Source organism: Capsicum annuum, chromosome 8 (assembly GCF_002878395.1).
Source record: "Capsicum annuum cultivar UCD-10X-F1 chromosome 8, UCD10Xv1.1, whole genome shotgun sequence".
NCBI classification, from domain to species: Eukaryota; Viridiplantae; Streptophyta; class Magnoliopsida; order Solanales; family Solanaceae; genus Capsicum; species Capsicum annuum.
Window position 1 is genome coordinate 22,023,328 of NC_061118.1, and position 144,179 is coordinate 22,167,506.

General features: G+C 36.4%; 1 protein-coding gene and 1 pseudogene across 1 annotated transcript; one reads left to right on the forward strand and one right to left on the reverse strand.

Moving 5' to 3' along the window:
• Window positions 1–11,309: 11,309 nt before the first annotated feature.
• On the forward strand, window positions 11,310–37,140 carry LOC107838995. Its single transcript, XM_016682318.2, has 10 exons — window positions 11,310–11,542; window positions 11,804–11,979; window positions 15,653–15,784; window positions 15,873–15,923; window positions 18,100–18,196; window positions 20,282–20,328; window positions 24,767–24,983; window positions 26,231–26,360; window positions 27,224–27,266; window positions 36,834–37,140. The coding sequence occupies exons 1-10, from the start codon at window positions 11,497–11,499 to the stop codon at window positions 36,906–36,908; spliced, it is 1,014 nt and encodes a 337-aa protein (XP_016537804.1). The 5' UTR covers window positions 11,310–11,496; the 3' UTR covers window positions 36,909–37,140.
• A 676-nt stretch (window positions 37,141–37,816) lies between these two features.
• LOC107838996 lies at window positions 37,817–59,498 on the reverse strand (annotated as a pseudogene).
• Between the last annotated feature and the right edge of the window lie 84,681 nt (window positions 59,499–144,179).

Below are 144,179 nucleotides of genomic sequence, written 5' to 3' on the forward strand. Positions count from 1 at the left end.
ATTGCAAGTAAAACAAATAGTGCGTAAAGTAAAGATCTCGGACAATCAATAGGATTAAAACACAGGGTTGAAGCACTTTGAACAATCGTACTATGTTATTGACTTTCATTAATCAATTCACTTATCTTAGTTGTTGATTCATAGGGTTATCGCATGATCATGGTCTCCCGACCTCTAACCAATTACCTAATGTGGACATTACAACTACATCATTGAGCGGGGATGTAATAATCCAATTAAGTTCTTTAAGATATCATCCTACTTTTGAATCAAGTAAGGAATCTAAGTACATTCCTATCCTAGAAACTAATTCGTATTCCTTATTTCATAAAAGACTATGAACCATACTTTGTCTAATCCCACATTCTATCTCCCTATTCCCTCTTCCGAGATCACAAGGTTGACAATGGGTTTATTCTAAGGGTGAGTAAGCCTCAAAATAGTTAAAATAAGATTGAACACACAACCACAATGATAAGAAAATCAACGAACTAAAATCAAAACAATAATGCTCATGTATTCGACTTCAACCTCAGAAATGGGGTTTCTATCCACTTATAGTCATATTCATAATCCAAAAGGTTGAAATCATGTTATGATCTAATGGAATGCTTGATAAAGAATGTAAAACCTAAGTTATGAAGTTGTAGTAGTCCCCTTGATGCTCCAATACATTCCAAGATATAATAATAATATTTAAAAATATGTATTTATGGTAGACAAGTAGTCCCAAGCCATATAGGATTGAATTTACACTTCTGGTCATGTGTGAATTGGAGCTCGTGTCTCACTTGTTGGAAATAGGAGTGGAAGTCGTGTCGCACAAGCTAGAAACAGAAGTGGAAGTCGCGTCGCAAGGCTTAAAAGGTGGTGTGAAGGTCACGATGCACCCTCATCACGATGGATCATTGTTTTGGGTCCCTTCTGAAGCTTTTGTTCTATAGCACGCGCTAATTGGCCTTTCCTACAGCCCACACGCGCCCTGGACATTCCAGGACTCCAAATTGCATCCAAGTTGTGTATTATGCTTTCATTGATCTATTTCGAGCCTTTTTGAGTTGTTTCCACTTGATTTGAAGATTGTATATCCTTAATATATCATCATAATCCATTCATAAATCATACTATAGCATTAAACTCAACAATTTAGAGCTCAAAACAACATAACATCCAAAACGGTGAACTAGCTACTTCACATTGATCTTAAGCTTATTGTTTTGACTCTTGGCTTGATCTAATTGAACTATGGAAATTCCCAACAATTTGTTCCACATATAATTACACACAAAAATGATTTAGAACACATTAAACACAATAGAATCTAACGAAACCAACTAGACACACATCTAGCTCTAGCTAGTAACACTAGTTTTCTCGATTGAACTCTAAGTGATCCAATTAAACCCAAACTTGTTTGAAATACACTTTGTACATTGTAATCAAACATTTTAACACTTAGATGCTTGTTTATATCCATATGAAAACATTAATCACTCAAGTTACTCTCAAAATAAGGCTAAATAAGCTAGAATAATGACTCGTAAGTGTACAAAACCACCTCAGATCATCACCCCACACTTAAACTCTTGTTCGTCCTTGAACAACTCTTTAATCTAAGCATCATAAGCTGAGGTGACTATACACTTCTACTACTATGAATACACTCAAGCTAACACTACAATGACTATACAAAATTCAAGTTTCTACACTAAGCATGTTATATACACAATTGACAGCTCAAAAATCCTATTTCAAAACATCCTAGCCTCAATAATTCACTTAACTAGTTGCAAAATCATGCATATTGATCAATTAGAGACATCATACAAATCACTCACATTCATCAAAATATGTGCCCCTCACAAAAAAAAAAGAGTTACCCAAAATCACTCACAATAATGCAATGAATAACACAATGGGTTTAACAATAAAGTTATGCCCACTCTCACAAAAGAATTCACAAGTTACACATAATGAACCATATGCTTTCCCTTAGTGTAGTACTCCACTAATATCAGAATCTTGATTATAGGATCAAATAGGACTTTTTCGGGTTGTAATGAAGGCTAAGGGATGGGTAGGAACTATTTTGGAATAGTGAATATTCTCCCAAGCACTTTAATGCAACACATTATACATTTAAAACCAATCTCCAACAACCAAATTACACTTCTTTCCATCCACCCATCACCTTTATTTTGCCCCATCTCTTTTAAGCATTTTCACAAACACATGGTGGGTGTATTGTTTATTACCATACGAATCAATTTTTTTTCTTTTTTGCAATCATGGTAATATTTCTAGCACAATGTCCATCACACCCATCCACCACACATCAATTATCAACATTAATAACTATTACCTTGGGGCATCAAATTCTCCTTTTTCCTCTTTTTCTCAAACTCCTCACTCAATTAATTTTTTATTAAATCACTTAGGAGTTTTTTTTGGATTAAATTAAGGTCCATCAATGAAGGGAATTAGGCTACATATAAGGCTACTAAATAAAATAAGCTAAAGGATTAATGGGGTTGACTATGATTAAGCAAAAAGGGTAGGACAAATAGAAGGTATAAAACTAGGTTATCAAAGAAATGCCTGTATCATCTCCTAAACTCACATTCTTTATTTTTCTTTGCACACACACCGGGTAATTTCTAGACATCATATGCAACAAGGAATATACGAATACCTTACATAACACATGGCACATATTCAACTCAATAGGATCATCATAGATCTTCAACCAAACAATAGCATGAATTCAAATTTAAGCCAAAAAGTGCAAGAGTCACAAACTTGAGCCTAAAAGTCTTAACAATAGTAATTCACTCATTCAAAATGCTTTTACCAAACAAAAACTTGCACCATGCAATCAAAAATAGCACCAACAAGAATATCTTACACCAAAAAATTTTAAATTGAGCCAAAATTTAGGAATTTCTCCACTCCACACTTAAAAATCTACTTTTCCCCCAAAGTGACTTCCAAAGTAAGAGATAGAAAATACTCCCTAAGGCCTCTAGACATAGCTAGTAGCATCTTTTGCATTAATGGGATTCGCTGGACCCCATACTCAGTCTTTGACATGATCCTAGGCTCAAGTTTCTGTTACTCAGACTTCCCTTCAACCTATGACTCAACAAAAAAAACTACGTGAACTAAAAAACTAAAAACTAAAAATAAAACATACCTACTTAACTTGGGTTGCCTCCCAAGAAGTGCCTGATTTAGTGTCGCGGCACGACCCAACTCAACTCAACCATATTCCTTCATCCTCTTACTCCCTTTTGGGAGCCATTTTCTCATTTATTTCTGACCTCTTGAGTTTGCACTCTCAAGGTCAACATCTCTCTCAACTCCAACCTTCATCATGTTAGGAAGTAGTAAGATCATTTTGGGTCACTCAATCGGGTAGTCGAAAGAGGTTTTTTACGAGCTAACCACTCCACACTCGTCCCTTTTAATAACATTGATCATACATAAATCTTTATAGTGGGATGTTATATTGGGTGTTTTGTAAACATCAAATACCGCCTCTTTATCCTCTACCCTTATTTCAAGTGTGCCTTCTCTAACATAAATCAATGCTCCTCCAGTTGCTAAGAATGGACGCCTCAAGATGATTGGTACCTATTCGTCTGCCTCAAAATCAAGAACAATAAAGTCAGCAGGAATAATGAATTCACCAACCTTTATGAGGGCGTCCTCTATTATTCCTTTTGAATATGCCATTGATCCATCTGCGAGCTGCAAAACCACAGTAGTCGATCTAGGCTTTCTTAAGACCAATATGTCAATCAAAGATAGGGGCATCAAAATTATGCTTGCCCCTACGTCACTCAGTGTGTAGATCACTTTACCACTAATTTGGATAGGGAGAGTAAACTTCCCCAGATCTCTCAATTTCTTGGTTATTTTCTATGTCATTACAGCGCTACAGTCTTCAATGAGTGTTATCGCCCCCACATCCTGAAATTTCACTTTATTAGAAACCACATCCCTTAAGTACTTTACATAACTAGGCATACCCTGCAAAATATCTAACAAAGGTAAGTTAATATGAAGCTCTTTAAATGTATCAAAGAACTTCTTAAACATTGCATCCTCCTTCGCTTTAATCTACCTTTGAGAGAAGGGTAGTGCCTTCTTCACTTCTAGTTCAGCAACCTTAGTTTTCAAGTACTCAGACTTCTTTGATTCTTCAACAACATTTCTGAAAACCTGTGGAGTTACCATATCAGCATCTACCTTCTTAGTTTCCTTTAGAGGTTCTCCTTGAAGCTCTTTACCACTCCTCAAGGTGATTGCCATAACTTGTTTTGGATTTTTTGTATCTGCTGGTAGACCACCTTGGGGCCTTGTACTTAATTTTTCTTATAACTTCCCCAACTGTAACTCTAAGCTTTCCTAGGCCGCTTTCTGATTGTCAATTCTACCTGTTGATTTTTCCTATCCACAGTCATTTGTGCTTGACCAACAAAGATTTGTTTCATCATCTCTTCCATGTTGCTAGTTGACTGATTTTCTTGTTCTTGTGGTTGCTGAATTTATTGTTATGTATTCCACGGCTGAGTCTTTCACTTCATGTTGTAGGCATTACAATAATTTAGCCTTTGAGCATTGCCCACATACATTACCGATTCTGGATTGGACGCACACATGACCACTGAATGGCCACTATTTCTACAGATCTCACACCAACCGTTTATTTGCCGAACTGCATTGACTGCTACTGTAGGCAATTGAGCTCCCAATTTTAGGCTATTGAACTAAGTGTTTATCATATTGTGCAATGCTATAACCTGAGCTGATAAAGCGGTGAACTGGTCCACCTCTAATACACCCGCAATTCTTTTCATGGCATTTCTAGAATATGAATGTCATTCGGGATTTCCTTGTTCTATACGGTTCAATAATATGTACAACTCATCATAAGTCAATTCCAGCACTTGACCACCTACGGTTGAATCTAGCAAAATCTTCGTATTGTGATTAAGTGCTTTTATAAAAGTATGAGCAAGTACCTCATTAGATTGTTGGTAATATGGACAATCCTAAAGAAGAGCCTTGAAGCATTTCCAAGCATGATAGAGGTTTTTATCTGGCTTCTGTTTGAAGCTCACTATCTCACTGCGAAGTCTCGCAGTCTTGCCAGATGGAAAGAATCTGATGAGGAACTTTTTGGCTAGGCCATCCTATGATGTGATTGAATTGGTCGGCTCCGCATTCAACCACTTTTTTACTTCCCCCAACAGTGAATAGGGAAAGAGTGTCAGCCTTACATAATCTGTATTCACCCAAGTCGGAATGAATGTATTAGTAAGCTTAGTAAAATTCTACAAGTGAACTTGTGGATCCTTGTGTGAAAGCCCTGCAAACTGTCCACTGCTGATAAGAAGCTGCACCATGTTGTGCTTTAACTCAAAATTCCCCCCAGCAGTCGGTCTTTGAATTAGGGAAGTCAAGTTCGTCGTAAGTGGGACTGCCACTTCTTGAACCGTGCATGTTTGTTGCTCTAGAGCCATTATAGGAAGATTCTCTTGGTTTTCTTGGATTTGCAGAATTTGAGGAAGAAGGTGTACTTCTTTCCTTCTTTAATGAAAAAGTTGCTCAGGTTCAGCGCTTGGTTCAACCAAATCCTGATCCCTTGCCAGTTTTTGTAACCCGTTTCCTACAAAAACACAACCAAGACCAAGCATAAAAATACCAATTAAATCTAAAAGTAAAACTAAGATAAACAATTGCCAAATTTCAAGTCCTCGACAATGGCGCCAAAAACTTAACAACGCACACGCAAGTGTACGCAGTCTTATTAAGTAATAATGTGGCCTAATTAAAGCCAAGTATCGATCCCATAGGGACTTGGTTAAACAATGATTCTATTTCGGTTCACAATTTAGATTCAACTGGTGTGAAAGTAACCAAAAGAGAAATTAGAGTTTGTAAATTGCAACTAAAATAAATAGTGCGTAAAGTAAAGATCTTGGACAATCAATAGGAGTAAAACCCAAGGTTGAAGCACTTTGAACAATCGTACTGTGTTATTAACTTTCATTCATCAATTCACTTATCTTGGTTATTTATTCGTAGGGTTAATCGTATGATCATGGTATCCCGACCTCTAACCAATTACCTAATATGGATATTACAGCTACATTATTGAGCGGGGATATAATAATCTAATTAAGTTCTTTAAGCTATCATCCTACTTTTGAATCAAGTAAGGCATCTAAGTACATCCCTTTCCTAGACACTAATACGTATTCCTTATTTTATAAAAGACTATGAACCATACTTTGTTCAATCCCATGTTCTATATCCCTATTCCCTTTATCGAGTTCACAAGGTTAACAATGGGCGTATTCTAAGGGTGATCAAGCCTCAAAATAGTTAAAATAAAATTGAACACACAACCACAATGATAAGCAAATCAATAAACTAAAATCAAAACAATAGTACTCATGTATTCGGCTTCAACCCCGAAAAGGGGGTTTCTAGCCACTCATAGTCATATTCATGATCCAAAAGGTTGAAACCATGTTATGATCTAATGTAATGCTAGATAAAGAATGTAAAACCTAAGTTATAAAGTTGTAGTAGTCTCCTTGATGCTCCAATACATTTCAAGATTTAATAATAATATTTACAAAGATGTATTTATGGTAAATAAGTAGTCCCAAGAAATGTAGGATTGAATTTGCACTTATGGTGGTGTGTGAATTGGACCTCGCATTGCACTTGCTAAAAATGGGAGTGGAAGTCGCATTGCACAAGCTGGAATAGAAGTAGAAGTCGCATCGTGAGGCTTAAAAGGTGGTGTGGAGGTCGCGACGTGCCATCATTGTGAGGGATCACTATTTTGAGTCCCTTATGAATCTTTTGGTCTATAGCATGCACCAATTGGCCTTTCCTACAGCCCACACGCGCCCTGGACATTCCAGGACTCCAAATTGCATCCAAGTTGTGTATTGTTCTTTCGTTGATCCATTCCGAGCCTTTTTTAGTTGTTTCCACTTGATTTAAAGCTTGTATATCCTTCATATATCATCATAATACATTCATAAATAATCCTATAGCATTAAACGCAACAATTTAGAGCTCAAAACAAAACAACATCCAAAATGGTAAACTAGAAACACAAGCTAAGCATAAGCTACTTCACATTGATCTTAAGCTTATTGTTTTGACTCTTGGCTTGATCTAATTGAACTATGGAAATTCCCAACAATTTGTTCCACATATAACTACACACAAAAATAATTTAGAACACATTAAACACAATAGAATCTAACGAAACCAACTAGACACACACCTAGCTCAAGCTAGTAACACTAGTTTTCTCGATTGAATTCTAAGTGATCCAATGAAACCTAAAATTGTTTGAAATATACTTTGAACATTGTAATCACACATTTTAACACTTATATGCTTATTTATATCTATATGAATACATTAATCACTCAAGTTACTATCAAAATAAGGCAAAATAAGCTAGAATAATGACCCAAAAGTGTACAAAACCACCTCAGATCAATTTTATTTATATTCTTTCCTAGAAATCGACCCACCATGTACAAGGGATGGTTATGTATGGTTTTACTAAGTAAAATATCATTATTTGTAAATGTAATTTTTGTATCATATACATGTGCCTCTTGGATAAGAGGTCCAGTAGACTTTTTAGAAAACGAAGGAACTTTTATGGGTCAATTTTCACCCTTTGCCCCCTCTTTGGAAGTATTAAAATAAGATGCCTCAAGGTTTACTTGAGCGGTCTTTTCACGGAACCAACTTTGTGAGAATTCTTCCAAAGTCACTAGACACCATGGTTTTTGGTGGTGAAGATACATTACCTCGTCCTCTTCAGATGCTCAACCACCATCTGTTTTTTCAATTTTTTCACCAGTTTCCTTCTAGTTGGCTACTCGAGTGACTCCTTTTGTAGAATCGTCTTCTTACATTTATGCCTAGTCACCAGAGTCCAACTTTTATCATCACCTGAATCAATTGAAGACTTGTCATACTCTAATGGTTCCTCTTTATACTCTTCAAAGCATATTTACATCAAATCAAGTGAGCCAAAAGTGATAGAAATTTGATTAGAACTGGTCATCTCATTGGCGAAGAAGATTTTATTCTCATTGTCAATTGCATGACTTTGTCCTTAAAGACAAAACACTTTTTCAAAGGGTGACCCACAAGCTTATAATACTTGCAATAGTTTGGGTCATTGGTCCTTCCAGCTTCGTCAGGCCGCTTCATCTCTAGTAAATCAATAAGCTTATGCTTAAGTAGCTCATTGAAAATTTCAGCAATATCAGAATCAAGAAAAGGGTATTCCTTTTCTTGCATCTCCTTAAAGTTAACTTCTGATTTAGACGTGCTCGAGAAGTCGTCTTCACGCTTTTCTTCTTGCTCACCTTTGTGGTGACGTTCACAGGAGACATGCCAACATTCATGGATTCCTTATTGTTATTTTTTAGGATAAACTTGCTTCATTATTTGGATTATTACTTATTCTTTCCCCTTTGAGGGTCGTGACTAGGCACTACTCCCTTTTCGAGAGTAGACATGCTTAACTCCATGTCGTGAGCACGAGTAGTTAACTCTTCTAAGGATTTTGGCTTAATGACTTGCAAGATATAGAAAAGTTCCCAGTGCATTTCTTGGATGCACATCTCTATTGCAAAAGTTTCGCTGAGCCTGTCTTTGTAGTTTAGGCTCACATTTCTCTATCAATTGATGAAGTTAATGACTGTTTCATCTTTTTTTTTATCAAGCACTTGTGAGCTCTACCATGCTTATTATACGTCTTATGCTATAAAAGCAATTTAGGAACTCATGCTCCAATTGGTCCCAACTATCGATGGTTAGGCTCAAGGTATGTATACCAATCAAAGGCATTTTTCTTTAGGATACGAACAAATTAGTTGACAAGATAGTCACCCTAAGTTCAAGCATTATTACATGTCTCAATAAAGTGTGCGATATGTTGTTTTGGATTTTCTTTTCCCTCAAATTGTTAAAATTTGAGGGGTTGATAACCGACATGCATTTTGAGGCCATTAATTCTTGCAATGTAGGGCTTAGCGTACGTAAGGAAAGACTTATTGACAACATTATACTTGTCTTTAAGGGTTTCTTCAGTGAACTTCTTCAATTGATCGATCAGGATTATTCCTCGAAAGAAACTTGTACCTCCTTAGCCAGTGGTATTTGTTTCATAGGATCAACTATCTCGTGAATTTCTAGAGCCTTTCCATGTGCCTGGCTAGACTCTCCGTCTATTAAGCCATCCATATTATCCACCAACTTATCAATCTAAGCATCTTAATTTTGCACATATTTGGTTAGACCCTCAATTCCCTCTATCAGATTCACAAACTATTCCTCCATAGAAGAGACATCAGTTACCATTGTTTGCATAATCACTGGAGACATCGAGTAACATGGATTGTCGCATAAGTTGATCTTCGAAGTGCTCAGCTTATACGGTGTAAGTGGACATGATGCGTTAGTTGAACGACCATCGCTCTTTGTGCCAGAGTATTTCAAACCAGAGTGCTCAAGTAGAGCTAGAGTCTTCTTAAGAGCTTCTGCCACATTGTTTCCTTCCTCTAAAGCACTTGCACAGGACCTCGCTCCTTTTGAGGTTGAAGATCCAAAAATTGGAGCTGGTACGGACGACATTTGACGTGTTTGTTGTCCTAGAATGTTGGTCTTGCTCCTTGTGACAGCTCCAAGGCTTCTAAAAGTAACACAGAGGATGCTTTCTACTTCAACAGAGAATTTAGAATCAGCAGCCTTGGAAGCAGTTGATTGAGAATTGACCTTCTTGGAAGTCATTTTGTTGTTCTTAAACTTTGATGTTGGAAAAGTTGAGATGAGAGGTAGAGATCGTCCCACTAGGCGTGCCAGAATTTGTTGGATAATAAAATTTCAAGACCAAAAATAATAATCGAGACAAGAAAATACTACAACAATTATTTTATTGATTTCAATAAATGAGTGCTATAATCTCTATGAATCCTTTGATTCACCTTTTCAAATATAAATTCAAGGGCTTCGAGCTTGATCTTGAATTTGAACTTGATTTGTGAACTTTATGGATTTAATCTTGACTTGTGCTTGAATCCAAGAGCTTTGGAGCATATTCTTGAATCTTACGATCTTGATCTTGAATCTTGATTTGCAGTTTTGATGGACTTAATCTCCACTTGTACTTGAATTCAAGGGCCTTTGAGATTGTTCTTGAATCCTATGGTCTTGATCTTGAATGCTTGAATTTGTAGAAAAATATACGGCGTTTGATCCACGTGCTCTCTCTTGCTTCTTGCTAGAATTGTTGGTCTCTTTCTGAATTAGACCCCTATATATAGTTGTAGGAAGGGAAGAGTCATGGTGAAGGTGAATTTCTTTTGACCAATCAGATTTAAGTGACATGACACCTTTTATGGGCTTTTGATTTCAATCGACCTGCTGCATTATTTTGACATGTGGCATGGTCCTATTGACTCCTTTACTTGACTTGGCATGTCATGTCATTCAACACGTGGCGCTCATTTGGATCTCTAGAATATAACATTACCTTGGGCTTAGCAAAGTGGGTTCATCATTTTTAGCCCAAATCAATGGGTTAGCCCAATAAAAATTAAACTTTAATTAAATCCATACATGTTTGGACTTAAATAATTAATCTAATTATATTGATCCGCAATATTTATTTGGGACTAATATATTTTGAATTTAATATAATTCAAATTTCGTATGAATTTTAATTTAATAAAATTTCATTACCTACAGTCTCAAAGTCAGGGTTCCTAAATTTTCTCCTAATAAGACATTCACTATAATACAAAATATATTAATAACAAAAAAGTTACTCTATTTTGTAAAGAAATTAAAAATAAATAGACATTTAAAATAAATAAATACAATACAATGAGAAAAAAGTTACGTGATTAGCACATGATGAGTAGCGGCAACCCCCCTCCCCCCCTCTTTCAAGATTTTAACTAGATTCTCAATAGGACACAATTTTTTTTTAAAGTCTCATACTGCTAACATGTTATAGATTAATAAAACAAGAACAAAAATAATAGGGAGAGAAAAGAATACTTTAAATGATTGTATTGAGAGATAAATTACAAAAACGAGAACCGTTTTATTTATAGAGAAAATGAACTTAGTCTCAAAGTCAGAGTTCCTAAATTTTCTCCTAATAAATATTCACTATAATACAAAATATATTAATAACAAAAAAGTTACTTTATTTTTTAAAAGAAATTAAAAATAAATGGATAAATAAATTGAAACAAATTAAAAAAAACAATGACAAAAGACTCAGGTGAGTAGCCCCAAGGGGGACAATCTTTCTTTCAAGATTCCAATAAATAGTGAACATTGTATTTTACACAGATAAATATACATATCAACAGAAAGAAAGAAAATTTCCCTCTGAAACTTGTTGATCTGGTTGGATGGTCCGATAACATGGCGTGTACTCAACAAACGCACGTTCCTTTGCCTCCTGACCCTGGTAATTCCTTTGATATCTTTTGCGTTACATTCTCCATTTTCATGAAATTAGGTTTTGTCTTGCTTGGGCGTTACTTGTTAATTGGGGAAAACTTTCTGGTGGCAAAGTTTCTTCTATTCTTTCTAAGGTTTTCTCGTCCTACTCACATTGTTTAACCACTGAACTTGATATTTTTATGTATTTATGTTGTATTTGATGTAAAGATTTCGTGACAAGGAAAAGGAATGAAAAGTGAAAGTTGTTTGATGTTGGTGTTGATAGGTAACAAAATCGAAGGGGAGGAGGCACATTTTTCTTCATTGCCAATCCACGTTATCACTAATCCATCTGAATTACCTGTTGAATTCTTGGAGCCTTCTCCTCAGACACAGCTGGTTATTGGTTTTGATTGTGAGGGTGTTGATCTTTGTCGCCATGGGACTCTTTGTATTATGCAGGTTAACTCCACAATCCCAATGCACATAATTAGAATTATCATTTAAGTTGAAGTATGGTGTTTCATGGCCTGCAATAGTCAAATATTTTGAGGTTAGTGAAAACATCTCAAGAACCCGTGGAGAAGTTCATCTAGATTAATGAAAAGCTCTATCCAATTTCATGGTCGTACTTTTCATGGATCCTGGTAAGCCTATGCTCAAAAGTTTTCATTTTACTTAATGTGATAATCCTAGTTTGGGAGGGAATGATTAGAGTGGCTTTCTCTCTTGGTGGTCAAAGATTTCATGATACCCATGGGCAATATAATTAGGGTAATTTTCATAAATCCCAATAGTTTAGTACCTAATTACTTAAAACTCTGATTGTTTTGATATTTAAGTAAAATCCTGGTTTTTCATTCATTGTCGCTATATACTGCTAAGACTCGCGATACATCACCATATAATACATAAGTACATATACATAACTCTTATGTATTAATATCACATAGATACATTGAGATACATGTATGAGACTGATGTATTAGTAGCACAATAGACATTTTGATGCATGATTTTTGTAGATTTTCAACCAAACACATCTTTCTTATGTATCTGTAACTTAATATTCAGTAAGATACATAGCCTTTGTACATTTGGCGGAGGATTGAGTAATGGATCTTCTTGTCTTCTTCTACCAGATACATCATTTTTATGTATCTCCGAACTGTCTTAACAGTTACATCATTCTTATGTATCTTCATTGACATCATCATCTTCAACCTCCATTGACGAATCTCTGAATTCTAGAATTCCTCATGGTTTGAACTGTCTTGTACGCCGCCGTGGATTCGAGATGTGATGGTGGAGGACGTCGTGGATTCGAGATTTGATGGTGGCAATTCGAGATCTGTATATGAATTTTGTACGAATCATTCGAGATCTGTATATACATTACATTTGAGATCTGATGTTGGAGGACGCCGTCGCCACTCGCAACTGCCATTGAAAAGGAAAGAAAAATGAGAAAGAAGATAGCAACAAGGAAGAAGATGGCAACAAGGATATGAAATAACGAAGTAGCACATTATTGGGAGCAAAATGTTGACACGTTTTTCATTATGACATGACAAGAAAATTGCAGGTATAGTTGCAAATCTGACAAGGTGTTGGGTTATGTCAAGGGGTTTGGTTGAGCTCTAGCAGCGCCGCCGGCAACAGTTAGGGCTAGCATGGTGATGTCGACTTTAGGGGCGGTGGATTTAGAATGAAGAATGAAAATTGGGGAAGAATCTGGCGACGGGCTTTGGTCGGAAAATTGGGAATTAGGGTTTTGTGGCAATGAGTTCGAAGTTCTTCGCAGCCTTTTCATAGCTTTTAGTCCCTTCGTCCCATTTTATGTGTTGCCATTTGACCGGACACGGAGTTTAACAAATAAATAATGACTTTGTAAAGTTTACAAAATTGCCCCTTTTAAAGTCACTTTAATGTTTTCGTTATAGTTGTCTTTTCTTATTAAGTGTGGCCCAATAAGGATAAAATGGGGATGATGCGTCAAATAAGGAAAGATGACATTCTTTTTGGCACGGATCAAAAAGGAAATGACGGCACATAAAATGGGACGGAGGGAGTAATATTTTTTTTTAAAGACGGAATGGAGTGGGTATGGGATTTGGGGTAGATGTATGTATCAATGATTTGAAGAGATAAAGTAAAATCCGGTACTTTAATAATTAGTTTAAGGAGTTGAGATCTTAGGTAATAATAGTAAGTTAAGGTGTGGTATTATGTAATTTACCATATAATTAAGGTTTTCACTGTTAGTAGTCTGTTTTGGCTGTTTGCATTATGATCTGCTGTGTGTTTGGACGATTTTATGTTCGATAGAGAAGGACAAGAACAGATGAATTTAAATATAAATATGAGAATAGACGTCGTCAGCAGGTTCAACATTGGGATATCACAACTAGTTTTGTTGGATCTGCTTTGTTTCTTTTCTCACTCATCTTACCAGTACTGAAGGAAGTTCCAATGGTGAACTGAAGAGTAAACAGTTGAAAAATGTGACAGAAGAGAGATCATGGAGGATCTTTTTAGTGTAGGAAGGAGAGAGGGCAATCACTATTCTTAGAAGTCAATCCTTAGCTTTGACTAATGGGATGATGTGGAGAGCATTGGTGGGGTTAGGGAATTTACATGCCTTAAAAAGTGTATTTGATATGATAAAGCATTTATGTAGCCAGATTCGCATTGGTCAGAATTCCTTTAGGCTTTACATTGTCTTTTCTTTTCTTGATCAAAAACTAGTTTCATAAGCATCTTCCATTCATCTCGACCTAGACTGGTTCTTTGTTCTGATGATGAAAAACCATCATCAATTTGTATGAATTTTACTAGAAGGCATCAAGAAGATGCAATGAGTACAAAAGAGTGGGATAATAGCTCCAGTACAGAAAATCTAAGCTAAGATCATGGAGCTACCAAAATCCTGAAAGTTGTCAGCACTATTTACAGGATTGAGATTGTTCCAACCAAATAAATGTACTAAACATCTAGCTTTAAGGAAAATGTTGGGAGTTGATAAGCCAACAAAACATCTTCAGTTTCTAACATTCAAATGTACCTAAATATAATTGCTGGTATAATTAGGCTTTCCATTTTCTAAATTTCAAAAAATATTGCTATGTCAAAAATTATGACAAAAGTAAGTTGAAGGAGGAAATTTTTAGTCAATGAAGAAAAGAGGGATATGGATACTTTTAAAAGCCAATCCTCAGCTTACATGAGTGTGATGGAGTGTGAATTGCTGGGATTAGGGTACCTACATGCCTTAAAAAGTGTAATTTGATGCTATTAAGCATTTATATAGCCAGTTTCGTATTGGTCTGACTTTCTTTATATTTCTTATTCTAAATTTGAAAAACATCTCGTGATGTGGTGGCAGCGTGTATTTCTTTTAAAAAACTCTTATTACTTGTTTCCTTTTTTCTTGCTACTTTGTATTACCTGCATTCCCAGTGTCTGCTTTTTATGTCTTTCTATAAGTTCCATCTTCTGCTGCTTTTTGGTTTGTTTCAATTGACTTTAACCCTGTCTCCAAGAATTTATGATATTTATTGGTTGATGCGCAATACCATTATTGTGTATTTCTAGCATTGATGTGATGTAATATCTTCTCAACATAGTACCCAATTTCCATATGAAAACAAAGCTATTGTTGATGTACCTCAAACTAATTACAACATGTTAAAGTATAAAAATGCTTTTTAAATCTTCATATTAGTCGAATTGGGTCACTTAGATTGGGGTAAGAGTGTATGTTGAGATTTATTGGAAGTAAATTTAAATCTGCTTTGCCGTAAATTTAATCCTTGTGCTTGTGTCCTTGCCTTCAAAACATTGATTTTTTAAAATAGTTGTGCCCCTGAATCCTAATGTTAAGTTCCGTTTTTCTTGTCTGGTGAATTGAAGGCTTCACCATCCATAAAGAGCTTCTAAGGCTGGAGCATATCAGATTTGCTATTAAATTTATCCGCTCGTTTCTTCTAGCTTATTTTAGATCAAACTAAAAATTGCTTTTTGCAGCCTAACCTAGTATTTATAATGCTTCCAGTTGATAACACCTAACCCCCCCCCCCCCCCCCCCCGCCCCCCCAGAAAAAAAAAAGAGATTGATAAACTTTTGTTTGTGCAGCTTGCCTTTGCTGATGCAATATATTTGGTTGACGCTATTCAAGGTGGAGAGACTGTTATTCAAGCCTGTAAGCCTGCACTTGAGTCTAAGTACATCACAAAAGTTATTCATGATTGCAAACGAGATAGTGAGGTCTCTTATTGATTTCTTTTATTTTTCAAATTCTTTGTATTATGAAGTGTTGTTGCATGTTTTATTTGCGTGTTCATTCTTCTTTCAGGCATTGTATTTTCAGTTTGGCGTAAAGTTGCACAATGTTGTGGATACACAGGCAAGAATTTTCAATTGAAGTTGTCTCGGTATACTTAATTTACACATGCCGTTATTTAAGATATGTTATGATAATAGGTGAAATGTATGAAGCTGGAGCAGTTTGTTCATATTTAAACTAGAGCTAAGGCAGTTCTTAGTTGTATATGTTATAAATAATAGTTAAAATGTACACAAATAGACTTGTTTGCTGAAAGACAAAATAGAGCTAATAATAGTATTGGTTGTTATTTATATAGTTTGAATAACGGACATAGACAAGTTTGTTGCTCGAGGAAGTGGTCAAGAAATTTTGGGCTGATGATCAAAGAGTAGGACACGTGATTTGTGGAGGAAGTATTGAATGTTGTTTTTTGTTGCTACAGTTTTGCTAGAATAATTAGTTGTAGACTCTGTCTAGTACTTGGTCATTGATGGATTATGCATTAGAAGTCCAGTAGTATAAATTTAAACTTTTGTTAGATAATGTTGAAACATTTTAGTTGTTTGGATATTTATTCTGCATGTTTTCTGTTTCAAATGGCTATTTAGAATCCTATGCTAAATAAAACTTTAACAGTAATCTTACCTTCAACCTCCTTGAATGCTCCATCTTTATAAAAATAACCAACAGCAATACCAGAGGCTCAATTTGTATTAAAGGATGTGTGAGTTCACTCAAGAAGAACCATTTAAACCAATTTTTACTCATACCTATTTCTTTTAACCATACTTATTTTAACTTGGCAAGCAACAATTTCTTGTTGAATTGTGCTCACTCTTTTGTAACTACTTTGCATCTACTGGATGCCATGAGTGGAATCAATTACTTCATCTAAAAAAATTCTCGATGAATGCTCCACAAACCTTCACCGGTGAAAACTATCAAATTTGATGTATGAAACGAAGTCTTATTTTGAAGCCTATGATTTATGGGAAGTTGTGATGAAGAGAAGATAGACCCTTACTGCCACCCCTATGCAGTCTCTCAGTTCTCAAGCACAAACACAAAACACATCAATTAAAGAGGAACAATGTTGGTAGATTGAAGCAACTAAAGCAAAGGAGGAGTTCTAAATACGTTTGCTGCTGTAATTTTGCTAGAATAATTAGTTGTCTATTCGTAGGAGGAATCTACTATGTCTAGTTGTAGGAGGAATCTGCTACTTTGTTAAAATTTAAATTTTTGTTAGATATTTTAGTTTGAATATTTATTCTCAGATTTCCTGCTGGTGTTCTGCTTACAAGTGACTATTTAAAGCTCTATGAATAAAACTTTACTACCTCCGAATCACACTCTGTTTTATTTTAACTAGGCATGTATTTAAGAAAGCAAGTGATACTGTTGAATCTTCTTATCTTAAGCTAAAAGTATAGATAATGTACCAAAATGCCCTTTGAATCTTGTGGTCTTAAACATGATATGCGGGATTGTTGAAATTAGAGAGTTACTACATATAGGAAGTGGTATTGTTCTTGTAACATATTAAAAAGGAAAGTAAGACACATAAATTGAAACAAAACTTTTGAATCGTATTCTCTATCTACCTCACTGCTTCATCTTTCAAAACACCCGTCAGGAATCATTAAATTTAGCAAAACAACTAACGATACCAGCCGCTTTATGAGCGGCCTATCTAATTTGTGTTACAGCCTTACTTCCAAGTATGTGATGGGTGAAAGTAATACTCTCGTGTTTTCAGTCCATTCAATTATATTTGGTTTCTTCCTATTCTCACGGGTCCTTCATTTAGTTTTGTTTCCTCAACCTTCTCTGGCTTTCAATCATCACTCTTTAGATTGTTCAAGGCAGTTTCTTCTTTGAATTGAAGTTAATAGCTGGTGCATGTTATATGGATTAAATGGAATGATTCGAAAACATCTTGGGGATTAAATGAGTCACATAATTCATCATTTGTTCTTTGTTTTTTTGTTTTCATTTCCCAGAATATGTCCCTTTGCATGTCCGTTCTTTCTATAATTTCTTTTTTTTGAGAAGGGTAAAGTTGTTTTCTTCAGCATTAATAATGCTGGCAACCTCCAACAGTCTGTTCTTTCTATAAATTTGACATTTGATTATTATGTTAGCTTACTTTAGCTAGGGTTTATTTTCCTTGAAGTGATAAATGAAACATAATATGGTTATGGTCAGTTTGATATACTTGGATTATTGATTTTTATACTCTCTCCTCAAGCAGATTGCATATTCTTTGATCAATGAACAAGAAGGACATGCACGTGTCCCAGATGAATACATATCATTTGTTGGTCTACTTGCTGACCCACGTTATTGTGGTATTGACCTTTCTTTTGTTTTAAATCTTATACTTGCTTACGTGTGCCTTGAAATTTTGCAACCCTGTTATTTAGATCGTACTACACAGCTATGAGCTTGAAAGCATGGATGAAGAAAGCGTAACATCTCGTGGAAACTATGAATATCTTTTTCTATAAAATTAGATAACAAGTTCTAAGGGAGAAATAATAACCTCATTATCAGAGCGCAAGTTATCACGACTGCCATGCCGCCTTCTAAAAGAATGCAGTTCTCTTGAAACTAATGAGTTCCATCCAACTGGAGCTTGTAGCCAAGTTGTTTGGAATCCCTTAAATACTATGCGGTGTGGCATTATTGCTTATAAATTTTTTGTGTGGATTCAATGTTTTTTGGACAGTCATTTCATTTTTATTACAGTTTTGAACATTTCACTTTCTCTGCCATTTGTCCGAATTGCTGTCATACGAGCCTGAGGATCTTGATATTTTGGCCCTGATCTCTTGCATTCCAGCTCTTTGTGTTTGTTCCACTTTCAATTGCACCAACCAACTTACAAAAGTAGGCGTATCTGTTTTATTTGCATCACTTCCTGTGAATTTTCTGCATACTTCTCTAGAAAATATGATCGATTCCTTGCAACGCAGACTAACACATATATTTCTTTTTCTTTTTCACCAACTCATACTAAATTGATTCCCACGGACCCTTCTTATTTCTTCATTGGTGGAGTGAATATATTGGAGGAGAAAACCTGGTGGAGGCACTTATGATATTTTGAGGTGGCGTTTTGTAAGGACTAAAGTATAAAGGGTTGAGCTGCAGGTCATAGAGTATTCTATGTTCTTTAGGCTTGGTGGAGGGCCTGATGGAAGGCATAATGAGTTAAATCTATAATAAGACCACAGTTAACTATCTGATAGCTGTCTTAGTTGCAGATTATCTGGAATAGATTTGTCTGACATAATTGATTTGATTATAGCAAAGTTCGTCAAACTACCTTTAATTATTTTGGCATTGTCGTAACATGTTTTATAGAAATTCTAATTTATTTGTGTATGATATGCTGCATTTTACCTAAACTGGGAGGTAGTGGTATGGTCTGCGTGCACTTTACCCTCCCCAGACTCCCCAGACACCACTATGTGGGAATACACTGGGTATGTTGTTGTTGTTGTTGTTGGAGAGGCATAGAAGTGTATTTGTCACTGATAAAAATAAGACAAAAATGTCTCAAATAACTGTCTGGATTCGGTTTATTATGAGCAGCTTTCTTGATAGAAGCATAGATGAGTTAATGTAAAGTTCTAAGCCTAGTGAAAAAGTATTATGGAAAGAGATTACCTTGGGCCTTGGGACAACTATATAAATGCTCTTTCTGTTTTTGCTTTCTATGTAGGAGTTTTTTTTTTTCTTTGAGGAAGTCTTTCTGTCTAGTAGTTGCTGGAATACTCGGGTAGTTTGATTGGTGACACAAGGGATTATAATCCCGGAATAAATGGTGGGTTTAATTTATCCCATATTTAATACAATTTTTTATGCTGGGATTAGCAATCCCGGGATTGTTTACACCACATTGTGGCATATTTTTAATCTACACTCTGAGGAATAATGATCCCAGCATTAATCTTGGGATAAAACAACAAAATGACACATTTGCCTTCTCCAAAGCTTTTATCGCAAAGAATTTCAAGAGAGACACTTAAAACTTAAGATAAAAGATCCCAATTTATCCAGTGAAACAAAACACTAGTTTTATGCTATACCGTGTATATTCCATTTCTACTCGAACGAACTAAATATCTACCGATAAAAGTATATCCACTAAATAATCCTGGCATTATTTAATTCCTGTATTATAATCTCCACATGATAATTATTCTAGTATAACTTGTTCACAGACCAAATGAAGCTTTACTCTTTGTGTTCTTTATTCCCACACTAAAGCAACTGCAAGGATAGGAACAGTTTAAGTTTTGGTGCTGTATTTAGTGTTCTCTTGTATTCATGTCTTGAACTTAGTGCTTCTCTATTCCAGTGTAAGTTTTGAGAAGATCCAGATTTGGAATTTGTGTGAACTAACATCTTCCTGGTTATTTGGTCAGGATTATCTTATGATGAGAAAGAAGAAGTAAGAGTTCTTCTAAGACAGGTTAGTCAAAATTTTGCTTGCACTTCAGCAAAGCAAAGCTGTAATCTTGCTTTGAACATGTCTATTCTTCCATTTTGTTGTTTCTCTTCTTGGATTAAATTGTCCTTGCGTATATATCTTAGATGACTATGTTACATGGATTGATGCACGGATATGTATTTGATTTGGGTGTACACATATAATTGATATGGGTGAAGGGAGCCTTGGCGTAACTGGTAAAGTTGTTGCCATATGACCAGGAGGTCATGGGTTAGCCGTGGAAACAATCTATTGCAAAAATGCATGGTAAGGTTGTGCAAAATAGACTCTTGTGGTCCGGCCCTTAGCTTTAGTGCACCAGACTGCCTTTTTTTTCCACCTATGTTGTAACGACCTGATTTTTCTGGAACCGGAACGTCACACGGTACTCATGATCCCGAAGGACCACAAGCTAACCCTCTACTGATATCTGTACCTGGACACTGTATAATATAGATAATAAATGCGGAGACTGTCCATAAGGTTCTAAACATCTAAAAATACTCAAAATTTAAAACTAAATACTGATACATCTGTCCGAAAAGCCTCTGAACTGTCTAAATTGTGGAGTTGATGGGACATGTCCCCATCTAACTCCGTCTACTGAAAATAAACTAAATCTGATGCGATAATAAAAATAAGGATCATCCTCGACTGAAGAGGACTCACTGCTATGTCTACTGCCGCTGAGTGGGACTGAGCTGCTAAGGGTACTTTGAATCTTGTGCCTCTGAACCTATGGTGTCAAATAAAACACCATAGCGCTAATGTGTCAGTACGGGAGTGTACCGAGTATGAAGATGGGGTAAGGCTAAATGCAAGGGCTTATGCATGAACAATTACTTAACTGAATAATCATAAGAGTACTGAATGAGAATACATGCATGATTGCACAAATCATAACTGAAATCATCGTGACTCGAAATACTGCGACTCGGGTACTACTTTACTGTCATCTGAACTCACTACTAATACTGAGATACCGAACAACTGAATCTCCTGATATTGATAATTCAGTACTGAAGTTGAGATCAGTCTTATCTAGCGAGTGATCTAGAAAACTGATGATACTGAAGCTAATTAACTAAATCTACTCATATCAATGATTGAATTCTGAACTTGCTACTCTTGACTGACTGAATCGGAGATCAAACCTCTCTAACGGATGATCCCGGAATCTACTATCAATGATAAGAAAAGATTATGTCTGAGATCAAACCTATCTAGCGGAAGATCTCTAAATCTGATACTGAGAATACTCAACTAAGTCTGAGAACGAGATCAGGCCTATCTAACGGGTGATCTCTGGATCTGATAATGAGATTACTCAACTGAATCTGAGACTGAGATCAAGCCTATTTAACGGGTGATCTCTGGATCTGATAATGAGATTACTCAACTGAATCTGAGACTGAGATCAAGCCTATCTAACGGGTGACCTTGGGATCTGATAACAAGAATGCGCAACTGAATCTGAGATCAAGCCTATTTAGCGGGTGATCTCTGGATCTGATAATACTGATACTGAATAACTTCATGTGGGACCATGCCTATTTAGCGGGTGGCCCATGAATCAATGGAACTATATGAGTTCCTCACTGAGATAGATGACTGTATCTGGCAGTCCTGATTTCTGAGTTCTTTTCTGAAGACTGATACTGAAAGTGTAACTGTGGGAGTGCTCACTTAACCGACATGCCCCGAATCTAAACTGGTGAGGTCCAACCTGTAACCCCAGCTGGAAGGGTGTTAATATCGTGCCACGGGTAAAGACCTCTCTGGTCAAGCCTCTCTAACGGGTGACCTTCACAGAAAGTCAAGCCTAAGGCAGTATAATAGTCAAGCCTTTTTCTAACGGGTGACTCCTTCATCCTGCACTGGCTACGCAATTCTGGAGTTCAGGGATTGCTCCGAACAACTTTGCCTCTCTAACGGGGAGCTGCCATCCCTACACTCGCTCGGTGCTAGCTCCTATTCCCAACTGAAAGACTCTGAACTGATTCTCAACTGAACTTAAACTGAGCCGAATCTGATACTGAATCATGTTTCCCGACTGATCTGACTGAGTTATGCTGAATTCACTTTGTTCCGTATCTGACGGAATACTACTGAATCTCGTTATCTAACTGAACGACACTGAACTCGGGATAGATTACTCGAATACTACTGAGGACTGAACTGAACACTTGAATACTACTAGATCTGAGCTGGGTACAGAACTGAGGCTAGATTACTAGCGATACTGAGATTACGGAGATTTCTTAAGTTCTATATCTGTTTGAGAGTACAGAGTTCTATCACTCACTGAATTCTGAGAATCATGGCTTGACTGAGATTATCGGGAAAACTGACACTGGCTCTAGACTGCAGCTAAATTGTCGGGTATAAGTACCCCCAGGACTCGATAACATAAAAGTAAAGCATAACCATGCTTGAATTATCAAGATCATGGACATTCATTCACCATCACAATCACTACAGCATCTCTTCAAGCATTTAGGAATCATAAACATGTGGTAGTATAGGGAGACATGCTATTGGCTCATACTCCATTCAACAAGATCTTGCATCAAACACTTAGCATGTATTAAAGTCTTAGCATGTATGAAAGAGCACATAATTGGGGAATTTCATGCTATCATGTCACAATTCATTCACTAAGGCTTTTCAACAAACACTTGGCATGTATGAGCTTGCACACAATTGGGGATTTCTAGTCAACATGCTATAATGGCTCTAATTCCTTCACATAAGCATTTTATCAAACATATGGGGAGCATGTTTTGCTTATTCAACAATTTCTTCACTTAATTGACATGAACATATCACTTAACAAGCAACTTGAAGGGGGTTTATCATGAACATCACATGAATATCACATACTAGGGTCAAAGCTTGAAAACCTTGCAAACAAACATGAATCAAAACTCAATAATAGCATGAACATCAATTTCAACACACGTGAATCATGAAAACCCATAAACATAAGATCTTTGAATTTTTGAAGTTCTTGAGCTTCTTGGATGAAAGGGACCCAAGAATCAACATCTACATACCTTAGGGAAACTCTTTCTTGAAAGCTCTTGGAGAGATTCTTGATTTCTTGATTTCTCTTGAAGAAGAAAGAAGGGTTTTGATTTTGTAGAAACCCTAGTTTTTTATGTTGGGGATGAGAAATGAAGTTGTGAGCCTTGATCGGATATAAATAGGGGCTGAAAAGAGTGGGAAAAAGACCAAAAAGTCCTTTTAAAATCTAGTTAAAAATGCTGAACGGGGGCTGCGACGGTCGAAGTGACGGTCCGTCGCTCAGTCTGACGGTCCATCGGACCGTCCGTCGCACGTGGGCCAGGATGAGGTCACACTGCCTCAGCGCGACGGTCCGTCGCAGCTTCGATGGTCCGTCGTCTTGGCCGTCGCACTTGGGCCAGGAAAGGGAGTCACTGCCTTGGTTGCGACGGTCCGTCGCAATCTCAACGGTCCACAACCTGGGCGGTTCCGACTGCTTTCAGTATAATGACCATAACTTCCTCGTCCGATGCCGGATTTTGACGAAATTGGTATCGATGGAAATCTTATTCAATGCTCTACATGACAAAAAGTCTATATTAGGGAAATTCTACACGGTTCAAAATAACACTTCTCAACCTTTTAGGACCGGATTTACGCTTCACTTCACACGCTCTAAGGCTCAGACTACGAGAGAATTTTGCGGGGTCTTACATATGTGAAAGTATGATTTGCAAGGGATTTAATGGTCTTAGGCTACTCATTCACTATTGTGTGAATGCTTAGGTTGAGCACTCATTTTCTTTCATATGATATCAAAGCAAAATGTACCCATAACCAAATCGCACCTGTTCAACATGTGTATGTCAAGGAAAATGATGGATCCATTTCTCATAGTTAGAGACCTTAATATGTGCACTTCAGCCTCTAAAGGAAAGATGAGGGGCTTTGTCAACATTTTGCTCCTCAATTTGGAGAGCCAACTATTAAATTTGAAGGAAAGGAAATAAACACCCCAAGTGTGTCTCCTTTTATGTATTTGCCTAAGAAAATAATGGGAGATGTGTCCTTTCACATGTTGGAGTAGTAAGATGTTGCTACCTTGGCCAAAGGTCCTAGCCAGGAGAGAAGCAAGAGGTTCTATGTTTTCTTCTATTTTGTGATCTCTTTACTGGTCAGTTTTTCTGGCTAAGAGATGGAAGAATCTTTCTCATGCTGTCTGAATTCCCTTTATTACTCTAGGAAAGCCATCATTTGTCTCAAGTATCTTTTTCTCGTTTCATCCAGTGGCACTATGTAATTGTTAAATAGTAGCATGTACCAGAAATCCTGATAAGCGCTAAATGGAATTACTATACTATTTTCATGTCTTTCTTATTTACTTGAATATAGATGAAGTCTTTCACATTTCCAGGACCCTAAGTATTGGACATATAGACCATTGTCTGAACAGATGGTCCGTGCTGCTGCAGATGATGTCCGATTTCTTCTTTATATATACCATAAGATGGTGCAAAAGTTGAATGACAAGTCCTTATGGAACTTAGCTGTCCGTGGTGCCCTGTATTGTCGCTGCTTCTGCATCAATGACAATCACTTTGCAGACTGGCCGCCTCTACCTCCAATTCCAGGTTTATTTCTTCCCCGTCTCTCATTATTGACTCTTAAAGGTAAAGCGGGGCATATATATATTTGCATGGTTTTATTATTCTGCAATACAAGATTTTTCTTTGGCTATGAGATGCAAGGTCAAATAAGGGAAGGATGGAAAGATATTATGTAAGCTTTACATGGTTCAACCCTAAGCTTGCTGTAAAATAAAAAGCAGTTATGGTTTATCTCATAGAAATGATTTTAATCTTTTAAGCATATAGATATATAGGAGTAAATGTGGTACTCAGAAGCACTAGTTTAGAGAAACCCTAGTTTGTCTTAAAATTGAATCGGGACAGCTACTCATACGTGCCAAAGAGACTTCCTTCCCTCACCCTCACATGCATCAGGTGCCTACACTTCCTAGCTACTTCTATAAGGCCGGGGCTTGGTCCAAGTCTGCTTCCTAATAGGGATATTTTCAACCTATTATGTGAAGACCTCGTGGGCAAATACGTGAGATATCTTCCTCAAATGAAGGGGGAGGAGGGGTATGACTGTTACTATAGCTGATCTCTTATCTAAGAAAATGGATATTGAGATGCCTATTGAATTCTTCCTTCTAACATTGGATTCTAGATAATTTATTTAGTATTGGAATAAGTGGACCTGAACAGAGTGAAATGGATATGAAATATTTATGTGGACGACTTCTACTAATTTGCAACCGACGTCTAGTTGATTGATTGAAGCATATAGGCAGCTGTAGCAAGCATGCTGGTAAAAGTTTGATTGGTTCCACTAAGCCAGAAATTTAGTAAGTAGTAACAGGTAAAGTTGTTGCGAGGTGACCAGGAGGTCATGGGTTCAAACCTTGGAAAATGCCTCATGCAGAAATGCAAGGTAAGGCTACATACAATAGATCCTTGAGGTCGGGCCCTTCCCCGGACCCTACACATAGCAGGAACTTTGGTGCACCGGGCTGCCCTTTTTTTCAAAAAAAAAAAAAAAAAGCTTTTTAAGAAAAACTACTTCTAAAATTATCTAATCCTGAGATAAGAAGGTTAAAGTTGTGAAACGTCTATTGATCGTTGTCATGAAAATTTACTTGATAAAGCAATTAATTATGTCTTACAAGTTGGTCAATTCTAAACCATGTTGATGGCTGTTTATATGCCACTGCTGATGTGTAGAACTCAGACTGAAGAAATCATGTCCCATATGAAAGTCTAATGCTTGCACCTTTAGAGCAAATGTACTGATATTGGGTTGGTTGTGATTGCAGAAAATATTGCTGCTGATGAAAGTATCCCTGAGGAAGAAACCTTGTCTGTTGTTGATGTTCCCCAAGGAAAAATGGGACGTGTTATTGGCAGAAAGGGAGCTTCTATATTGTCGATAAAGGAGTCATGCAAGTATGTGTCTTTGCTTCAGTTTTTAATGTGTGCCTTATTGCCCCCCACATAAGGATAAAAACTCTCCAATTTTTCCAACATTATTTAAATATTCAACTTTTGGGCTTAAACAGTAAAAAAAATAATATGATGATCCCATTTGTTCCAACTTTCCTCTTTTAATCTAGAACCCATCACTGAATTATTGAACAAATGAATCTTGCGTAAAGAGAATGAGAAAGAGAAGTAAGATGGCAAAACAATTTTAATGAGCATATCAAATAACGTATTACCAGACTTTCTCTCATGGTCTCAAATATACCTGAGATTAGTTTTAATTAAAATGATGGCAGCTCTTGTGTATATATTTGATTATGTCTGGTAGCTTATCACGAATTTTAGCCCGTTTAACCTAGTTGATGAGTTTGGTACTCAATTTTATTTCAAGTCAATGAGCTTTGACAGCTTTAGTCACTCTCTATCCTTTTGCAAAAAGATTATTTTGAAAGAAGGATACCAAGAGAGAGAAATATAGTATTTCAAAGGGGAAATTGGTGGGATCAAAAACTAATCTTTGAAAGGTAAGCACCTGTCCTAGAAGTGTTACAATATTTTGGTTTTGCTATCCGTCTCTCAAGTTCCTGTACTTCAGAAAACTTATAGGTTTATCTTTTTTTGATGACGGTGGTTCCCCGACCACCTTGCATGCACCTCGACTGTTCCACCAGTTACATTCCACCTCCCACTAGCACCACCACCGGGTAACCCTGTCCTTCAACACCTAGGCTAATGGGATGAAATCACCTCGTGTTGTCTCTTCTGTGATTTATGTATAGCTTTATTAGTACTCATGTTGTTTACTTTGACAATCTTTTCATTTGCAGGGCTGAAATATTCATAGGAGGTGCTAAAGGTCCTCCTGATAAGGTTAGTGCTATGTTGTCAAAGATTGGAATGCTATTGTACCTCTTGAAATTGTCCTTCCACCAAAAAAATTTACATAGTACGCATGCTTTTTTGTTTTTCTTTTGATAACATAAACAAAGACCATGCAACCCAAGTTCACCGTGTACCTTTTTAGATCCTCAGGTGGTTGGTTGCCTGTATCCTTGCCTCTATCTATTTTCATGATTTAAACATCTTAGATGCAAAAATAGAAAATGGTTTCCAGTTTCCGCCTTAACTACTATATCTGCAAAGTCGACTAAATTTAATTACTTTTGGCCCAGGGGTGAAGTTTTAAGTTGCTATATTATCCTTATCCTGTTTAAAAAGTGGGAGTGGGAGTGGAGCTGCTCAAGCAGACTCCACTCCACTCCGTCGACATGCTTGCTTAGAGCAGGGGTCCACTTCAAGAAATTTTGTATTTTTCTCCGTTTTAATGTATGTTTTGCTAAAATATATTAAAAATATTATAAATGAAAATAATTAATAAATTAAAATATCTTTTTACTATATATTTGACAATTACTATGTAAAATTATCCTATGCCTGCTTTAGAGCTAGGGTCCACTCCAAGAAATTTTGTATTTCTCTCTGATTTAATTTATTTGTCTTACTAAATTATATTAAAAATATTATTGTATAAATGAAAGCAATTAATAACTTGTAATATTTACTGTATATTTGACAATTACTATGTAAAAGTTAATGTAAATCACAGTAATTAACAATTTTAAATATTTCAAAAACATAAAAATATTTGATCAACTCTTGAAATTCTATTGGTATAAAAAAAAGATAAAATAGATATAAAATGATAAATTAACTGGGCGTATTATATGAGATCTACTTAAAAAAATTTCACAACTAAACTATAGGGAATAGGACAAGAATTCCATCGACCTAAACAAATTCCATCGAATGGCATTAAGGAATTTTGTTTTCATATATTAGCCATTGTTGATTCTGACCCTTTTCTCTATTTGCCTTCGTTTTCTCGCGTGCACTTTTTTGTTTTTTCATTGTTTTTCTTTCTTTCTTTCTTTTTTTTTTTTTTAAAAAAAAGAATATTGTTCTTCTATTTTTTTAACAATTAATTATAAGTTTGCAACATTTCTTATTTTTCTGTCAATGCTTCATATGTAGAAAAGAAAAAAAATCAATAAATTGTAATTCTTCATGCCTATTTTTTCGGTCAATTCAATACAAAGTAAGTATATTTTTGTTTTTATTTAAAAATAACATATTTTATACAACAATGATATAATTTTTATACACATCTTATACATATACATAATCTATACAATAATTATTCAATTTCTCAACATATCATATGGAAAATGATACAATTTTTTCGGTCAATTCAATACAAAGTAAGTATATTTTTGATTTTTATTAGAAATAACATATTTTATACAACAATGATATAATTTTTATACACATCTTATACATATACATAATCTATACAATAATTATACAATTTCTCAACATATCATATGCAAAAGTATATATTCTATACACATTATATATATATATATACAACAACAACAACATACCCAGCGTATTCACACATAGTGGGGTCTGGGGAGGGTATAGTGTACGCAAATCATACCACTGCCTCAGGTGAAGTGGAGAGGTTGTTTCCGGTAGATCCCCGACTTAGAATTGATAACAGTATAACAAACACAAAAAATAAGTGCAAAATAAACTAACATCGCTAGCAACAAGATAATACTACCACCACAAGATAAAGATAAGAACTATCTAACCTAAATTATAGACATCACACAACACCACGCATAAAAAACTACAAACACAAAAGAACGCTCCCTTATTGTTACCGACGCACTCCCACCCCCTAACCCTCTACCCTAATCCGCGTCCTCCACACCTTTCTATCAAGGGATATGTCCTTCGTAAGTTGTAAATGCTCCATATCATGCCTAATCACCTCCCTTTAATGTTTCTTCGGTCTACCTCTACCCCGCCTAAAACCATTCATAGCTAGTGTCTTATACATCCGCACTGGAGCATCCGAGTCCTTCATCATCATGTGCCCAAACCAACGTAACCTCACTTTTGGCATTTTATCCTCCACCAACGCAACTCCTACCTTCTCTCGAATAATCTCATTCCTCATCCTATCTTTCCTGGTATGTCCACACATCCATCACAACATTTGCATCTCCGCCACCTTCAACTTTTGGATGTGGGAGTTCTTAACTAGCCAACATTGTGCTCCATACAACATAGCCGGCCAGACTACCACTCTGTAGAACTTATCTTTAAGCTTCAGGGGCACCTTCTTATCACATAAGACTCCCGAAGCAAGCCTCCATTTCAACCACCCTGCCCCAATACGATGCGTGACATCCTCGTCAATCTCGCCATTGCCCTGAATCATAGACTCCAGATACTTGAAACTCTCCCTCTTCTGAATGACCTGCGAGTCCAGCTTCACCACCACTCCATCCTCCTGCGACACCTCACTAAACTTACACTCGAGGTACTCCGTCTTGGTTCTGCTCAACCGAAATCCTTTAGACTCAAGCGTCTGTCTCCAAATCTCCAACTTATCATTAACTCCTTCCCGAGTCTCGTCAATCAATACCACATCATCTGCAAATAACATACACCAAGACACCTGTCCTTGAATATGTCACGTCAAAAGATCCATCACCAAGGCAAATAAAAACGGGCTAAGAGTTAATCCCTGGTGCAACCCTATCAGAACGGGAAAGTGCTCTGAATCCCCACCTACCGTCTTCACACGAGTCTTCGCCCCATCATACATGTCCTAGATCGACCTAGTGTATGCCACGGGCACCCCTCTAGCCTCCAAGCACCTCTACAGAATCTCCCTCGGAACTTTATCATACGCCTTCTCTAGATCAATAAACACCATATGCAAGTCCTTCTTCCTCTCCTGAAACTGCTCCACTAATCTCCTCATGAGGTGAATGGCCTCAGTGGTCGAGCGACCTGGCATGAAATCAAACTGATTCTCAAAGATACTCACGATCCTTCTCGGCCTCAACTCTACCACTCTTTCCCAAACCTTCATAGTATGACTGAACAACTTAATGCCTTTATAGTTGTTGCAACTACGAATCTCCCTTGTTCTTTCTTATATAAAGGAACCATCGCACTCTACCTCTACGTTTCCGGCGTCTTTGCAGTCCTAAAAATAATGTTAAACAACCTTGTTAACCACTCCAAACCTACCCCACTAGTGCCCTTCCAAAACTCTACTAGAATCTCGTCTGGCCCCACCACCCTACCCCGCCGCATCCTGCGAATAGCCCTCTTGACCTCCTCAACCTCGATACGCCTACAATAAACATAATCTCGACATTCTTCAGATTTCTCCAAGTCCCCCAACACGAAACCTTTGTCCCTCCGTCGTTCAAAAGTTTATGAAAGTAGGATTGTCATCTCTCCCTAATAAGGGCATTCTCAACCAACACTGTATCATTCTCTCCCTTGATGCACTTCACTTGGTCAAGGTCACGAGCCCTCCGCTCTCTGGCCTTGGCAAGCCTATACAACTAAATATCCCCTTCTTTCTCCTCTAACGCCGCATGCAAGCTCTCAAAAGTTGTTGTCTTAGCCATCGTAACTGCTACTTTGGCCTTTCTTCTAGCAATCTTATACTCCTTCTTATTCGTCTGTCTTTCGTCATCATCTTTGCTCTCCACCAACTTAGCATAAGCCGCCTACTTAGACTCTACCTTCCTCTTAACCTCTTCGTTCCACCACCAGTCTCCTCGATGCTTGCCAGATCGGCCTCTCGAGACACCCAACACCTTTTTAATTGTCTCTCTAATGCAATTGGCAGTCGTCTCCCACATACTATCCACACCCCCTTTACTCTCCCAAGCCCCCTACTCTTCAACTTCTCCCCCATTTTCAAAGCACTATCCGAAGTCAAGCTACCCCACTTAATCCTGGGCCGAGCCTCCACATTCCTCTTTTTTTTGCCCTTATTGATAACTAAGTCCATCACCAACAACCTGTGCTGAGTCGAAAGATTTCGCTAGGTATTACTTTGCAGTCTTTACATAGCGCTGTATCACCTTTCCTAAGTAGTAAAAAGTCTATCTGAGTCTTGGCCACCGAACTACGAAACGTGATAAGGTGATCCTCCTTCTTCGGAAAGCTCGAATTCGCTATCCACAACCCAAAAGCCGTAGAAGAATCCAAAAGAGAAGTTCCTCCTTCATTCCGCTCCCCAAAATCAAAACCACCGTGCACATCATCATAACCACTCGACAAAGACCCTATATGCCTATTGAAATCCCCTCCCACGACAAGCCTCTCAGTGCTCGGGATGCTACTCACCACCTCATCTAAAACCTCCCAAAAGTCCTCCTCGTCGTCCAAATGACCAACTTAATAGACATTAATCTATCTCGAACTCTCTTAACCTCTACCACTTTCTCCCTAAGTTCTTCATCTACTAAGATACCTACCCTATTTCTATGTCGCACGCTACTCGAATACCACAACTTATATCCATCCATCTCTCTCGCCTTAGTGCCTACCCACTTAGTTTCCTTGATACACGCTATACTAACCCTCCTCTTTCTAAGAATCTTCTCCAGCTCTATAGACTTACCCTGCAAAGTTCCTATGTTCCAAGACCCAACTCGCAACCTAGGCGCTCCCTTATCCCAGTTAGCCTTACTACCCCTTTCCCCTAACCCCATACTCGCTCCTAGCCCCGACCCAGACCCAACACCACCTAACCCCGACCCTAACCTATGACATGACCCTAGTCTCCCATCACCAATCACAGCCACTACACAAAAAGGGGAAGAAGGATGAAAAGAAAAATGAAAAGAGATAACAAATGGGATAAAGGAAACCAATAATATATAGAAAGCAACAAAACCAATAATACAACGCAATTTTTGATAACCAACAATCAATAACGGGAACTATACTACTACAATAAGTAGATATGCTAGTAAACCAAGTAACAGTTAGAATAAACAAGTAACATTGTTATGAAATACCAAAAAACAAGTAAATCGTCACCCACAAACAAGATAATCAGCCAACAACAACACAACCAATCACAACCAGATCACAAGAAACAGAAAAATATGACGAAGCTAGACTGAAAGAAGGAACTAAATATCAAAGTTTAGAGGTCATCGAGATACTCATGTGTGCTAAGTCCTCTCTTCTTGCATTCTACTGATGGGTTCCGGCAATTTGATGTCGAAATTGGTCGCCGGAATAATGCCGCTGGTGCGTCGACTGAATGTCGCTGCGACGTCTCCTGTGTATTGTCGGAATCTGGGCACACTAATGCCGTCGCCGGAGTCGAGCCGGTGGAAACCCAAATCCCGCCGGCGATAGCAGTGACGAGATGGATATGACGACGGCTGGTTTCTTCGGCGTCAGTTGTTGCTGCTAGGATACGGAATGCATCGACGTCGCAGCTTTTAATTTCTTGAACGGGTCGCTGGTCTTCGTAAAAGATTGGGATCGCTTGGCTTCATTAAATGAGAGAGGAAGTATGTAACGGAGAAAATCGTCGGCGATGCGGAGTTCGCCGAAATATGCTGGTCAGAGCGAACAAAGAGCGGCGGACGTCGACCCCTTTTTTGAAGTTGAAAATAATCTGTCTCTATAATTCGAACTTGAAGCTCGTAATTTCCCCAGCTTTTTTGCTCTTCTTGAAGCTCGTAATTTCCCCAGCTTTCTTGCTCTTCTTGAATCTTCCTTGCACTGCTCAGTGAATTCAAGACTCCACATATCAGGAAAAAAAAATCAAAAGAATAAAAAAAAAAGTCCTTATATCATACTGATACAACCTGTATATCATATTGATGCAGTCCTGACTGGTCATTTTTGAAATTAATTTGGGCCGACTGGCAACTCCATGTTCAATAGCCCAAACATGTATATCATATTGATACAGTCCCGATTGACCATTTTTTAAATTAATTTGGGCCGACTGGCAACTCCATGTTCAATAGCCCAAACATGGGCTATTTTTTCCTTTTTAGATTTGATGAAGTGAAACCCAAAAAAAAATATTGTTCACATAGCATTATCACATTATTTTTATTTTATTTTTGATAACAATCTATTTTTTTTTATTTTTTAGATTTTATTTCTATTTGTTTTGTTATTTGAGTGTAGAAATTACAGATTTTTACGTATCTAAGATTTAGGAGCAAATTTTAAGGAAAAATACAAGAAATATACTATTAACATGTAGCCATGTAGGGTGCCCCAATGTATTTTTAAGTTATAATAGCACTTATGAGTTGGGAAATAATAGATAATTATGTCAAGAGTTAGCAATTGCTCTGTTATCAGATAATTATGTCTAAGAGTTAGCAATTGCTCCGTTATTTTTGAATGTATATTTGCCACATGTCCATTGCAATTGAGAGAAAAGGGGAAGTGGAGCATAGCTGTACTTTTGTTGCCGTAATGCTGCAATTGTTACTCAAACATGTCAATTTCACTGGCCATGAACCGGAATTACTTTGGTCGACTGGCCATTTCATGGCAATTGGCTCGAACATGGTCGTTTGAGATGGGTCAGCCCACGTCTGTTTTTCTATTTTTTATATTAATTTTTTTATATCACTTTTAATTAGTTATTATAAGTCATTTAACATGTCAATTTTGCTGTTTTGATCGTAATTTTACTATATCACTGCTAATTAATTATTATGATCATTTAAACATTAAAAAATTAATAATATTGCTTAAAATATGTAAAATAGACGCAAAATGATGTGTCAACATAAAAAATTTAATTGACTATCGAAATTATATTAGTACCACATAAATTGGAATGGAATAGAGGAAGACACAAAGTAACATATATTATTTGAAATGAGATAAAAAAAATATTATAAATAACAACAATTAAGAACTTATTATAAAATATATATATATATAAAAATTTGATTGACTGTCGAAATTTTAGTTGTGCTACATAAATTGGTATGAAGAATCTTTTGCAAAAAATATTATAAATCACATAATGAACAACTTGGAAAATTTAAAAGAAGTAAATATTTGGCTGACTTTTGAAATTATATCAATGACACTTGAAATAGAAGAAAATGTATTATAAATCACAATAATTGAAAAAACTTAAATTATTTTAATGATTGATTATCTAAACTCTATTTGTGTTACATAAATTGAAACAAAAAATACTAACATATATTGGACCCGTGCTAGCAGAGGCCGTTGATATCTAGTATATATTATAATAGGAAGTTGACATGCTGAAGCAGGCAGCAGGTCGACATATATGCTTGTGTTGCCTGCTTCAACTACTTCAACCATAATTTTACTATATTTAATAAAGAAAATAAATAATATTTAACAAAGAAAGTGAAATAGATATTTATGACATGATTGCTTCAGCTGCTTTCGTAATTTTACTATATCATCTCTAGTTAATTATTATAAGTCATCTAAGTATGAAAAAATTAATAATATTTAATAAAAAGAATAAAATAGACAGAAAATGATGAATTAACTCTTGATGTTTTAAATTTACTTGACGTCTTATATGAGGTCCACTCAAATATTTCTACAAGTATTTTCTTATAAAAATTTTGCTATATCACTAATTAGTTATTAGAAGTCATTTTAAGATGTGTCTGCTTCGCTGCTTCAATTGTGATTTTACTATATCACTTTAATTAATTATTATGGTCATCTAAGCATTGTTTCACTTAAATTGGAATAGAAGGAAAAGTTATTATGTATCACAAAAATTAAAAATTTAAATTATTTTAAATATATAATTGACAATCAATACCACAAAAATTTAGACAAGAAGAGTAATATATATTATTTGAAAATTATAGAAAAATAATTATACGTTATAATAGTTAAGAGCTTAAAATATCTAAAAAAAAAAAAAAATTAATTTGTTATATATCTATAATTTATATTTATTTATAATAATTAATTAAAAGTGTGAAGGGTCTTAGAAATGTCGTTTGAACTTTTTGCCTTTCACTAAAAGTCTTTACTTCAGACAAAATTATCTTTTAACATTTTTTTTCTAATATTTAAAAATTCAAAATTAATTGAATATATTTATGTAAACCTTTCCTTACTAGAAGTCTCATATTTTTTCAATTAGTTTAAGAATTCTAAATCAATTAAAATTAAATTTAAAAAGATTTAATATTATCTCTTCCTATATTTCTCAAATAAACTCCTAATTATACATAAGCATTAATATATATATTACAGAATTAATAGTACCCAAAAAGGCAAAATTGTGCACGCCCCAAAAGGCAAAAAATGCCTTTTTTAAAAAAAAAAATTACTTTCTTTACTTTTTTTAGTTTCAAATTCAATGGTTTTTTCCTATATTCTTCGAGTAAGATTTTACTTACATAGGTGCTTACACTAAAAAATATGTTTATGTTTACATTATTATATTAAAGTGTGAAGAATCTTTTAAAAGTGATTTAAACTTATATATTTTATTAAAATTTTTTGCAATAAATAAAATTATTTAGTTTTTAAATAATCAAACGTTACACGGGCTTTTAAACTAGTTTAAAAGAATGCCTAAAAAATACTATAAATCATAATAGTTAAAAAGAATGCCTAAAAAATACTATTAATCACAATAGTTAAAACTTAAAAAATTTAAAAGTCAACCTGACTACTTTGGCATTTCATTGTCCTTTCCTTGCCTTCATTTGTTTTCTCCATTTTAATTTATTTGTCTTATTTTTTTAATCTATTATATATTTCCAAAAAAATAAAAATATTATAAATCATAATAATTAACAACTTAAAAATTTTTAAAGATATAAAATATTTGGTTGACTCTCAAAATTATACAACAAGCACGCGGTCAGAGCCCTAGCTCCTCCCACTGCTTGGGAGCTTACGTTTGACCGTCTTATCCGTCATTGAAACACAAGATGGAGACGTATCGGCCTATATTCCCATCAAAGTGATCCCCATTATTGGACATATCTGATCACCTTCAAAAACAAATCGGAATTTTGTCTTGACATGATAAATAGTGATGCCCACTTGCAGAGCAATCTTGTAGCAGCCACTGTTTCGGATCCTGCTCTTATAATTTTTGGCCCGATATTTTGGGTGTCATAAGGGGAATATTTCCGCGATAAAATGTCACTTAAATTGGAATAGAAGAAAAATTATTATAAATTACAATTATTAGAAATTTAAATTATTTTAAAAAATATAATTGACTATCAATGCCACAAAAGTTTGGAAATGAATAGTAACATACATTATTTGAAAATTACATAAAAAGTATTTTAAGTTACAACGGTTAACAGCTTAAAGTATTTAAACAAAACATATTAAAAATATAATTAATCATCTAAATTTTATTTGTATCACATAAATTAGGAATAAAAAATATAATATATATACTGGCACTGGCTTCGATATCTAGTACTAATACAAAGAAAAGAAACAGGTCAAAAAAAAATTCTCAAAAGCACCTGTCTCAGAGTGCTTGTTTAGTTGTTTACTTTGTCTCATCTTAGGATTGCTTTGATACAGGTTTTCATCATCGGACCAGTGAAGCAAGCCAGAAAAGCCGAAGCCATCCTAAGAGGGAAACTGCTAGATTTCTGATTAAGAAGGATTTGTATTGTATCTTTAGCCCAAGAAAAAGAAAAGGCAAAACATATACTGGCTCTCGTACTCTGTAATTATAAATAAGTTTGATGTGGGTTCAACGTAAGATTTGATTTGCTCACCAGTGCAGTGCTTCAGCTACTGGACTGAGAATATTGAGGGATGGCTAGGATGAAATAAGGAATTTCAGCACTGCTCTCACTTTGAAGAGATTATTCATTTCGTAAAATCTGAAGCACTAGAAATCGTGTCGAAATCAATTCTTGGATATAATAGCTTTCACCAACAACAATTAGTCATAGCTTTCTCAAAACTCAATACAACACTGAAAGGCATGAAAGCAGTTCAGTGAAGATTTGTGCTCGTGAATATCCATAGATTACCATGGCTATGACGTTCTCACAGATTCAACTAGTGCACAACTACATATGGTGTCTGGGTGCTGAATATTGATGTCATATGACAAACTTATAAGAAAGGAAAATGTTTTCCATGGAAAATGTTTTTCTGAAAAATAAGTTGATTTCTTTTTTTTTTTTTTCTTATGTTTGGTTGGTGGATAAAAAAAAAAATTCGCAAAATATTTTCTAGTACTTGGTAGGGATAGGGGTGGGATGGGGGTAGGAGATGGACTAAGAAAATTTTTTAAAATACTTTTTAAAACAATTGAATTTTGGGGGGTGGGAATAGGCGTAGGGGTAGGGGTGGTGTTAGGGTAATAGGGTATTGGAGATGGGTAGATGATTTTGAGAATTGTATGAACATTTCAATTTTATAGTTAGGCTAAAAAAGAGTTTTGAAAAATGTTTTCCTTACTTTTTGAAGGGAAGTCATTTTTCTTAAATTTAAGGAAAATAAGTTGGATTGGAAAACATTTTTCAAAACATATAAATCAACCAAGCATAAGAAAACAAAAATGTTATCCTTCATACCAAACACACCCATAATTTGAAAAGTAGGATACAAGCTCTTCAGAGTAGGAAAAAAAACACCAAAACAAGAGACTTGGCATAGAAGAAGCTGCACGGTACTGAGACTTAGCATAGAAGAAGCTGCACGGAACTTTCCTAATTTGCACAATCAAGCTGTCGCTCTCCAATTGTCGAAAGCTCACATATAACTTGAGTGAAACTGAGCGACCTAATTTGTGTTGCCAGAGCAACAAAGCAATTATTCGCTTCTGAAAGCTGCCAAATTGATAATTGTGTGTTGAGACTTGAAAATATCTCATCTCCAGCTGTTGCTGTTGATGAAAAAACAGATTTGCCATGCCCGATTCCTTGACCCATTGCTCTGCTATTGTAAAAAGAAGTTGGTCCTTTTTCTCTCATCTGATCCGCCAGTCGACCCTCCCACAATGCCAACATCTGCAAGGTTGACCTCTTTGGCTGCAAGTTTAGGGGGAAACGGAGTAAGTTCACAGTAATTATACCAACAGGCAACCAAAAAAGTAAAATCAACCACAACATAAAGCTTCAGTATGCCACTTATAAGTATTTGTTTTCATTCAAGCGTTACATCTTTCCAACATGTGCACCTAATATTTGATGGTCACACCATCAAATATTAGGAGCACAATCAGCAAAAGTTCGTGTAGTTGATAAAGATCTGCCCTCAGCAGGGACCCTTCCAACTATACAGTGGGCGAAGTGAGTTTTCACAACGTTTTTCCAACATGTAAACAATCGGCAAAAGTTTGTGTAGTTGATAAGGATCTGTCCTCAGCAGGGATCCTTCCAACCATCCTGTGGGCGACAAGTGAGTTTTCAAAACGTTGCATATTTCCAACATGTGCACTGGTGTGACCAAACCATCAAATATTAGGAGCACAACCGGCTAAAATTCATGTAGTTGATAAGGATCTGCACTCAGCAGGGACCCCTCCAACCATCTTTTGGGTGACAAGTAAGTTGGGAAACAAGACGAGGAGAGCTCCATATTGCTATTAGGCTGACCTTGTAATTGACATTGTCGAGTATCAGATCAACAGCATACTCAGTGTAGTCCCACAAGTAGTGTTTTGGACGGCAAAAGGCGACGAGGCTCTGTGTAACGCTCCGAATCTGGTACCCGGAACGCTACACGGTGCTCATGACCCCGAAGGACCACAAACTAACCCATGACTGTACCTGAACACTGCATAATATACTGTATGAATGCGGAAATAAAGGCTGAAAGGCCATAAGGTTCAAAACTACAACATAACTGATAAAAATATAACATCTGGATGGGGTATGAAATACCCAAAACAACTGAAATAACTATCTGAACATGATAGTCTGAAAAGCCTCTAACTGATTGAACTGTTTGAATAAGGAGTTGATGGGACATATCTCCAACTAATAAAGTAATGGTCATGTCCTCGAAGGATGAGGTCTCACTGCTAACTCTGACTGCTGAGACTGGAATGCTTCTGATGCTCTTGAGCTCGTGCTTCTGAACCTATGGTATAAAACACCATCGCGCAAATGCGTCAGCACGTTTGAATGTACTGGTATGCATGTGAGGTAGGCTGAATGCAAAGGGTTCACATGCATGAACTATACTAACTGACTGGGTAACATGAACGTGAGAATGCATGCATGAATACATAATAACTGTAACTGAGTTCGTGACTGTAGACACCTAATTTTGTCCCTCTCAAAATTGAATTTTTTTTCATTTTTAGCTCACCTTACTAAATACCCTCACCCATGTGATTATACCCCACAAAAATACAAAAATTAACAACCTTCAACAAACCTAATCCCTAATTATTCTCTTGGTAACAAATTTTATCTCAACCAACTCACACCTCACTACCATACCCCACCCTCCTACCTATGTGACCCCCCTCACATTTTTTCTCCAAAAAGCAAAAAAAAGGGGAATAGAGACCGGAAAGAAAAAGGGAGCATCTTCTGGAGGGGCCCACCACTAACAAAATGGATACTACCATCATACATTCATAGAGAATTTCCATTTTCGAGTGGAGAGAGGGAGACCATTCTTTTTCCTTTTCTTCTTGATTGACCTCACAAAATCAAGAACAGATATACACCTTCAAAAATTCCCTCACGACAACACACACATAGCTGGGCACACACAGAGAAAAACACACAAGAGAGGGAATCGAGAGAGTTAAAATCGTGAGAAAAAGAGATCGAAGGAGAGAGGAAAATTGAGTGAAAATCAAAGCTCCATCACTGATGCGGTCACTGTTCCGGCGTCGGGACTCTCACCGGAGCTCCGAATAGGCCGCTATGACCCAGCGGACTGGTTTGGTCGAGCCATCGCCGAAAAACGGCGATACGCCAACTCGTTTCCTCGCCTCAAGTCCGGTTTTTCAACCTTCATCTCGGATTCCCCCAAATCCAATCTGGTTCTCTTTGTTCCACGATTTCCAGTTCGAGTTTAGTTGGTTCACTGGATTTCAGTCCATATTTCTCTCTGCCTTTTGTGATTTGCGATACTGAGTTTGGAGTTGTTGGTTATCGAGGATCAAATCGAGGCCTTTCGGACGCGATTCTATCTCCAATATATTGAAATAATCGATTGAGGTCCAATTCTTCAACTCCATTCTTCTCTTATTTTATCTTCATGTGATGTGTTGAAGTTACGATTGTTGTGTGTATGCATTTGGCATGTTTGAACCTTCGTGTTGTTGGTTAATGTTGGATTTGGATGTGAGAATTTGGGCAAAATAATTCAGTGGACCCTTGTACTATGACCGTTTTGTAATGTAGATACTCCTTACATATTTGTCATCTGGACCCTTGAACCCATTAAAAAGCAACATTCTTAAACCTTTGACCGTTGACCGAACCTATATGACATTAAAATGGCTGATTAGGACGACACACGTGTAGGCACGCGCCTAGGGTACGAGTGGGGTCAATTTTTGGTCAACTTTATATTAAAATAATTTTAAAAAAAATTAAAAACAATATTAAAATTTAAAAAAATTTAAAAAGGGCCCTTTTTCCCTTCTTTTTAATTTAAAAATAATAAATTTAAAAAATAAAACAAAAAATCCCCCTTTCAATAGTGCTCTCTTCATCTTCTTCAATCTTTTTGACGGTCATGGAAGAGAAGCTAAAATCAAGTAAAAAATGATGTTATCCTCGTGGCTACAAAGCTATTCTCTACTCTAAAAGTTGAGTTCAAGTTGATTTCACTATAGAAATTTCAAAGTCTCGCAATGCCATGAAATCAAAATTCAATAAAGATTCTTTCAACTCGTCCTTCACATATCTAGTTTGGTACCGCTGAGATAAGTTATTTTCTACCCAATCCTTCAGGAAATGATTCCTAGGTAGGTCAAAATTATTCAGATTTCATCTTCCCAATAGGCTAAGCTCAAAATCGAGCTAATACAACTGTTAAGATCAATAAATATCAGCTAAACTTTAACTCGACCATGCATGTCTTTAGCCACAGTTAATATTTGCTTAGGCCCAGCTATGTTGCCGCTTGTGTGTACTCTATTCACTCTATTTGTGACTCGTTGTTGTGAAGTGTGATGTATGTTTTTTCTCCAAAAAAAAATAAAAAAAAAATCAAAACCAGCGATAAGCGAAATCATTCTTCTCCAAATCTCTCCATATATCTGAATTGACAATGGCGACTGAACAACCAAAACCAGCTGCTGAAGATGTGAAAATGGATCTATTCGAGATCGATGACGAATTTGAAGAGTTTGCAATTGATCAAGAGTGGGAGGACAAAGAGGAAGGCAAAGAAGTAACGCAGCAATGGGAAGATGATTAGGATGATGATGATGTAAAAAACACATTGTTGTTGCTTTACTTTTTAAATTCTTTTTATTCACTTTCTCAATTTAAATTTTTCATTTTGTTACTTTTACAAATTGTTAAAGATATTTAAATAAAAATTAAAAATTTATTATGTTTGTGTACGTGAATTTATAGTTAAAACTTTAAATTAATTGGAGAGAAATTTCAATTATTTGGAATAAATTTGATGTTTAATTAAATTTATTGTGTTTGTATATTAGAATTTATAGTTGTAAATTTAAATTTCTAGTTGAAAATTTAAATTAAAAATTTATTGTGTTTGTGTATTAGAATTTCTACAATTTATAAAAAGAATTTACAACAACAACAACAACAACAAACCCAGTGTATTCCCACCTAGTGGGGTCTAGGGAGGGTAAGATGTACGCAGTCCATACCTCTACCTCTGAAGAAGTAGAAAGGCTGTTTCCGATAGACCCCCGGCTCAAGGCACGAGATACCACACAAACACATAGTAAAGCACAGAAGCAGATTACATAACATAAATACGGCACCCATAAGTAATATAAAACAGAGGAGAGCAGAGGAAAGCACACAGATTCGTAATGAAACATGGAACACAGAACACGAAATCATAACAGGAATAAAACTCCCACCAAGTAATTCCCTACACTAGCGACCCAAACTGGCCCTAGTCCTCTGCCGTAATTCGCGTCCTCCAGACCTTCCTATCTAGGATCATGTCCTCGGTGAGCTGTAACTGTTCCATGTCCCGCCTAATCACCTCACCCCAGTACTTCTTCGGCCTACCCCTACCCCGCCTAAAACCATCCAACGCTAGCCTCTCACACCTACGGACCGGGGCATCCATGCCCCTCCTCTTTACGTGTCCGAACCATCTCAATCGTGCTTCCCGCATCTTGCACTCCACTGAAGTCACACCAACCTTCTCCCGGATAGTCTCATTCCGAACTCTATCTCCTCTAGTCAGCCCACACATCCAGCGCAACATCCGCATTTCTGCCACCTTCATTTTTTGGATGTGGGAGTTCTTAACTGGCCAACACTCCGCTCCATACAACAAGGCCGGACGAACTACCACCCTGTAGAATTTGCCTTTAAGCTTGGGCGGCACCTTCTTATCACACAGTACCCCCGACGCGAGCTTCCACTTCATCCATCCCGCCCCAATACGGTGCGAGACATCCTCGTCAATCTCACCGTTACTCTGGATCACGGACCCAAGATACTTGAAATTATCCCTCTTACATACCTCCTGTGCTTCCAGCTTCACTACTACCTCATTCTCCCGCCTCACGTTATTAAACTTGCATTCCACATACTCTGTCTTGCTTCTGCTCACCCTGAACCCTTTAGACTCAAGAGTTTGCCTCCACACCTATAAAAAGAATTTATTTAATTAAATTTATTTTAATATTTAATTTCTTATGTAGCATTTTAAAAATAATATAAAATTTAATGTAATACTTAAAAATGATGTGGCATCTGATGTGGCAGCTGACGTGGGCATTAAATTTAATGTAATACTCAAAAGTGACAAAAAAGCTGACGTAGCAGCTGACGTGGGGCGGTTGTGTTACACACACCGTCAGAGGGGTTTGAAATATTGCTTTTTAATAGGGTTCACTGGTCTAGATGACAAACATGTAAATAGGAGTATCCACATTACAAAACAGACATAGTACAAGGGTCCATCGAACCATTTTGCGAGAATTTGATTGGTGGATTGCGTATTGAATTGGTTTAATCATGTTGAGAATGATTTGGGGGTCAAAAATTGAAAATAAATAAAACCAAGCATTAATTTACTTTCGATTCATTTATGTCGTTGAATGTGATAATGTCATGATAGATCGGGCTTGGTTAGGCAAGCGCAAGTTGGGTAGGCAAACTTAGAAATGGTGATTTGTTGTGTGTGAATCGTTTTTTCTTCTTTATCGCATAAGACTTGAAATTGTATTCATTTGCCGGGGAATGCCTCGAGATTTCATGTACTTATTCACCGGGGAATGCCCCGATGTATTATGTCTTCGAAGGAAGTTCGTGATCAAGGTCCGAGGCATCGGGTGAAATATCGGAGCATTGTTTAAGATCAGTTTAGGATAGGATTTATATTTTTCGTATTTTTCTATCTTGGACTATATAATGGGACTAGATACTAAATTTTGGATTATTTTGTTTTGTTTGCTTGATTGATTGTTCTGCGTGCTTTGTGTGTTTTATACATCCGTAGTGTCAAATTAGCCGATATGCTCTACCAAGCGATCGTGGTCGAACCACGGGACCGAGGGGTGCCTAACACCTTCCCCTCGGTCAACAGAATTCCTTAGCCGGAATCTCTATTCGCGGATCAGTTTTAGAGTCAAACCGTTTTGAAAAAGGATTTCCAAAGGTGTATTGGCACACTCGATTTATGCCAAGTGGCGACTCTGAGTTTTTGAATGAAAATAGTCTTTATCGAAACAAATTATCTTTTCTTTGTCACTTTAACAATGAAAACCCTTTCGAAACTTAAAATCAAATCTTTTTTTGGAGTTAAAAAAGGGTGTGACAATGACAACATGATTACTGAACCTGAGTACTGATAACATGAGATACTGATAACTGTATAACTGAAATAACTAATACTGAGCGACTATATCTGACAGTCTAGATTCTAATGGAACTAGCTGAGTTCCGTACTGTTCTAAGTTGACTGTATCTGATAGTCCTGAATTTTATAACTGAAACTGTGGGAAGTAGTTATCTAACCGACATGCCCCTAATACGCCATTATGGCTGAGTTGGGGTCCAATCTGTAACCCCAATTGGAAAAGTGTCAATACCGCGCCACCGGTAAGTACAAGCTGTGAGTGACCCTCATCTGACACTGTCCCCAAAAGAGAACGGTGGGGCCCTCATCTGACAGTGCTTATCCACCTCATCAACCCTCATCTAACAGTGTTGATGTCTCAACCTATGCTGGCTACATAGTTCTGGAACGCAAGGATGACTTCTAAGAATCACACCCTCATCTGAGGGTGTGTGTTCCCTTCCTTGAGTTCATTCGGTGCTAATCCCTACTCCCATTTGAATAGACACTGAACATGGATTATTGAACTGAACTGGACTGAATTAACTAAGTTCCGTTGACTGACGGAATAGCAATGAGATTACTGAGCTTTCCTGAGTCACATGACTGACTGAGTTCTATGGATCATGGCTTGATTGAGGATATCGTGAAATCATGACACTAACTCTAGGCACACAGCTATATTTTTCGAGTACAAGTACCCCCAGGACTCGATTGAAAGAAACTGACAAAAGCATGACTTTCTTGAATACATGACCAACATCACGATCCTTAATTCATTTATTAAGGCATTTCATCAAACATTTGACATTCATAAACTTGTACATAAATGGGGATTTCATATTATCATACTAGTATGGCACTTTGCTTTCACATAGGCATTTAGTCAAACACATGGGGAGCATGCTTTGGTTATATAGTCATCAACACATCTAATAATCATGGATACATCAATCAACTTGTAATTTGAAAGGGAGTTTATCATGATTTTTATGCAAATCTTCATATACTAGGGTCAACCATTGAAATATGTAATTTAAAACATAAATCAAAATCCCACAACATCATGAACACGAATTTCAATTCAATTTAAATCATGGACATTCATCAATACATAAATCTTGGATTTTGAAAAGAGATTCTTGAGTTTCATGGGTGAAAGGGACCCATGAATCAATACACATGATTGTGAGTTTCTTAAAGTTCTTGGACTTGAAGAACTTGAATTTCTTGGTTTCTTGAAGAAGGATTTGGATCTTGTTCTTGGGGATAATCTTTGAGAGAAAACCCTAATTTGATGTTGTGAATGAATAATGAACTTACGAGCCTTGATCTGATATAATTAGGGGTTAAAACGGGTGAAAAAAGACCCAAATACCCTTTAAAAACGACTTAAAATTCTTTGAATGGGACCTGCGACGGTCCGTCGCTGGCTCGACGGTCCGTCAACTTGTCCGTCGCACCTTATCCAGAAAGTTGACTCACTGCCTTGGCTGCGACGGTCTAGGTGACGGTCCGCCGCTACATCGACAGTCCGTCAACCTGGCCGTCGCACTTGGGCGATTCTGACAACTCTGAGTAAAACGTCCATAACTTTTTACTCCGAAACCGAATTTGGACGAAATTGGTATTGTTGGAAAGCTAATTCAATTTCCCACATGATAAAAAATGAAAATCTTAAAAATTCCACGTGTACAAAAATGGATTCATATTTCAAAGTAAGTTTCTAACATTCTTGGGACGATTTCAAGCTAGGTAGAAGTACGGGGTATTACACTCTGCCTCGCCACACGGCGAGGGGCTCGCCTTTTTGAGGTGCGCAACAATTAAATACCAAAAAATTAAAATATATAATTGCATATATAAATAATCAAAAATCTCAATAGCTAATATATTAGCAAATATTTCAATTAAAAAACATAAAATATATCGTATATACTAAAAGTTTAGAACTTAAACACTCAACAATCCTAAAACAAGCAATACTAAACCTATAAAAGTTTATTCTTCAATATTTTCATAATCTTCAAGTCCAACATGCATTTCATTATGTTGCCCCTCATCTTCGAAACCCTAGTTTACCTTTTATCCTTTAAAGCCCTAATTTTTTAAAATTAAAACAAATGCCTTGTCGCCTTTTGAAAGGCGGCATCGCCTAGCAGACGGCGACACAAGCTCGCCTCGCCTCTCGCCATTGGCGACATGGCGAGCACCATTCACAACACTGCCCACAAGTGAGGTCCGGGAAGGGTAGGATATATGCACATCACACCCCTACCTTTGTGGGTTAGAGAGTCTAAAAAGAATAAAAGTTGCTAATCTAACTACGCCCACCAGATCACTGGAAGTTGCACCAAGATCATCCAAACCAACTCATTATGGGTAAAAACTTACATGCACCCGGTATATACACCAAACTAATGTTCTTTACCATGGTTATGTAATTAAATTAAGTAAAATACATATTGATTAATCATGGTTAAGTAACATGAACTTTAAATTCAAACACATGGCATGCATGTATTGGCTTGGTGTATACACCGGGTGCGTGTAAATTTTACCCAGACATGTATGTTATAATCAAATAGGGCATGCAGTTCTTTCTAGGGGTAGTTTCTAGAGGAATATCCAGTAACTATAAGACTTAAAACTTAATGCATAACACCTCCAGAATCAACGATAGATGAAAACAAAGCATATGTAACTAATTATGAACAGCAACAGCACACATGATAATCAATATTAAACAGAAACGTAAGTGATGTTACCGGGACTCAGAACTTACGTGCACTTATATTCAGATCAATCAGCCCACGACTCAGAGAATCAGCCCATATTCCAGAGCTGACTTGAAATGTGTCCTTCTGTGGTGTTTTAGCTTCAACAGACAATTTGTTTACTTTGTCACGAGCCTCATGACCACCACCATTATTCGCATTTTCCTCGGGCGTCGGTACAGGTTTATGAGAAACGAATGAACCGAAAGGGTCAGAGTCATCAAAAGTATTTAGTGGAACTGAAGCAAATGGATCAACAAAGTTTATATTCATCTGGTCTGATTTTGAGGATCTGTTATCAGACTGTATAACAGGATCTGCTGCAGCGAAAAAATCTATTGTTGAAGCTGCAGCTGAAGGGGCAGGTTGTGAGGCAAACAGATCCATACCAATCTGCAGAAAAGATAAATGGCTACTTTATAACTAAACAACACATTCAAAGTAAGATTTTTAACAGGCTGACAGATGGATTCGTACTGGAGTTTGGGAAGTTACAGCCGTTTCAGTTTGTGGCTTTGCTGATACAAAGGTGGCACCAGCAAATAAATCAACCTCCGATGGATCAGTATTCACGGTAGATGTAGCAATTGGAGCAGGTGTTGGTGCATCCAAGAGATCACCGATCAAATCTTGCCCAACTAGATCTACTTGGTTAGAATTTCCTGCAGAAGGCTCTGTTTGACAACCAAAATAACTTCATAAATTTTGAAACAAAAAATAGAAATCAAGCTGTAAGTTGCATTTTACATTGGATTAGGACCTCAATGATTTCCTTTCCGACACACATCTGTGCTCGCATTCTATGTGCTTTTATTACCTCTCTCTCATCCCCCACCCAAGAGATTTATGACATTTTACTTTTGGGTGCATCCAAAAGGCCACAATAGTCTAGTGTAAAGAAAGATGTCTTCAATATCAAATAAATGTCTTAAAATTGAAAATACTTAGTTGTTTTCTTCAACTAGTATATTAACATGATCTAGTTCTTTGATCATAGTAACAGGTAAAATAAAACAGCCAGATAAGTACTAGCACTTTCAGTGTTGAAATATGGAGGTCTATCCGAAACCTCTGGCCCTTTTTGGAGAGGAATATACAGTAAAGTGGAGAATGGCATCAAGATTCGCTTTTGGAAAGAGGTTTGGATTGGTCAGGAGGCATTAATGAATTCTTATCCAGATCTTTTCTCTTTCTGTTCCAGGTGCAACAATTGCTGATTTCTGGTCTCCTCAAGGATGAAACTTTTCCTTCAGGAGACACACGAAAGACTGGGAAGTGGAGAGAATGACAGATTTTTCTTGAATTGGGAGAATTTAAAGGTACTCTTCCAGAACCACACTCTATAAAATGGAAGCATGACAGGGATGATAGATTCACTGTAAATAGGATGTACAAGGGGACAAGGGAGCAGCCAGGTGGTAAATTAAGGCCCTGGGTCTGGAAATGCAAGGTTCCAACCAAGGTAAAGTGTTTTACATAGCTGGTAACTGGAGAGCTTGTCTTACTCATGAAAGGTTACAAAGGAAGGGCTTCCAATAAGCATTTAGGTGTTTTCCTATGTAATGAAGCTACTGAAACCAAAAACCACTTGTTCCTACATTGTAAAGTGACCTCACAAATTTGGGCCTTATTCCTTCTCTGACTGGAACCAAGTGGATAATGCCAGAGAGCACAGCAGATCTTCTAAGTTGTTGGATAAGGAGAGGATGCAGCAAGAGTCAAAAGAAATGGTGAAGAATTATCTCACCCCGTCTATGGTGGACAATATGGAAAGAAAGAAACAATAGATGCTTTAAAGATAGTTTTAGTCCCATTTATAGGATCAAATGGAATTGTATTATTAACTTCTATTTTTGGTGTAAAGAAGAAAAGGTAGAGGAAGCTGAACAGTTAGTAAACCTAATAGGATCGTTGTAATTGATTAGTCTTTGCTGAGTAATCCAAAACTTTTTGGAGTCTCCAGCATTTCCTTAATGCTGTGACATACACTACCATTTAAAAGAAAGAGACAGATAAAAGAACTTGTTTCCCCTTTAGCATTTGCCCAACCAACAGCACTTGTAAAATCTCATCCAACTCAAAAATGAACCTAGGTATAGATTTAGAACACTTCTTCTGCTACTACCTTCAATAGTGTTATTTGTTGACACACCCACCTCCATGCACGGACAAAGTTAAAGTTACTTGATCCATACTTTTGAATCTTACTTGCAGATAATCTTTGTACATAAAACATGTACTTTGCACAAGGATCACCCCTCCTATAAAACAAAATAGAGAACTGCAAACTGAACCTCTTCGGAACCTCTCAAGAGATACTTACTCGAACTTGAAGTACCCCGTGGATCAAAATTGTCAAAATCTTCCTCGTAATTGGTTGATGGTACAGTTGAACTCTGTGAAGGGCGTGAAGAAGATCTTTCAGGCACACCTACCTTCTTTATCGTCTTTGATCCACTAGAAGAAACAGTATCTTGAACTTTGCTGCAGATGTCATCAAGTTAAGCCAAAAGAGACACATGCTAAAAAACAGCTTATTTGAAGTTTTGAACTTAAGTCAACACAATCCTAAATTTATTCTATGATATAAATTAAGAGGGAAACTGAAGTTCCAAACAAGCTCTGTATTGCAGCTTAAGCATGAGGGACAGAAAAAACACACTTTTTTAGGAAAGAAGGAACAGAAAAAAGCACAAATTTTAGATCCAAAAGCAAGCATGGTGTAGATCATGGAGCAACCTATTCAGAATGTCAAAAGCCCAATTTAGAAGAAAATGAAACAATAGAAGAGTTCAAATCAAAGATCTCTTATTCTTTTTCTTTTCTCTACTCAATTTTCCCACCGCTCTCTGCTATTATCTTTCTCTTGTGGCTTTTGCCACTTTCTCTATTTAACTTTCTTTCTACTTCAACTCTGCTTTCTCATTCATGGACAACAGAGTCCTGCAACTCTACTCTCTCTAATCATTTTTTTTGACATTGATATAAAATATAGTTGAGAACTAAGTCAGTGCTAGTACAATTTGCAAAGTTAGCATCCTCTTACATAGAAACAAAAAGAAAGTATTCCTTCTATGCAAGTTCCTACCCTTGTAGAAAGTCTACGAAATCCCCCGTGCTAATTTCATCTTTAACATCCTGTAGAAGTAATAAACATCTACACTTTATCTTATGCAAGTTGTTAGCTTTCCCTTCAAAACATCTTGCATTTCTTTCTTTCCACAACACCCAGCAAACACAAGCTGATAGTAGTTTCCAAATCTTCCTTGCAGGTTTCCCAATTCCTTCAGTACTCTAGCTGGTCAGTAGCTGTCTCACTGAATGAGGCATGGTCAATGTATCTTGAATAAGTTTTGAAAAACATTGACCATTTGCACAGAGCAATGTAGCAACAACTGACTGTAATTTTCCCCTTCATTGTTACACATAACTTACTACATAATGGCAAATCTCTTTTCTGTAGATTTTTTTTTTCTTTTTTGGAGAACTGGTACTGTTGTATTCCTCAGCTTTAAGGACATGCTGGAGACCTCCAAAAGAACAAAACTAGAGAAAACAAGGAGAGAAAAACTTACAAAGATCCTAAAAAGAGTATCATCTACATCCTCTATACAGTGTTCTTTACACCAAAATATAAAGATACAATACCATTCCATTTCACTTTATGAATGGAATTAGTATCTTCAAAGCATCTTCCATTTCTTTCCATCCACACTGACTACTAGATAACTGCAGGGATTGCCTTCCACCATTTCTTCTGACTCTTACTACCCTCTTTTCTATAGATTGATTTGAGCCACGAATGCCTCGTAAGTAACCAACCCCATAAAGCAACAAACTTTATAAGAAGACTTGAACTTCCACAAGTGCTGCCATGGTCAACTAAAAGGGCTGCGCCCCTTGGAACTAATTGTTTTCTAGCATGAATAAACTCAGAAAATTCCATTCTCTTGCCTAGTTAGAGGGTACTGCTGGGTGCCTCAACACTTTATTTTGAGAAGTATTTCATTGAAGACATCAAGAGGATGCTAACATATCCATAAGGATTACAAAAAGGTGCAAATAATAGAACCCTTGCAAAACAGCTAGGCTATTCTTATGGAGCCAATAAAATCTAAGAACCGAACTGAAGAAATTAGAGTGAAAAGGTTAAACCAACTAAATAAAAGTAAAAGACATTTGGCTTTAAGGGAATGATTAGGAGTTGATATTCCATCAAAACATCTGCTATTCCTTTCTTTCCATACAAACAAAAAAATGCATGCTGGTATCATGTAATACCCCAAATTATAATTAGTGAGTAATTATAATTGGAAAAGGAAAAAAAAAAAAGGAAAAGAATAGGAAAGGAAAAAGGGTCGGGCTTTCTCCCCAATTCTAATTGGAATTGGAATGAATATATATATATATATATATTAACTCAAAAGAAATAGCAAATATAGTAAGGCGGTACTTCTGCCTAAACTCACGCCAACGCAGGGAAAGGAATACCAAACCAAAGTTGACCGTGCAGTGAAAAAACAAAAAAGAAAAAAATTCAAGTTTTGATTGGAAAATTATTGCGGGTTAAGGTAAATTTGTTCCTCTATCTTTATCGTGATTTTTGGTCTTGATAATTTATTTTGGGTATTGAAATTTAATTTCTAAAGATAAGAATTATGGACCATATGGGTTGTTTTGGGATATAAAGTTTGATGAATTGGAAGTTACCATGAAACCTTGAAGGGTGGGTAGTCTAATTTTACCATGAGTTAGTCTAAAATAAGAGAATTAACTTGAGATTGATATGATATGATTTTAGATTCGATCGAAGGGAGTCCTATCAATTGTTCGAGGAGACAAGTTGGTATTCCGAAAATTGTACTGTGAGTAGTAATCTTACCATAATTTGTGTTTGTTAACTGCATATTTATACTTGATTTTGATGAAATTATGAGTTACGAAATGCTTTGATGATTTTGATGAAATAATGAGTTTACGAAATGCTTTGAAATTGCATGTGGGGCAAGTTCTTTACTTAATATGATATTGATATGGTTATTTGAGATATGATATTACTATTGTGAATATTCTTCACTTACATAAAAAATAAGTATTTTTGATATGTGTTTTACTCAAGTTTACATGTATTATTATTGATATGAATTTTAAAGTTATGTTCTATTATGAAAGATGTTTTCATATGAATATTCTATTGTTTACAAAGAATTTATGAATGGGAGTAGACCTTGATTGAATCCCATAGCTAACGGCGGGATCGTTAGACCTGGTGCACCTTGTGTTTACTGATGACTATTACAGTCCTCACTAGTGGGAAGGTAGAACTAGCATACTGATACTGATATGATATTTGACTCCATTATGAGGGGTCCACTGTTATGGGCTATTCTTGATGAAGAAGAATGCCACATTGATTACATGATTCATTCTTGAAAACCTCCCAAATATGTAATATTTGTTATGATACGATGCTTTATGAGTTTATTACTGAACTATTGGTTCACTTTGCTTACATGAAACAATGATACTGTTTATTGTTACTATTTTCTGAAAGAGCATTTATTTTATGATGTTTTCTGACTTGTCCCCATTAAAACGGTTGTGGTTAAGTGCTATTACTCACTGAGCTAGCGTCTCACTCCTTGCTATTATTTTTCAGAGAGCGCAGGTGACGGTGAGGATCGCGTTGGCTAGAGAATCCAAGTAGCAAATTCCCGGTGAGCCCCGCAATTGTTCGCGTGGGCTATAGTTTATTTATTCGTTATGTTTCTTTTTCTTGAAAACTCTTAGTTGCTCCTTAGTCATGTCTTTAGAGCTTAAGTATTCTTTCATTATTTTGGATTTGCGGAGTATTTGACTTCTTTTTATTTTGGAGATGGATTTCATATTATTTGTTGATGATCTATGGTGAATTGTGTTGGTGTTTGTGTGATGGTTGTGCTGTTGGGTCGTTTTGTTGTTGAATTGAGGTAGGGAAAATTTCTTGTTAGGCCTAAAAATAGGGGAAACTCTGCCCAATTTTCTGTAGAATTCTGACAAGGCTTGCTTTGGAGTTCTAACTCCTTAGCGCCGGTCATGATCCTATTTTTGGTCGTGACATATCATCTTTCAAACTTTTCTGATGGCTTTACCAACTTCTCATCGGTTCCAGTTTTCTACTTTCTTCCCTTAGATCACTTGGCATGACGTGAAAAACATGTTCCAAATATCATTTGCATCTGTACATTGCTAAATAGGATGGCTGATAGTTTCTTCAGTTTGATCGCACATATATGTGGAATATACAGAGTACGTTGTGTTAGCCTCCTACGTTTATGTTTTAATAATGACAAACTAACAAGTGTATCCTTGCAGCTGCTAATAGGGGAAAGATAAAGGAAGACGGCTCCAGAAATAGAAGGACATCAAGAATAGAAGGACATCCACAGTATCCAAGGAAAATCAATCACAACAAGAACAAATGGAAGGCGAATCTCAGCTCCAAATGTCACGAAAAATCATTTCAAAATATTGGAAGATAAGGAAGATCACGGCATGGCAAATGGAACAGAAAAACAATTCAAGAATATGGCAAGCAGATCAATCAAATATCACGAAAATAGAAGAAGGATCACAATCCCAAAATCAAGGCAGACCACATCAATCAAGAAGAAAAGATCACGAGCACATTTGGAAAGAAATCAATCTCTACAAAACCAAAAAGAAAAATAGATCACGGACATATCTAATATGGACGTGATCCAAAGTCATATATGGACATATCATACGACTATATTCCTCAATCAAGAATCAATTTACATCCTTGATTGAGAAGAAATCTCTTGGGTTTCCTTATGAAGAGTAGCAGCCGAAGACTATAAAAGATGAAGACCGAAGATAGACACTTTTCACGCAACTTCAAGGAGAAAATTCAAAGTGTCTCATTCTTAGTTTTACAAAGCTTTGTAACTTTAGTTTACAATTATATAAAGAGTAGGATCGAGTCAACTTTGTAACATCAACTGAAGCTGTGTCGCAAGATCTGAAGAGCAAAATAAATCTTCAGAACGTGCTTCCTATCATTGTACTCGAACCAAACTTTCAACGATCCAAGGGAACTTTGAAACCCAAGGGGACTGGACGTAGGCACTATATTGGTGTGCCGAACCAGGATAAATCTTTGTGTTATTACTTTACATTTTGTTATTTACGTACTTGACTGTTCTAAATTTAATCTGTTTGTGAAGTGTTCTGATCTGCAGGCAAGTCAACTGTGAGGAGTCAGTAGTCTACTCACAGAAGAAAATTTCAATTCACCCCCCTCTTGAATTTCACGTTGTTGTTGTTGTTGATGGCACATATAGCATCTGTTTGTCATCCGAAATTTCCTTCTTTTGAGATTGTCTTGTGGCAGATGCACTGTGTGGAGACACTCTATGTATCTCCCAATTAAAGCAATTCCTTCTAAAGCTAATGCGCAAGGTGCTACTATTCCAACAATCTGAGATCAAGCTATCTGTATTAGTGGTAGATCCATATAAGTCCTGATATTTTATTTTAAGTGGTGTGTGACCTATCCAAGCATCTTGCCAAAACCTTGCATGTCCACCATTCCCCACTTAAATCTTATGCTGATTTCAAAAAAATGTCGCTAGCTGCAAATGTCTCAAAAGGCAAACTTCAAGAGAAGTATTAAATGGACCCATGAACCGAAGACTTTGTTTCCCGTATTTGTCCGACTTCCAAGTTTATCCTTCTCCACAAACTTCCAAATTATTTGTCGTATCTCCACAACCACTTCACTAGTAAGCTATTGTTGTGTGTTTTCGAGTTTCTGAGGCCTAGACTACCCCTTGTTTTATCCTTCAAAACTGTCCCACTTTACCAAGTGGAAGGCCCTCTTATACTAATTACCTTCCGACCAAAAAGTTCCTCCTAATCTTGTCAACCTACTCTCTCTAATCTTATAAGATCACTACATCACTGCACATGTTGTTCATTATACATCACCCCTCACACACCACAGAAAACAAACACATAATCCTGCTTTTTGTCTCACCCACAAAATAGAATGCAGATGATAGTCAAGAAAAGTTCTAGATATGGTATCTAACAAATCCTGAAGCTGGCAGATCTTACAATTACAAGTAACTACATTAATTCTAGACGATTCGTAGGCCCATACATTCGTACTTTTGCCAACGCATCATCATTTCCAGAAATGTGAGGGAAAAATCAAAGAGGTCCACAGGTGCAAGTAGTTCCCTCATCAATTAAAATCAAATTCCTGAAGATGGAGCAAATAGTAACCAAAACATTCAAAAAAAAAAACATAAATGAGCAAAGAGCCTACATTATGTGGACTCATATACAAGTATTTAATCTTCTTTTAACAGTAACTCATGCATGCATATCTGGTAGTGACAATCTAACTATAGTCATTTCTAATTTTTCAATGTAGCTAAAAGGATCCATTAGATTCCTCTATAATTTATTAATGAAGTCTAAAGGATCCGTAAGCAGCACTCATCCTTAAACCCCACACCCCACGCCACCCGAACTCCCTCCCCTAATCCCCAAAAAAGAGTACAACACCCTTCACGATTGTTTTACATGGGTCCTTCGAGGCATATATAGAGAAGTTATAACATAGAGAACTTTCTTTTTCTAGAAGCAGCAGAAACTACATAGAGCAAAAGTTTGTGCTAGCAACATGAACATTTGGGAACATAATAACATGTATCCTCAGTTTCATGCACCATCAGCAATGTAATTTTTTGCCATTTTCCTGGTATATATGTTACATTCTTCTGCAATTAGCTTTGAAAGAGTGTCTTAGTTGAATGGTTATGGATAACAGTTCAGCAATAACGTGAAAGCATGAACTGTCCTAGACCATAAACCCCAAATGTGAGTCTACAACAACATACCCTGTGTAATCCCAAATGTGAAGTCTTTTTCATGCAAAAACCTCATGGCTAGAAATCTACCATAGAAAGGCAATGCAAAATAAAGAAAGTCAGCTACACTTATTTAAGAAAATTAAATGATCAAATAGATAAGTTAATGTAGCAGGGTGCACAGACCTGGCATAGCGAGAAGATCTGTTCTTTGACTTATAAGTACTTTGATCAACCTTATCTTCATCATATCGATCCTTTTCATTATAACTATCCTTAAATGAATCACCATCACTTTTATTTCCAAAGCCTCCATATCGCTCACTAATCTGAAAGCCACCGCTGCTGCTACTAAAAGAGGCAGAGCATGCCTTATATATCATTCCAGAAGATGATAGTCCAACGTACCTGAAAGGTGGCATCCGATATCATCAGTGTGTTATACAACTAAAGTTATCAGGGACTCTTGAGTAATCAAAATTAAAGTCAGACCTGAAATAATATACTTACTTATCACGATTTGCAGTAGCTTTACTCCTAACCTCTTGTATCTTCTCTTTGTTATTCAATAGTGCCACAACAGTTTCTGCTTTCTTCCTCACATTAATTCCCATATCCTTACCATTTGGCTCAACATACTCGAAACTTGTGAGAGACTTAAGCAGAAAATTGAAACGATAAATACGTAAGATGAAGGGACAAGGTAAATGACCATATTTGTTTCATAGAACTAGGAGAAGGCTCTATGTTTTGGTGATGGCAAATTAAAAAAAAAAAAAAGAGAAAATAACATGAATTTACTTACAGAGATCTGATAGGTATGTTCTATGATGTCATCAATTGCACGTTCAGCTCCATGAGCCACCAAGTACTCTATAACAGCCAACGACTGGTACAAAAAATAATTCCATAACCATTTAAGAGATTGTTTGAAAAAGGGAAATTTGCAACGAAAACTCACTTTAGCCATCAAACTTAACCTATAATTATTTACCCCCCTTATGAACTTTAAAGTGTATTATTTTGCTCCCTTAACGGCTGACGTGGCCAAAAAAAAAAGTCAAAGCGCGTTTTAATAATAAAAAAGTATAAAAAAAACAAGTGGGGCCCACTTTAAAAATGTTAACCTATTATTTTTTTTCCCTTCTTCCTCACACCCCACCACCCCTATTTCTTCTTCTTCCTCACACCCCACCACCCCTATTTCCCTTCTTCTTCCTAAGCCTTTTTATGAAAAGATGAGCTTAAAGTTTGTCATAATAACACAACAATTAGTAGTACCATTTTTTGACAACTCGAATAACACATGAGGTTCGTATTTAATTATGGAAATTAAACCAACATTCAAGTTATTCACTTGTACTTTATTCTTGCAATTTGCACCCAAAAACATGAACCTAAAACAGCCAATTTTGGTTATCTTCACATGGCCTTGTGCATTATGCACTAGTTCGTGATCCTACGTGGATAAATTAACTTCATTATCTAATTAATTAATTGATTATTAATATGGTATTAATTAATATTCATGGATATTTCTTTGATTTACTTTGGCAGTTTAATGTGTTATCTATTTAACACTCTGGTATTAATTTAATTTGGCAGTGCACAATTCTGCTTATGATGAGACATTTGTTAGAGGTGCTCAATGGAGGAGCAAGAAATTACCCCAAGAAATCTGATCAGCGAACTTCCCCGGAGCACCGGCGACGGGGTTCTTCACCAGAAAACGTTGAAACCAGAGACCAGAATCAGCCGCAGCAGTCCACCGCCGTTGTCGCTGTTCCGGCGACGAAACATCTCGCCGGAAAATGTTGAAAATTTGACGGGGGAAGGGGGGCTGGGGGGACTAGCAACGTCGGTGGGCCGGGGGGGTTTATTTATATATATATATATATAATTTTTTGAAAATAATTTATTTATGTGGCATTGACGTGGATCCAACATCGCTCCAACGTGGCGCGAGTGTGATGTAGTCCATAGTGAGAGTGGTATAATTTTTTGAGGGTGGTAAAAAATCCATATAAAAGTTGTTCAGGGAATAAATAATTACAATTATAGGTTAAGTTTAATGGCTAAAGTGAGTTTTCATTGCAACTTTAGGGGGGGAACATGTCTTTTCCCTTTGAAAAATTATAAGAAAAGAACTCGAAAGAGACAACAAAGTTTCCCATTGGAAGCTTAACACTTGGCATCTTCTTGTTGAAGTGCTAAAGTTTTAAACTCTTTTAGCTACGAACATTGATGCCATAAAAAGTATAGTTCTACCTTATAGACATAACGCCAGTTTTTTCCAGTTTCAGCCAATCTTGTCCAGAGCACATTCATGACCATCTGACACTCGGAACTGCAAAATACCTCAATAGATCAACCAACTGAAGAAAAGACGCAGACAAATAATTACACAACTGAATCACAAAAATATAATGGCTAAGTCATACAATTTTTTTGTGGCCTGTGCAATCTCAGCCAAAGCAGTTCCATGAGGACCCCATGGCTCATCGTCAGTGGCATCCAATACCTAGTACCATGTTGAAATAATCACATCATCTTTCAAACCAATGGAAGAAAATGAATAGAAGAGAGTCCTAAGTCCTAACATCCAATCTTCTTTAATATAAAAGCCAAACTTAAGGATAATTACCAGCATATGCTGAGACCAACAAGTAATGTTGAACTATACAAAGTTAAAACGAATGGCGAAGAGCATAGCGGTGATGATGCTTTCATGATGACATCTAACCTAGTAAACTTCATTTTAGGGGCCCAATACAATATCAATTGTTTTTTATAAACGTGGTGTCCTGGTCAGCTCGAATCATCAATTACGTAGGTGGTTAAGAATATTAGCCTACAGCAGATAGAATTCTTACAATAAGGATAGAGATCAGAGCTCGGAAGATCCAGCCAAATAAGATATTGATAGCCTTGTATCTCATTTCCATGGTTCAACTTCAAACCCATAGGGTTCTCTACGTGTTCATAGGTTCATTCCGTGGTTTGATCCTGTAGGGTTCTCTACACTTTCTACTAACAATAGGAAATGAGAGGCGACACAAATATTACTTCAGTAAACCTAGTGTACTCAGTAAAGTCAGAATCTAGTAATCATTCAAAGGTCCTTAACTTGAGAAATTAGTTCTTTAACTAAATTAATCAGTCGTTTATTAAGAAATAAACACAACAATGAATAATCACAATAGAAAGACTGAATGTTCACCTTCTGCTCGATCTCAGGGACCTTCAACACTTTCAAATTCACCTCCCTCTTTCTGCAAAAATTAACACATAAAACAACTAAATTAAAGCAAAAGCAATAAGCTTTATGCAAAAGAGGATAAGTTGGGAAAAAGAAAAAAGCTTACATTTCGCGGACCGTTTGATCGAAGACCTTCATGAAATCCATGGCTGGATCTGCCGAATGATTTCTCACTGTGTCTTTTTTGGGGAAAATGGGATCTTATATCTCCAAAAAGTGTAAAGCGATGAGATCTCTCTACTAAAAGTTGTTGCTTTGCCGAGCCCAAGAGCAACACAAACGGCAAACGCATAGAACTCTGTTTTGTTTCTCACGAAAAACTAAAAATGGAAAAAAAATCAAAATAAGTTGTCTCCAGCCATATCAATACTTTCTATATTGCAATTAATAACAATTTTTAAATTAAAAAAAATATAAAAGAAAAAATTAATAAGACTTTAAAAATAAATAAAATTCTGTAAAAACTTATTTTTATTTTTGTTAAGAAAATATACTATTTAAAATAGGTTACTTTGCCAATTACTCCTAATTTCTATTAAAAATATTCTTTTCTCCCAAAACGACTTTTCTTATCCAAAGATATTCTTATTTTCCAAAAATGATTTTCCACTTCATTCACCCCTTATTTTTTTAATTTTAATTGTCAGAATTTTTTAATTAAAAATACAAACTTACACCTTTCTTCTCCCTTCTTCTTTTAAAATCAGAAATCAAATTTCAAGTGAAACTCAATATTATTCAATTTTGTATCACAAAAGTATTATTTAGATCTTTGATTTTTCAATATCATTTTCATCCACTAAAGATATTAAAAATTATGCATCATTCTTATATATCATTCTACATAACAAATTCATAGATAAAAAATTTAAAAATCAAAAATCATTTTATATATGACATTAGTATATAACATGGTTAAATTTAGTTAAGTTTGTGTTTGATATAAATCTAGTTTTCAAATAATTTCACATAAAAATCATAACATTTTTTATTGTAGTTTTAATACAAATTACATACATTGAGACCCCGATAAAAATAATCATTTAGCAAATGAGATATATAGATAAACTTATTTCTTATATAATTTCTTATGTTATTCCTCATTTTATTATCTTTTTCATACATAATTCATACACTAAAATGTGTATAAAATTCTTACATACTAACTATAAGAATTAAAAAAATAATGAAATACTCCAGTTTCTATAGAAATTTTAGACCCCAAAAAATTAAAAGCACAACAAATAATATTTCATACACAATCAATATAATAAATTTGTTTATTTTTAAGCTGATATAAAAAAATTAAGTAAAACGATTTTTATACACTCATTTCATACATATAAGAAAAATTTTAATGAGGTTAACATACCATATTATACATCCTATTCATACAATACATAGCGAAACAAAATCAAATACAATACACAGTAGAAAACTCCTACTACTTACGGAAAAAATATAAATTGATCCAAAACAATTGAATTTTTCATTCATCACCTTCATCACATAGGTCTTGATTTTTTGTTTTTTTTAAAAGACTCTTAAGCCAATTTTTCAAACATAATGGTTGATGAAACTATTTACAATCCCATTACATTGCTAGATACTCCAATATCCGGATAAACTCACTCGAACAAGATCTGAATCTTATACATTTTAGTTTTATTGTTGATCTTTTTAAAAATGTAGACCTTACATTTAAAAATGTAGATCTTATATATTTCAACCATCTTCATCTTCAAGTAAAAAATTTTACTTTCATTACAATTTTGGTTGACTTCAGAAGAAAATTTTTTTTATAGGAATACTTTCGCTATAGGAATTTTTGCTATATCTGTATTAAGAGAAAGAAAAGAAACAAAATGATATTTAAGTTGATTATTGATTTGTACAGAAAGAGATTTAATAAATTTGAAATATTGAATGTGCTGAAATAAGGTGGATAATTATGAGAAGAGATAATTTAGGGAACTTATTTTTCATTTGACACTAACCACGTGCAAAATTAGTGGAAGAGAGATTTTTTTTCCATTTATCTCTTTTAATAAATTAAAATAATTATAGAATCTGTTATAGCTTGCAATTAAAAACTTAATTTTATAATTATGAAAAAGTAGAGTTATAATTTTCAATAAACCTTCTCAAAAGTATATTTAGGATAATTTTCACAAAAAAGATTATTAAAAAGGGTAAAGGTCAAATTTGGCCAAAACTATTGAAATTTAAGAGATTTGTGTTGTTTATAGTTGAGGTCAAATATGTTTTCATTAATTTGTGTTGTTTATAGTTGGGGTCAAATATGTTTTCATTCTATCTAATTAGGTCAAATTTATCATTTAATTTTACAAAAAGGAACAAATTTGCTCTTATTTAATTTTAAACAAAGAATAAATTTAAACCTTTCGTATAGTTTAGAAATTAATTTGATTATTTCTCATAGTCCAAGGACAATTTTGATCCATTCTCATGATTTTGAGTTTTAAATTTTTGTCCATCCTTTCTCTCTTTTTGTGAATACCTCTACCAATACCATCAATCTCTATTTTTAAAGGAACGATTGCTCAGATTTTACCTATGAGATGAATAAAATATATTTTAAACGAAATCTATATTTTAGCATTTTTTGGTTTGATAGAAACTTTTACAAAAATCTAACTGCCTTCAAGCACTGTTTGATTTAACATCACGATATGATAGTACACCATAAACATTCACCATTCAAGCTCACTAAGGTCTTTTCTCGAACCATATCTTCTACCCAGTAATGTTCACTTGTTGGTCATTCACCAAGAAATAATTTTTATCACTTAACCTCCGTAGTTCCACTACTCTATGGTTGTAGTTGTAACTCTTCAAATGGGCCTGAACACTTAAACCTCAGGTTCTCAGGATAAAGGTTAAGTCTAGAGTTGAACACTAGCACATTCTGTCACAACTCAAAAGAGCATGCCATACTTTTGTCTTCTATTTATACATTTTTGCAATCTCATTGGTCCATAGATAAAACTCAGTGAGCTCATGTAGTTGTTGAATTCTTGATGAGTGGTGAATTTACCACTTATTTATACTCGACATTCATGCACATTATCATGTTTTTAATGAATAAAAAAAACCTATGTATGATTAAATGCACTAATATCCACATTTTGCAGGCATACAGGTTATAAGATGGAAAGATGTGGACTTGAGCTAAAAAGGATCAAAGAAAGAGAAAGAAAGTACTGTGAAAGAACTAAAGCAGAAATAAGCCTCAGTTACCGCGATCACGGCCAGTCAAGATAGTTAGCAACCGCGATCGCGCTAGTCGCGATCGCGAAAAATCTGGTGCGATCGCGGTCATGCGGGATTTAGCTCAGGGGTAGTTTCATAATTTTAACAGTCGATGCCAAATCCTTTGAAAGCTTAAAACCCTTTTCCATTTTGGGCATTCTAGAGACTAGCAATACTTTGAATTTCAATTTGAAATTAGAACCCTAAATTGGGAAAGAATTGTAAATTTAATTGGAAGATTTTGATTTTGGTATTTGTAAAGAATGGATGCCTTGAACAACCCATTTGGTATATGTTTCTTTTCTTTCTTCATGAGTAGCTAAATCTTTTAGTCTTTGGATTATGTTAAACTAAGGTGTAAATTAGTTGTGGGTTATGATGTATTTGTGTACATACTAGTTAGATGATCATGGGTTATACTATTGCTTGATTAAATTAGTTAGGATTTGTTGGTGAAAACCCCAAATACCCACATGGGTTTATGGGTGAAAACCTCATGTTCTTGAAAGCCTAAACCATTCTTGAAAGAGGGGTTTGGGTGAACTTTAGGAATCATCATCATCCTTGAAAGAGGGATACGGAAACCAAGGCAATAGTATACAATTATTAGATTTAGTTTACTCATTTTCACTATCTTAGACATAAGGGTGGCTTTGTAGTTGACTTTACCTTGGGTATAATCCTAGAAATAGGGATGCCCAAATTGAGGTAGTAGGTGAATATAATTGTCACACTTGTTAGGTACCTAAAAGGGTTAACAAGTGAAATCTTTGAGGTTTTGTTGAGAAATTAGTCTCAAGGGTCCTAGACCTAGCCTACCATATTAGTAACTTATGAGCATGTGCATCAAATTTCACATATCCACACCTAAGTTTCCCTTAGGTAGACATAGAACTCAAGTTACTAGTGATATACATTTTCCCTTAACCAAACCCCCCCCCCCCCCCCCCATTTTTAATTATGTTGTCTACTTTACTAAGACTTTGAGTATTATCTTAGTAGGACTTAATTTCCTATAAGAAAAGAACTTTATTGTTCACTCCTTATGGATTCGACCTCAACGCAAGTTGGGATATTGACAACGATCTTACTCTAACACATTAAATAGTATAGGTGAGCGTTATTAAACTAATGTCGTTGCCTTGGAGTGAAATTTAATTTTTGCTTGTGTGGTATTGGTTCTTACTTAGGGTATACCCATAGTGGTGTGTATTTATTTTGGTTGTTGTTTTTGTTTGTTTATAGGTGATCTACGTAGCATACACATGACCATGATTGACAATGCTAGTCAAGTCGGGTCTTTTGATATCCCGCTTGATGATAAAGGGAAACTTAATGACGTTGGTCGTTCAAGTGCCATCCGGATCTCACCTACTCATGGGAATGGCATCTTTCATGTCACAAGCATCATGTTTCACATGTTGCAAATGAAGGGACTTTTTGGGGGGCAAGCTTATAAGGACCCCAACCTTCATTTGAAGAATTTTGTAGAGGTGTGTGCACCCTTCGATATCCACACATAACTCAAGAGTCCATTTGGCTTCTTCTCTTTCTATTTTCTCTAATAGGAGAGGAGGTATTATGGCTTCTATCTCTTCTAGATGAGCCTATCACTTATGGGATGAACTCATAATGGCCTCCCTCGATCGGTATTTCCCACCATCCAAAATTCTCCAATTGAGGGATGAGATCATCAACTTTAGGTAATTGAATGGAGAGCCTTTGTATAAAGTATGGGAAAGATTCAACAGAGAACTAACACAATTTCTAAACCACGAGGTCCTGGAGAAGTTGTTTCTCCAAATTTTCTATTGTGTTCTTGACCCACTCAACAAAACCGTAGTGGACAATGCGGTAGGTGGTTCTCTTGTGAAGTTGCATTATCATGCCACAATAAATTTTCTTGAGGAGGTTACCAAGCAAAATTGAGGATGGCATACCCGAGATACCGAGGTTCCTAAGAGTTCTCTGACTACATCCTTTGTTGACAAAACAAAAAAAACAAGATAAAGAAAGAGAGGAGAACATGGCTAAGATAATGATGCAACTAGAGCTTTTGACAAAACATGTGATGGGTGCATCCGTAAAAGTGGTGAATACCATGGAATCAAAAGCCTATGAAAATGATGAAGAGGCTAAAAAGCTTGATGAAGAGATTTAGTACTTGGCAAACTATCTGGGGAGTTCCCGCCCTGCCTATCAAAGACAAGGTGGGAACCAAGGTTGGATAGACCGTGAACGTGATCGTGATTGGAGGGATAGAGATCATGACTATGAAAGTTATATGTCTCCCCATGATCAAGGAAAGAACAAAGAGCTGAGTTCCATTGACCTCGATAAGTACAAGTCCAAATATATTTTGGCAAAGATCTTAACGAGAGTGGAAGAAATAGATAAAATGGTTCGTGAAATAAAAAGTGATTTTTTGCAATTTAATCAAATCGTGATGTCTCACTCCATCTCTATTAAGAAATTGGAGACTTAACATTGGGCAAATTTCCACTCAATTGAATGCTAGGCCAAAGGGTGGTCATTCTAGTGACACTATTGTGAATCCGAAGAATAAGGCTCAAGTTTTAGCAATAATCACTAAGAGTGGGAAGACCCTTGGTGATTACTTAAAAGAAGAGTTGGGTGATAAGATGCCTAAGAGTAAGTCAAAAGAAGCACCATCAAAATCTTAAAATGAAGATGATGAAAAGGAACCAGTGGAAGTTGATGAAGAGATGGTGGAAAATGACAAACCACAAAGTGATGTGATGCCTATAATACAAGTCCCTCCCCCTTTCCCTCAAATGCTTCAAAGAAAAGAAGAGGGTGATAAACTTAAGAAATTTATGTCTAAGCTTAGCAATCTCTCTATCAATATCCCATTGCTTGAAGCAATCTAAGAAATCTCGAGATATGCTAAGCTTATGAAGAAGTTGATATCGAAGAAAAAGCTCATCAAAGGTGACAAAATTGAAGTCACCCATGGTTGTAGTGTATCATGAGTAGAAAAATTACGGAAAAGAAAAAAGACCCCAAGGTTTTTACCATTCCTTGCACCATCGAAACACATATGTTCATGAAAGCTCTATGCGATCTTGGTGCAAGTATAAACCTCATGCCTTTACCATCTACAAAAAGCTCGGATTGAATACTCCAACTCTAATATCTATGAGATTGTTAATGACGGATCGGTCTATCAAGAGACGGATCAAAATTTAGTTTGATGTTCTAGTAAAGGTCGACAAATTGATACTTTTGGTGGATTTTGTGGTTTTGGATTGCAAAATGGACCAAGAAGTTCCCATCATTATTGGTCGGCTTTTTTTGGCCACTGGAAGGGCCATTGTTGACTTAAAGTTGGGTAAAATGAAGTTTAGAGTTCATGATGATGAGGTCTCTTTTCGAGTATGCAAAAAAAAAGCAATCCGTGGAAATTCGGGTGATATCAGTGATTGATGTTGAAATTGAAGGAGGAGGCCCTTGAGGATCCAACTTGCAAAAGGAGGAAAACGTCGTGCCACGATGTAAACTAAGGAGCTATGTGGGAGGCAATCCATAAATGCTACGAAAGTGGATCGTATACTTTACTTTTGCTTTTGTAGTGTAGATTTTAGTTTTGAAAATTGAATAACCCGTGCATTTATGACACTATTGAATGTGTTGGAGGAGTTTGAAAAGGAAAAAGTGTGAAATTTTTGCACTATGAACTGAATAAAGGAAAAATCTGTCAAATTGTGAAATAAGCTAAACAGGGGAAAACGGTGGTGCAGAAATACCCTCAGTTACCACTATCGCGGGACTTGACTACGATTGTGGCTATCTCAGCTATATAACCATCTGATTCCTCCATTTCCCTCATACTCTTTTTTCAACTTTTCTCTCTGATTGGACCCATTTCTAGCCTAGATTGTAAGCTTTCCAACAACATCCTTGCATCCCTCTTGCATCGCATACCCGGTAGATGTCATGAATCCATGCTTTGATTATTGAAAATAGGCCATAAAATATATGTCGTAGAGAGGGCCTAAACCTTTGATTTTCATGCTTAATTGTTTCATAAATTGTGCTTGTGTGGTATTTATCTACTAGATTACAGTGTGCACATATGCGGAGATGTTTTGAGTACCCAAAATATGTATGGAAATAGAGACAAATAAAGAGTGCACATCAATTACTCTATATAATGCCTAAATGAATGCTCACTAATGGTTTTACATTTTAAGGGCGTAATCGAGTACCTAGTAGGCTTGTTCCACGCTGTTAATGTGGATTCTTCTTGTAGAACATGCTTATGGCCTTAAATTTGAAAATTGTGAACATAGAAAATGGGTTTGAAATTGGTTTTAGTTACCGCAATTGCGGTTATCGGTACCGCAATGGTGGCAATGAAATCGCAGCTCCATGGCCCGCGATTGCGGTAACCGAGTATGATTTTCTTTCCTGCACAAAAATTCCTGAACTTCAATTTTTTGCATAAACACCACCAAGCAACTATCTAATGGGCTTTGGTAAGCAACATAGCATACTTTGTGCATAAAAATGTCAATGATTGTTGTGTTTGTTGTATGTTTCTTTTCAGGATAATCTCATGGACAAATATGACCATATCCAATTCATGGCATCCGTGTGCCACACTCACTACTATAGTGATTCTTTAAGAACAAAGCTGCTCCCAAAGAGAAGCATATGTTTCAATAATGTGCCAAAAAAGCTCCCGGCATCTCATGACAGGCTTGAGGCTACAAAATGGCATTGTTTTACCCCGGATCAGTGTAAGGAAAATGACCAATGGGTCTATGAATTCTACGCTAACGTGAGCATAGTGTCATTCTTAGACCTATCCAATATGATTATCAAGATTCAGGGGAAAATAGTTGTAAGAACCCGCAAAGTTCCCTCGTAGTCCGAGCCTTAGAGTGTGTCAAGTAAGTATTATTTCAGCCTTAAAAGTTTGGGAAGTGATTTCCTAAGTGATTGGTGTTTAAAACATATAGAATTTTCTAAAATTTGACTTTTTCTCATGTAGAGAATTGAATTAGCTTTCCAACAATACCAATTTTATTCAAATTCGGTATCGGAGTGAGAAGTTATGGACGTTTTACCGAGAGTTGTCGAAACTACCTAGGTACGACGGACGATCCGACGGACTGTCGCAACCAAGGAAGTAACTCCCTTTTCTAGCCCAAGTGCCACGGCCAAGATGACGAACCATGGGGTTTGCGACGGACCGTCGTACTAAGTCAGTCTGGCCTCACCCTGGCCATCGTGCGACGGACAATCCAATGGACTGTCGGACTTGGGATAGACCGTTGCTCCGACCATCACATCGAGGCAATATGTCCTATTCCTATTCAACGTGCGACAGATGACCCGACGAACCGTTAGACTTGCGACAGACCATTTCTCCAACCGTCGTAGCCCCCTTTCAGTGTTTTTAACTCGTTTTAACAAGGGGATTTTGGGTTTTTTCGCTTTTAACCCTCAGATATATTCCAAACAAACTTGATAGCCTCATTATCTCCCAAAACATCCAAAGGCTAGGGTTTCTCCCTTAAGAGGAAATCTAAAATCCTTCTCCAAGAAATTCAAGAACTCACCATAGATTCAACAAATTGAGTTGCGATTTGAGTTCCCCAAGTTCAAGTGTTGGAAGAACCCTCTCTCAAGAGTAAGAAGAAGAGTTTAGAGCAAACTAGTTCATCCAATTTCATAATCCAAGGTATGTGGGGTTTTGAACAAGGGTAATCCTTTCACCCTTGTGCCCAAAAGCTTATTTAAACTACAATTCTCTACAATTTATAAGATTTTACATGAAATTGAACTGGGAATTTTCACCCATTGTTATTGGTTGCAAGCTTTTGATGTTTCCCTTGAATTGAGAGTCTAATGATATGATTTTTACAAGTTTTCTTAATAAATTGCAGATGGGTCTATACCCCATGATTTTAATCCTTGAGAAGTTAATAGTTGAAATGTTTGAGATATTGAAGTATATAAGTATGTTGAGATTTTGAGACAAATTGCAGAAATTTCCAGATTTCTACATGAGTTATGAATCTATATGCTATCTATTATGCTTTTGATGAGTTTTAACTTGAGATTGAATTATGGGTCACTAAGCCCTACTTGAGACTTGAGATTTTATAAACTCTTATGCTATAAGAACCCATGATTTGAGTATTCTGAGATTATTAAGAAATGTTTTGACCCAATGGTCATTGAGTTTTGAAATCCACTCTACTACATGAGATTACCGATTTGATTATTGGGTTCGTGGTGAACCATGAGATTATTTATAAAAGTGGACTTTTATAAGATGAGACAGATAATCTAAAGGGAGTAGTATTAAGTACCGAATGGGTTATTTACTATGGTTTCTTACCCTAAAACTACGTGCCACCATAAGTTGGGCTTGAGACCGAGTTTATGATTATTATTGGTCCTAAGGCCGAGTTAATATTAGGCTCGAGGTTGATTTTGTTGAGTGATAACTGGACCTAGGTTATACTCCTTGGCAAGAATATGACGCCTCTCCCTAACGTGAGGTCTCTTCCTTAGGAAGACAAAACATTGGACTCCATGTAGCTCGCATGGTTTATATCGGTTAAAAGAAACTCCCTAAACTAAAGTATTTTTCCATTGAGATAAGATATTTTCCTATAAAACTAAAATACTTTCCCTTGATATGAGTAGTTTTCCTTAAAGCTTGAAATGAGATATTTTCCTAACGTGGATAAAATGCCTTCAAGTATGTTCCAAAGTTATATGATTTCGAATTCCAAGTATTTGAGTTCAAAAGAGTTATGAGTTCTTGAGCATTAAAGAAGTTTTACTCTCCATGAGACATATGAATGAGTTGAAAGTATTGTTTAAAGTTTCCTTTAGCCTATGGGTAATGAGAATAAGAGAAGATTACCGATTTCAAAGTTAAGATATGATGACTCACGAGATTTGTGTTATATGCTCCATTCTACATGATTTATGATCTTTACATTTTATACTTATTCAAGCCATGTGAGTCATTACTTATTGCATACATGATTTGATTAAAGAGTATTGATGTTATTTTATATAAATGCATGCACCCCCAAATACTCAGTACATTCCCAAGTACTGATCCACATATACGTCTATGTGCTACATTGTCTTATAATGTAGGTTCAGGTGCTTAGTACCAGCCTCGTCAGTGACTTTTGAGTACCTCTGTCTATATCCCTACAGTGGTGAGTCCTCATAGTTCGAGGACCTATCGTCAGACATTTCAGTATTTGAGAGACTATGTTATTACTTTCAATTTATTTTGAGTCAGTTGGGGACCTGTCCCAATGACTCTCTAGTTCATAGATTAGTAGAGGCTTTGTCAGACTAGTTATTAGATTGTGGTTGTGTTAAGGTTTTTCTGGTATTGCTTGGTCGTTTGGACCAAGCATTTTCTCCGTATTTCCTTTGATATGATATGATCATGCTAATGTTTGAATTATTTCATCTTAAAATGAGTGTTGTTAGTAGAAATAGGCTCAAAGGGTTAGCTTGGGGTTACTTATTGCCTTAAGCATCGTGTGACGTCTTGGGAGGCGATTTCGAGTCGTTATAAACTTGGTATAAATCCTAAGATTGTAAGGAGTCCTAGGGAGTTTGACAAGCCGCGTTGGGTAGAGTCTTTATCATCGGTGTGTAGCGCGCCACATTTATAAGCAAGAGGCTATGAGATGTTTTAGAAAAAAAGTTGTTTCTTTCTTTTGGATTCTATCGTGCCTACAGTTTTCCCTCCAACCTAATAATTTGTGCTCTTCTATTTCAGAAAATGCCTCTCCGAAGAGCGAATGCCCGCAGGAATGATGATGAGCAACCCTCACCTGTTGATTCTTTGAATGAGACTGTGTCTCATGCTAAGTTTCGGGCGGCCTTTCAGGCATTGGACCAAGTAGTCACTGTCAATGTTTGGGCCAATAACCAGGCTGTAGTTGCTAATCAGTAGGGAGGTGATGTAGCTATGGATAGGATTCATGATTTCATGTGGATAAATCCACTGGAGTTTTATGGGTCTAAGGCAGATGAGGACCTATAATTGTACCTTGAAGAGGTGAGAAAGACCACGCAGGTGATGCATATTTTTGAGGAAGAAAGTGTTGAGTTGGCGTCCTATAGGATGAAGGACATTGCTTATGACTGGGTTGTATCGTAGAGGAAGGGCAGAGGTGAGAATGCCGCTTCTATGACTTGGCAGGTATTCCAAGATGCATTCTTAGACAAGTTCTTTTCGCTTGAGATGAGGGAGGCAAAGATTGAGGAGTTTATGAGCTTGAGGCAGGGCTTTATGATTGTTAAGGAGTACTGCTTGGAGTTCAATCAGTTGGCCAAGTATGCTCCTGATTTAATTCCTGACACCCGGGCTAGTATAAGCAAGTTCGTGAAAGGTGTTTTTGGTTTAGTACTGATAGAAATATAGGACTACGATATTGCATAGGTATATGGATCTGGCTAGGCTAATGACGCATGCCCAACAGATAGAGGTGGATGACATTAGAGAGAGAGATAGAGTGAGGAGTAACAAGAGAGCTAGATCTGAGCAGCATAAGTTTAGCCAGCCTAGGTTCCATGGAGGGAACCACCTTTAGTTTCCAAGATGTCCGTCTATGCCAGCGCCTTCATCAGCTAGTGCTTCCGCACCTAGAAGTAGGCAGGAGCAAGGGGCAGGTCTTTTATGTCTAGGTCACAGAACAGTGTTGGTAATGAGCCCCGTTATCCTCTTTGTGCTAAATGTGGTAGAGATCATCTCGATGAGTGTTTAGTAGATCTGAGGGGTTGTTTTGCTTGTGGCAAGTAGGGCCACAGACTTAAAGATTGTCCTCATGCTAAACAGGGGAACAGAGATGCCTGACCTCAGGCACAGGCTACTAGTGCACCAGCTCCTCCCGCCCCTGCTCAGGGTGCTTCATCTAGCACTGCTGGCAGTCAGTGCCAGAACAGATTCTATGCCTTACTATCCCATCAGGAGTAGGAGGCCTCTCCCGATGTTGTTACCGGTATGATCCGTGTTTTTTGTTTTGATGTCTATGTGTTGTTGGACCCCGAGTCAAGTCTCTCTTATATGACCCCACTTGTAGCTGTGAATTTCAAAATGAATCCCAAAAAGATTTTTGAGCCCTTCCTAGTTTCTACACCAGTAGAGAAGTCAGTTATTGCTAAATAAGTGTACATATATTGTCCTATTACTGTTCTTCATAGGGTTATACTTGCGGATTTGATAGAGTTAGACATGGTGGATTTTGACCTTATTCTAGGTATGGATTGGCTTCATTCTTGTTATGCATCTATAGATTGTCATACCCATGTAGTCAAGTTTCAGTTTTCGAATGAACCAGCTTTTGAGTGGTCCGGGAGTTCGGTATCTCCTAAGAGTTATTTTATCTCCTATCTTAAAGCTAGAAAGCTAATATCTAAGGGTTGCATCTATCACTTAGTTAGAGTCAAAGACACTAAGTTCGAGGCTTTAACTATTCAGTCAGTCATGAGTTTTCAAATATTTTTCTGGAAGATCTCCCAGGGGTACCTCCGATAGAGAGATAGAATTCGAGATTAAGCTTCTTCCCGACACTCATCCCATTTCTATTCCGCCATACCGTATGGCACCTGCTGAGCTTAAGGAGTTAAAAGAGCAACTCAAAGATCTTTTACATAAAGGTTTCATTAGGCCCAGTATTTCTCCTTGGGGCATACCTGTTTTATTCGTGTGAAAAAAAGACGGTTCTTTGCATATGTGCATTGACTATCTTCAGCTTAACAAGGTCACCGTCAAGAACAAGTATCCTCTTTTAAGAATTGATGACCTGTTTGATCAGTTGCAAGGTGCAAGTTATTTCTCTAAGATAGACCTTAGATCCAGCTATCATCAACTTAAAGTGAGGGAATGTTATATTCAAAAGACAGCTTTCCGAACCCACTATGGTCACTTTGAGTTTCTAGTCATGTCTTTCGGGCTAACCAATTCCCAAGTAGCCTTCATGGACCTCATGAACCAAGTATTCAAGCAATATCTGGATATGTTTGTCATAGTATTCGTAGATGACATCCTTGTGTACTTCCGTAATGAGAATGACCATGCAAACCACCTTAGAATTATCTTGCAAACTCTTAGAGACCACCAATTATTCTCTAAATTCAGTAAGTGTGAATTTTGGTTAAGGTCTGTAACCTTTCTGGGTCATATTGTTTCAGCTGAAGGTATTAGAGTTGATCCCCAAAAGACAGAAGCTGTAAGAAATTGGCCTAAACTTATCTTTTTGTCTGACATTAGAAGTTTCTTGGGTTTAGCGGGCTACTACCGTCGTTTTGTTGAGGGTTTCTCTTTTATTGCGTCTCCCATGACCCGGTTGACCCAAAAAAAGTTAAGTTCCAGTGGTCAGATTCCTGTGAGAAGAGTTTTCAGGAGTTGAAGACTCAACTTACTTTAGCTGCTGCGTTGAGTTCGGCTGATGGTACAAATGGTTTTGTGGTGTATTGTGATGCCTCTAGAATTGGTTTAGGTTGTGTGTTGATACAAAGAGATAAGGTTATATCCTATGCCTATAGGCAGTTAAAACCGCATGAGAAGAATTGCCCAACCTATGATCTTGAGTTAGCTGTTGTGGTTTTTGCTTTGAAAATTTGGAGACATTATCTTTATGGTGTCCTATTGATGTGTTTACTGATCATAAAAGCCTGTAGTACATGTTTACCCAGGAGGAGTTGAATCTTAAGCAGAGGAGGTGGTTGGAGTTGTTGAAAAACTATGATATGAGTGTGTTGTATCACCCGGGCAAGGCCAATGTAGTGGTAGATACCCTTAGCAGGTTGTCTATGGGTAGTGTTGCCCATGTAGAGGAAGGTAAGAAAGAGTTAGCTCGTAATGTGCATTATTTGGCTTGATTGGGTGTTAGGTTGCTTGATTCAGCTGAGCGAAGTACTTTGGTGCGGAGTAGTTCCGAATCCTCTTTAGTTTCGGAAGTGAAGGAAAAGCAAAACAAGGATCCTAGTGTGGTCAAACTGAAGGAGTCAGTTCAGGACCAAAAGGTAGAGGTTTTCTCCCAAGGGGGAGATAGCGTGTTGAGAGTGCAAGATAGATTGTGTGTTCCGTATGTTGAGGATCTATTCATCCCGGCACTGCCAAGATATACTGCGACTTACAGGAATTATATTGGTGGAATGGTATGAAAAAGGATATAGCTGAGTTCATAGCAAATGCAATGTAACAACAGGTTAAGGTAGAACACCAAAGACCTGGTGGTGTGATGTAAGAGTTTGGTATACCTACTTGGAAGTGGGAGGTGGTGAATATGGACTTCGTGACCGGGTTGCCTCTTTCGCGTCGTCATCATGATTTGATTTGGGTTGTTGTGGATAGGCTGACTTTGTCCGCACATTTCTTGCCCGTGCATACATCTTATACAGCTGAGGATTATGCTAGATTGTATATTCGGGAGTTAGCCAGGCTGCATGGAGTTCCCTCGTCCATCATTTCGGATAGGGGCACTCAATTTACTTCTTAGTTTTGGAGGGCGTTTCAGCAGGGTCTTGGTACCCAAGTTCTTTTAAGTTCCACTTTCCACCCGCAAATAGATGGTCAGGATGGGAGGACCATTCAGACCCTAGAGGATATGTTGCAGGCGTGTGCTCGTGATTTCAAAGGTAGTTGGGATAAGCATTTGCCATTGATAGAGTTTGCCTATAACAATTGTTACCATGCTAGCATCGGGATGGCACCATTTGAGGCCTTGTATAGTAGGAGATGTAGATCATCCATAGATTGGTTTGAAGTGGGTGAAGCTTCCGTGACTGGGCCTGATGTAGTGTTCGAGGCTATGGAGAAATTTAAGTTGATTAGAGAGCGGTTGAAGACCACTTAGAGTTGTCAAAATTCATATGCCAATGTGAAGAGAAGAGATCTTGAGTTTGAGGTGGGTAATTTGGTGTACTTGAAGATTTCACCTATGAAAGGGGTGAAGAGGTTTGGTAAAAAGGGAAAGCTTAGTCCCCGTTATGTTGGCCCGTATAGAGTCTTGAGCCGTGTTGGCAAAGTAGCCTATGAGTTGAGTTACCGGCAGAGTTGTCAGCTGTTCATCCTATTTTTCATATCTCCATGCTTAAAAAACATATTGGTGATTCCATTGTAGTAGATCCCTCAGAGAGTACTGATATTCAAAATGGTCTTTCTTTCGATGAGATTCCTGTTGAGATCCTAGATTTTCAGATCCGTAGACTAAGGAACAAAGAAGTTCCCTTGGTCAAAGTTTTATGGCGGAACCAGTCTATTGAGGGTGCTACTTGGGAGGCAGAAGCAGACATGCGAGTCAAGTACCCACACCTCTTTTCCGTGAGTTCACGTCAATCTAAAGGTATTATTCTTCCTTAATTCAACCCTTCTAATCTAAAGTGCATCTATGTATCTATTCTTGCATGAATTCTTGCAATTTCTGAGGTATTCAAGAGTTTAAAGAGATTCAGCTATATTTACTCTGTTTTTCTTGTGTTCCTAATCTAACTAGCACCATTCGAGGATGAATGTTTCCAAGGGGGAGATATTGTAAGACCCCGCAAAGTTCCCTCGTAGTCCGAGCCTTAGAGCGTATCAAGTGAAGTGTAATTCCGACCCTAAAAGATTGAGAAGTGACTTCCCAAGTGATTAGTGTTTAAACCATATAGAATTTTCTTAAATTTTAATATTTTTTTGCATGTATTGATTTGAATTAGCTTTCCAACTATACCAATTTTGTCCAAATCCGGTATCGGGTTGAGAAGTTATGGCCATTTTACCAAAAGTTATCGGAACCGCCCAGGTGCGACGAACGATCCGACAGACCGTTGATTCTACGACGGACCGTCACTTGGCCCATCGCAACCAAGGCTGTAAATCCCTTTACTGGCCCAAGTACGATGGCCAAGACGACGGACCATCAGGTTTGCGATGGACCGTTGTTGTGACCGTCGCGCTGAGTCAGTGTGGCCTCACCCTGGCCATCATGCGATGGACGATTCGATGGACCATCGGACGATTCGATGGACTATCAGACTTGCGATGGACCGTCGCTCCGACAGTCACATCGAGACAGTGTGTCCCATTCTTGGCCAACGTGCAATGGATGACCCGACGGATCGACAGACTTGCGACAGACCTTCGCTCCAACCATCGCAGCCCCCGTTCAGTATTTTTAACTCATTTTAACAAGGGTCTTTTGGGTCTTCCCTTTTAACTCTCAGATATATTCCAAACAAACTTGATAGCCTCATTATCTCCCAAAACATCCGAAGGCTAGAGTTTCTCTCTCAAGAGAAAATCTAAAACCCTTCTTTAAGAAATCCAAGAACTCACCATAGATTCAACAAATTGAGTTGAGATTTGAGTTTTCGAAGTTCAAGGGTTGCAAGAACCCTCAGTAAGAAGAAGAGTTTAGAGCAAACTTGTTCGGCCAATTTCATAATCCAAGGTATGTGGGGTTTTGAACAAGGGTAATCCTTTCACCCTTGTGCCCAAAAGCTTATTTAAACTACAATTCTCTGCAATTTATGAGATTTTACATGAAATTGAATTGGGGTTTTTCACCCATTGTTATTAGTTGCAAGTTTTTGATGTTTCCCTGGAATTGAGAGTCTAATGGCATGATTTTTACAAGTTTTCTTGAGAAATTGCAGTTGGGTCTATATCCCATGATTTTAATCCTTGAGAAGTTAATAGTTGAAATATTTGAGATATTGAAGTATATAAGTATATTGAGATTTTGAGATAAATTGCAGAAATTTCCAGATTTCTACATGAGTTATGAATCTATATGCTATCTATTATGTTTTTGATGAGTTTTAACTTGAGATTGAATTATGGGTTATTAAGCCCTACTTGAGACTTGAGATTTTATGAACTCTTGTGGTATAAGCACCCATGATTTGAGTATTCTGAGATTATTGAGAAATGTTTTGACCTAATGGTCATTGAGTTTTGAAATCCACTCTACTACATGAGATTACTGATTTGATTATTGGGTTCGTGGTGAACCATGAGATTATTTCTAAAATTGGATTTTTATGAGATGAGCGTAGATAATCTAAAGGGAGTAGTATTTAACACCGAACGGGTAAGTTACTATGGTTTCTTACCCTAAAACTATGTGCCACCGTAGGTTGGGCCTGAGTCGAGTTTATAATTATTATTGGGCCTAAAGCCAAGTTGATATTGGGCCCGAGTCTAAGTTTGTTTAGTGATCACTGGACCTAGGTTATACTCCTTGGCAAGAATATGATGCCTCTCCCCAACGTGAGGTCTCTTCCTTAGGAGGACAAAACATTGGACTCAATGTAGCTCCAACTGACTTAAAATGAACTGAAAGTAACAACTTAGTCTCTCAAATACTCAAATGTTTGACGATAGGTCCTTGATCCATGAGTACTCACCACTGTAGGGATGCAGACAGAGGTACTCGGAAGTCACTGACGAGGCTGGGATTGAGCACCTGAACCTACATTATAAGACAATATAGTAGATAGACGTATATGTGGATCAGCTACCTGTCCCAATGGCTCTCTAGTTTATGGATTAGTAGAGGCTTTGTCAGACTAGTTATTAGATTATGGTTATGTTGAGGTTTTTCCGGTAGTGCTTGGTCATTTGGACCGAGCATTTTCTCCGTATTTTCTTTCATATGATATGACTATGCTAATGTTTGAATTATTTCATCTTGAAATAAGTGTTGTTAGTAGAAACAGGCTTAAAGGCTTAGCTTGGGGATACTTGTAGCCTTAAGAACCGTGTGACATCTCGAGAGGCGATTTTGGGTCGTTACAACAGTGAATTGTGGGGCAAAGAAAATTAATGACATCTACGGCCTCCCAAATACAAACATGGGTAAGTTAGACGAAAAAGGGTGTAAGCTGGGAAGCTGGTTGGTAGAAAGATTATATCCCAAAACGAAAGTCTTGTGGGCGGAAACCAAAAGTAACATCCACATGAATGGCTTCACTTCTGAGGCTCGGATTTGGTTGAACATGATATGCAATTGAGTCTCTCCTTGCACTTACATGACATCAGTCCCAGACATGCGGCCCTACATGGTCACTTGTATTCTAGACGACATTTCTTTGAATGTTGGTCAGCTTGTGGTTTCTGATATGAAATTCTTCAAGAATAAAGTTGGTGTGCATCTCTTCTTCTCCTTTTTTATTACTAAGCTTTGTAGGAGAGATGGGGTTAAAGAATATCTGGAGACACTTGGGTGTGCCCTAGTACCCATATCTATCCTTTGAGAATCCAAGGAAAGGGCACAACAGGTAAAAGCAAGAAGAGAAAGATCGACTTGGGGAAGTCAACATGTAAGGAGCCTAAGTCTTGTAAACCATCCACCGTCGGGCCTCCTGAGGGTATTGGAGTTGATATTGTGGCCATCAAAGAGCGTGTTTCAAGTCTACCCCAGGGATCAGGAGAGCCCTCCACCACTCGACATTCATATGTCATAGACTGATTATGCAAAGTATCAAGAGGATCAGAAGAAATAGGGTGGTACCATTCTTAGGCTTGAAAAAGCCTACTCATCCTTAGCGGTGTCTGATAACGCTCAACTTATACATCAATTTAAGTGCAAGACATTCGTCGTCAATATATTTACCCAACTTTTGAGTTGGGGTCGAATTTACGAGAAATAATGTGAATAGCGTTCAAATTAATTCAAAATGATAGATACAAGTTGAATTCAAATGAATAGTACAAAAAAGATAAAATGGGGGAGATAGGCTCCTACACTAAAATTTCTTTTTGCTTTTTTGAGTATAAAATTGGGGCTACAAATAATTAGAGTTTTAACAATTATACATGGATCTTGGGATTATGCATTACTAAGGGAGTGACATGTGGGAGTTAATAATCAACATTAATTTAGTAAGTCAAATATGGGTAGGCTTGGTTATAGATTTTGATGCTAGTCTTTCAACAAAACACCAAACTTTCACCCATTGATTCTTTCAAAAACCTAATGGGTATGTTTAATAATTAGTAACGACAACCTCAATCAAGGCATCCCTGTTTCTAGGATGATGCCCATGATATAGCTAACTTCAAAATCACCCTTATCTCTAAGATAGTGAGAATTTAGCAAACTACACACATAATTGTCTATCATTTCTTTGGTCTCCACTTCCCTCTTTCGAGGATGATATGGATTCCTATACTTCACTCAAAACCCTTCTTTCGAAGATGTCCTCGAGCTTTTAAAGCTTGGAGCTTTCGCTCATCAAACCCATGTGGGTATTTGGGGATTTCGCCCATCAAATCCCAACCAAACTAGCATAACAATGATAAAACCCATAAACATGAACTACCAACTAAATAATAACAATAACAACCCACACACACTTTAACCCCTATTCACACATAACCCCAAGAGGGAGATTTAGCCACACGTAAGATAAATAAGCATAGATATACCCATAATCTCTATTGAAATAATTTATTGAAGATTTAAGCGAATGTTACTTCAAACTTGGTTCTGCAACAATATCAACAATGGGAATGAGCAAATCTTCCACTTAGAAAGTATCCAATGTATTATTCACCCACAATTTGTACAATATTTTCTTCTCTAAAAATAGAGGCTATGAACTACACTAAAACTCAAACTAAAAAATTAGAGAAGAGGGATTTTTTTCATAATGCTAGGGTTTGAGTTATTTTTGTCAAATTGGGATCAGCACGGGCAATTATAGTTTTGCCCTTTGGATGAAATCCTCCACTTGGCTGCGGTCGCGCAGGTATGGTTACGGCCACGGCTATGCGACCACGATTAATTAACCATCCTTGATTGCCATGACCGCGATAAGATGATCGCGACTGCGGTACTTGAGGCTCTTTTGTTTCAGGTCTTCAGCTACGCTTTCTTGCTCCCTTTTTGATCATTTTAAGCTTCAATCCACATCCTTCCAACCCTTTAAATTTATGCCTACAAAAAGTGGACATTAATGCATCTAATCGCAATTGTGTCTCATTTATTCATCCATAACAAGGTAAGGTGCACGAATAATGAGTGCGATTGAGTGTTAAACTCACACTCATCAACACCCCAACTTAAAGCATTTGCTTATTCTTAAGAAACATTACCTCTTATCATGAGACACAATCATTTAAGCCCAACCTTTATGCCTTATAGATCACCATGACCTCGACTTTAATCATAACCACAAATAACTCATTGCACATGGGCTAAGCTAACTTTGCTACACCCCTCTTTATCATATATTGAAACCGAGGCTACATAGGACTTCAAAGAGTGACCAAGCAACAAAAACCAATACTCTAGAAGTTACTCCCTTTTGGCAACAACTAAGCTATACCCGCCTTAACTTGTTTCACTTGCCGTCCTCACAAGAAAGAGAATTCCCCACATCAAGCTACAAAATATACAATAAGGAATTTAAGTGCAGAAACTTTCTTTTTCACAAAAGAAATCTCAATGCAACAAATGTTGTACCATGGCTTGCCCCTATGTTTAATCGCTACTACAAAAAAAGTAAATGGTTAGAGATCTCGAAGGACTTTCTAAGTTTGTAATATAAGTTTGGGTTAGGATAGGATGTTGTTGAGGAGCAACATGGATACTCCCTTCCTCAAACATCAACATTACATTTTTCAATCTTTCTTTTTGATTATTGGCCACTCTTCTTTGTTTTCTCTCTTTTCTCATGCCTATACTTCGTTTACTTTGTTCCCCACCTTACTTTTATCGCTTTTTCTTGAAACTTCATTCAATCCCTTTTTTATTGGATCCTTTCTTTTTCAAAATATTTATTTACAATCACTTATGCATCTTGGCATTCTACTAACACTTCATGGCCTTAAACTTCCTTCCATAAACTTTACCATGCCCAACTTGGTTTTTAGCCTCAAGTTTTATTTTCGAGTTCAAAGAGGGAATGGTTCAAAAGAGGGATAAAAAATAGTTCACGACTTATAATGCTTTTGCCAAAGAAAGGTCCAAAGGCTCAAAGTGGGTAACTAGGAATTGCAATTGTGCATAAGAAGGCTTTTTAGGCTAGAGTGGTTCCAAAATGAAAAGGATGGCTCCAACCAAATACAATCAACATTAGCTTTGAAAGAATAATGGGGCAAGTTTTAGATAACACAAGTATACAAGAGATGCATGCAAAAAGTTCACCACACATGGCATGCAAAACTTGCCAAAGAGGTTCAATTGTCCCTCCCATGAGAGACAAAATTGGAGTATTTAAAATTATTTACAAGTCAGCAATATGTCGAGTCACAAAAAAGAGAAAAAGATTTATGATAAAGTCACTCACGTCCATGCTCTTAATTTTTGAAAATTTTTTGGACGGAGGGGGTTGTTTGTTTTACATTAGCACCACGCTCAATTTGCTAAACTGTGGCTACAATCAAAGCCTTAGTCTCATATTTAGGTTCAATCATGGGCAAGCTAACCATACGGCTACTCAGACTTTGCCAATGATGTATAAAGTGACCCCAACTTAACAAAGTATAATGCTACAGGTACTCAGTCTTCCCTTGCATTAATGATACTTAATGCTACGGGTACTCAGAATTTCCCCTGCACCTATGTCTCAAACCCAAACACGACGCTTTACCCTTAAGAATATTGTAACTCAATCCATCATAGGGCAAAGCTAATCGTGCATCAATCAAGATTAAAATATAATTAAATAAAAAAATACTAAAAATAGAAGAAAAACATGATAGTCCATAAAATGTGGGCACCATCAGAGTACCCAAAAATGTAGCATCTCAAAACACAATAAAAATAATATCCAGAGTGTTATCCAAAACCTTACCTAAGGACATCCAAGCAGTACAAATATAGGGACAGACACCCCCAACTGAAAAATTGGTAGTACCTCCACAACCTAGTTAGAAAGGTAAGAGTAAAGGATGCTCCCTGAATCAGCTTCGTTATCTTCGGTATACCCTACATTATCTTTACTGTCATTAGCACCAGACCCCTCAGCAGTGGCTCTATCATTATTATCGCTCCTCGACGAAGGTAGATGTTCTGTAGGCTTAAGCACCTTGAAGATTCCCTTTAACCCTCTTCACATCTTGGTGAAGAATTTTTCTCTCTCTTTTTCTCTCTTCAACAACCTTTTCTATGACTCCCAGAGGTTCCTGTGTGATATTGCCAAGGTCGAATATGCTGTTTCTAATTTGGTGACCCTAGCACCTTGCTTCTTTAGCTCCTCCTGATATATTTCATAGTTGGACTGAGCTACATATGAATGGTGAGTAGTGGAGGATTCTCCTGGCCCCTGGGTAGTCCTAGAGCATATTTCCTGATAGCAAAAATTCTGTCAAAGAATTCTGGGAACTTCACTGGGCCTTTGTCCATAGAAATACTCCGTTCTATGTATAGCTTGGACCTTGGGAGGTTCTTGTAATACTGGTAGTGGCTTTCCAAAAGTAAGGCTCCGGATTCGTCTAAGTCTCCCATTCTATAGTTGAGTACCTATATGTAGGATACTTCAGACTATTTTTAACATTTTCAAAGCAAAACATATGCTAGATTAACAAGAAAAGTACATGTGGCACTATTATAGGAGATTCTGGGGTGAAAAATAAATGTGCAGAAAGTTGGGTTTCTCCAGGTAGCTGTCCCCAGGTATGGCTATTGTGGAGCATATACCGCAATCGCGCTACTGTGGTCATGGTCATTAGGACTGTGGTCGCGATACCTGAGATCACAGCCAACAGTTCTTCCATTACTCAAAAGACACAAACTTAACACCAACTTTGTCTTCCAACTAGGTGTAAAACATTATGAACAGATAAAATAAGCCTAGATAGCAAGATTGTAGCCCCAAACTTGAAGGAATTTGTGTTGGACTCATTTGGGAAATGAATGGATGCCTATTGTACACGTTAATTATAACCAATCTAGGTTATAATCTGGGTACTTAAGACTACCCCAAATGATGTGTAGACACCCTATAATTGCTAACTACAATTATAATTACAAACAAGCATAGTTTTGACATTATAACACTATTTTAAGCTTATTTCTAGTTACATGTCCTAAGCCTACAATAACAGTGAATGTAAGGGAATTTGAGACTACATACCAGGTAACTGATGCAAAAAATTTGAAATGAAATCATGGATACTTTTGAGAGGCCACAATTTGAGGGAAATTATGAGAAAATTTGAAAATAAGGTTCATGGGTGCATGGAATTCGGATGGTCTTTTTAATCTGACTTAACCGCAGTCACGGTCCAAGTTACGTGATCACAATCACATGGTCTCCGCGATCATTGAGGCATAGACTGTGGTCGCGGTAACTGAGACCAAGCATCCAGGGTTCCTGCATGTCCTGCTTAGTACATTTGCCAAATTCACACATCCATTCTTTCCAAATTCAACCAAAATACCCCTAAGCACTAATACTTTATGGATGATGCATGCACACAAACAACAACAAAAATCAAAATCTACCCCAGCATGCATAAATAAAAGGATACAGGCCACTTTTTGTAGCGTGATGGGTTGCCTCCCATTGAGCGCTTAGTTTAACATCACAACCGACACTTCCACTCCTTCATTTTGTGTCTCCACTTAGAAAATTTGAATCTCTATCTCAACTTTTGCACAATATGCAATGAGTGATAGAGGGACAGAAAATTCAAATCTTCCAAGAGAAAACTTGGAAGAGGTGGTAAAATAGTAAAAAAGCTTCGATCTCGCCATTTTGAAAACTTGAACCTTTTACCCAACTATACATAAATCTTCTGGATTGGTTCCATAGGTAAAATAATGCTCATCAATAGTCCATTCCTTCTACTTTGGAAGTTGAGAATCTTGTCCTTTGATGGACCGGGCTCTATGTGCTCCTTCGGAATGACAAACTCTAAAATGCAAGAGTCGGACTCCACCTCCCCACAATCCTCTATTTGGTTAAAAGGAAGGATCCTTATTACATCCTCTATGCCTAAGGTTGAAAAGTGGGTTGAATGAGGTCTAACACCTAACTTTGGGTTAGCTTTCTCCAAAGCATTATCACCCCAGAATGATCTAGAGTCATCATAAGAGGTTTGCTTTGATTCTTCTCTTAACTCTAGGCTCATTTCTTTTATTTTGTCTTCTTCTTCCTCATATGAATTGGATTGTTGGGAAGCCGCTGAGGATTCTTTGTTACCAAGCTCATCATCATAGCTTGATTTCTCTTCTTAACATATCTTCTTTTAGGGGATGGGTGTGGTAATGATAGTTCTAAGTTTTTCTTCTTCGCTCATCTCCCCCGTCTTGACATTTTTCCACTCTAATGACTCTTGTTGTATAGCTTGTACATTCTCTCCCGTTGCATTCACCCGATCCAAAATAGTTTGAAGCATTACTCCAAGACTAGTGGATCCGGTAAATTGCTCGTGCTCCTCTTCATTAGAAGACCTATCAAAAAAATACGAAGAACTAGCAACCGGTTAGTATAATGGGGGGAGGGGGCACGTGGACAATCACTCCAATGTCTATCTTGACTACTATATAAAGAGCACCTATACTCTCTATAGGATCGAGATGGTGAATCCATCTTTCTTTAAAAAGCATAGTTGCAATCTCTTATGAAGTGTGGTTTATAATAATATGGACATGGATCGTTAAGATAGGACTTCTAACTACCAACATCATATTTGTCGAAAGGTACCATAGAGAAAATAAAATAAAAATAAAATAAAATGAACTAAAAAGCTACCTACCAAAAAATCACAAACAAATATTTACAAGCTTTAATTCAAGCACGTAACTAAAATTCCAAACTAACTTAATACACTAAATTGTTCCCCGACAATGGTGCTATTTTTGATAACGCTCAACTTACACATCAATTTAAATGCAAGACGGTCGTCATCAATATATTTATCCAACTTTGGAGTCAGGGTCGAATCTACGAGGAACAATATGAATAGAGATCAAATTAATTCAAAGCGATAGATACAAGTTGAATTCAAACAAATGGTACAAAAAGATAAAATGAAGGGGATAGGCTCCTACACTAATTTTTTTAGGGGTTTTTTTTAGTATAAAATTAGGGATACAAATAATTAGAGCTTTAACAATTATGCACGAATCTTAGGATTATGCATTACTAAAGGAGTGACATATGGGAGTTAATAATCAACATCAATTTAGTAAGTTAAATAAGGGTTGGCTTGGTTATAGATTTTGATGCTAGTCTTTCAACAAAACACCAAACTTTCACCCATTTATTCTTTCGAATACCTAATGGGTGTGTTCAATAATTGGTAACCACAATATCAACCAAGGAATTCCTATTTCTAGGATGATGCCCATGGTATAGCTAACTTCAAAATCACCCTTATCTCTAAGATAATGAGAATTTAGCAAACTACACACATAATTATCTATCATTGCTTTGGTCTCCAAGTCCCTCTTTTGAAGATGATATGGATTCCTAAACTTCACTTAAAACCTTCTTTCGAAGATGGCCTCAAGCTTTCTAGAGCTTGGGGCTTTCGCACATCAAACCTATGTAGGTATTTGGGGCTTTCGCCCATCAAATACCAACCAAACTAGCATAGCAATGATAAAACCATAAACATGAACAACCAAATAAATGCTAACAATAACAACCCATACACACTTTAACCCCTATTCACACATAACCCCAAGAGGGAGATTTAGCTACACATAAGATAAATAAACATAGATATACTCATAATCACCATTGAAATAATTTGTTGAAGATTTAAGCGAATGTTACTTTAAACATGGTTCTCCAATAATATCAACAGTGGAAGTGAGAAAATCTTCCACTTAGAAAGTCTCTAATGTATTCTTCACCCATAATTTATACAATATTTTTTCCCCCTAAATAGAGGCTATTAACTACACTAAAACTCAAACTAAAAAATTAGGGAAGATGTTTTTTTTTCATAATGCTAGCGTTTGAGTCATTTTTGTCAAATTGGGATCAACATATAATTATAGTTTTGCCCTTGGGCTGAAATCCTTAGTTAGGCTGCAATTGCGTAGGTCTGGTTGTGACCACGGCTATGCGACTGTGGTTTACCTCCGTAACCATAATTAATTGACCATCCTTGACTGCCACGACCGTGGTAAGAAGATCACAACTGTGGTACCTGAGGATTTTCTATTTTAGGTCTTTACCTATACTTTCTTGCTCCCTTTTTGATCATTTTGAGCTCCAATCCACATCCTTCCAACCCTTTAACTTTATGCCTGCAAGAAATGGATATTAGTGCATCTAATTTTAATTATGTCTCATTTATTCATCCATAACAAGGTAAGGTGAACAAATAATGAGTGTGATTGAGTGGTAAACTCATCACCCATCAATATCACATTGTGATCTCTGGGATGCACATGAAAAAATGGTCATAAGAAGAAAGAAAAGATATAGGTTCTTTTATAAGATGTGGAAGGGGGTGAAGGGCATTTGGAAGGTCCTAAAACTTTGTGATCGATTTTATTCATCCCGAGTGAAGAGTGATAATGAGGCTCAAGCCGAGTGGTTCGGTCCTGAGGAGGTTGATGATGACGTAGAGTCCGAGAGTGACAACAACTCATGGTGCAGTTTTAAGGAATATCTTTCTCTCTCTTTATGCTTGATTATTTATTTAGTGAGAACACTACCACCTCCTTAGTTGGGGGTGCCTATCTACGTATTCATTTGATTTGGACCTGTATTATTGATATTTCTTGATATTTTGCTATTTTTTTGACGACTTTTATTTATTTGGGTTGTAATATTCGGGCACTCTGATGGTGCCCACATTTGCATGGATTAGTTATTTTGTTCTTAGATTTTTCCTTTTTTTAGTCTACTTATGGAAATATCGGATGAGCTTTTCCTCATGATAGATTGAGTGACGACACTCTTAAGGGGAAAACATCATGTTTTGATTGGGAGCCATGGATGCAGGGGAAGTTTGAGTACCCATAAAATCAATGTCACAAATGCAAGGGAAGTCTGAGTACCGTAAATATTTCAAATTTTGGGTTCGCAGTTATACTTATAGAGAAAATCAAATAGCTATATGGTTGGTTGGCCCATACGAAAACCACAATGTGAGATTAAGTCTTGGGTTGGTGCCATAATTAGTAAATCATACATGGTTCCCATGCAAAGTGAACACTCCTCTCCATCTAAAATTTTTAAAAAATTGAGGGCATGGACATGAGCAACCTTGTAACAAATCTTTTTCTCTTTTTGTGATTCTAAAATTTTGACTTGTGAAAATTGGTTGATACTCCATTTTTTGTCTCTAGTGGAAGGGGATATTGAACCTCTTTGGATAATTTTACATGCCGTATGTGGTGAGCTTATTTTTTCAAATCTTATGTGTACTTATACCATCTAGAACTTTCCCCATTAGTGTTTTAAGGCTAATTTTTATTCTACTTGGTTGGGGAGAGGATCTTAGGTCATTTTTGTGACATTGGAAATTTACATTAGACTAAAAATGCCTACCCTTGCATAGATGTTATCCCTACTCACCCACTTTAAGCCTTTAGACCTTTCTTTGGCAAACATAGTACAAGCCGTAAGCTTTTCAAACTTTATCTTTCTTTTGAACCCTACCCTCCTTGAACTTAAAATTACAACTTGAGGCTAATACCATAAGTTGGGGGTGGTGATGATTGAAAGAGATAACTTTGAGCCACAAAGTTGTAAGTGAGCGCCTTTAAGTTTAAGTATTGAGAACAAATGAATAAGAAAAAGAAAGGATCCAACAAAGAAAAGAGAAGCACAAAGGATGCAAGGAAAAGAAATGAAAAGAATAGTGGGTGAACCAAGAAAACAAAAAGAAGGCACATATGTAATGAGTGAAAACAAAATAAGTGGCCCATGATCAAAAGTTGGATGGAATAGTGTGATGTAGATGTTCAAAGAGGGTTTAGCCATGTTGTTTATAAAAGATACTCTACTCTACCCCGAACTTAAGTTATAAGGCCAAAAAGCCCTTTGTGATTCTCAACCTAGTATTTTCAATATAGTGGCGACTGAAAATAGGGGCAACCCTATGGCATGGTACTTGTTAGAATTGAGATTTTTGCACTTAAATTCCTTATTACACACTTGGTAGCTTGGTGTGTGAAATTTTCCTTCTTGTGAGGAGGCATGTGAACAAGTTGAGGTGGGTGATTTTGTCATCTTCTGAGAAAAGAGGTAAAAAAGGAGTATAGTGTAGTTGAGGTCAAAAAGTGAGCCATTCCTAGAGTATCCGTGATTGTTACATTATTACTCTTTGAAGTCTTTTGCATCCTTAAAAAATCACATTTTATGTTGAGGGGTGTTGTGAATATAGTTTTGCCCATGTTTGAAGAGCTAAATTATGGTATTTTAACTAATCTTGAAGTCATCATGATCATTTGGGTCATTCAATGTGGGCATAAAAGTGCATAGTCTCATGGTAAGGGATAGTGGTTCTTGAGGACAATCAAAGATTTAAGTTGGGGGTGTTGATGAGGGGTGAATTTACCACTCATTTACACTCGATATTCGTGAACATTACCATGTTTTAAATGAATAAAAGAGACCTATGTATGATTAAATGCACTAATATCCATATTTTGCAGGCATATAAGTTATGAGATGGAAAGATATGAACTTGAGCTAAAAAGAACAAAGGAAGAGAAAAGAAATATAGCTGAAAGACCTGGAGCTGAAATAAGCCTCAGTTACCACGATCGCGGCCAGTCAAGATGGTCAGCAGCTGCAATTACATTTATCTACATGCGGTCACACTGGCCGCAATTGCGGTGAATCTAGTGTGATCACGGTCATGCGAGATTTAGCTCAGGGGCAGTTTTATAATTTTCAGCAGTCGACCCCAAATCCTTTAAAAGCTTAAAACCTTTTCCTATTTTGGGCATTCTAGAGACTAGAAATACTTTGAATTAGAAATTAAAACCCTAAATTGGGCAAGAATTGTAAATTTGATTGGGAGATTTTGATTTTGGTATTTGTGAAAAATGGATACTTTGAACAACCCATTTGGTATATTTTTCTCTCTTTTCTTCGTGAGTAGCTAAATCCTTTATTCTTGTGATTATGTTGAACCAAAATGTAAATTAGTTGTGGGTTGTAATGTATTTCTGTACATGTTATTTAGATGATAATGGGTTATACTATTGCTTGATTAAATTGGTTGGGATTTGTGGGTGAAAACCCAAATACCCACATGGGTTTGTGGGAAAAAACCCCATGCTCTTGAAAGCCTAAACCATCCTTGAAAGAGGGGTTTGGGTGAACTTTAGGACTCCTCATCATCCTTGAAAGAGGGATGTGGAAACCAAGACAATAGTATATAATTATTAGGTTTAGTTTACTCACTTTCACTATCTTAGACAGAAGGGTGACATTGTAGTTGACTTTACCTTGGGTATCATTCTAGAAATAGGGATGCCTAAAGTGAGGTAGTGGGTGAATATGATTGTCATACTTGTTAGGTACTTGAAAGGGTTAACAAGTGAAATCTTTGAGGTTTTATTGAGAAATTATCCTCAAGGGTCCTAGACCTAGCCTACCACATTAGTAACTTATGAACATGTGCATCAAATTTCACACACCCACACCTAAGTTGCCCTTAGGTAGACATAATCCAAAGATTCTTTAAATATCGAAGTTTAATTAAAGTTTGTCGCTTAGTTTGTGAACTCAAGTTACTAGTTATATACATTCTCCCTTAACCAAGAATCCCTCATATTTTTACTTATGTCATTTACTTTACTAACACTTTGGGTATTATCTTAGTAGGACTTAATTTCCCACAAGATTACGACTCTATCTTTCACTCCTTGTGGATTCGACCTCAACACAAGTTGGAATATTGACAATGACCGTCCTCTACCACTTTAAATGGTATAGTTGAGCGTTATTAATTCTCATGCCGCTTGTTAATTCCATATTCAAATTCAACTCTTGATGGCCCAATATGTTTTTTTCTAGTTCCATTGGCAAGTGACAAGTCTTACCATAAATCAACCAGTAAGGCAATGTGTTAATTGGGGTCTCAAAAGTAGTGTGATATGCCCACAATTAATTATCTAGTTTGGTTGTCCAATCTTTTCACTACACATTGACTACTCTTTCTAAGATCTACTTTATTTCCCCGTTAGACACTTTCCCTTGACCATTTATCTGGGAGTATTAGGTGGTTTCCACCTTGTGGCATACCCCATATTTAACTAATAAGTTCTTTAGTAAGTTTTTTAGAAATGGCCCCTCCATCATTTGCTAATGCATGAGGAGTATCAAACTTAGATAGAATTGACTTAAATAAACTTCACCAATTTAGTTTCATTATTGGTAGGTAGAGAAGTGGCCTTTACCCACTTAGACATGTAGTCTACTTCCATTAATATGTACCTGTTGTCAAAAGATAGTGGAAATGTGCCAATGAAGTTAATGCCCCAAAATTGGTGATTTTTACCTCCAAAATATTCGACAATGATATTTCATTTCGTCTTCACATTGTCCCTTTTCTTCGGTACATGAAACAACTTTTTGCAAAAGCATATACATCGTTAAATAGTTTGGTAAAAACCTAATTATAGTAACTTTTCTATTATTCTATCACCATATTATACCAAAAATAATCTTTGGCGGAAATCAATTAATGGTAATAGCTTAATTGCCACTAAATATGATTTTTGTAGAGGCAATTACTAGTGAAAATTATATTTTAGCATTTTTTATAATGCCCCTAGAGCTTATAGAGACATTGGATCCAATGACAATTAACTAATACCAATAAAAGATTTAACACTTTTTATTAAAATATATATTTATTGCCACTAAAAGTTGTTTTAATGTAGTTCCTCTGTGATGTCCTCCGTACATAGAAGAAAAATAACACTTCACTTTAGGGAGTGCATCTTTGGATCATATGATTAAGCCCATGTGTAAACATGCAAAGCTTATCCCTAGATGTAAAATCAGATTCATGGTGAAACTTTATTTTTTTATCGAGAGCTGGCCTCGAGAGGCTATACACCACTCATTAATTAGTTTACAATGTCACGATAAATTCTCAAAATTGATAGCAAAAAGCTACTCATTAGGAGATTCCTCTTTAATCTCCATATCTTTATCTACATGTTCTTTATCTTCTAGTCTAGACAAATGTCTGCTACTTGGTTCTAGTCCCTTTCCTCTCTTTGACCTCTAAATCAAACTCCTATAATAACAAAATCCATCAAATTAGTCTAGGCATTGGATCCTTCTTACTGAAAAGTACTGAATTACAACATGATTTGTGTTCACCGCCACTTTTATCCCACCATATAGGAGCAAAACTTGTTAAATGTATACACCAATAATGGAGTTATTTCTTTGTCATTGTATATTTAGTTTGAGCACCATCCAAGGTATTAGTAGAATAATAAATAGAATAAAAGACCTTCTTCTTTGCTAACCTAAAACTACGCCTATCGCCATATCATTTGCATCACCATCTGCTCAAAAGGTAGCATTCCATCAAGCACAATCATGATGGGTATTGTAACTAACCTGTTCTTCAGCTCCTAAAAGAATTTTAGGTAATCTGCATCAAAAACAAACTTCACATCTTTTCGAGTAACCTACTCTTTCCATCTCATTTTATGTGGCACCATTTTCATTTTAGCTCGTCTTAAAACGAATGTCACTTTACTATATTAAGAAACAATTTAGCTTTAAAATTCCCCTTTTACCCATTATAAAATAATTTATAGCCACACAAATATCTAAGGATTATTTTAGACCATAAGTTTCAATAGTCTTAATTTTGTTTCTTAAACACTATGTCAAGTCAAATGATGCTACATAAAATAGCAGGGAAAGAGTATACAAATATTTCAAAACTTTTGAGAAGTCTTTGATAAATCTTCAATATAAACCTACATGACCTAGAAAACTCTGAATTCCTCCCATAGATAAAGGGGGATAAAGATTTTCAATCACTTAGATCTTTGTTATATCCAACTCAAGCCCCTTCTTCAATGCCTTATGTCCTAATACTATACCCTCATTTACAAAAATGTGGCATTCTTCCCAATTTAGGACCAAATTGGTCTTTTCACGGTAAGAATCTTATCTATATTTCAAAGATATTCCTCAAAGAAAGTTTTAAAGACTAAAAAATCATCCATAAATACCATTAAAAATTCCTCCACTATTTCTGAAAAGACAACCATGCACATCTAAAATGTAGCGGTGCGTTGTATTACTCAAATGGCATATGCTTGTAATCATAAGTATCATCGGGAGAAGTGAGGGCTGTTTTTGTGTAGTATTTTGGAGATACAACAATCTCATTTTATTGTGAGTACCCTGCCTAAGAAGTAATAGTACTTTTGTCCTGCCAACATGTCTAAAATCTAATCAATAAGGGGGATTGAGTAGTGATATTTTCTAGTCATTGTGTTTAACTCTCTATAGTCCATCTATATTATGCCACCCAATTACTGTTCTAGTAGGAATGAATCATATTTCTCATTTAGTTTTCACTATCACGTCACCTTTCTTAGGGACAAATCAAATAAGACTCACTCATTTTCTATTTATTAATGTAGTCGATGTCAACATCTAGCCACCTTGTCACTTTTTTCTTTACTACCTTCTTTATAGTGTGATTTAGTCTCCATTCATGTTCAGTATAGGGCTTATGGTCATTTTCTACGAAGCTCCTATGTATACAGAATATTGGTCTTATATCTTGGATGTCGACATCTGCTACCCTATAGATTGCATTTTGTTTTTTAACACTTCCATTGCTTTATCAACTTTAACTTTTGATAGTTAGGCTATAAGAATAAATTACAATGTATTAGCCTATTTAAAACTGTATATTTTAGGTGGTAAGGTAATTGTTTCAACTCTAGCTCTGGGGTTTCCTCAATGGATAGCTTGGGTGGTGGACCAAGTGGTCTCTCAAGTGGCTTGAACTTCCCATGTCTAATGAAAATACATGTCAATTTTTAATATTTGCGCCATCTCCTATGTAGCTCCATCCTAAAAGATGTCTTTACATGCAAGATCTCTCTGTAAGGGTCACGTGCCTAGATCAATGGCATCTCAAAGTCAATACCAACTATTATTATTGCATATAATTCTTTATTGCTTAATAACTTAAGATCTTTGTACACATCAAACGCTTCAACTTTGTCTTGAGCCCTCATTGTTAGTTGTCCTACTACCCCATCAATAAGTACCTCACATATGTGAAAGATAGACGTCTTAAAATAAATATGACTTTTGGATCTGGATTACAATCAAGAATACCAAACTCCGCTAGGTATATTAATGAGCCAACTAGCACCAAAACATCTCCAATGATATCTTTTGATTTAGATAGGGATCTATTTACCAGTTGTAATACAATAATGGTAGGTTAGAGATTGCCTACCCACAACTTGTTAAATAGTGACAAGGGCATCAAATTGATATTAGCTTTTATGTCAGTTTGTGTTATAACTATAATTATCTGCCAATGGAAATTTTAATGATGAAACTCCTAGGGTCCTTTAATTTTGTTGATGACCTATTCTGTATTCTAGAAGAACATTATTCAGTTAGTTCTATAGTCACATACTCAGTGATCTTTCTTTTATTTGAGACGATGTCCTTGATGTACTTTCCATACTAGGGGATTCCCTACAAAATGCCAACAAGAGTAATATTAATTTTTACATATTTAAGAAGGTCAAATAATTTATTAGAGGTTGCCTCCTCCAGTTATTTTGCTAGCCTCTATGGGATTGGACGAAGAGCTCAAACAATTATTGGAATAGGCTACTTTACTCTCCTCTTGTTTGTTACCTTTTTACCTGTCATTTCAAGTGTCTCAGTAATGACTTCCTTAGGCACCAACTCCTTTAAATATCTACCATTTCTTAGTATCACTATTTTGTCATCACTAGGTAAATTTCCTTAAGGTTTGTGTTCTATAACCTAATAATTTGACCCGTCTACCTCTCTATAGTGTGAATCGCCAACTTTAGGCTCCATATACTTTTTTTGAAAATTTGCATGTTTAGTAGACTTTCTAGGTTTTTGGTTCTATCATTTCTTTTCAACATCTCATTTACCTTATTTGGTTGGCTATGTGACTGGAATCCATGTATTTGTCATTAATTTTGTTATTATCCTTGTGGCTTGTACTGATTTTGATTCTAATTACCACCTATGTAAAGTTCAGGTGGTTTCTCTAACATGGATTGTAACTATTCTCATTGTTCTAGTTACTTGTTCCCCTATTTACGTTGATCATAAAATTTATGGAGCACACCTTTGCTGAATGGTTTTTGTGATGTGTCAGGATTTTATAACACATTTGATGCTTAAAGCTTGGAAATTTTGTAAGTTCTTGAGTATGTTTTGGTAGATATGATGTATATTTGTGTGTTTTATATAGAAAATTATTTTGTGAGGGAAAGATTTGAATTTTAGAGCATAAAAGATGAGTAGTGGTCCGTGAACCCACTTGACAAACGGTGGAACCAATCCTAAATCATACTAAAACTCATGAAGATGATTGTAACGACCTGATTTTTTAGTGATTTTTGTGAAATATTTATTTTTGTATAATTTGACCATTTTACCCCTCTAATAGTTGCTTTATGGTATTTTTGAAGCGTGGAATGATGGGCATGGTTCCCGATGTATTTTGGCGTGATTTATGTAAAATTGTGATTTTTGGTGGCTTTGAGAGCCTTATAGTTGACTTTACTAAGTATTTATTGATTTGTGTTTCGGATGGCAAACAGTCTATGCCAACAGATCCCAAACATTAATTTTATGTTAGTAACATGGTTGGTGTGGTTTTATGGTTTTTAAATCTCATTTCGACCCTTGATTCAGAAAGTTGTGAAATTGGATTTCGGGGGTCAACTTTGTGAAAATGACATTTTTTTAAAAATACGATATTGTCATTGAGTGTGAAGCGTCCAATTTGATAAGGTAGCATATTTTGTTTGCATTTACAAGATCTCGAATGAATCCTGAGGGGTCCGCAAAGACTTAGACGCTACATAAACTCATGTTTTGCCATTTCCCCCTTTTTTGAGACTTGGAGATTAGGGTTTCACACTTTTGAGCAATTTCTTCCATTTCTAAGCTTGAGTAAGCTTCTACACACTTATTTTAACTACTTTACTCCAATTTTATCTTGTAATTCTTGTTTTAACGCGACTTAAAATGGAAAATTGAGAATTTTGGCCCGAAGGACTAAAACTGAATTTCTTCGATTTAAACCCCAATTTCAACCCATTTTCACTTGGGTTAGCTTTTAATCTTATAATTATCTTTCTTTCGATTTCATCTTCAAAATAACTTCGGTTCTTGATTTTTAAAATAAATTTTGAGGATTTTTACTGGTAAAGCTTAAACATGGGTTTTCTTCAATTTGGACCTCATTTTAACTCATTTTCTCTTGGGATTTTAGATATAGACTCCTAAAATATGGAAAATATGTTTTAGAAATAAAATTATAACTTTTCCCTTATTTTTTAAAAACCCGATTCGGGGGTCTGTTTTGACCCCAACTTAAAAATAGGCAATATGGGTATTGTTGGCTTTTTTTTTAATGCATAGATTCTATATTTTAGTCAATTTTGAGTTCGTTCGTGAAGATTATGGGTTTGGATTAAAGGCTTTCAGACTAATTTTTGGTATTCGAGGTAGGTTATGACTTAACTTTCTTTAGACTAAGCTGGGTAATGAATGTTGATACAAAATCATATTAAGGGTGTGGGAACTAATCATGAAATAGATTTATTATCGTGTTGTGCCCATGTGGGAGCCTATATAAAAATGTTATTTGATGGTTTGGGTATACTATTTGCTATGTGTGACCGTATGAGGTCCTATATAATATTGGTGGCCTTGTGTACATGACATTATTTATGTCTTATTTAATGAAAAAGACTAATGTGGTATCAATGGTGTATTTTTATATATTCCATTCTGTTGGCATATGATTTATTTTGAAATTCATAGATGGTTGGAAACATTGAGTAGTTTGGTTACTCATTTGGTTGGTATATTGGTTGGACATGGAAATATTCATCTGGTTGATTGTGCGCATTACATCCTCATATCATATACATTCATGAACATTGGTACCACCTTGGAAATACTGGAAACACTGGCTTTTTCTGATAAAAAATATGACATCCTTAAGACCCTCTACCGATGGATGTGTCAGATAAGAGTTATGGATATTGGTTGTATACAGGTTGATGACCCTCCATAGGTCCTACGTCTAGAAGATTTAGCTCCGTAGATGTATACGGATGTTGTGTGATAACCTTAGGCATCATTATCATTATCATCACCATTATAATTATCATTATCATTATCAATATCATCTCTAATGCATTTGTATTTGCTTGTACATTTCTGTCATTTATTTATATTCCTTGATGTGATACCTTCCTATGTGTATTTCTTCCTTCATATTCATATGTGTGATACATTTCTACTTGTTTTCGCTCTTTTGCATTGATATGGTGTATGCGAATATTATAGAACTGTTAATGAAGATGGTGTGGGCTACTATTGTGGGGTATTTTCTGATTGTAGGTGACGTGCCCTTAATATATATTTTGTATGCTTTATTTTCTATTTTGCTCAGTTGTCCTATGATACCTACTGAGTACAAGTGAACCATACTAATGCCTACTACGCCCTTTCAGTGCAGATCCTTGTTCGAGTGTGCCTCACAGTGGTTGACTTCAGATGATACTTTGGATTTATTTGAGGTAGCGGTTGGATTCTTGCTTCTGGAGTTGACTACTACCTTTATTTATTTAGACTATGTCTTTATTTTGCATTCATAGACAGATTTTTTCCTGTTTTGGATATTTTATGTATTTTGATCTTGAGTTGTACTAGTTAGTTCTTACACCGTGACACCAGATTTTGGGATTATGGTATTATATCTTTGTTTATGTTCTTTTACTTTCATTATGTTGTGTGGTTCGACTTTGTTTTAGAAGCCTTACTTTAGGTTATTGTTGTTATTTTCCTTTCTTGTATCAATTTGTGTGATAGGATTACTTGTCAAGTCTTTCCGTAATAAGTGCCATCATAACCCTTGGTTGTTGGTCATCACAATGGTTTTGAGAAGATGCACATTTAAGTTGAAATCACAGCTCATCTAATGACTTGTAAATGTATTCTATGAGCCGTGTTGAGATCCTTAGGAGAGTATCTAATTATGTACAAGGTAGAGTCCAAATAACAATTGGTTCTATGGTTTGTTCTGAGATCCATAAACATTAATACTATGTAGATGTAAATTTTGAGTTTTAGACCACAAATCAATCTATAAGCCTTTGACAGTGGTCCATGAGTCTTGACTTGACTTGTGGTAGGCTAGGAATATTTCAGTGAAAATGCAAACAACCAGTCACCTTTCCATTTTCATAGATCATGGTTCTAAACCACGGGTTGTGAACACCTGGCATGACCTAGTTTTCCTTTTTGGTTTAGGTTTGATTTTGTATTCTATAAATACTTTCCTAGGTTTACATTTTAAACTTATGCACTTTCTCTTATTGTTACTCAAGACAATAAAATTTGCTTCGAGAAAATAATAATCAAAATAAGAAAATATCACAATAATTGTTTTATTTCATTTCAAATTTAGTTTACAATCTCTTTGAATCCTCTGATTCTTCTTTGTAAATAAATTTAAGGGCCTTTGAGATTCATCTTGAATCTTGATGGACTTAATCTTGTCTTGTACTTGAATTTGATCTTAGGTGGATTTGTGCACCTATGTGTCATAAACACTATATATGTATCCTAGTTTGGAGGACTTCTTGTGTGCATAATTATTTGATATTCTTATAATTGAGCATCAAAGTGTTAAACTATATGTTTTAGGTGTGTTCAAAATAAGTTTAGAATGAAAGTGACCACTTAGAGTTTATATGAGAAAACTAGTGTACTAGCTTAAGCTATGTGTTGTTCTAGTTTATCTTGATGGATCCTATTGTATTTTAAGCACTAATTTAGGGTGTTTAATGTCATAGGAGGCCATATGAGATATTAGGGTTGATATTTGGGAGAAAAACAAGGTCCGGTGATGATGAAAAAACACTTACAAAGTGAGGAGATCAAAGACAAATAGATGAATCTTACATGGACAAAATTTGGAAAAATTTAAGCACTAGGGCATGCCACACCCTTTAGCCTTCGAGATAAGGGCGTGCCTGTAACATTCTAAGTTCTTGAGCCTTAGACCCTCCAAGAGTTGAATAATTAAACTAGCAGAGTTTCTGAAGTAGTGTCAAACTACCCGTGATAATGGTCTAGGGTATAACTTATTATGAGATATAAGGAGTTATGATGAGGACTCATTTCCACGATAGTAAGGAAGCCCAGGTTTTTGTCCCTTTACAAAGAGCATAGGGTACGGCCAATTGTGAGACATAACGAGTCATTAAGAGGGACTTATTATCATAATAGAAAGTTACCCAGCTGTTTAGTCCCTGACCATAAGTTTTTGCTATGATTCATAATGTCAAATAACCAGTCGTGATGAGTGACTAGTCGTCATAATAGTAAGAGACCGTATTTTTAATCTTAGGTAATGACTCTGTGCCATGACTCCTGGTCAGGCCTCACGAGTCATTACCCAAATCGTGATGTCTATTTCTAATTTCCTTGCATGTTTTAATTAAGGTCTTTTTGGTCTTTTTATCCCTTCACACTCTTTCCCACAACTTAAAAGCACTCAAAAGACCTCTTTACCTTTATTTATCAAGATTATACTTACTCTCTCCTTTTTAAAATCCCAAGGCAAGAGATATTAGAGTTTTACAAAGAAATCTAATATTCATGCTCCAAACCTCGAATTCCTTTCAATTTCTTGAATAATTCAGGCATGTTGCTCATCCCTAACTTGAATTTTACATTATGGAGTTTATTTAATCATTATTCATTCAATTTGAATTGTGGGTTTGAAATTGGGTTGAGGGCCTTTGGTCGTTATTATTTGGATTGTATTTCCCATGATTTAATTATTTATACTTTAATTAATGGTTTGTAGGGCTGAATGGATGCATGTTAAAATGATTGGAATAGGGAACATGAGTTTCCCCAAATTGAAGGATTTTTGGCTTGGTATTGGCATTAACCTCAATCCACTTTGTGAACTTTGTTTTAAACATGAAAAATTCACATAGTTTAACTTACCTTTGAAACACTAAATTGCATTAAAGGATAAATGGATAGTGAAAGATGGTTTTGGAATGCCTTTGGAGGCAATGGTATTGATTTAAATAAAACTTGGGGTCTAATGGTTACATAGATTGGTTTGACATAGTTATATAAGCTTGCAAGTGTATTGGTATGACAATACCATGTTGGAAAATGCCTTAATAAAGATTCCTTGCTTAATGGCTGGGTTTATGTACAAATTATTTTAATTTGGGCTTAAAGGGAATTATGTAGCTCACTGTGAAGGTATAATTAGGGGGCACCAACACTGGAAACCATGTTTGCCGATGTGGGGTCTATATGATCGTGTGCTTGGTGCGCACTTTATATTTTAGATGGATATAGCCTTTGTGTCTTTAGCCTTTCCTCAGTTTCAGTGGTACGTGTAACTAATATACACTACAACCCTTCTGGTAGGGGCAGTCGAGCCCATATAGCCTGTGTGTGCCTTTAGGACGGAGCGAGCTTTAGGCTAATAGTTTAAAATCTCATGTTTATGACGCTTGTCACTATCCCGACATTATATATATGCATATACAAATGTTATGCATATGGTTATGACTGGTTTTGCAATGACATTATTTTATCCCTCTTTCCTAAGTTACATAACAATGCTCGCCCCACTGACCATCCTTGGATGCCACATTTTTTCATGATGCAGTGTATGATATCTTTTCTGTTCTCCTGTACAGTGTTAGGTTGTGTGGTACCGAAATACCCTAGATTTTTATCCTTAGAAAATTCCTCGAGTTTGAGCTTTCGAACATCATACGATTGGGGGTACATGTCGTATGATAGGGTATAGTTTAGGGCCCTGAAATCGTATGTTGATTAGTGAGGTTTGGTTGGTTTCTGTCCAAGGTACAAATGGGCACCATACTAGTCATATGTTAGGGTACAAGAAGTATAGTGCCAACCATATAATATCCTATGTCTAGCCTAGATGATTCTATTCTGCCTATGGTACGGTTCTAGGGTACTTGTCGTATGCTTGGGTACAAGTTAGCCTTTGTGATGGTTTGTTGGTTAGTGTTGGAGGCCAAGTTGTTGCCTAGGGTACGAGTAGTGGGTACCACTCGTATGTTTGGGTAGAATTTAGGTGGTGTAGTTGTACCCTTTTGTGGGAATTTTATACAGTTTAAGTTGGGGGTATTTTGAACATTTTCCCTCTTAAACCCTTGTGACCTCATGACTTAAAACACTTTTGGGACACTATTTACCCTATTATTCTAAATAAAAAACACTAGAAACACTCTTAAATCTCTCTCGAGCTCTGGAGTTAAGCAAAGGCTAGGGTTTCCTTCAAGGTGGTCAATTAAGGATTTCAAGTGTGGTTTATCTCTATTTTCTTTGGTATCTAAGGCATTTTACTCCTTCCTCATTGTTAATTCAACTAAATTCATGTTTTAATGACTGGTTTTCATGATTTAATTATGGGTATTGTTTGGTTTTGAAATATGTGGTGAAGGTTTTGGTTATTAATGGTTGATTCATATTTTCCCATGTTTTTATTTATGGTTTGCATATTATAATGGTGGTATGGACATGTGGTTTCATGGTTTTGGAAACTATATGCCCTCAATATATTTGTCAAAATGCCCATAAGAATTGTTTTGTCATATGGTAAGGCTTTTATTTAAACTATTGCATTGTATAATTTGCTAATGGAACCTAAATTGGTTAAAATGTCTTTAATGTCTAAATAGTAATGCCTTGGTGTCCATGGTTTTGATTTAAAACCTTGTGGGGTATACAGGAATCCCCTAAGTAAATCTAATAATGGAATCTATGGGGTACATGGGAATCCCCAAAGTGTTTGGCTAAGGACAGTGCTTGCAAGTTATAGTCGGTATGATGATACCACTTCTAATAGCCTTGGTTAATAATATATGGAATTGGTGGTTTGGTTATGTGCTAATGGTTTTAATTGGGAAATGTCGGGTTGCGATAGCTAACCGGATATGCTAAGTTTATGAAAGACCCGCTGACAAAGAAAAGGACTATGAGCTATGAAACGGTAGACAATCTTCATCATTATAGTGCTATTGCTACAAGATCTATTGTCCAGAAGAGAGCTGATCCAGGGGCATTTAGTTTTCCATGTACGATTGGATTGCTGAAGTTTGAAAATGCCCTTTGTGATCTAAGGAAAAGTATAAATCTTATGTCATTGATGATTTTCAAGCAACTGGGTTTGGGAGATCCTACGCCCACCAATATGCAGCTTCTAATGGCGGATAGATCGGTAAAAAGGCCGATTAGGATTCTACATGATGTACTTGTAAGAGTTGAGAATTTTATATTTCTTGCCGACTTTGTAATTCTTGATTGCGAAGTGGACTTTAAAGTACCCATAATTTTAGGTAGGCCGTTCTTAGCAACTGGGAAAGTGTTAGTTGACATGGAGCTGAATGAGCTGAAATTTAGGCTCAACGAGAAAGAAGTTAGTTTTAAAGTATGTCGGTCTATGAAACAACAAAAGGAGATGGGTGTCTTCTCGATTGTTGATGTTTTCTATGAAGATGAGCGAGGTGTACTTGTTAAGCATAGGTCTGTTGTGGAGACTATAGCTGGTTTGGTTGAACTTGCAAGCAAGGATATGAGTGACTTCAAAGTGGTTGGACTAGGAATAAAGCATTGTGTTGACCGAACAAATGAGGTACAAATAGTATCATCGATGTATCTTGATGAAGTCTGAGTAGTCAAGATAATCGAGTCGTCCCACGATGTTAAATCAGGCACTACATAAGAGGCAACCCATGATTTTATTTTCACTTTATCATGTTAAACAAAAATGCAAAAAGAAGAGTCGAGCCACGTCCAAAACTACGGCGCTTGCTGGGAGACAACCTATCCTTCTAATCATTTTTGTTGTTTTTGAGTAAGTGTAGGTGCATGAAGTACTAAGGAGGAGATTAATACCAAATTTGATTTGGAATTAATCTATTTCAATGGTTGTAAGTTTAAGAGTGATGGGAACATTACAGGTAAATTGGAGTGGCCAAATGTGTAAGGCTTAAGTATGATTCGCATTAGAGTCGTGCCTCGAATTATGTTTATCCGACCCAAAAAGTTTCGTGGTGCAACTTTATTTTGTGACTTTCAATGAGGTCTATGGTGGTACCATAGGGATTAGGCTGATAGGCCTAATCCTGAAGCCCACTACTGACCTCGATGGGGGTGCGGGGGGAAGCCCCCGCTGTATAGACCTTTCCCACTACCTCATATGAAAAATATTGTGCATAGTGTCAGATTTTAAGTGTATTATTGGGTGTGGCGCTCAATTTCACTTGAATCTTGGTAAGGGCATCATTTAGCACTTAGCATAGGTGCATTACTTTATACCAGGAAAAACGAGGGTATGTGTGCATCGTACACCTTCATGTGTGCGACCAAGAGTGCGCCGCACATCCTATCGCACATGCTCACTGGACCAACTATGCAATGCCCAATGTGTCGCACATCTTGATGTGTGAGATAACTTATGCGTCGCACACTTTAACATGTGCGATAAGATATACGTCGCACACCTAGCCGCATATGCCCACTGCCTTAAGTCTGCGCTACCTTATGCGACGCACACCTTGATTTCTGTGATAGGTAGTGTGTCGCCCTCTTCTCCACATAGGCTCACTGTCCCAACTATGCGACAACGTATGCGACACACACTTTGAGATGTACGATAAGATATGTGTCGCACACTTAGTCCAAATAAGCCTAAAACTCGACTTCCAACTTTAACTTGGGTCAACCCAACCCAGATTTTCATTCTTCAAATAGACTTCATACCCTAAATTCCCAAATTCATCCTTATTTCACCCTTAAGCCGTCCAATATTGAGCTCTCACCATTCTCTCTGTCCTTCACTATTCTTTCCTCTTCGAGGTAAGTTTTACTTTTTTTAATCCTTAGTTATTGTGACTCTATGTTATAGTTAATTGATTTTTTAAGGATTACGAATTAAATTCTTGCCATGGCGATGTTGTGAAAGTGATGGTGTTTTGTATATTTTGGTATGGTTGAAACTGTAGAGCATGATTCTATTTAAAAAGTGCTTCATTGAAATAGAATTGGGGGAATTAAAGTGAGTGAGTTGTATTGCGAATAATGTAGGTGCACCATACCAAAGTGTATGTCGGCGAAGTCTGAGTACCCGATAATAACACTTAATTGGTTTATACTAACAAATTAAGTGTGGGGTGGTAACTTCACCACCTTTATCTTAATTGTGTTAGTTTTATTATGTGTGGCTGACGTGGATGATATGATGAACACAGGAAAAATGGCTCTAATGATGATCTCATGTAGGTGGCATGACTCCTAATGTGGATGAGGAGTACTACTAGCCAGGTTCTTTATCTTGTTATTTGCACTGGGGATAGTGCTTATCTTGAATGTGGGGTGGCTGGTTACTGTGCTACTTGTTTTGTAAGAAAATAGTACCTTCTCCTTAGCATTCTTCTGTGATAGGATCAGTTATTTTGTTTATTTTGTTTCTTGTTAGATATTTATTCTATTTAGTCATAATTAGGTGTTTTTCTCGATGATGGATGGATGACGACCGTCTTAAGAGAAAATTGGTCATTTAATTGCATGTAACTGTTCTTGTGGATCACATGACATTATAAGATAAGTATGTGATGGATCATTACGTTTGAAACACCTAGGCTCTAGTTGTGACTCTTGTTGTGTTTGTTGGTTTTATTTGAATTCATGTAATTGTCGCGTCGAGAATCTATAATGTTCCTAATTGAGTTGACTATATGCCATGAGTGTGTAAAACTGTTGTATATTCCTTATTGTAACTGATGCTAAAACTTGCCTGGTGTGTGTGCAAAACGAAATAAAGATTGTGAGTTTAGGAGATGATTTAGGCAATTCTTTGATAGCCATTGTTCATACCTTCTTTTGACCTACCTTTGTATATTATCTTATCTAGCCCCGTTGAGCCTTTAGCTTGTTCTTTTGTTAGCCTCATATTTAGCCTAATCCGTTCTTTAATAGACCGTAATTTGTTCCAAAAGCTCCTAAGCGCTTTAATGTAAAATCAATTTGAGTTAGGAGTTTGACAATTAGAGGAAAAAGGTGAAATTGATGCCCCAAAGTCTAGTTATTGGCGTGTGAAATTGATGTGGTTGGGAGTAGCGAAAATTGTAAAAAAAAAGTTCCAAATTTTATCCCGGCCATGTTACAATAAACCTGTTTTGGCCCTGGTCCTTCTTGGATATTGTGCACCTCAACTAAGGCAAATCGCTTAAGTTGAGAGTGGCTATTATAGAGGTGCGTAACGTGAAAAGGGTGTAAAAATATATATTTGAAAGGGATGCATACTCCCACCATAGTGTTATTAATTCAGCTTAACGAGTTGGGGTGAAAAGCAAATCTGTGAAGATAGCAGAAGTGGAAGTTGATTGTTAGAGATTATTCTTAATTGCATAATGTAGTGTATTAAAGCGCTTAGGGAAGATAGTTACTATTTCTAGCCAAAATAGTTCCTACCCATCCTTCAGCCTGTATTACAACCCATAAAAGACCTATTTGATCCTAATCTTAGCATTCTGATATTAGTGAAGTATTACACTAAGGGCACGCATATGGTCATCAGTTGTAATTTGAGAATTCTTTGTGAGAGTGAGCGCAACTTGATTCTTGTACCCATTTTGTTAGAAATTGCATGATTGAGAGTGAATATTGGTAACTTTCTTGTTGTGAGGGCACATAGTTGATGAAGGTTGGGTAATTTATATGATTTCTTTGCTTAAATGGTATGCATGAAATTTCCAACTTAATGAGTCTATTCTTGAGGTTAGGTTGTCTCTAGTAATGATTCCTGAATCTACTTCTTGTTCATACTTGTTGTGTGAGCCTATTTGACATCTTGTTTTCTTTTGTGGGTGCTAAGGCTTGTGTAGTATGCATAAATGGATATGTTATCCGAGGACGAACAAATATTTAAGTGTGGGGTGGTGATCTTGGGTGTATTTATACGCCTAAGCACCATAACTTATCCATTTTTAGCTAAGTTTAGAGAACAAAATGCCTAGTTTCTTATGTTTTTACTCTACTTCTATGTAATTGAGCTAACCGATGTGATTAGTATGATTTCAGGTATTAATGAGGTAGATGAAGACATAATGGGACTATGGAATGCGGATGACATATGACACAAGAGAGAGTAGCAGTCTGGACCAAATGTGGCGCCTAAAAACTATGTCCAAGACTAGTTTGTCATTTATAATTAGTTCAGGGACTTTGAAGGCAATTATGAGAGAAAAGATTATTAAAAGGCTTAATGCTGAATTTTTATTCATTATTGAATTATTCTGTATTAGTTTTTGAAAGGAGAGTGGCGGCTTATCTTGGGGGGAGAGAGAAAAAAAATATTTCTTCTCTCTTATTTTCACTATTTGCACACCAAGATCGTCTTCTAGTTTTTGGTATGATGAATATTTCTATTGTGATTTCTGTTTTATTCATGAGTAGCTAAATTTATTAGTTAGGGTTATGGAAGCCTTGTAGCATACAATCTATTACTTTGGATTTTGAATTCATGATGCATTGATTTGTTTACATCATACTCTCTTCGCTTATCTTGAATTCTCGTGGTTGCAAACATAGAGGATATGCCTTAAAACGCAACTTGTTCAAAAGAAAGGTTAATGTTTGGAAAAGAGAGTAGTGACAAGAAAATAAGATTACCAACCCCTATTTCATATGTTAATGCCTTAGCAGGATTAACTACTTGGAGATTTCGTATTGTTTTTGGTAAATGCTTTTGATTCGAGAGAACTAAAGTGAATTAGTCCTTGATGGTTGAGAAACACTTGGATTATGTTATTAAATACAATACGTTTCTCTATAAGCACGATGCATGTATGAATTAGTAATGACCATAGTTAGAAAGTATTGAAAACTACAAGGTGAACATAACCCTAGCTTACTCTTTCTCTGAATTTTAATACTACTACACGCATTTCATCTTGTTAAACCAAAACCATTAATTTGTGAACTGAATCAAATCTTTCTTTTTATTTTACGAAAACCAACGATTAAAAGTCAACTAATCTGCATACAACTTAATTAACACCATATTCCCTGCGGGATTCGACCCCAACCTAGTTGGGTTATATATTTGACAACGACCGCTTACTCTATCGTAAGAGAGGTGTAATTTGCGCGTAGCAGTGAGCTTTCATATTTTGGAAGTCTCCATTTTATGTTATGGATTTTTCTACATACTTTTGTTATTTCTTAGACATTGGTTTTGGCTATGGTCGGGGGCATGTCCCGACCAGATATTATTTTACTTTTGGATAGAGGCTTTGTGTGACCACTATGTGTTGGCATGGGCGATGTCAGTATAGGTATCAGCCTTGGCATTGTATTGGTATTGGGGCTGACACCGTTGGTCTGTATTTGATTTATGATTGTTCTATTTTGTTATGTTATATATATATATTTGGAATTCATCCAACATTGGGTGTAGGGTGGTTATGGTTGGGTATTAGGGGTGGTCCCTGGCCCCGGTTGGGCTTGAGGCACCCGAAACGATTAGGCCCTAGTTCGAGTCATTTTAGATTGGTATTAGAGCCCTAGGTTCATGGTCACTTAGGAGTCCACAAATCCGTGTCGAGTAGAGTCTCTTTTAAGGATGTGTAGCGCGCCACACGCATAAGGGAAAGGTTACAAGACATTTAGGAATTTTTCTCTTTCTTATGTTGTGTTTACAAGCTTGGAGTCTAAGTCTTGGAATCTTCTCTAATTTCTATTTTTTTTCTTTTCAGATCATGCTTCGATGATCTGAAGTTCATGAAAACTCCTCTGTCCTAACTGGGGACAATGTTGATGGGGCACGCTCTACTCATGGGATCCATACTCGATTTAGGGGTCCAGTTCCTGACTGTTTTGGTATTCCACCGGTTCCCTCTAGTCCTCCTCAGGCTGACGTAATAAATTTTGAGTTTCTTCAGTCGATTCATATGATTACTAAGTTGGTATCTTCATAGGATGAGTGTGGTGCATTTGCTACTCGATCTTCTGAGCCTATAAGGGTTGGCCAGTTCATGAGGTTGAGCCCTCTGACCTTTATGGGTGTTAAGATGGAGGAAGATCCTCAGGGTTTTCTAGATGAGAAGGAAAATATTTTCAGGGTTATGCATGCCATGAATGTGGAAGTGGTGGAGTTTTCTTCCTACCAGCTGAACGATATGGCATACCAATGGTACATAGAGTGGGATCGAGCAAAGGGTGACGGTGATAAGTCATCCTTGTTGGAGGATTTCTCTAATGCATTTCTGGACCGCTTCTTTCCTCGAGAGTTAAGCGAAGTCAAGGCGGAAGAGTTTGTTGTTCTGAGGCAGGGTAAGATGTCAGTCAAGGAGTATGCCTTGAAGTTTCACTAATTGTCACGGTATGCTCCAAAAATGGTATCCTCCACCCTGAGTATATAAATTTCACCCCCAATTTCACATCCATCTTATTACCTCAATCATAGGGCGGTGGTACAAAGATTAATGAACCGAGTAATAGAATATACATGGTAAACTACTCAGCTTTGAAGTGAGGTGTGTTTTTATATTGCTTAACTGGTGCAAAATCAAGAATATAGGATTCTTGTTTCTCAATTTCACACTCTTCCTCTATTTTAAATTATTCCATAGACAAGATATCATCTAAACATAATGTAGAAAAGTTCTTTGAGTGTGGCCCAACAAATCCTACTTCAAAATTTACACTATCCTCAATACTCTCACTCTTATTCACCTTCTCAATTTCAGTCTAAAAAAAGATGAGAGTCGAGTGGCTGTAATTTTTGTGGTGGTGGTGGTGTCTCCTGAACCTCCGTAATTGTATTCGTAAATATGACTGAATAAGGATTAAAAGCACACATATCTGCAGAGTGATATAGACTGTAACAAACCACACACCAACTTGTGGGTTGCTCCAAAGGTTGGAAACAAACAGGTCCCCTCCAAATGCTTGGATCAAAATCTGGACAAAAAGCCTCATGGTGGGGTCCTCCACAAAAATGACAAGAATCATCATCCCTCGAAAACCATCTATCCAAGAATGACATCTCAAGAAGAGTGTGAGAAAAATAGGAATAAAGAAAATATAAAAAGAAACAAAAAAAATAAAAACTATTAACAACTCAATATAGAAAAACTAAAATTAAGATAGTTGCCTAACTACTAGTCCCCGGCAATGGCGCCAAAAACTTGACAGCGCCCAAGCGCACACGCAAGTGTACGTGGTCTTATCAAGTAGTAAAGTGGCTTCAAGGAAGCCCAAGTATCGATCTCTCAGGGACTTGTGTTCGCCGCCTATCTAATTTTAGTCTAACTAATAGAGAAAAAAAAAAACAAAAAGAGAGTTTGTAGTTTTTTAAATTAAAAATAAAATAAATAATGCATAAAAATAAATTCTTGGAACAATCAATGGAGAAAAGCCCAGGGTTAAAGTACTTCGAACAATCATACTATGTTATTGAATTTTATTCGTTAACTTGCTTATCTTGGTTGTTAATTCGTAGGGTTAATTGCATGATCATGGTTTCCCAACCTATAATCTTTTACCTAATATGGACATTACAACTACATCATTTAGTAGGGATGTAATAATCCAATTAAGTTAATTAAAGCTATCATCCTGCGTATGAATCAAGTAAGACATCTAAGTACATCCCTGTCCTAGACGCTAAGTTTAATTTTTTATTTTATAAAAGAATAAAAACCCAAACTTTGTTTATTCCCATGTTCTATCTCCCTATTCCCTTTTCCGAGATCAAAAGGTTGACAATATATGTATTCTAAGGGTCTCGAATCCTTAAAATAATTAAAACACGAATAAACAAACAACCAAATATGATAAGCAAAAATTAATCGAAATTAATTCCAAACAATAGTAATCATGTTCTTGGATTTAACCCCGGAAAGAGGGTTTAACCTTGAATGGAAATATTCATCATCCAATCACTTGAAATGATCATACAAACCATAAAAAAAACTAAATTAAAGAATAAGAAAACCTAAAAAGAAGTTGTGGTAGCCTCCAATGATGTTCCAAGTTGATCTAGGGTTTCCAAGAGGTCCCAAGATGTTTAAAACAGAATTTGGGACGTTATATTTATAGTATACAAGTCATAAAATGACTTGGATTGGGTTTCGGCGCTGTTTTACTTCAGATGGGCAGAATTATCCCGATTTTGGACATCGGCGCGACGTGGAGACATGCGAATTAACAATTGTCAAAAAATCTATAAAATTCTAGTAGCTGTTCGCGATTTAAATAAATCTCGGGGATCCTTAAACTCTATATTAATATACACGCGCCATGTTTCCAAACACTTGGGTCTCTTATGAATATATTCATATTTTGAACCCCTCTATTGGCCACATATAAAGTCAACACGCGCCCCATACGTTTCAGGGGTCCAGCTTGCGTCTTGTGCTTCCATGGTCATTTATGAGCCTTTTTGATTTGTTTAAACTTGATTTTAAACTTGTATATTCTTAATATGTCATCATAGTGCATTCAAAAATAATCCTATAGCATTAAACACAGTAATTTAGAGCTCAAAACAACATAACATCCTCAACGATGAAAGAAACACGAGCTAAGCATAGGCTAATTTCTCATTAAGCTTTAACTCATTGTTTTGACCCTTGGATTGATCCAATTGACCCTTGAACCTTATAAACTGATTTTTTCACATATAAATACATCATAAAAACCTTGGTAACTCATTAAGACACATTATAACCCAACACAATAGACTAGAAAAACACCTAGCTCAAGCTAGTCACACTAGTTTTCTCGGTTGAACTCTAAATGGTCGAATTGAATCAAAACTTGTGTGGAAACACCATTAAACATTGTAAACACATACTTGGAAAAATGAGTGCTCATTTATATCATTATAAACACATATAGAATAAGAATCATCCTCAAAACAAGACGAAGTAAGTTAGAATAGTAATACTAGAATGCATAAATTCACAAAACTTGACAGCGCCCAAGCGACCACGCAAGTGTACGTGGTCTTATCAAGTAATATAGTGGCTTCAAGGAATACCAAGTATCGATCTATCAGGGACTTGAATTCACCACCTATCCTATTCTAGTTTAAATAATTGAGGAGAGTAGCAAATAAAGTTGTAATTTTGAAAGTTGAAACTAATCTAAACTAATGTATAAAATAAAATCTTGGACAATCAATGGAGTAAAGCCCAGGGTTGAGGCATTTCGAACAATCATAGAAATATCTATTCCTATCATAGTTTAGTTGGTTATCGAATTGTTGATTCGCAAGGTTTATGCTATGATTTTAGTCTTCCGACCTCAAATCTTCTATCTAGTGAACATTGTACCTACAACTCCCGCAGAGATACAAAAATTCATCTAAATCTATGAAGTTATCTTCTTGAAATTGAATCAAACAAGGCTTCTAGGTATATCCCTATCCTAGAGGCTAATTCAAATTCCTTATTTCATAAAAGAACAAGAACTTTGTTCCCTAATTTCTTCATTCTATCTTATGATTCTCCTCCCGGATTCACATAAAAATATAGATTTATTATAATGGTAGCTAATCATTAAAATAGTAGGCGCAAGAAATTAAGAACAACCCAAATAATAATCCACAATTAAACTACAATAAAGAATCTTAAAAAGTATTCATGTTCTTGGAATCAACCCCGGTAAGAGGGTTTTAACCTTTAATGAAAATATTCATCATCTAATCCCTTGGAATGATGATACAAACCTTAAAAAAACTAAATTAAAGAATGGTAAAACCTAAAAAGAAGTTATGGTATCCTCCAATGATGTTCCAAGTTGATCTAGGTTTCCAAGAGGTCCCAAGATGATTAAAACGAAATTTGGGATGTTATATTTATAGTATACAAGTCATAAACCGGCTTGAATTGGGTTTCTACGTTGTTTTACTTCAGCTGGGCAAAATTATCCCAATTTTGGGCATCGGCGCGGGGCCTCCTTAAACTCCATATTAAGATACACGTGCCATATTTACAAAAACTTGGGCCTCTTATGAATCCATTGATATTTTGAACTTTTCAATTGGCCACATATACAGTCAACACACGCCCCATACATTTCAGGGGTCCAAAATGCGTCCAGCTTGAGTCTTGTGCTTCCGTGGTCATTTACGAGCCTTTTTGATTTGTTTACACTTGATTTGAAGCTTGTATATTCTTCATATATCATAATAGTCCATTGAAAAAGAATCCTATAGAATTAAACAAAATAATTTAGAGATCAAAACAATACAACATCCTCAACGATGAACTAGAAACACGAGCTAAGCATAGTTTAATTTCTCATTAAGCTTTAACTCATTGTTTTGACCCTTGGCTTGATCCAATTGACCCTTGAACCTTATAAACTGATTTTTTCACATATAAATACATCATAAAAACCTTGGTAACTCATTAAGACACATTATAACCCAACACAATAGACTAGAAAAACACCTAGCTCAAGCTAGTCACACTAGTTTTCTTGGTTGAACTCTAAATGGTCGAATTGAATCAAAACTTATGTGGAAACACCATTAAACATTATAAACACATAATTGGACAAATGAATTCTCATTTATATCATTATCAACACATATATAATAAGAATTATCCTCAAAACAAGATGAAATAAGATAGAATAGTAATACTAGAATGCATAAATTCTCCCAACATCACTATGCTATTGAACATTCGTTAGATTGATTATCTTAGTTGTTGATTCATAGGGTTTATTTCATGATCATGGTCTCCTGACCTCTAGTTATCTACCCAACTTGGACATTACAACTACATCATTGAGTGGGGATGTAATAATCCAATTATATGCATAAAGTTATCATCCTACATGTGAACCAAGAAAGGATTCTAGGTACATCCCTGTCCTAGATGCTAATTCAAAGTCCTTATTTTATAGAAGATTAAGAACCTTACTTTGTTTATCCCCTCGTTCTATCTTCTAATTCCCCCTACTGAGATCACAAGGTCGATAATGAATATATTCTAAGGTCCATGAATCCTTAAAATAGTTAAAACAAGGATAAACAAACACCAAAATATTATAAGAAATTCAACAAACTAATTCAAAATGAAAGTAATAATGATGTCGGCCTTAACCCCAGAAAGGGGGCATTTAGCTGCTAATCGACATAACCATAATCAACATAATTGAATACATGTTATAATACATTATAAATCTAAATTAAAGATATATAAACCCTAAAATAAGTGTTGAGCATCCCCTCTCCTAATACAAAGATGTCCAAAAGTATTAAAAAAGTGTACAAGTATTGTATTTATAGGTGTGGAACAATTGCCGTATGGGAATAGGCCATACACCCCCCGTTCTAGATCATGGGAGTAGGGGGAGATGCTTGTGGTATTTTACCACTACAAAGAAGGCTCATCATTCCTTATAGTACCTCTATAAAGGGGTCTGCACGGTCTTATCTACATGCCCTCTCCGGAAGTCCACTTTTGCGTCTAACTTTGCCTTGTGCATTTGCTTTCCCTTCCAAGCTTTTGGTGTTGTTTTCCCTTTAATTTCCAGATAGTTCAACATCCATATATCACCATAATCAACTCCAAAAGAATTCTACATCACCAAACACCATGTATTAGAGCTCAATACAACAAAATATTAAGAACAACAAGCTAGAAACTTGAGCTAAGACTAGGCTTGCGCCTGTTGATCTTTAACTTGTTGTATTGACTCTTGGCTTGCTATAATTACACTTTGAACAATATGAACAAGTTTGTACACATAATATTACACATTAAAACCATTATTAACTCATTTTACACTAGTGAAACTAGTTTTCTCGCTTAAACTCTAATTGAATGATTTAAGTTCAAACTTGCTTGTAAACATTTTTAAACATTGTAATCACATATTTGAACACTTAAATGCTTATTTATATAATAATTCACTCTTAAAGAACATGAATCATCCTCAAAACAAGGCTAAACAGGCCAGGATAATAACACTAAAGTGCATAAATACACCCAACATCACCACCCGACACTTAAAACCTTGTTCATCCTCGGACAACTCTTTACTTTAAACATCATAAGCTTAGGAGACTCTACACTTCTACTACAAGTAAGAGACTTAATGTAATACTATCATGATTACACAGAATGCAAGTTTCTACACTAAGCATGTCATGTACACAATTGAAAGTTCAAAAACCCTACTTCGAAACATCCTAACCTCAAGAATTGACTCACTAAGTTGGATAACTCATGCATATTGCTCGATAAAAGACATCATACAAATCAACCACATTCTTCAAACATGTGACCTCACAACAAAACAGTTACCTATAATCACTTATATAAAAGCAATTTATAATACAATGGGTACAAGAATCAAGTTAGGCTCACTCTCACAAGGAATTCACAAGTTACACATAATGAACCATAGGCTTGCCCTTAGTGTAGTACTCCACTAATATCAGAATGTTAAGGCTTAAGATCAAATGGATCTTCAATGGTTGTAATGTAGGCTAAGGGACGGTTAAGAACTATTCTGGCCAGCAATAGAGACTATTTTTCCTAAGCACTTTAATACATCATATTATACAATCAACTCATCTTTTACAACCAATTTCCACCAATTTTATCTACCCATTTCTTTTTTAATTTGCCCCATCTTATTAATCTCATTCACAAACACTATGGTGGGAGTATTGTCTATTCACCTTATTTGATTTTACCCTTCTTCATACCCATTATACATTACACACCCATATAATAGCCACACTCAACTCAAGAAGACTTAGTTGAGGTGCACAATATTCAAGGAGGACAAGGGCCAAAGTAGGTTCATAGTAACACACATGGGCTAAAAATTGGAAACTTTTCAAACAAAAATTTCTCTAAATCCCAACCACAACACATAATGATTTTTCACACACTAATAACTATCACTTTGGGTCTTTAATTTCACCTTTTTCTTCTTTAATTTCACACTCCTTAACTCATTAATTTTACACTAAAGAACTTAGGAGCTTTGGATCAAATTAAGGACAATTAAAGAAGGGGATTAGGCTACAACTAAGGCTTTCAAAAAATAAGCTAAAGGCTTAGTGGGGATAATTAGGATTATGCACAAGGGTCGATAAAAAAAGTTAAGAAACACAACTATTAAAGAAATGTCTATATCATCTCCTAAACCCATACTCTCTATTTCTCTTTGCACTCACACCAGGCAAGTTCTAGACATCACATGTAACAAGGAATAGACAAACACTTTACACACACATGGCACATGCTCAACTCTAGGAGGATTATTATAGACTCTTAACCAAACAATCACATGAATTCAACATTAAGACAACAAATATAAGAGTCATAAACATGAGCCTAAGAGTCTCAAAAGTAGTAATTTACACAATCAACATACTTTTACAATCAAAACACTTGCATCTGCAATCAAATATAGAACCAACAAGAACATCCCATATATATTCTTAACAATTTTTTTAAAATTACCATAAAAGTGGGAATTTACCCACACCACCCTTGAAAATCTACTTTGTCCCTAAAGTATCCTTTAAAAGTAGAGATAGAAATACTTCCTGAGGCCTCTAGTACTAGCTAGTAGCATATTTAATCATCAAGAGGGTTCAAGAACCCCACACTCAGTCTTTGCCATGCTCCTTAGCTCAGGTTTTCCAGTACTCAGACTTCTCATCAACTTGTGACTTAACAAAAACAAAACTTGGTGAAGTAAAAACAAAAAATACTAAAACATACCTTAACATAACTTAGGTTGCCTCCCAAGATGCGCCTGATAATGTCGCGGCATGACCCAATCAACTTTTTCTCCACCATGAGGATATGAATTTTACCCCCAACTTTGCATCTATCTTTTTACTTCGCCCATAGGGTGGTGGTACAGAGATTAAGGAATCGAGTAATGGATGGTGCATGGTAAACCACTCAGCCTTGAAGTGAGGTATGTGTTTATGTTGCTTAACTGATGCAAAATTAAGAATATAGGATTCTTATTCTTTATTTTTATACTCTCCCACTATTTTAGACAATTCCACTGACAAGACATCATCTAAACATAATGTAGAAAAGTTCTTTGAATGAGGCCCAACCAATCCCACTTCTAAATTTACACTATCCACAACACCCTCACTTTTATTCACTTTCTCAATTTCAATCTCAAGAGAAATATGACAACTGAATGGCTGTGATTCTTGTGTTTGTTCTATAAATTTTCTAGGATCCCCCATTGCTTTTCTCATCCTATGTGGAGATAGTGGTAGTTGTATCTACTTAATCTATTCAGCAACTTCATGTTTCGAGTACTCAGACTTTCTCGAATTATCAACAACTCTATCTGCATTTGGTTAGGAAGTCAACCTGCATCTACATCCAGTTGATTATACAACTGCTTTGTTGCCACTTGCTGGTTCTTTATGTCTGCCAACAACTGTACATGAGACGCTAAAAGTTATTTCAACATCACTTCCATATTGTTAGTTTGAGTTATGGCTTATATGTTTGGCTGTTACTGCTGAAACTACTGTTGCTGGTTGTTCCATGATTGAATTTGTCACTGAGTCTACAACATTTAACTATAGGTGTTCACATAATATTGTTTTTGAGAATAGCGCACAAACAATTCTTAATCAGGATTGACAACACACATAGCTGCAAAATGACCACTGTTACCACAAATCATACACCAACTTATGGTCTGCTCCATGATAGAAAAATATCCACATTATATTGTGAAGGTCCTGTCCACGCACTTTTATCAAAATTTGGACAATAAGCCTCATGATGGAGTCCCCCACAAAAACAACAAGAATCGTCATCACTCGAAAATCATCTATCCAGGCTGACATATCAAGATGTGTGATAAAAAGAGAAATAAAGGAGACTAAAAAAAACCTAAAAAAAACTAAACTATTTAAAACTCAATATGGATAAACTAAAAATAAGATAGTTTACAATTTACAAGTCCTGGGCAACGGCGCCAAAAACTTGACAGTGCCTAAGAGTACACGCAAGTGTACGTGGTCTACCAAGTAATGTAGTGGCCTTAAAGAAATTCAAATATCGATACCATAGGGACTTGTGTTAAACAACTATTCAATTTTAGTTTAACAATTGAGATAAAGTAACCAAGAATGTTTTAGAATTGTAAACTAAAAGTAAACCAAACTAATGCAGAAAAGTAATGACTTTTGACAATCAATGGATAGAGATCCAGGGTTAAGGCTTACAAACAATCATACTATGCCATTGAAATTCATTCATTAGATTGATTATCTTGGTTGTTGATTTACAGGGTTAATTATATGATCATGGTCACCCAACCTCTAATTGTCTACCTAACTTGGACATTACAACTACATCATTGAGCGGGGATGTAATAATCCAATTAGATGCATAAAGATATCATCCTACATGAGAAGCAATCAAGCTTTTAGGTATATCCCTATCCTAGATGCTAATTTAAATTCCTTGTTTTATAAAAGAATAAGAACCTTACTTTATTTATCCACTCGTTCTATCTTTCAATTCTCCCTCTTGAGATCACAAGGTCACTAATGAATATATTCTACGGGCCATTAATCCTTACAATAGTTAAAACAAGGATAAAAAAAATACCAAAATATGATAATCAATTCAACAAACTTAATTCAAAATGAAAGCAATCAGGATCTCGGCCTTAACCCTGGAAAGAGGGTGTTTAGCCACTAATCGACATAACTATAATTAAAATAATTGAATACATATTATAATATATTATAAAGATAAATTAAAGAGATATAAACCCTAAAATAAGTGTTGAGAATCCCATATCCTAAGACAAATATGTCCAAAAGTGTTAAACAAAGCGTACAAGTATTGTATTTATAGGTGGGGAACAATTGTCGTATGGGAATAGGCCATGCACCACCCATTCTAGAGCATGGGAGTAGAGAGGGAGCCAACTTTGGTATTGCACCACTAAAAAGGAGTCTCATCCTACCTTAGATCACCACTGTAAATGGGGATGCACGGGCTTATCTTCATGCCCTCTCTGGAAGTCCACTTTTGCGCCAGACTTTGCCTTGTGCATTTGACTTCCTTTCCAAACTTTTGGTGTTATTTTACCTTTAATTTCAAGCTTTTTAAACATAAATATATCATCATAATCAACTAAAAAAGAATCCTACATCATCAAACACCATGGATTAGAGCTCAATACAACAAAACATCAAGAACAATAAGCTAGAAACTCGAGCTAAGGCTAGGCTTGCACTCGTTGATCTTTAACTTATTATATTGACTCTTGTCTTGCTAAAATTACACTTTTAAAAGCATTAACAAGTTTTTACACATAATATTACACATTAAAACCATTATAAATCATTTTACACCTTAGAATCCATCACGATAGACTAGAACAACACCTAGCTCAAGCTAGTGAAACTAGTTTTCTCGCCTAAACTCTAATTAAATGATTTAAGTCCAAAATTGTTTGAAAACACTTTTAAACATTGTAATCACATACTTGAACACTTAAATTCCTATTTATATCATCATTCACTCATTAAGAACATGAATCATCCTTATAATAATGCTAAATATGCTAGGATAATGACACTAAAGTACATAAATACACCCAACATCACGAACCCTTTTTCTATTTCTACCTTGGTAGGTGACTCTGTGGTTGATAAAAGAGTCTATAAGGGGGTGTGGTGTCTTTTGGTAGTAAAGAGACTTTGGTGGATTTGTCTAAACCAGACATGGTTGATTTTGATATCATATTGAGGAAGATTGGTGCACTCGAGTAATGCATCTCTAGATTGTAAGACCTGTAAGGTTGTCTTTAATTTCTCTAAAGAACCAATTATTAAATGGAAGTATGGTTCCCTAGCTCTTTAGGGGAGGTTTGTATTATATCTTAGAGCTCGGAGATTAATCTCTAAGGGATGTCTCTATCATTTGGTCCAGGTTAAAGATCTAAATAAGAGGGTACTTCTTTGCATTCCATTCTAGTGGTGAATGAACTTTTTGAGGTCTTCTTTGATGACTTTCCACACATTTAACCGGCTAGGGATATTGAGTTTAGGATTGATATTGTTCTAGAAACTTGTCCAATTTCTATTCCCCCTTATAGAATGGCTTCAGTTGAGTTAAAGAAGCTTAAGGAGCAATTAAAGGATATCATTGAGAAGGGTTTCATCAATCCTAGTGTGTCCTCGTGGGGTGCACCAGTGTTGTTCATGCCTTAAAAGGATGGTTCCCTTCAAATATGCATTGTGCAACGCCCCAAATCTGGTACCCAGAATGCTACACGGTGCTCATAACCCTGAAGGACCACAAGCTAACCCATGACTGATATATGTACCTGAATATTTCATAACATACTGTATAAATATGGAAATAAAATCTAAAAGGCCATAAGGTTCAAAACTGAGAAATAATATCTGATAATATATAACAACTGGGTGGGGTATAAAATACCTAAAACAACTAAAATAACTATCTAATCATGATAGCCTAAAAATATATTATCGTTCGAAAGCCTCTAAAACTGTCTGAATAAGGAGTTGATGGGACATATCCCCAACTAACTCTAACTACTGAAATAAACTGATTACTGAAATGATAAAGTAACGATTATGTCCTTAAAGGATGAGGACTCACTTCTAACTCTGACTACTGAACTGGAATGCTACTGATACTTTGGAGGTTGGGCTTCTGAACCTATGGCGTAAAGTAAAATACCATAGCGCAAATGTGTTAGTACAATTATATATACTAGTATGCATGTGAGGTAGGCTGAAGGCAAAGGTTTCATATGCATAAACTATGCTAACTGACTGTATAACATGAATGTGAGAATACATGCATGAATAAGAGACTGTAACTGAATTCGTGATAACATGATTGCTGAGTCTAAGTACTGATAACATGAGATATTGATAACTGGTATAACTAAAATAACTGATACTAAGCAACTGTATCTGACAGTCTAGGTTCTGATGGAACTAGCTAAGTTCCATACTGTTCTGAGTTGACTATAGCTGAAAGTCCTAAAATCTGAAAAACTATCTAAGTTTTATTACTGAGAGTGAGACTGAAACTATAACTATAGGAAGTAGTCATCTAACCAATATGCCCCTAATATGCCATTATGGCTGAGTTAGGGTCTAATCTATAACCCTAATTGGAAGGGTGTCAATACCGCACCATTGGTAAGGACAACCTCATATAACAGGTTACTCTAATAAGAATAGTGGGACCCTCATATAATAGGTTAGGACACCTCATCTACCCTCATATAATAGGTTATGATGTCTCAACCTACGCTGGCTACATAGTTCTAGAGCGCAAAGATTGCTTCTAAGAATCACACCCTCAACTGTTAGTGTGTGTCCTCATCCTTGGGTTTACTCGGTGCTAAATCCTACTCCCATCTGAATAGACACTGAACTAGACTGAGTTTATTGAGTTTCGTTGACTGATGGAATACTACTAAGATTACTGAAGTATTGAGCTTTCTGAGATTACTGGGATTACTGAGTTTTCCTGAGTCACATGACTAACTGAATTCTACTGAACATGGCTTGACTGAGGATATCGTGAAAACATGACACTGACTCTAGGCACACAACTAAATTATTGAGTACAATTACCCCCAGGACTCGATAGAAGGAAACTGACAAGGCATGACATTCTTGAATACACGACCAACATCAACAATCCATAATATAATAAGTTAGGGATTTTATGAAGTACATGGTTATCATAATCTTGTACATGGTATGAATGCATATACTCAATGTCATAATTTCATACTCTAACATCATGAGCATTCCAACAAATATCTATATTGCACATCAATAGCATGAGAATCATTTGAACATAAGGGTAAAACATGAATCCTTCACTTAAGTCATAATTGAGTCATATTACATAATTTCTAGTCTCTCAGGCATTTTATCAAACACTTAGGGTGTATGACTTAGGGTATGGCATATTCATCAAATTAACATATCATAACCAACTAAAATTCATGGTTTTTAACTCACATGCTAACATATTTTCTTAAAAACACATAAAGATTCCAACTTGGGAATCATACAACAACAACAACAACCACATGAACATAATCAACACATAGCATGAATATCATAATTCATAGTTTAAAACTTGATTCTTGGGCTTCATGGACTAAAGGAATCCATGAATAAATACTATGCATGCCTGAGAAAGGAAACCTTAAAGGTTCTTGGATGGATTTCTTGAGATTGATCTTAATTCTCAAAGGCTAGAGTTTTGTTTCTTGGGAGAGAATGCTTTTGTTTTGGATAAAAGTGATTAAAATAATAGTTTAAAACATTTTTAGGGATTAAATCCCGCACCTGGATGTGTTAAGACTTTGGGAAAAGACTATTTTAGCCCTGGACAAAAAATTTAATATTTGTCAAAATTTTCCAAAATAGGCCCCTTGCGCGATGTGGCGCTATCGCGTCGTGTCACTGGAATTTGACAACTGGGAAATTAAAAAATGGTGTGATGCAGAGCAATTGTGTTGCCAATTTATTTATGACCTAGAAGTTTGGTGCAATATGGAGACATCACAGAGATGCATTAGAAAAAGAAAAATTATGAACTAGGCCTATGGAGTGACGCACCATTATTATGGAGCAACACTGGAAATTGATAATTACTATTTAAGCTTACTCCGCGATGTACTGATGGCTCTGGTGATACATTGTCTCACTAAAAAGGCTCCAACTCTTCTCTCGGGTGTTGGATTTGGGTGAATTTGGTATCGATGGAAAGCTTATTAAAACAAGTTTTAAAATACCACATGTATAAAAGTGGATTCATCTTTAAAACAAGTCTTTGACATCTTTGGTATGAATTTAAGCTTGGTAGAAGTATGGGGTATTACACATTGACTATAGCAGTTGAATAAGATGATGGTGAAGAACAAGTATCCTCTTCCAAGGATAGATAATTTGTTTGATCAATTGCAGGGTGCTAAGTTTTTCTCTAAAATTAAGCTTTGTTCTGGGTATCATCAACTTAAGATTAGGGAGGTGGATATCCCTAAGACAGCTTTTCGTACCCGGTATGGTTATTTTGAGTTTTTGGTTATGTCTTTTGGGTTGACCAATGACCCGACAACATTTATGAATTTGATGAATAGGGTATTCCATTAGTTTCTGGATTTGTTTGTCATTGTGTTCATAATATCACCTCCGTATTATATTATAGACTTTGAAGGAGCAACACTTGTATGCCAAGTTTTTAAAATGTGAATTCTGGTTGAACATTATCACTTTTCTAGGACATATTATTTCTAGTGTAGGGATCATAGTGGATCAACAAAAGGTTGTAGTGGTTAGAAAGTGGCCTAGACCCATGAATCCAACTAATATTCAGAGCTTCTTGGGTTTAGCTGGCTACTACCGGAGGTTTGTGGAGAGTTTTTTTGACTACCGATGCCCTGTTGACTAAGTTAACTCAGAAGAAGGTAAAGTTCATGTGGTCTGGTGCTTGTGAGGGTAGTTTCGAGAAGCTGAAGGATAAGCTAACTTTGGCTTTAGTTTTGACTTTGCCAGAAGTGACAGATGGGTTTATTTTTACTGTGATGCATTCCGTGTGGGACTTGATTTTGTTCTGATGTAGCATGGTAAGGTGATAGCCTATGCTTCTAGGAATTTAAAGGTGCATGAGATCTATCCTACTTTGGAGCTATTAGCTATGGTATTTGCGCTAAAAATTTTATTGCACTATCTTTATGGGGTTCATGTAGATATCTTTTGTGATCATAAGAGCTTGTAGTATGCGTTCACTCAAAAAGAAATTAACCTTAGGCAGAGTAGGTAGATTAAGTTTTCAAAGATTATGCCATGAGTTTTCACTACCACCCAAGTAAAGCTAACATGGTTGTTGTTGCTCTTAGCAGGTTATCTATGGAGAGTCTAGATCATGTGGATAAGGAGAGCGAGAGTTGGTGAAGGACATTCACCATTTAGCTAACCTTGGAGTTCACCTCTTAGACTCTGAGAATGGTGGTGTGTTCATTTAAAAAGTGGCGCAGTCATCTTTAGGTGCTGAAATTAAGGAGAAATAGATGTTAAATCCTGTCTTATTAAGGATTAAGGGTGATGTAGGTGGGAAAAAGGTGATGGCCTTTGAGATCGGTGGTAATGGTACCTTGTGGTACCAAGGGAGGTCATGTGTCCTTGATGTAGATGGTTTGCTAGATATTGGCTGAGGCATATGAGTTACTCTATGTTGTTCATCCTAGTTCGATGAAAATATATCATGACCTCCAAGAGATGTATTTGTGGAATGGTATAAAGAGAGATATTGCTATTTTTGTGTCCAAGTGCATGGTGGGTCAACAAGTAAAAGTTGAGCACATGAGGCCCAGAGGTTTTTATCAAGAAATTAAGTTGCCAGAGTGGAAGTGGGAAGTGATAAACATAGATTTTATTCTTTCTCAATCTTAGAATCTGTCTAATTTGGTTTGGGTCATCGTGGATAGGATGATAAAATCTGCTCACTTCTTGCCAGTGAGGACTAACTTTTTATTTGAGGATTATATAAGGTTGTACCTCTAAGAGATTGTGAAGTTTTATGAGGTACCTATTTCTTTATATCTGATCATGGTACACAATTTTTATCTTAATTTTGGTGGTCATTTCAGAAAAGAATGGGGACTAAGGTTAGTCTAAGTAATATTTTTCACTCGTAGATTGATGGCCAAGAAAAAAAAACTCTTCATACTTTAGAGAATATGCTTCATGTATGTGTGATTAACTATGGTGGTCGTTGGATTGAGCATTTACCTCTTGTAGAGTTTGATTACAAATATAGTTACTGTTCTAGCATTGGGATGCCCCTATTTAAAGCATTGTATAGTAGGAGTTATAGATCTCCTATTGGGTGGTTTGAGGTTAGTAAGGCAGATATGTTTGGCTCAAATTTGATTCACTAAGCCATAGAAAAGGTGAAGGTGATTTGGGATAGGTTTAAGGCTACCAAAAGTTGCCAAAAATACTCTGTGGATGTGAGGCAAAGGGACTTGGAGTTTGAGATTGGGGATAGGGCATTCTTAAAAGTATCTCCCATGAAAGAAGTGATGTAATTAGGTAAGAAAGAGAATCTCAGTCCCTTGTATGTAGGTCCTTACTTGATCTTGAGAAGGGTTGGTAAAGTAGCATATGAGTTAGAGTTAGTTTCTAGTTTAAGCTCCATTCATCTGGTATTCCACGTTTCTATGTTTAGGAAGTGTATGGGTGATCCATCTCAAATCGTGCCTATTAAGGATATTGGTATTTTGAATTCCCTATCTTATGAGAAGGTCCCAATTAAGATTTTGGATCGGCTTGGTTGCGGACCAAGGATATAGCTTCGGTCAAGATTCTATAGAGGAACCATAAGGTTGAAGAGTCTACTTGGGAAGAAGAAAAGGACATGAAGCCCAAGTATCCGTTCCTATTTTCTGCTCTAGAAATTCATACAGACGGTATGTTTCTTCATCATACTTTTTTTTCTAACTTAGTTAAAGGTAAGATTGATTTCCTTGTATCTTTGTTTTCTAACTTGGTTAAAGGATTAGAGTGGTGGGGTGTAATCATGCTTGAACTACCTTGTTGCATCATTCGTGGATGAATGATCCAAGTGGGGGATAATTGAAACACCCTAGGTTTTGATTCTTAGAAAATTCCTTAAGTTTAAGCTTCTAGACATCATACTATTGAGGGTACTTGTTGTATGATAGGATATAATTTAGGGCTCTCAACTAGTATATTGATCAGTAAGGTTTGGTTAGTTTCTATCCACGGTATGAATGGACATCGTACTAGTCATATGTTAGGGTACTAGAAGTATAGTGCCAACCGTATGATGTCCTATGTTTAGCCTAGATAAATCTATTCTACCTAAGGTATGGTTCCAGAGTACTTGTCATATGCTTGGGTATGAGTTGGATTTTATGGTTGTATGTTGGTCAGTGTTAGAGGCCAAGTTGCTTTTTAAGGTATGAGTGATGGGTAAACTCGTATGTTAGGGTATGGTTTGGGTGGTGTAGTCGAACCCTCTTGCGGGAATTTTATACAATTTAAGTTGGGGGTATTCTAGACATTTGCCCTTTTAACCCCTTGTGACCCCAAGACTTAAAAACTTTTGGGACATCATATACCCTATTATTCTAAATAAAAAACACTAGAAACACTCTTAAATCTCTCTTAAGCTCTTGGGTTAAGAAAAGTCTAAGGTTTCCTTCAAGGTGGCCAATTAAGGATTTTAAGGGTGGTTTCTCTCTATCTTCTTTGGTATCTAAGGAATGTTATTCCTCTCTCATTGTTAGTTCAACTAAATTCATGTTTCAATGAATGGTTTTTATGATTTAATTATGGGTATTATTTGGTTTTGAAATATATTTTGGGGTTTTTGGTTATTAATGGTTGATTTATGTTTTCTCTTGTTCTTACTTACGGTTTTCACATTATAATGGCGGTTTGAATAGGTGGTTTCATGTTAATGGTCAATTGGTACTTGGTTTTGGTTTTGGAAACTATATGCCCTCAACATGTTTGTCAAAATGCCCATAAGAATGGTTTTGTCACATGGTATGGCTTTTATTGATTCTATTGTATTGTATAGTTTGGTAATGGAACCTAAATTGGTTAAAATAGATTTAATGGATAAATGGTAAGGCCTTGGTATCCATGGTTTTAATTTAAAACCTTATGGGGTACACGGGAAAACCCAGTGAATCTAATAATAGAACCTACAGGGTACATGGGAATCCCTTAAGTGTTTGGCTAAGGTCTTTGCCTGCAAGATATAGTAGGTATGAAAATACCACTTCTTATAGCCTTTGTTAATAATATATAGAATTGATGGTTTGGTTGTGTGCTAATGATTTTAATTGGGCAATAATGGCGGGTTGTGATAGCTAACCGTGAAGGTATGAGTCCAATGGACGAACATTAGAAAATTATGTTTACCGACATGAGGATTGGTCATGGCGACCATATACTCAAGGGGTACACATGAATCCCCTAAGTTCATACTTGTATATATGTATCACAGAGGGCGAAGGGTACATGGGAATTCACAGTCCCTATGATATCTCTGATATGTTTGGCTATATGCACTGGGGCCCATTTAAGGGGTAATACTGGACCCATATAGCCCATGGCTGGTTCTAGGACAGTTAAGCTTCACATACCGAGGTTAATGGTTTTAAAGGCATGCTAAACCCAATTCTCTTTCTCGTCATGGATTATAAATGTATATGTATGGTTATGCTTGCATATGGTTATTTACTTGGTTTGAAATGTTCACATTATTTTATCCTTATCTTGAGAGCATGCTAGTATTCATTCACTAAACCATCTTCGGGTGCTATATCCCCATGCGATGTAGGAATCAACTATACTACTCCTCCTGCTCAATAATTGGATTTTGGGACAACTTATGTTGGATTGAATTGGTGAACTTCCATATTCTGGAAGACTCCATTTCATGTTATGGATTTCTCTACATGCTTTTGTTATTTCTTAGATAATAGTTTTGGCTATGGTTGGGGGCATGTCCCGACCAAATATTATTTTATTTTAGGATAGAGCCTTTGTATGACCACTATGGGTGGGCATGGGCGGTGTCGGTATGGGTGTTAGCCTTGGCATTTGTATTGGTTTTAGGGCTGACACCTTTGGACTGTAGTTGATTTATGATTGTTTTATTTTGTTATATATATATATATATTCAAAATTCATCCAACATTGGGTGTAGGGTGGTTATGGTTGGGTATTGGGAGTGGTTTCCGGTCCCGGTTGGGCTTGAGGCAACCGACATGACTAGGCCTTGGTTCGAGTCGTATCAGGTACATTGGTTGAGTTGTTGTAAAGTGGTGAGCCTCCATCTTTCAAAAAGCCCTGCCATTTCATTAGATTTCTTTTCAGATTTAGGAATTGTTAATTTTCTTTTATCATGGTTGGGGCATGTCTCGACCTAGTTTGGTATTTTGGTTTAGAGGCTTTCGTGGAAAGTGTTGGGATGTTTTGGGTCATTATGTTTTGGCTCTTCGAACTTGATTAGACTTGTATTTTTTTATTTTATGTTTTTGTTGTCTCGCTTTTTACTTTTATAATAATATGGAAGTTCAACTAAGGGGGTGGTCTCCGGCCCACGGTGGGCTTGAGATATCAATCACGACTAGGCCCTGTTTTAGATCATGACAAACTTGGTATTAGAGAATAGTTCTTTGGATATCCATAAAGTTGTGTCGAGTAGAGTCCCTTTTATAGGTGTGTAGCTCGTTACACTTATAAGGGGGAGGCTATGAGACATCTTGTGTTCTATTTCGGGCAATAAAGTGTAGTTGCTATAAAACTTCTCTAAATCCTAGTTTACTCAAATTTTAGATCATGTCTCCCCAAAGATCTAATGGTCATAGAAACTCTGCTAGACCCTCTTTCCTACCCAAAAAACATGTGGAGAGAACTCGCTCTATTTTTAAAGTGCAGACCCACTCTAGGGTCCCTATTCCTGACTATGCTACTCCATGTGGGATTACATCGATCCCTACTAGTCCTCTTCATGCTTCCAAGGATAGTGATACCTATGCTTAGTAACCTTAGGGAAATATTTTTAATTTAGAGTTCTATCAGTCTATTTATATGCTTGCTCAATTAGTGGCATCACAGTCTTATCCATTTAATTATGTTAGTCCTACTGTTAGTTCATATGAGGTTAATCGGGTTGGCTAATTTATGAGGTTGAATCCCCCAACTTTTACATGTTTTAAGGTTGAGGAGGATCCTCAAGGGGTTATTAATGAGAGGGAAAAGATTTTTAGGGTGATGCATGCTACTGATTCAGATGGTGTGGAGTTTACTACCTATCAGTTGAAGGAAGTGGCTTACCAGTGAATTAGGAGTGGGAAGCGATAAGGGGTGATGATGCTAAGTAGGTGCTGTGGGATGAGTTTTTTGGTGCCTTCCTAGATTACTTGTTTCGTCAGAGGTTGTAGGAAGCTAAGGCCGAAGAGTTTGTGAATTTGAAGCAGGGTAAGATGAGTGTTAAGGAGTATGCTATGAATTTAAAATAGGGTAAGATATGTGTTAAAGTGTATGCTTTGAAGTTCCAACAATTGTCATGTTATACTCTGGAGTTAGTGGCTAATATGAGGTCCCAAATTAGAAAGTTTGCTTCTAGTTTGTCCCATAATTTGGTGCTGAAGTGTAAGGCCGCTATGTTGAATAATGACATAAATGTCTCTGGGATGGTGGTTTATATGCGATAAGTGAAATATGATCAAAAAAGCAGATAGAGATGGGAGAGAGGAAGAATAAGAAGTTTATATATTTAGAGCAGGGTATAATTCAGTAAAACAGTGAGAGAGATAGTAGACATGGATCAAGAAAAAGAATTGGGGATGTTCTTATGCGACATCAAGTGCTCCTTACCCTAAGCCTTCTAGAGATTATTATTTTCAGGCTAGCAATGGTCCTAAGGCACAGAGTGCCCAGTCTCAGGCCAATGGAGCTCAGTCAAACCCACCTTACCCTCCTTGCCATTTTTGTGGGCAGCTTTACTGTGGTTATTGTGAGGATGGGAGGAACTTGTGTTTTAACAACGGTCAGCCTAGTCATATGCAACGGATTACCTATAACCAAACTTCCACTGGAGATAATAAGGTTTTGGTTGCCACTTCTTTGGTCTATGAAACTAAGGGTGCCACTTCAGATATCGGCACTAGCCAAATCTTCTCTATACTCTTGCTACTCTCAAGAATATGTGGCATCCCTTGATGTTGTCACTGGTATTTTACAATACTTCTCTCATGATGTTTAATGTTTACTTGATTTAGGTTCTACCTTATCTTATGTGACCTCTTATATGGATCATAAATATTTTCATGACCATTAAAAAAACATTATACATCTCGAGAGAAGTGTTGTAAAATATCACGTGAGAAGTGTTGTAAAAAGGGTCAGAAATATTTTCAAGACCAAAACAAAAGTGTCATTTAGGTTGAATAATGCTCAAGCTGCTTTTATGGATATTATGAATTGAGTGTTTAGGCAATTTCTGGATTTGTTTGTTATAGTATTCTTTGATGACATCTTGGTGTACTTTAAAAGTGAGGAGGATTATACCAATCACCACCGAATTGTGTTGCAGACTCTTAAGGACCAGAAATTATATGTAAAGTTTTCTAAGTATGAGTTTTTGTTAAATGCTGTGACCTTTCTTGGGCATGTTGTTTCTAGTGAGGGGATCAAGGTGGATCCACAGAAGGTTGAGGCATTTAAGAAGTGGCCTAAAACTATGACTCCAACCAATATTTGGAGCTTTTTGGATTTGGCAGGTTACTATAGGAGGTTTATGGAGAGTTTTTCATCTATTGCCGCCTCATTGATGAAGTTAACTAAAAAAAAGTTATGTTTTTGTGGTCTGATGCTTGTGAAGGTAGTTTTGAGAAATTGAAGGATAGGTTGACTTCTACACCATTTTTGACCTGACTCTAGGGTGTTGATAGGTTTGTTATGTATTGTGATGTGTACTACGTGGGACTAGGTTGTGTTTTGATGCAACATAGTAAGGTTGTGGCCTATGCTTCTAGGCAGCTTAAGTTTTATGAGAGGAATATTTAACTTACGATCTAGAGTTCCATTATCTGTATACGGTGCATGTAGATATTTATTTAGACCATAAGATCTTGAAATATGTGTTTATATAGACGAAATTAAACCTCATATAGATGCGGTATCTTGAGCGACTTAAGGATTATGTCATGAGTCTTCACTATTGCCCAGGAAAAGCTAATATTATTGATGATGCTCTTATCAGGTTATCTATGGGGTGCTTATCTCACATTGATGAGGAGATAAGAGGGTTGGGGAAGGATATCCATAAGTTAGATAATTTAGTGGTTCATCTCTTGGACTTTGAGGATGGGGAAGTGATTGTTCAAGGAGTGGTTAAATCATCTCTTGATACTAAGGTGATGGAGAAGTAGGCTTTGGATCCCATACTTATGCTTATAAGTATGATGTGGGTCAGCAAAAGGTTATGGCATTCGAGATTGGAGGAGATGGCATTCTGAGGTACCAAGGAAGATTGTGTGTTCCTAATGTTGATGGGTTGCGGGAAGGGATTTTGATAGAGGCTTATGAGTCCAAATATACAGTTCATATAGGTTCAACTAAGATATATCATGTTTTGAAGGAAATCTACTGCTGGAATAATATAAAGAGAGATATGGAAAACTTTGTGGCTAAGTGAATGGTTTGTCAGTAAGTCAACGTTGAGCATTTGAGGCTAGATGATATGTCTTAAGAGATAAGAGTTTCCCATGTGAAAATGGGAGATAATTAATATGGATTTATTATGGGTCTCTTGTGGTCTCATAATCAATATGATTCTATATGGGTCATTGTGGATAGAATAACCAGTCTACTCACTTCTTATCGGTGAGAACTAATTACGTAGGAGAGGATTATGCTAAGTTGTTCATTCAAGAGATAGTTAAGTTGCATGGAGTGCTAGTCTCCATTATTTCAGATCGAGTTACACAATTCTCTTCTCACTTTTGGCATTTATTTTAGAAAGGTATGGGGACTAAGGTGAACCTTAGCACCGTCATCCACCCTCAAATGAATGGACAAGCAGAGCGCACCATTCAAAATTTGGAAGATATTTTAAGGGCCTGTGTGAATGATTTTAAAGGAAGTTAGGTTGACTATTTGCTTTTTTTTGAGTTTATGTACAATAACAATTATCACTCTAGCATTTAGATGGTTCCTTTTGAGGCTCTTTATGTAGATGGTGTAGGTTTCCTATTGGATCTTTTGAGGTTGATGAGACTAGATTGTTTGGTCTTGACTTGGTTTACTAAGCCATTATAAGGTGAAAGTGATTATAAAAGACTTAAGACTGCTCAAATTCACCAAAAGTTTTATGTGAATGTGAGGCGAAAAGAGTTGGAGTTTGAAGTAAGTGATTGGGTGTTATTGAAGGTCTCTCTATGAAGGGGAAGCTCAGTCCCCGTTGTGTTGGTTTGTATTATATTGTAGGGTGAATTAGGAATGTCTCTTATGAATTAGATCTACCAGCGAGTTTGTTTTTGATTCATCATCCTATTTTCCATGTGCCTATGCTAAAAATGTGTGTGGGTGATCCTTCTTTGACAGTGCCTATTGAGGCTGTTGGTATTACAAATTCGCTCTATTATGAGGAATAACCAGTAGAGATATTGGATAGGCAAGTTCATAGGTTGAGGACAAAAGATATAGCTTCAATGATGGTCCTGTGGAAGAGTCAAATAGTGGAAAAAGCTACATGGGAAGCTGAGGAAGATATGAGGGCCAAGTACCCATTCTTGTTTCCCGTATTGGATGAAAATGCTTAAGGTATGATTTACACTTTCCCTCTTATCACATTTCGAATTTGTCCTTGAATTTTGGTTGTACTCATTCATTTTTCAAGCCAAGGGTGACCTAAATTCTCATTCGGGGATGAATGATTCTACGGGGGTAATGTAACACTCTAACTTCTCGAGCTTTAGACCCTCCAAGAGTTGAATAATTGAACTAGCTAATTTTCTGAAGTGGTGTCAAACTGCTAGTGATAATGGTCCATCTTATGACTCATTATGAGATGTAACGAGTCATGATGAGGACTCATTACCATGACAGTAAGGAAGCCCAAGTTTTTGTCTCTTGATAATGAATTTGGGGTACGTTCTATTGTGAGGCACAACGAGTCATCAGAAGGGACTCGTTGTCCCAATAGAAAGTTACCCATGTTTTTAGTCCCTGACCATAAGTTTTCGTTATAACTTCTGATGTCAGACAATGAGTCGTGGTGAGTTACTCATTATCATAACAGTGAGGGACCAGATTTTTGATCATCAAGTAATGACTCTGGGCCATGACTCATGGTTAGGTGTCACAAGTCATTACCCAAGTCGTGACAACAGTTTCTGATTTTCCTGTAAATTTTTATAGGGTCTTTATGGTGTTTTCCTCCCTTTACACTCTTTTCTACAACTTAAAATCACTCAAAGGACCTCTTTGACTTTAGTTATCAAGATTAAACTTACTCTCTCCCTCTTTAACTCCCAAGGCAAGAGATATTAGGGGTTTATAAGAAAATTTAACATTCAAGATTCAACCTCAAATTCCTTTCAATTTCTTGTATAATTTAGGAACGTTTCTCATCCCTAACTTGAGTTTTACATTACAAAATTTATTTAATCATTATTCATGTGATTTTAATTATGGGTTTGAAATTGGGTTGAGGGCTTTTGATGGTTATTATTTGGATTGTATTTCTCATGATTTAAGTGTGTTGTTTTTACTTTAATTAATGGTTTTGAGAGATGAATAGGTGCATGGATATAATGATTGGAATGGGGAACATGGGTTTCCCCAAATTGATAGATTATTGGCTTGGTATTAACATTAACCTCATTCCACTTTGTGAGCTTTGTTTTAAATATGAAAATTCACATATTTTAACTTACCTTTGAAACACTGAATTGCATTAAAGGATAAATGGATAATGAAAAATTATTTTGGAATGCCAATGGTGGCAATAGTTTGGATTTAAATGGAACTTGGGAGTCTAATGGTTACGTGTATTGGTTTAGCATAGTTATATAAAATTGCAAGCACATTGGTATGACGATACCATGTTGGAATATGTATTAATAAAGGCTCCTTGGTTAATGGTTGGGTTTATGTGTAAACTATTTTAATTTGGGTTTAAAGGGAATTGTGTAGCTTACCGTGAAGGTGTAGTCCCGAGGGGACCAACACTAGAAACCATATTTTCCAACATGGGGGTCTATATAATTGTATGCTTGGTGCACACTTGGCTATTGCCTTGGAGTCCTTAGCCTTTCCTTGGTTTCTTCAGTACGTGTGACTAACACACACTAGGGCTCTTCTGGCAGGTGGAGTCAAACCCATATAGCTTGTGGGTGCCTTTAGGATGGAGTGAGATACATAATTCAGGCTAATGGCTTAAACTCTCATATTTATGACCCTTTTCCCTATCCTGACATCCTATATATGTATATATATATGTTGTGCATGTGGTTTTGACTGGTTTTGGCAATGACATTATTTTATCCCTCTTCCCTGAGTTACATGCCAATGCTCGCTCCACTGATTGTCCCTGGATGCTGCATCATTTCATGATGTAGGGTCTGAGGGCTTTTTTGTCCCTCCTCTACATCATTAGGTGCTGTGGTATGTTGTTCGAGTTACTCTGAAGCGGTAAGGCTCCATCTTTCGAAAAGCCCTGCTAATTCATTAGTTTTTTTTTTTTAGATTTTGGGAATTGTGAATTTTTTTTTGTCATGGTTGGGGGCATATTCCGACCTAGTTTGGTATTTTTGGTTTAAAAGCTTTCATGGACAATGTTGGGATATTTTGGGTCATTGTGTTCTATATCTTAGAACTTGATAAGAAGTATCTATTTTTATTATTTATTTTGATTATCTTTTGTTGTTTAATTTTATTATGCTATAGAGGTTAGAGGGTGGTTTTCGACCTATGGTAGAATTGAGATACCCGTCACGACTAGGCCCTAGTTCGGGTCGTGAGAGTGCCCTGTCCTTGGACACAAACAAAAATGTCAAATTCCAATATATATCTGCGATAAGGGCATTCCACTCCCATATCGCAGAATGCAAGAACGTGGAATGCCCATGGTTTCAAAATAGGCCTTTGATTCCAACGATAAATAGAACACTCCTATTTTATTGTAAAAAGCTTGGCGACCTTTGGGGCTTGAAATACACTTTAGGAGGCTGAATTAAGGTTCTTAAGCTCTTATTTAGTTTACTTTTGGTTTCAATACATGAATTTCAATCTTGTGATTTGTTGTAAATACATGAGTGGCTAAAGACCCCCATCTAGGGTTAAGGCTACAAACATGATTACTTAAGTTTATTATTGATTAGGTTTATGTTTGTTATAATTATTGGTTGTTCATATATCCTTGCATCTACTATTCTATGTATTCACGAGCCTTAGGATAAACTTATATTTCTATTATGAGCCCGTAAGAGGGAACAATAGATTAGAACGTGGGATATATAGGGTGGAATCCTAAACAAAGAGAGATCAAAGTTAAGATTTGCATTTAGGATAGGAATATACCTAATTTTCCCCACTTGGTTCATATACGAGATGAAATATACATGCGTTTAACTTAGTTTTGACATCCTCGCTCAACTAAGTAGTTATGGGGCTAAGTTAGATGGACGGTCAGAGGATCGAAAGACCATAATCGTGTTATCAATCCCGTGAATCAACAACCAAGATAATTAACTGAACCAACGAGATTGTATGGCTAAGTAGGATTGTTCGTAGTGCCTTAACACTAGAATGCTCCCTATTATAGTTCAAGCACTTTATATTATTGCATTATTGATGTAGAATTAGTCTAATTTGGTAAATAGTTAGTTGACAAGTCCCTGTGGGATCGATACTTGGCTTTCAAATGCTACTTTACCACTTGGGTGACCATGTACACTTGCGTGTGCACTTGGACATAATAAGTTTTTGGCTCTGTTGCCCGGGACTTTGGTGTTGAGTGTTTATCTAGATTAGACTTTTTATAATTATTAGTATGAGTTGTACATAGTTTATTTTCGTACAAAAAATTTCTTTTTATTTATTTTAGTTTTCTACCACTCTTCTTGATATGGCAACCTGGGATAGATGGTGGTCGAATGACGATAACTCTTGTAGTTTTTGTGGAGGAATCCACTGGGTGAGTATTTGTCAAAATTTTCAGAAAAGCAACCCGTGGAGCAGACAAAAAAGAATTTTAGCCATTCATCTATCATCTTTTTCTAAAAACTGGCTTTGAGAAGGTGAATAAGAGTGAGCATGTTGTAGATGGTGTAAATTTGGCAGTGGAATTTGTTGGGTCTTATTCAAAGCACTTTTATACATTATGTTCATATGATTTATGTCTTTGAAGTTATCTGAAATAGTTGAAGTGTGAAGATGAGGAACAAGAATCCTATATTCTTAAATTTTCACCAGACAAGCAATACAAAAATATGCCTTACTTTAGGTCCAAGCAATTTAACTTGCACTATCCATTACTTGGTTCCTTCATCTTTGTACCGCCACCCTATGGGCGAAGCAAACAGATAGATGCATTAGGGGTGAAATTCATATCCTTAAGGTGGAGAAAATAGTTGATGGGTCATGTTGCTATGCTATATTAGGCTATTGTTGGGAGGCAACCCAACATGTAGTAAGTAGCTTTTATTTTTATTTTAGTATTACTTGTGGTTTTTTGTTTTTGCAGACTCACTGGTTGAAGAAAAGTCCGAGTACCGAAAACCATAGCTAAGGAGCATGGAAAATACTGGTTATGGGGTCCAGCAGACCTCATTAATGTTAAAGATGCTACTATCTAGTCCTAGAGGCCTCAGGGAGTATTTCTATCCTTACTTTTGAATTATACTTTGGAGACAAAGTGTGATTTTAAGTGTGAGGTAGGGAATCTTACAATTGGTTTAGGTGAAGTGCTGCTATAGGATTTTTATTTCAATTGTTTTCTTGTTTTTCTGATTAAAATTGAAAAAGTTACAAAAATATTTACTCTTTATTTGTTTTTAGTTTTAGTTGTTGGTGTCATTCTAGTAGAGGAATGCTTAATTCAAGTGCATTACGGATCTTAGGTGGATTTATGCACCTAAGTATGGTTATCTACGCCAATTTAGCTTAGTTTTAAGGACTTCTCATGTGAGTAATGAATTAATCTTTGTATAAATGAGCTTCTAAGTGTTTAGTTATATTTTTATAATTTTTAGGTGTGATCAAATCAATTTGGAAGTAAAATACTCATTTAGAGTTCAAACGAGATAACTAGTACTCTTAGCTTGAGCTATGTGGTATTCTAGTTCGTTTTGCTTGTTTCTAGTATATTTAAATGTCTAGTTCGTGGTGTGCTTTGTTGTAGGAAGCTGGGTGAGATGATTAACTTGATATTTGAATGAATTACAATCTACTCTTGAAGAGGAAACACAACCATGAACCAAGGAACAAAGAACCAAATGCACGAAGTTATCAAGGTTCAAATCTGGAATTTTTTGGTTGAGGAGCTGCCACGCTGCCTAGCCACCACTTTAAAGGCGTGGCACGCCCTTGTTTACAAATTAGAATGCCCATTATAGTATCCTTTTGAAATATCAATGTGTCACACATCTTAGAAAGCATGATAGGAGTGTCCTATCGCTGCCTAAGCAGCGTGGTACGGAGGCTAACCAAAATCAACAATTTGATCCTATTATAAATAGGACACGCAAACCTTTATGTATTCATCTTGGAATAACTTGGGGCTTTGAAACATAGTTGAGGAGGTTTCAATTAGGGTTTTTATTCCTTTACTTTATTTCATTGATTATACTATTCTGATTCTTTGTAAGTTCATGAGTGGCTAAACACCCTCATCTAGGGTTAAGGCCAAGAAAATGATTGGTTTTGCTATTAATTGAGTTGTTTATTGTTTATTATCATTATTGGTTGTTCATGTATCCTTTTTTACTATCATATGGATTTGTGACCCTTATTATAAATGCATAATTCTATTAGGAGCCTGGACGAAGGAACGATAGAATAGAATGAGGGATATATGGAATGGGATCATAAGCATTCAATGAGTAGATGTTATGATTCTTGTTTAGGATAGGAATATACCTAATTCACCTTATTTGGTTCATAGACAGGAAGAAGTACAAATGTATTTTTCTTAGTTCTTGCATCCCCGCTCAACTATGTAATTGTAAGGCTAAGTTAAATAGTTGATTAGAGGGTTGGAAGACCGTAATCTTGTTATCAACCCTGTGAACTAACAGCTAAGATAATTAACTAAACTGATGAAGTTATATAGATAAGTAGGATTTTTCATAGTACCATAGCCCTGGGTTTCTCCCTATTATTGTCCAAGAACCTTTACGTTATCACATTACTTAAGTTTAGTTTTTGGTTTTACCTCTCAATTACTGTTGTTTGCACATGTTTAATCTCCCTAATAGAACAAGAATTGGATAGTTGTTTAACACAAGTCCCTGCGGAATAAATACTTGGCTTCCAAAGGCCATTTTACTACTTGGTGGACCACGTAGACTTGTGTGTACGCTTGGGCACAATGAGTTTTTGTGCCTTTGCCGGGGACTTAAAAATTGGTACCAAATGAGATGTTCATTCCCACTGGAGTCTCCAAAGATTATGTGAGTCTTACACGCTTCCCCTTCTCACTTTAGGAAGCAAAAAAGTGGTTGAATGCTAAGTCGGCAGGTTTTATCACTATATGGAATAAGTTGGCCTAAAAATTCCTCATCTATTTCTAACCATCTGGCAAATCTGCAAGGTTACTGCTATATCTTGTTTTGATGATGATCAACTGACAACAAGGGACCAGGTCCCTGGGCTTTCATGCAAATATATAGCTTTCACATGGACTGTTTAGTTTTGTCATCTAGTGTAACGAACTGCGCAGGTGAGATGTGTACCAGTCTAGACACTTGGCCTAATCAAATTTCTACCCTAATCATTATTCTACTATAAAAGGAAAAGAATGCTTCTAAATTAAGCAGCTTTCACAATCCTAATTGTTCAAAGAGTGAAAGAGGCAAAAACTCAATTTTACAATAGTTCTCAAGTTCCATTCTTAGTAGACCAAGAGAGTGTGTGTTTTCTTGTGTCATTCTTGGTTTATAATTGAACTACTTAAGTTATAAGAGTAATGTTTTCCTTGTTTATATAAGAGTGCCTAGGTAAATTTATGTAAGTTTAATATTGGTTAGAGTTAATCAGTATTGAGGTATGTTCTTGGCAGATTTGTTAAGGTAGGATTCAAGTAGAGTTATTACAAGTCGGTGGAGCCTAGAGTTAGGTTCATTAGAGTCTGTAATAAATAGGTTTATTGTAGTGAATTGTTGACGTGCTTGTGAGGGCAAGCCATGTTTTTCCTCCCTTGAGTAAGGAGTTTTCCACGTTAAATCCTTGTGCTTTTAAATTCCTGCAAAGTTTTATCTTCCTTACAACTTTACTATGTTATTGCCTATGACTGACTTTAAGGGACTTGGTCCCTTAGAGTGTGGTGCAACCTTCCACGTTTCAACAATTAGTATTAGAGCAAGGCCACTCTAAAAGGTTCATATCTTGAGTGATTTATTGATCATGGCTGCTCCATCTAATCTAGATGAAGTGCAATCTACCACTAGACTACCCCGATTTAATGAGAAGTACTATGGGTGGTAGAAAACTAGGATTTTTTACTTTATTATGGATAAGGATAGTGAGCTAATAGATATAATACTTAATGGTCCACATGTTCCTATTGGAGAAGTCAAATAAGGATACATAGCAAAAATGGTTGTCTAAAATAGGAGAGAGTTTAATGATGAAGATCAAAAGAAAGCTGAGAAGAATTATAAGGCAAAGAAACTGTTGTCTATGGTATATGACTTGATGAGTATAACAGGATTTCTACTTGTGAAAATGCTAAAGAAATTTGGGATTGCCTAAAGAAATATCATGAGGGAACAACTGATGTAAAGGATTCTAAAGTTGACATGCTGACTACTCAGTATGAAACCTTCATCATGAAAGAAGGAGATACAATTCAAGAAATGCATACAAGATTCACTTTTATCACAAATGATCTACACTAGTTAGGAGAAATGATTCCCTTGTATATGCAAATGAAAAAAATTCTAGGTGTTCTTCCTATGTCCTGGGAAAGCAAGGTGTAACGCCCCGAGTCTGTACCCCGAATGCTAAATGGTGCTCATAATCCCGAAAGACCATAAGCTAACCTATGACTGGTACCGGCTACAATAACTTTGTAACAAATAGTATAATTATTATGGAAATAGGTGAAAACATATGCCATAAGGTTCAAATCTATAAATAAATCTGAATGTGGTATCAAAATACCAAAATTGTATATAAGTACTGTAAAACTGAACAGCTGTCTGAAAATACTCTAGTCTAAAAAGCCTCTAAACTGTCTAAACTGTGGAGTTGATGGGACAAGTCCCCAACTAACTCTGAATATTGAAAATAATACTGAAATACTAAAAATAACAAGCATGTCCTCGAACTATGAGGACTCACCACTACTCTGAAAGCTGAAGATCTGAACTGCTAAAGATGCTCTGGAGCACGAGCGTTTGAACCTATGATATAAGACATCATAGTGTAAAAAGCATGGGTCAGTACTTTAAATGTACTGGTATGCTTAGTGAGGTAGGCTGAAATGCATGGGTTCATATGCATAAACAATACTAACTGAATAACATAAGTATGACTGAATAAAAGTACATGCATGAATACATAGACTGTAACTGAGATCGTGATAATACTGAGTACTGAGTTTGAATACTAATAATTGATATCTGAGTTTAGTGATACTGTATTACTGATTATCTAAATTACTATATCTGACAGTCCCAAATTTTGTGGAACTACACTGAGTTCCGTACTGAGTTGAGTGACTATATCTGATAGTCCAGAATCTGTAGAACTGAATTAAGTTCTATTTCGAGACTGAGACTAAAATTGAAACCATGGGAGGTAATCATCTAACCATCATGCCCCTCTCTAATCTGATTGGGGTCCAACCTGTAACCCCAGTTGAAAGGGTGTCAATACCATCCCACGAGTAAGGACAAGCTATGAGTTAACCCTTTCTGACAGGAAGCTCTTCCGTTAACCCTCGCTAGTAGGAAACTTAAATGAGATCTATCAACCCTCATAGTGTTTGGAAGGAATATATCTCAACTTATACTGGCTACGTAGTTCTGTAACGTAGGGATTGCTACTAAGGGTCAAACCCTCTGTTGACAGGAATGCTCCCATCCCTAGGTTCTCTTGGTGCTGAATCCTACTCCCAACTGAATAGACACTGAATTTATTTCTAGTCTGTACTAGGCTAGACTGAATTGTTACTACTAATACTATTTAACTAAACTGAACTGGATTCACTGAGTTTCGTTGTTTGATGAAATACTACTGAATTCTGTTAGCTGGCTGAGTTTACTGAGGTTTGGGCTTAGTACTGGACTAGACTGGACTAATACTGAGTCTACTCAGTTTTTCCTGAGTTCTGTGACTGATTGAGAGTACTACTGATCGTGACGTGACTGGTACAGTTCTATGACTCACTATGGCTCTAGGTAAACAACTAAATTGTCAAGTACAAATACCCCCAGGAATCGATAGCATAAATTAAGAGACATGGCACAAACTTGAAACATGTAATCTAAGTACTTGATCATCATTCATTCATTGGGGAATTTTAACAAACACTTGTATGGCATGACTTGAATACATGCTAACATGATATAATTCTACTATTCAACTCACATGCTTAATTCATAAATCACTTGAAAAGAATAAAATAGGCATATAATACTAATCAACATGTGAGAACACAATTCCAAATATCAAATTCACAATTTGAAGGCTTTAGCATGATCTCACATGATAACACATATAATTCAATTAACCCCACAGGAAATTTATCATGAAACATGGATTCAAAACCCAATTAATCATTATAAACATGAATATTATCAAAACCAACATGTAATTCATGAATTTCATATACTTGATATTTAAAAATAGTTTTATTGGACTCCAAGGTTGAAGGGACCCTTGGATGAACACTTCACATACCTTAGTTGATGAATTCTGAAAGATTGATGGTGAGTTCTTGATTTGAAATTTAAACACCTAGGGTTTTGTTCTTGAGAAATTTTGAGAATGAATGAGTATAATTTCTCCCCAAAGGGTTTAATTTTGTGTTTTAGGGGATGAAGGGTGTGGGAAAAAGACCTAATTAACCCTGAGGACTCAGCCTTTTAATGCCTGTAAACTGTGTTACTGACGCGCCGCATCATTGGCATCGATGCGATAGCCAATACACCGTGTTGAGTCTGCGTCGGTTCACTGAAATTTGCACTGAAGATGGGGAAAAACTATCTTATCGATGCGATGGTTGTCACGACGCATCGAGATCGCAACGATGCACTATTTTGGGCACTCAAAAATGGTCTAAACAAGATCCAAACATTCTGAAACTTGTCCGAGAACATCTATTGACCTTCCTAATCATAAATTAACTCTAATATCAACATTTAAGGGATGCAAAGGTCTCGAAATAAGATTGCCAACTTTGGAAGGCTAAAATGGCACTAAGTCTGAATACTTAGCTAATATAGTCTAAGTCTGGGACCCCTTAACAAACTTAAAGGGCTAAATTAAGCTAGAAATTTTGTGGGGTGTCTTACAATATCTCCCCCTTGGGAACATTTATCCTTGAATGAGTCTGACTAAGATGAGAATACTGGTAGACTGAATTTAGACACTAGACATACACAACTGAAACATGATTTCATGACTGAGATTAATGATATACTGGAATTCGTACTGAACATGCATATTTGATGCATGAGTACATAGCTGAACATGATTCATGAATGAATAACTGGGAATACTGATAAGCTAATTTTCTCATATATATATATACTGAACATGCATATCTGATGCATGGGTACATAACTGGACTGACTCATGAGCGTATGACTGAATATATAATGGTAACTGATACTAAGCTTGTAAAGGTAATCTGAACATGGAACTGAGTAAGTTTAAGGAGAAACTATTACTTAAACTGAAATATACTGATGAACCCAAGATTATTTTTTTTAGAGTACCCATGAATGGGAACTTGAGAACAGGACTGAGACTGGAACGCGATTCATGAACTGTATATCATGAACTGAACTGAGCTCCTTGAATACGTGGCTTACGACTTAGATTGGAACTTGAGGTTAAACTTATGAGTACCTACTACTCCAAACTGGATTCATTATGTGAAGAGAACTGGGAGGTTTAGGTTATGAAATCTTGGGGTTATAGTGCATCTTCCCCTTGGGACATTATGTGCCCCAAAGAATGCTGACTTGGCTGAGATACTGAGGAAAACTGGGGTGATGCAAAAAACACCTACGAACTGAATCGTGATTGAATATCTGGGGATTGAAACAGGGGCATGATATATGAACTGAGCTGAAAACACACTGCCTGGTTGGTCCATCTTAGAATAGTTACATTTACGAGACTTCGATAGTGTGACTAGATGGAAAAATAGAAAACCACACCACACGAATTTATCTGTCTAGCTGCTAAACTGAATTACTGGCCTTACGGACTAACATACTGAAAACTTATTCTTAATTGGAACTTTAGGGAGCAAGGAGAGCTTGGCATTGTCTGAATAAGACATCACAATGTGGTTAGAATTCTGTAATATGAGGTGAGGCCTAAGAACAATGTTCAAGCAGAATTCACATTCAAAGAACTTAGCATATAATTGCTGATCTTTCAAGGTCTATAGCACAATGTGAAGGTGATCAACATGATCCTCCTCACTCTTAGAGTATACCAAAATATCATTAATGAGGACAATTATGAACCAATCCAGAAACTGATGGAAAACCTTATTCATTAAGTCCATAAATACCGCAGGGGCATTAGTTAAGCCAAACGACATCACCAGGAACTCAAAATGCCCATACCGAGTATGGAAAGCTGTCTTAGGGATATCCACCTCCCAAGTATTTAACTGATGATGCTCAAATCGAAGTTCAATCTTGGATAAAAACTTAGCACCCTAAAGCTAATCATTAAAATCATCTATCCTCAGAAAAAGGGGTACTTATTCTTTATGGTCACCTTATTCAGATGCCGATAATCAATACACATCCAAAGAGAACCATCCTTCTTATGCACGAATAACGCTGGTGCACCCCACAGAAACACACTAGGATGAATGAAACACTTGTCCAAAAGATCCCTTAATTTCTCCTTAAGCTCCTTTAACTTAGCCGGATCCATCCTATATGGGGGAATAAAAAAAAGATAAGTGTCTGCAACAAGATCTATCCCAAAATCAATCTCCCTATCAGGAGAAATACCATGAAGGTTGTCAGGAAAAACCTCAAGAAATTCATTCACCACCAGGACAAAATGTAAAGAAAGACCCTCTAAGTTAGATCTTTAACCTAAACCAGTTGATAGAGACACCCTTTGGAGATTAATCTCCGAGCGCTAAGATATGATATGAAACTCCATTTAGGAACTAGGGAACCATCCTGCCACTAAATAACAGGCTCATTTGGGAATTTAAAGATAACCTTACGGGCTCGACAATCTAAAAAAGCATAGCATGAGTGCAACCAATCTATCCCTAATATGACCTTAAAATCAACCATGTCTAATTCAAATAGATCTACCAAAGTTTTCCAACCACCAATGATACCACACAACCACTATAGACCCTTCTAGAAACCATAGAGTCACCCACCTGGGTAGACACAAAAAAAGGTCCAAAATACACTTGGGACCAAAACTAAAATACACAGCCACAAATGGGGTCACATAAGAAAAAGTAGACCCTAGATTAAGTAAATAATACACATCATGGAAAAAGAGTTTCAATATACTAGTAACGATATCGAGAGATGCCTGTGAGTCTTGATGAGAAGTAAAAACATATAAATGATTCTGACCAGTGCCAGTACTAGAAGATGAAGCAACACCCCTTAGTGTAAGAGCTGATAAAGAAGAAACAGGTACCTTATTGGCCTAAAAAGCAACCCCAGAAGGACAATCACGCTGTATGTGGCTAATTTGACCATAATTAAAACATCAATTTCTCCCTTTCTCATATTAGCCACGGTACAGCTAACCATAAAATCTATAAGAAGGATATAATAGAGCGAAGTAAGCCCCACCAGTCTAAAATTAAGCACCTTTTTCCCTATACCCTCTACCATGCTGAAAGATATAATTACTCAACGACTTTGGGTGAGGAGTACTAGCCGCAAAGAAGGAATCAAAATTCCCCTACTTCTTCTTAGGCCAATTTACCCTATCTCTACCACTCTGTTGCTGGCCTCCACCCTAATAAAAAAACCTAAATTTCTTACTCAATATCTTATCATTCTCAGCCTACTTCTTCTTTTCTTTCTCAACCTATTGCATATATATGACAAGTTTAGAAATATCTATATTCTTGTTCAATATGGCAACCTTACTCTCTAAAATCAATTCACGAGACAAACAAGAAGGAAACTTACGCATTCTAGCTCTTATGTTATACACAAAATCAGGAGCATACTCAGACAACTGATGGAATTTTAAGGAATACTCCTTGACCATCATCCTACCTTGCTTCAAATTCATAAATTTCTTTGCTTTTGGCTCCCTTAACTCCTAAGGAAAGAAGCAGTCCAAAAAGGCACTAAGAAAGTCATCCCATAATACAAATTCAACATCATCTCCCCTAGATTGTTCCCACTTCTCATACCATTAGTTTGCCACATCCTTCAATTTATAGGTAGCAAACTCCACATCTTCAACATCTAAAGCATATATAATCCAGAGGATCTTCTCCATCTCACCAGTAAAAGCTTAAGGATCCTTACAACCTTAACACTAGTAAAAGTTGGAGGACTTAACCTCCTGAATTTTCCAACCCTTATTGCCTCAGAAGAAGGAGTACTATGCTTGAACTGAGAGGCTACTAGCTAAGACACATATGAATAGAATGATGAAACTCAGTGTTTGTCATATTGCCCTGAAGATCTCAAAGAGAGATAGAGGGAACCAATGGAAATACAGGAGGCAATCAGGAATTAGACCCCTAGACTAGTTTTAAACACCATCAGTAGAGCGTGTCCCATAAATAGTGTCCCCAAGTGGAACAAAGAGGTTCCCATTAGACTCAATTCATCTGGAAGGTATAATATGAAAAGCTAACAAATATAAATTAGAGAAATATAAGACCTTAGACTCTATAACACAAAATAGAACCATAAGATAGGGAAGCATTCCTAAATATCTCATAGTCTCTCTTATAAGTGTGGTACGCTACAGACCCATTAAATAAACTCTATTTTACATGGCTTTGTGGACACCTAATTGACCATAAACCTAAGCTTTGATACCAAATTTTTCATGATGATAATTCAAAACCATATGCTAGGGTAGAGAGCAAGGCTTAGTAAGAACCATCAATAAATTTCATGGAAAATGCATTAAAAGTTAAAGGAAAATATATGGCTGTAGTGAATAAGAAATCACCCAAAAATGAAATCTAATTAGTCTTTGATTTTATTAATAAAGTGCTTCTTCCTATATCACAAATGAGGAACATTGCTTTAGCTGCTGATTTGTATGTGATAGAGTGTATTAGTAGTTTTGAGTATATTTATTTACCTACCTTAATGATGAAGCACATGCATAAGGTTATTCATGAGAAAAATAGAAAACATGACATGCCTTATGGATGTTTGTTGAACAAAGTTTTTGATCATTTTAGTATTATCTGTGAAAATAGAACTCCTAGAACTGTGCTACAACTATTTAGTATAAAGGCTCTTGCTAAAACTAAGT

What these genes read in the sequence shown, in the direction of transcription:
- LOC107838995 (XM_016682318.2), top strand. Translation starts at nt 11,497, where the DNA reads ATGGCGTGTACTCAACAAACGCACGTTCCTTTGCCTCCTGACCCTG. An exon ending in ACAATGTTGTGGATACACAG is followed by an intron (nt 15,924 to 18,099) that starts GCAAGAATTTTC and finishes CTCCTCAAGCAG; the next exon opens with ATTGCATATTCTTTGATCAA. An exon ending in GCCTCTACCTCCAATTCCAG is followed by an intron (nt 24,984 to 26,230) that starts GTTTATTTCTTC and finishes TTGTGATTGCAG; the next exon opens with AAAATATTGCTGCTGATGAA.